Source organism: Notamacropus eugenii, chromosome 1 (genome assembly GCF_028372415.1).
Source record: "Notamacropus eugenii isolate mMacEug1 chromosome 1, mMacEug1.pri_v2, whole genome shotgun sequence".
Classification (NCBI taxonomy): domain Eukaryota; kingdom Metazoa; phylum Chordata; class Mammalia; order Diprotodontia; family Macropodidae; genus Notamacropus; species Notamacropus eugenii.
Window position 1 is genome coordinate 14,925,237 of NC_092872.1, and position 144,179 is coordinate 15,069,415.

General features: G+C 39.3%; 2 long non-coding RNA genes across 3 annotated transcripts; one reads left to right on the top strand and one right to left on the bottom strand.

Moving 5' to 3' along the window:
* The first annotated feature begins 11,528 nt into the window (after nucleotides 1-11,528).
* LOC140534129 (uncharacterized) lies at nucleotides 11,529-110,937 on the top strand. Of its 2 annotated transcripts, XR_011977174.1 has the most exons (7): nucleotides 11,529-11,753; nucleotides 51,093-51,169; nucleotides 52,299-52,457; nucleotides 59,716-59,809; nucleotides 80,671-80,879; nucleotides 81,576-81,628; nucleotides 110,200-110,937. It is a non-coding gene; the product is annotated as an uncharacterized lncRNA (long non-coding RNA). The 2 variants fall into 2 exon arrangements; XR_011977170.1 differs by lacking the exons at nucleotides 11,529-11,753; nucleotides 51,093-51,169; nucleotides 52,299-52,457; ... (1 more) ...; nucleotides 80,671-80,879; nucleotides 81,576-81,628 and adding an exon at nucleotides 108,487-108,610.
* LOC140534134 (uncharacterized) lies at nucleotides 105,709-108,291 on the bottom strand. The gene is made up of 3 exons (XR_011977175.1): nucleotides 108,064-108,291; nucleotides 106,144-106,220; nucleotides 105,709-105,934 (listed from the first exon to the last, which is right to left on the bottom strand). It is a non-coding gene; the product is annotated as an uncharacterized lncRNA (long non-coding RNA).
* Nucleotides 110,938-144,179: the final 33,242 nt, after the last annotated feature.

A 144,179-nucleotide genomic window follows, 5' to 3' on the forward strand; every position in this document is an offset into this window, starting at 1 on the left:
CTCATTATCCTCATCAGATGCAGCTAGATGGTGCAGTAGATAGAGCAACAGTGCAGGAGTCAGGAGAACCTGAGTTCAAATCTCACCTCAGACACTTGACACTCACTAGCTGTGTGACCTTGGGCAAGTCACTTAAACCCAGTTGCCTCATCCTGGGCCATCTCCAGTCATCCTGATGAATATCAGGCCACTGGATTCAGATGGCTCTGGAGGAGAAGTGAGGCTGGTGATCTGCACAGCCCTCCCTCACTCAAAACAAAGTCAAGTGCAAGTCACGTCATCATTTCTCTGATGGCATGGTCTTCTTCGGCAACGAAGGGTGAACACACACACATCCTCATCTTACAGAGAGGAAAATGGAGACTTTGCATTTAGTACTGTGCTTCTCAATCTTTTTAAATTTTTGCTTACACCGCAATATTTTTTTCTGTGAGAAACCAGGACATTTAAGTTGGTAACAAATAAGGGTTCCTGGGTAGTCTGTCCTCCAGACCCATTCTTTGAGCCTGGAAATTACTTTGCTGCTCCTTCTTCTCCACCACCCTCTCCATTTCTTCTTTCTTTATTCCCTAGGAGCAGAGGAGACAGATGGCTTTGTAGCCCCATAGTTTAGGGTACTATTGTGACTTTCCTGATGCCAGACTCAGAAGAGAAGGCAGCAAATGGCAGTTAGGGACCAGGATTAGGAATGTGGAAGTCCTAAGTAAGGGAAGGAGTTTTGAGGCACACCTAGCATGATCTTTGAGAACCATTGGTTTAGTGCTTGTTGCACAGCTAGTGAGCACCAGAGCCATGACTGAAACCCAGGTTTCCTGATTCTGGGAGTGGAGGTTTTTCTGCTAAAACAAGCTGCCGTTGAAATGGAAATAATATCACATAATTTCTGCCCAGCACTCCTTAACATACAACATATAGCACTACTTAGGAAACACATTTTTCATAGCGCAATGCTAAATTTCAGTGCAGCCTCATTGCAAATTTCAAATTAGTTTGGGCTTAATGAATGAGGTTTTACTGTATTTTTATAACGTTGCTTGTTGTTTCACATAGAGAAGTATAATTAGTCCTTCTGTTGCAAGTGCAGTTTAATAGCATTACCAGTGGGATGTATCTTTCTGTGCTCAGGTGAATGATGAAAGATTTCCATTCTCCCTTGTGTCATCTGGGAGGAACGCTCATCTACTATATCCGCCCCTAGTCAGGCATATGTATACAAGACTTTGGCAGCTGTGTGAGGGAGGGATAAAGGAGGTGAATTGAATGTCTATATTCACCTTTCTCCAGTATAATGGAAGATAGTCTAAGTATGAAGTTCTCATCTCTTTAGGACCAGTTTCAGTGGCTTTTTACATAGGATAACGATGATACTTAGCTTTTATTGGTTCATATTCTTTTACTAGAGAACCTGGAATGAAGCAATTAGATGTAGTCACTAGGAATACAGAAGACTTTCTTTTATCTGCCAATAGCATGAGCGGCTGCTGTGTGTAGTTCTATTTAGATCTTAAGCCTCCTGCTGGGTTTTCATCTGTGTTCTGCCAGATTTTCTGTGTGATCCTGAAAAACTGATAATATCTTTCTGCTTTAGTTTCAAATCCTAGAGCCAGGATGGATATCAGAGACCATCTCTGTGCACCGCCTCACCCTTAAACCTTGTTGTGGTATTTTTCTTTATTTTAAACTTGAATCAGTTTCTGTGTAACTTTCACTCATTTGTTCTAGTTTTTCTCTGGGAAGCAAAGCAAAACAAGCCTAATCCATCTCCCATATGATAGCCTTTAAAATACAGGAGACTACTTTCATGTTCCTCTTAAGCCTTTATTCTCCAAGCAAAACTCTGTCAGTTTCTTCTACAAATCATGATGGTGTAGATTTGAATCCCCTAATCTCTCCTCCATCTTGTTAACATCCCTTCTAAAACATGGTTTTTATAATACTCTAGATATGGAATGGACTAGGGTAAAATACAGTAGGATTATCTCCCCTCTTGTCCTGGACATTATACTTTAACTTACCCTGAAGTCATCTGGGTACTTGGTTTTGTTTTGATTGTGTGAATGAAGGAGCTATCATAGCCCAATGTTGACTCATGTCGATCTCATAGGTCATTAAAATTCCCAAGTCTTTTTTCTATTTGACCTAATGTTTAGCTGTGTCTTTTCCACTTTGTGCTGTTGTAGTAGCTGTTTTAAAATTCAAGCCCAGGACTTTAAAATTTCCTATTAAATTAGATTTTATTCAATTTGGTTCATTGTTCTAGCCTGGTGAGATCTTTTTGGATCTAATCCAAATATAATTTTCTTAAAAATGTTCACTATGTGTATGCTTGGCACTTGGGAAACTAACAGGGATAAAATGAAAAGGAGTCTCTGTTCTCAGAAAGTTTATAATCTACTGGGGTATTTAAACTGTTAGCTAATAATTACTATCAGATAATTTGAGGTGGGAAAGAGATCTAACAGCTGGGGGTGGGTGGGTTGGTAGTGAGAAGGCTCTCCCTAGCACGTACCATATTAGCTGAGTTTTGAAGGAAATAAGTGATGCTAAGAGAAAGAAGGAAGGAGGAGGGAGTGCATTCTAGGTATGTGCTGCAGTCTGTATGAAAGCATAAAGAAAGTGGAATGTTTGGGAAAATAGTAAATAGGTCAATTTGTCTGGTCTGTAGCTTGTGAAAGGAAATAATAAGAAATAAATTTGGAAAAGTTGACTTGAGACAGATTAGGAAGGTCAAGCTGTGTAATTTGTATTTTATTCCAGATACTAGGGAAGCACTAAGATTCTTGGGTAGGAGAGTGACACGGTCATTTGTACATTAGGAGGATTATATCTACAGTTGTGTGGAAGATGACTGGAGAGTAGAGGACCTATAAGCTAGGAGGTTATAGTAATAATAAAAAAAGTGATGTAAATGTCATGTGAATGAAGAAATAGCTATGGAAAAAGAGATTTTATGGGGGTAGAACCACTAAGACCTGGCAACTGATTGAATATTGACTCCTGTTATAATTATCATTTAATATATGTTTCATGTTAGCCATACATTTGATAAGCATACCCTGACATGGTCTTTATCCAGATCAATGGGTTGTTGTCTTTTGTGCTTCAAGAGGACCCAAATGACATCGCTATGTTGGGGTCAAGATACTGTGTGTTTGACTGTGGTTAATCAGATCAAAAGGAGCTTAGCTCAGAAGGGTCTACCACAGGTCAAGAACAAATAATCCATATGGATATTTGGAGTGGAGATGTCTTTATTTTGTACATCTCACATTTCTTTTGAGCTACTTCAGTTCTGCTTTACCCATAGAGCACAGTGCCTCCTTTAATGCAGACACGTCATGCTAGGGAAGCCTGTGCAATATCTTCCATGTCTCACAATTGATCCCAAAGTTCTTCAGACAAACCTGGAGAATGTCCTTGTAGTGCTTCTGCTTCTTCTGATCTCCATATAAGCACTTACCTTGTGGGATTTCTCTACAAAACAGTCTTTTAGGTAAACATATGTTTGGTATTCAAACAACATGACCAGCCCATTGAAGTTGCATTCTCTAGTGTGTTTTGAATGCTTTGCGGTTCAGCTCAAGAAAGGACCTCAGTGTCCATTACCTTCAGGCGATCTTCAGAATCTTCCTAAGATAATTTAAATGGTAGAGATTTGTTTCCTGCCATGGCTCTGGTATATTGTCTTTGTTTCACAGGCATACAACAATGAGTTCAGCACAATGGCTCCATAGACTTTCAGTTTGGTAGGCAGGCTTATACCTCTTGTTTCGTTCTTTCAGAGACTCCCAAACACTGAGCTGGCTCTGGTGATGCATGCATCAATCTCATCGTCTATGCTGGCATTCCTAGAAAGTATACTGCCAAGGTAAATGAACTTATCTACAGCATTCAAAATGTCTACATTTGCTATAACTTATGGTTTCACATATGCATGATGAGGTGCTGGCTAATGGAGAACCTTTGTTTTCTTTGTATTAATTGTCAGGTCAAGTTTAGCAAAAGCAACAGAGAATCAGTCCATACTCTGCTGTATCTTAGTCTAAGAAACTGCATGAGTACACAATCATTTGCAAATAAAAAGTCACGTAGCAACTCTCCCTCCACTTTATTCTTGGCTTGTAACTTTTTCAGGTTAAATAATTTGCCATCAGTGAGGTAGCTGAACTTGATGCTGTTTAGTCCTTGTTGAAGGTGTCTGACAACATCACTGAAAACCTCATACTAAAAAGCATGAGAATGAGCACGCATCCCTGCTTCAATTAAATGGTGGCTGGGAAAACACGAGAACTTCATCCATTATCCAGAACCTGTGCAAACATGCTATCATGAAACTGATGTACAATATGGATGAACTTAGTCAACCAGATTTTGCCATGGTTTTCCACACATCTTCATATGTGGAGTTAGTCAGATTGATGAATATTGTGTAGAGACCTCTGTTTTGCTCCTGGCATTTCTTCTGGAATTGTCAGGCAGCAAGAATTGATATCAACTGTTCCTTGGTTCTTTCTGAAGCCACATGGGTTCTTGGGTAGATGATCATCTTCCTGGTGAAGGATCAGTCTATTAAGTAGGACTCTGGAAAAAGATCATTGCTGGCAACTATTGAGAGACAGAGAGAGAGGACTTTATATACCAGCCTCCCCCTGGTTATTGTCACAGGAAATCTATTTCCTTTTCCTTTATAGAGCTGGACAATGGATGCATCCTTGAACTCCTGGGAGAGAACCTCCTCTTGCCATATAATCCATATTTCAGTCAGCTTCTGTATGAACAGTGGAACCCCTGCCTTGTAAATTTTAACTGGAATAGCGTCAACTCCAGGCACTTGCTACATGAAAGGACCCCTAATGGCATTTAGAACCTCTTCTTCAATTGGAAATTTAGCTAGAGAGGGATTAACTTTAATAAGGTCAGTGACTTCAGCATTGGCTGATGACAGTCTGTTGAGAACAGTATTGGAGTGTTTATCCCATCTGTCCAGAATCATGTCCTTATCACTGTTCAGTGTGGTTTCATCCCTGCTGAGTAGTTGAGATGCCCCACAGGTCTTTGTCTCATAAATAGCCTTCAGAGCATCATAAAAGTGCTTTGGGTTGTTACTATCAGCATAAAACTGAATTTCATTTGCCTTCTTACTGAGCCAAGAATCCTGCATCTCTCTAGGCTTAGCTTATGCTTTATTTTTGATGGAGTTAAATGCTACCTTCTTAGAGATGAATGAACTTTTTTTTAAATTAGTAAACCCTGTGGAGTTCTCATTTTTTGTTTAGCAGCTTCTGAATTTCTCCATCATTTTCATCAAACCAGTCTTGATGTTTGTGATTGTTCTGGCCCAAATGAGTAAACATGGTGCTGTATATCAAATCTCTGAAAGTTGTCCATTCCTTTTATGCTCTACTGTTGCTAAGCATATATTGACTCAGATTTCCCTCCAAGTTAGCAACAAACTGTTAATGTTCAGAGAAACAGTCTAATTTGTAGACATTAAGTCTTCTGGTAGTTATCTTTCCTTGTGGCTGCTGCTTCTATTGAATGGGATTGTTTAACTTGGCGAGGATAAGTCTGTGATCAGTCCAGCACACTCACCGCATGTTACCTTTGTCATTCTCATATCCTGTCTGTCCCTTCTCCTTACAATGACACAATTTATTAAATGCTAATGTTTGTTATGAGGGTGCATCCACAAAATTTTATTGCATTTAGGTAAATGAGAGATAGTGTAGGAGATGAGGTCATAAGATGCATTAGTCTTCAGTAGTAAGTGACCATTGCAATTTCTGTTTCCCTTACTTCTGACTCCCTGCCATGTCTGATAGTCTGTGCCTACTGTGGCATTAAAGTCACCCAGAGTTACAGGCTTGTCCTCTTTTGGCATATTGATGATGAGGTTCTCCAGGTCTTCAAAAAAAATTTCTTTGACTTCATCAAGGTTTGTCAATGGTGGTAACATACACCCTGATGATGGTGGCATGGTACTTTCCTGCAAGTGGCAGTCACATTATAGTGAGTTTGTCTTTCACTCCTTTTGGGAGGCATTCATGCTTGTTGTCTAGATTACTTTTGATTGTGAAACCTATGTCAGCTTCATGGCGCTCTCTGTCACTGTAGCCACTCCAAAAATGTGTAGCCAGCTTCAGTTTTGGTAAGCTAACCTTCATTTGCCAGACTTTTTTCACCTAGGGCTATTTGGATGTGATACCTGTTAAGTTCTCTCACAACAAAAGCTATTTGTCCTTTAAGTCTACTGGAATTCATGTTGTCCATGAGCATGTGCACATTCCATGTACCAATGGTTAGTGAAATCATCTTTGCAAAAATTTTTGTACATTTATTTGTGTTTATACCACAGGGTTGGATCTATGCTCATTGTGGGATACAGACCAGGGTTAGGCTGGGTGAAACAGACAATTTTTAGGGAACCTTTTCTAACCCCTTCCTTACACCAGGCAGTGAGGAGTGTGGTTCTTTAAAAAAGTTGCTCAGATACTCAAGGGGCTGCTGAATCTCCCTGATGCTTCAATCTGGTGAGAAGACAACCCTATGACCGGGGTTGCCTGTGCGTAGGGTTGTGGCTACAGTGCTCAGTGTATCCCTACCTGTTGCTTCATCACTTCCTGTTGCATAGGACTTTGAGGTTGGTAAAAATGGTAAAATAATATGGATGATGTCTTTTGGCTTGAGCATGAGTTGAATTTAAATGAGGCAGAGTTGTGTGAAGTCATTGGCCTTCCTCTCTCTTCCAGAGTCATCAAAATCCAGTGGCAAGATAAAAGTCAAGGTGACTGGTGATGGCTCAGGATACCGTGGATGACCTTGGCATCTTTGATGTCTAACCAAGTTCTAAGCATTCTACCATGCTTGATTCTGCCACCTACATTGGAACAAATTGTTTGCATCCACCCATTTTGCTGGAGAAAGTCTTCACATGCTTGGGGTAGATACCCCACAAATCACCAATGGGTTTGAGGTCCACAGGTTACCCTTAACCTGGTTTAGCCCATCTGCCTGTTTTACTGGAGTGTGGCCTCTGTGCATGCTATAGATTCTTAGAGCCACTGGTGAGAATTGGGTGTCAGATGGACATGAAAACTACAAATCTGCCCTGGAAAGAGCTCAGTAATTCTCACATCAAAGGTATTAGTTTGTCCTGAACATCTGTACATGCCCAAATCTATTGAAGAGAAGGGTGGTAAGGACAGGTCCCTTGGCATTCCACCAGTAACCTTATATCGAGATGCCTTTCAGCCATATTCTCTCCTCGGTTCTTAACAGTAGAGTGTCCAGTAAGGATTTAGGTTGTTTCAGTACATGGCAATTTTCATGGCATGAAAGGTCTTTCAGCAAAGGTTGGAAGACCACTTGTTGAGGATGTTAAAAAGGGGGTTCATGGTTTAGGTATGGGTTGGAATAGATAATTTCTAAGGCTATTCACTATTCTTCAGTTCAGATCATTAGATCTATCTTTATCATCCTGTTCCCATTTCTCTATCTTGTTCACAAAGATAATACAAGAAATTGTGTCAGATGCTGTATTGTTAATATATTTTTACTTAATTTGAAGATCTTTCCCACCCATTAGGCACATGTGACCTGCTTAAATCACATGGAAGCCTAAGTCACATGTGGTGGGAGGAACTTGCTGAATGGATGAAACAGGAAGGGTAGAGCAGAGCTGGAAGAAAGTTGGTGAGAGAAGTTAGAGGGGAAAGAGAGAGAGGACACAGGCTGGCAGACAGCTAGGATTGTTTTGCTTGTGGGACAGCCCTGGCGCAAGGTGGGAGGGGTGGAAGGTTTGGAAATGGTGGTATCACCTGCAGTGATAATATGTATTGACTTCTTGGTTACTATGATGGATTTGGCTTTCTGGTGTTGGGATTCAGCTTTCTGGTGTTGGAATAAATATTTTTCTTCTGCCTTCTCTGTGGAGAGTCATAGTAACTGTTGGTACTGGAATATTGCCTTGGTGACACAGATGCTTTGCTGAAATCTTGGTATATACTATGTTTTTCGTATGTCTAGGAATCTTGTCAGAAAAGGAAATGAGGTTAGTCTGATGGAAGTTATTCTTAATGAACCTGTACTGACCCTGTAACTAGCTAGGTGGTCTGGTGACCCTGGAGTCAGGAAAGCCTAAGTTCAAATGCAGCCTCCCACACTTATTAATTGTATCATCTTGTGCTCTCCCATTGGCACTCTCTCTCTCCCTGCTCCCTTGTTGCCATATAGTTCAAGTAATCTTTGCTCTGGATTCAACATTGACATGGTTTTCCAAATGTAAAAGGGGAGGTACCCCTGTGAGGGAGAAAACAACTTCTAAGCAGCTTCAGAACTGTATTCCTCCTGGGGACCTATCTTCCTGGACAAGTCAGGCACTCTCTGTTTGCCTCAGTTCCCTTAACTGTAAAATTGGAATAATAATAACATCAATTTTCTGGGGTTGGGGTGAAGATTAAAGGAGATAATATTTGTAAAGTGCTTAGCACACAGATTTCATCCACATGAATTAGAACTCTTCCATAGGCACTTTCTAGCTCAGTGTCTCTGGGAAAGCCATTTAACTGCTCCAAACCTCAGTTTTGTCATTTGTAAAATAAAGATAAGAATATTTATTTCACAGAGTTGTTGTGAGGCTCAAAAGGCAGAATGTACAGGAAATGCTTTGTAATGCTATACAAATGTGAGCTATTATTATTTTTAAAGTGACTTGCCCGGGACCAGACAGTTAGGGACAAGTATAGGGGAATGGAGAGAGGGGCAAGGGATAACTCCACTTCCATTTCTTTCTGTTTCAGTCTGCTTGTACAAGATACGAGAATGCTCTGGCTAGAAATCTCTGACCATAGTAGTGCAAGGTTGGTTCCCAAAGTACAATGTTTTATTTCAAGTCAAATGGGCACCAGAGGTTTGTGATTGTTAGAATGTAACTTGTCACCCTGTCCAGAAATGTCCAGCCTTGGTTTTCCGGCTTCTCTCTAATATCCTGTACAAGACATTTGTCTTTTCTGGTGGTTGATTCCTGGCAGGCAGAGACAGCTAGTTTGTGATGGTTCATAGTTCCCTATAAACAGGCAGCTTTATGCTCTAGCAGCACTTTCTCATGTTGCGTGTTGGGCTGGCATTTGAAAGCGCCCGCACAAACTCAATTAAAATTGTGTTGACACCAGAGTGCAAAAGTGATGAATAGCAAAGCTACCAGATGTACCCGGACTGATTATACTGGAGCCACCTTCTCAGTTTCTCATGTAATTTTTTTTTAACGGGAAAATTGACTTTTCTGCTTTCACAGTTTCTTCAGCATATGGTGACAATAATATGTTCTTCCAGTGTTTCTTGCCCTGGGGTGGCTAGTGTGCTGTGGCTGAATGCTTGAGTCACCTCTACTGCACGTGAGAGGAAACCTGCTCCCAGGTGGATGATAGGCAGGTGATGTCAGTAAGGAAAAAAATGTGTCCGTATTTTAACCTTGAAAGTGAAGGTCTTGCATATACACACATACATGATGTGTGCATATACACATATGATGTGCACATACATGATATGCACATGACATACATGACATGTGTGTATATACATACATGATAGACATGATAGATATCATTTGTATATATACATATATGATGTGTGCATATATAAATATATGATATATAGGATACATGATGTATGTATATATACATATGATATCTAGGATATAAATGATGTATATATACACATATGTGATGTGTATATAGGAATATATGGTATATGATACATGATGTGTATATACACATATGATATACATGCTGTGTGTAGACATACACATATGTGTATATATACATACACATATATACATATATACATATAAATGAATATGTATGTTATATATGTATATGCATGTGTACTTGTATGTATATGTATGTCATCCCTGAGATGTCCGAATTTATTGCTGAAATCAGTTAAACTGAAAAGTCTAACCTACCTTTAATTTTCCAGTTGTGTTGAGCTGTAGTATATTATGTGACCCTGGGAAAGTCACAATCTCTCAGGGTCCCAGGTTGCTCTCTAAGACTATAGATTCAAAAATTGAGCTAACTCTGGCAATGTATGCATCAACCTCTTTATCAATGTGTACACCCTTGGAAAGTACACTATTAAGGTAAGTGAACTTATCCACAGCATTTAAAACTTCTCGATTTGCTGTAATCGATGGTTCCACTTATGGATGGTGTGGTGGTGGCTGATGGAGCACCTGTGTTTTTTTGGTGTTAATTTTTAGGCCAATATTAGCACAGGCAGCAGAGAATCGATCCATACTTTGTTGCATCTCAGCTTCAGAGGCTGCATTGAGTATACAATCATCTGCAAACAGAAAATCATGCACTAATACTCCCTCCACTTTGGTCTTGGCTTGTAGCCTTTTCAAATTGAAGAACTTACCATCAGTACAGTAATTGACCTTGATGCTGTGTTCATCCTCATTGAAAACTCAGTGTTTGGGAGGCTCTGAAGAAAGGTTTGGGAGAGAAGAGATATTAGACTGACTACCAAATTGAAGGTCTACAGAGCTGTTGTGCTGACCTCGTTGTTACATGCTTGGGAAACATGGACAGTCTACCAGTGCCATGCCAGGAAACTGAATTGCTTCCATTTGAACTGTCTTAGGAAGATTCTGAGGATCATCTGGCAGGATAAGGTACCAGACACTGAAGTCCTTGCTTGAGCTGAACTGCCAAGTATTCAAACTATGCTTCAGAGAGTGAAACTCTGATGGGCTGGCCACATTCTTCAAATGCAAAATGTTTGCTTGTCAAAAAGACTAATTTATGGAGAGCTCGCATGGGGCAGGCGATCACACGGTGGCTAGAAGAAGCGATACAAGGACACTCTCAAGGTCTCTCTCAAGAACTTTAGATTTGACGGTGCAACATGGGAGACACTGGCACAGGACCGCTTAGCACGGCATGCCCACATCAGAAAAGGTGCTGTGCTCTTTGAGCAAAGCAGAATTGAGACAGCACAAAGTAAACGCAGGATGTGCAAATTCGGGATATTCACCCCAAATATTCACCCAGACTATCTGTGCCCAACCTGTGGTAGAGCATTCTGGGCTTGTATTGGTCTGATTAGCCACAGGCAGACACACTGAAATTTCACTTTACAATGGTGATGTCATTTTGATCCTCTTCGAAGAAGTAGGACCACAACCAATGAGATTCAAGAATTAGAGATCTGCTTTGCCAGAAGGTATTTCCACACCCACACTGCAAGTTCCGCACCAGTGAAATTAATAATAATGATAATGACAGCTAGCATTTATATATCACTTCAGGGTTTGTGAACCTTTTTACATACATTAGTTCATTTGCTCCTCTCAAAACTCCTGGGAGGCAGGTACTATGATTATTCTCATTTTGAAGATGATTCACTGAGGCTGAAAGGGTTTAAGCGGCTGGCCAAAGGTCATATGCTTTGTTGTTCATTCTTTGTTTTCGAAGAAGATTTATGACATCACAATGAGTGATTTCTTGACTTGTGGTTGAGTTGGATTTAAGTGAAACAGCTGGACAGTCATCACCCTCACTCTCTCTTCCAGAGTCATTGAAGATCAGTGGTGAGACAATGACTTGGGATGCAGTGAATGATTTTGGCATCTTTGCTGCCTTGTCAAGCTTTAAGCCATCCACAGCGCTTGCTTCAGCTGCCTTCATGGGTATTGGAACAAATTGTCCTCATCCTCCCATTCTGCCAGGAGAAATCTTCACATGCTAGGGGTAGGCATCTCTAACTCACCAATGGGTTTTAAGCCTATTGGCTACTCTCAGTGGTTTAGCCTGTCTACTGAGATGGTTTAGTGGGACATGGCTGCTGTGCATGATACAGTTACTTGGAGCCACATGTGAGAGTTGGTGACAGGTGGACAATGAAAGTGGGCATAAAGCCCTAAAAAGGGCTTGGCAAGTTCTCACCAGAGGTGCTGGTCCTCTCTGAACACCTCATACACCCAGTACACCCATACCTAATATGTATCTGAAGTATATTTTAAACTGAGCTTTTCTTGATTCTGGCTTCAGCACTCTATCCTTGCTCCCTCCAATTGGTATTCAACCCCCTGCTCTAGTCCTCTTCCCCTTGTCCCCTTATCCCCACAAATTTCAAGTAATCTTTTCCCGGAATCCAACATTAATGTGTTTTTCCAAAAGTAAAAAGGTGGGGTGCCCTTATGAAGGAGAAAAACAATTTCTAAGGAGCCTCAGAATTGTATTTCTTTCAGGGAGCTGTATTTCTACATAGGTCTGGAGACTTTTGCTAAATTACAAAGCTTTAGGTGACACTGGCAAATGTGGAGAAAAGGGGGATTCCCAGGTGCCAGAATTTCTATTTCAAGGTGCTCTCTGTGCTCAAGGCCTTTCCCAAGTCATTGGTGTTCCATAGAGTATAGAAAATTGATCTGGGCCCACCTTTTTGTCTGCTGGAGGCAGGTGGACAGAGCAAATGAGTTCTCCAGAGGCTCTGCCTGGGTTAGAACCTCATGCTTCTGGGTACAGGAGTATGCTTAAAAATGTGTGAATGATGGATTCAGTAGATAAGGACAGTTATGAACCTGGGTTCCAAGATGCACTTGTATTAGGAACGTAACTGAGCCAGGACAGAAACAGGCAAGTAGGAGTTGCCAGAATCTACAACCCTTCAGAGGCAATGGAAAGTCATGCCTATGGCCAGGCAATTTAACCTGAAAGCAATTTCAGTAGAGAGAGTTGGGAATACCCACAGGCTGCTAGCAGGAACTCTGCTAGAAAATGCATAGACCATTTCAAGAGGTGAGAGTGGGAGGTTAGGTCTGGTTTGAGAAACAAATTTACTAAAATTTTTATGTTAAGTCAAATCTGAAAATTGAATCTGAAGTCCTCTTTAGAGGAGAGCTCGGAGAATTCATTTTCTTGGAAGAATGACAGTATAACTTAATTAACTCTACCAAAGGGAGAGTCTACCATGCCCTGCCTTTTGTATTTACTTCTCATTATGCTTCCCAATGGCTCTGTACTGGTTCTGATCCACTTTGCAAGGCAACTGCAGAGTCAAATAAATAGCTCTGGGGAGGTGGTTCAAATTACTTAAACACTGTTAAAGCTCAGGATGCAAACACAATTACATCTAGCTTCCCAAACTCTTCTGTCTCCTTTACAGGTACTTAAAAACTGACTTACACCTTTGCCAACAGTCAGCCACTTTCATGAGATCATAAATTTAGAGCTATAAGGGACATTCAAAGTCATTCAGTTCTAGTTCCTTATTTTACAGATGGGGAAACTGAGGTCCAAAGAGGGGAGGTAGTGACCAAAGTCACAAAGGTAGTGACTTCCTCACCCTTCAAAAAAATATATTCTTACATTTCAATCAGCTGATCAACAAGAATTTAAGTGTCTACTATGTGATAGGCATTCTACGAGGCACACATATGAATATAGTTCCACCTTTGGTGGCCAGAGTATAGCCCTTAGACCTATGACCTACATACATATAAGAAGGCTTGGTTCCTGATTGAGAGAATGGCCAGTCATGCCACTGTGTGATGGAAGAACGGAATAACTTCAGGTTGCTGTCGCTACTTTAGAGATGGTGTTCAAAGACGTAATTATTGAGAGAAACTTTTTAATGGCAAACTAGAGCCTTGATAGTTGTGGTGATAATGTATGGGAGCCAGCTTCATTACATTCTTGGTTCCTGGGGCTTGCAATTCTAGAGACTGCTGACAGGGGACCTGCCTGGGGTGAGATCTTTTTCTCTCTCCTGGTTTAAGCTGAGATCTTACCTTGCTACTATCTGAAGAGTTCATTTACTCTCATGTATTCCTTGGTGATTCCAAGTCATGCATTCTTTCCACAACTCCATCTGCCTTCCCCTGAGCATGGAAACCTCCATTTCCTTCCTAGCCATCCTATTCCTTAATTCCCTGATGATCCCAATTTGTGAATTGTTCCCTTTCACTGGGACTTCCTCCATTAAAGTCCTGCTCTAATGCTGTACCATGATGTTGAGGGGACCCTGAGATGACAAAAGCTATTCCCATGGAATATATCTCTGGTATCAGCTGGAGAGATTTCCATTACAAACCTGACTTTGAACCAATGTGCCTATTGTCTAGAATTGTAGAGGATTCATTATCAGAGCTGGCTGTGTTGGGACAATAAAAAAAATTCCTCTAATCAACAAGCCTTCATTCCCCCCACCCCTTGCCTCCATTCTCCAATTAAATGATAAAAAGAAAAATAAAAATCTCACAAGAAATATGTACAGTTAAAACAAATTTCTATTTTGGCTATGTCAAGTAATATATGTCTTGCTTTGAATTTTAGGTCCACTACCTCTCCATAAAGAGGTAGATAGTATGCTTCATCTTCGGCCCTCTGGAGTTATGGCTCCTCATTGCATTGATTAGAACCCTAAAGGCTTTCAAAGTTGTTTTTCTTTATAAGGATGTCATTGTACAAATTATTCTTCTACTTCTCATTTCATGGCATCTATTCCTAGTTTAGCAATTCAGCAAGAAGTGTGTAGCTAGGTGGCACAGTGCATGGAGAGCTAGCCTGGAGTCAGGAAGACTCACCTTCCTAAGTTCAAATCTGACCATGGACACATACCAGCTGTGTGGCCCTGGGCAAGTCACTTCTTCCTATTTGCCTCAGTTTCCTCATCTGTAAAATGAGATGGAGGAGAAAATGACAAGCCACTCCAGTATCTTTTCCAAGAAAACCTCAAATAGGGTCATGAAGAGTTGGGCACAACTGAAACGATTGAAAGACAACAGATGGGTATTTTTTTAGTTTCCAATTTGGGGCTGCTATGAAAAGAGCTGCATATATCTTTTTATATATATGAGTCCTTTCCCTTTTTCTTTTATTTTCTTGGGGTATAGGATTAGTTGTGATATCTATAGGACAAAGTGTATGCACAGTTTAGTTACTTTGGGGGCAGTTAAAAATTTTTTACTCCAGGATGTTTGGACCAAAATAGAATTTAGCCAATGGTACATCAGTATGCCTGTTTGTCAAGATGATTTTATTTGGATACAGTCATGGACAGACTGTGAACCACTTGGGTAGAAGTAGTATCCACACTGACAAAATCTTAGATCTTTTGAGGTATTGACACACTTTTTGATTAGCTAATGGAATGGCTACCACTTTCTTTTTTTAAGCATTTATGCAAATCAAGCTTTTAATTTATGTTTTTTCAGTTGGGAATCCTTGATCCAGAACAAATCTATTTATGAGTGATTTGCCATTTTAGAGGCTATTGATTTTATTTGTGAGATGTGCTCTCCACTGAGGGTTTTGCTACCCCACTGGTATAGCAGACGGCTCTTTTTATGATACTAGGAATGCCAGAGGCACTTTTAAATTAATTTTATCGAGATCTTTTCCTGTGTTCAATTTAAGAGTTCATCAATGAATTTGATTCCTTTTAATGAAGACAAGTGCCATCAATATGGAAGCAGAGAAAACAGAGTATAGGTGTGTATAGCCTAGAAGGGTAACAAGAGAAAATGAAGACAATGCTGACATTATTAAATTTCTGTGTTAGTTTAGACTGGGTCAATATCCATTATGGAAATTTTAGGGTAATGGAGTCTCTATTCTGGATAATGAGTAATTGTTTTTGGTGTTGATACATCTGTGTCCGTATAATGATAATAATGATGACAGCTACCTACGTTTATGTGGTACAGTGGCTACATGGTGCATAGAGTGGATAGAGTGCTGGGCCTGGAGTCAGAAAGACTCCTCTTCTTGAGTTCAAATTCAGCCTCAGACACTTACTAGCTGTGTGACTCAGGGTACGTCACTTAGCCCAGCTTGTCTGAGTTTCCTCATCTGTAAAATGATATGGAAAATGAAATGGCAAGCCGCCCTAGTATCTTGGCCATGAAAATTCCAAATGGGGTCATGAAGAGTTGGGCATGGCTGAAAAACGACTGAACAACAAACTGATATTTATATGATATTCGATGGTTGACATCACCACTACTGTGATGTAGTGGGTAGTGTACAATATTTGACACAGAAAGACCTGCCCTCTAAGACTTACTAGGTGTGTGACCAGGACAAGACACTTAACCTCTCTCCTAGGCAAGTTTCTAAGGCTGCAATTTATGTTATGGGTGGGTTGTGATGTGCTTTAGTGAGAGGAAGTCCCCACACCCATAAAACTATATGCCTTTGACATATCACATTTGAAAAGAGTATTTTTTTCACCATGACCCCATGAGGTAGGGTCATATTGGAGATTAGTACAATATAGCTCCTAGAGGTTAAGCAATTTTTACCCTTCATCACTTGGATAGAATATGACAGACCTGGAATTCACTGAATTTCAGAGTTAGAAGAGACCTCAATGATCATCTAGTCCCAGCTACACAAGAAAAGGTTCTCCTCAATCATATCTTCATCATTAGCCAGCCTTTCCTTGAAGGATTCTATTGAGGGATGACTCATGTGATTGCATCCAATCTCTAAGCATCCCATTCTACTTGTGGACAGGTCTAATCAAGTCTAAATTTTCTCCTTCACATTTATACCCATTTCTCCTGGTTCTGCCTTCTGGGTCTAAACAGATTAAAGCTTAAACTCTTCCCTTATACTTTAAATACTTAAACTCTACTATCCTGTACTTGTTTCCATGTTCCAGGCACTCTCTGAAAACTTTGCTATTGGTTCTTAGGATCTTAAAGGTCACTTTCAGTCTAGGGATGGATGGATGTTGGAATCAGCTCCTGCTGGTTCAGAGAGCTAGTTGTTAAATTTGCAATGCAAGCCTCTACACCTCAGAAAATGTTACAAATGAGAACTCGAGTTTATTGTTTTCTTCTTTTTTGATTGTCTAGACATGAAAAGTGATGGAGAAAAATTTAATAATGCAAATTCAATTTACATGTGCATCCTGCATACATCCTCCCCTCCAAGAGCCTGTCGTTAAACATTTACCATTTCACTCCTGCTTCCTGCTATCACATTCTACACTTTCCCATGATTCAAATTGTAAAATTTAACCTAGGATGCCAATCATCACCTGACTTTACGACAATTTCTTAGTATTCTAACACGTTCTTCCTAGTCCTTCTTTATCTTGTGCTCTCTCTTACAGGACCAGATGTAAAAAATATATGGTAGCATTTCTCCACTTTCGGATATTCCCAGGATGCCTGGAATATAGGCCATTAAATGACAGAATGGATAGAGGGCAGGTCTTACAATCAAGAAGACTGGATCAAATCCTGCTTGCTCACTGATGACCTATGTGACCCTGGATAAGTCATATAACCTGTCTTAGCTTTAGTTTTCTCATTTATAAAATGTGGATAATAACAGGACCTCAGAGGTTCATTATGAGGCTCAAATGAGATGTCAAATATGTCCAAGCACTTTGCTTTCCTTAAGATGCTATCTAAATGTAAGGTAATGATGAAGGACATTTGGGATGGTTCAGCAGCGTCCATTCATAATTTCACATGCATATGCCCTGAGGTACACATATGTTCAAACCATTTTATTTCTTTGCAGACATTTTTTTTTTTTTTACAAAATATGCAGATGAATTTAAGAACTGTAGAGTAGGGAAAGGTAGGTTTTGTTTCTGGAAAGAGGAAAGATTCTGGAAACTAGGAGAATATTCTCAGCCTGAAAATATTGCCTCTATAGAAGAACAGTACTGAGGCAAATGAGGTTAAGTGATTTCCCAGGGTCATACAGCTAGTAAGTATCTGAGGCTGGATTTGAATTCAGAAAAAGGAGTCTTCCTGACTTCAGATCTAGCATTCTATCCACTGGGCCACCTGGCTGCCCTTCTGGGGAATGGTGAACTCTAAAAACTCCAAATGGACTAGATCATATCTAAGGTCCCTTTGAGCTTTAAATCTTGTAAAGGAGAGAGGAGATGAAATATTTAATTAGACAGTCAGTCCGGTGTGTTTATTGGATCACAGATTTGGAGCAATAGGGAAACTAGTTCTTCTGAGACAGGAGGGATGATAAAAGTAACAAAGAAAAGACTTTGAGAAGGAGAAGAGATGAGGGCACTCTCATTTCTTTCAGTTTTCTCATAGTTTTTCTCTGCTATCAGTGGGGATCATGGTGAAGGATATGGTTAGGGAAAAAAGAAATTAGGAGAAGGCTAGATAGTCACGAAGACAAGAAAGGAAGAATTACCGAGAAGTAGCAAGGATCCAGCTTGCATCAGAAATGTGAGAAATCAGGTTGTTTTGGTGGCTTTCTACAGCCATGCTCAGAATGCTGGATGCAGGAAGGGAGAAATTCACTAAAAGGAGGGGCCTTTATTCAGGGGGGGAGGAGAAGCATATAGATGTTGAGAAAGGTTGGTTACGTTGGAGGTGAAAATCAGAATTTCTAGAATAGTACTTAGGGAATCGTGAAATGACTAGAAAAGGAAAAATGGGCCTTATGGGAGATGCCTTGAAGCAGGATGCGCTCTTTTCAGAATGACAGAAGACTGAAAAGTAATGCAGAAAGTCGAGGCAGGTGGGATTCCACAGGATGCTCATGGAAGCTAGCTTCGGTCATTTGGCACAGTCTTGCTTGAGAAAGATGAACTTAAAACGGGAAGAAAATCCTTCAATTAAGCCTCTGAAGACATTCACACTGTCCCTTTAACAGAGTCAAATGAAATGAATCCTGGAGTCAAAAGTAAGATATAGTGTCACATACACGAGTTCCTCAGTACAAACCTGAATGTGCCAGCACAAAAGCAGTATGTTAGAAAAAGCACTGAAATTAGAGAGAGGAAATATGGGTTCAAATCTAGTCTCTAGCACTTATGAGCCTGTGACTTCAGGCGAGTTGCCTTACCTTTCTATTAAATTTCTTTTTCTGCACCTGTAAAAGGGAAATATTTCAATTAGACATACTTTAAGCATCAACTGTTTTCTAGGTTAGGGCACACTGGATAATGTGCTAGGCCTGGGGTCAGGAAGACTCATCTTCCTTAGTTCAAATCTGGCCTCAGACACTTACCAGCTGTGTGACTCTGTGCAAGTCACTAGATCCCATTTGCCTCAGTTTCCTCATCTGTAAAATGAACTGGAAAAGGAAATGCCAAACCACTCCAGTATCTTTGCCAAGAAAACCCCAGGTGGAGTCACAAAGAGTTGGACATGACTGAACAACAACATTTTCTAGACTAGTAACTGAGAACATAAAAAAGGACTATGTTGTTTTAATCTTTGCACTAGAGAAAGCAAACACTTTTTGAACCACTAAGGAGAGAATTGTAACCTGTGTAAGGTACGAAGGAGTTTTCCTACAGTCCTTTATGGCATGAAGAGGTTTTTAAATCACATATAGGGGATTATAGATCCTTGGCCATTGGATGAAGACAACTGACATTACATGGGAAACATCTAAGGATTGTCTGTGTCAGAGACACACCTGGGACCTATCTAAAACAAACCAACCAACCAACCATCTAACAGGCTGAGCAGTCAGCAGCTGAAGATGATGGGGGCTAGAAGTTACTGATTCATATTCTTGGATACACAAGAGAGAGCTAAACCTGGTAATTTTGAGCTGGGAAGCAGTGTGGACTCCAATGATAACCAGTATAGCACTTTAGTGTTTCCAAAACATGTTAGATACATTATTTCACTTGTTTTTCACAAAAACCCTTAGAGGTAGATGTTATCATCATGTTCGTTTTACAGATAGGAACATTTGGGCTAATTAAATGACTTGCTTAGGGTCATAATCCAAAGTTTGAGGTGGGATTCAAATTCAGGTTGCCCTGACTCTGAGTCTGAGTCTACTTGGCCAGCTAGCTACTTATGAAAAGAGAAGGAAATGGGGGCCCTGGAGTACTGCATTTGTGACTTGCCTTGGTCATGTGTTCCCTGCATGTGTGTCTCACTACCAAGGGACCCCAAGTTTGTACCCATTCTTCCCATATATGATATATGTAGTAGTGGGAGAATATGCTCTAGGATTGGGGGGATAATGGGAATATTTTATGACTGTTTCTTATTAGACCATTGCCAGGCCTAGAGGCCTGTGTGGGCTACCCGAGTCTTCTTACCTCACCTCCGAGGTCTTCGGTTGGCCAAAACCGGATGCTCATATGAGAGAAAGGACGTTCCAGAGTCGAACAAGGGTTGAGCTTTATTTCAGGGGTCTAGTTACAAGTGCAGGAGGGGTTCTTCCTTAGGAGGAAGAGGAGGAGATTTCCTAAGGAGGCTAAGATCTTAAGGGATTGGAAGTAGAAGTACAAGCGGGGAGAGAGGGGGAGGAGAGAGAGAAGAGAAGAGAGTGGAGCCTACTGTCCTCTTGGCTCCTTACGTGCTAAGAGAGCTTTCAGGCTTCCTCAATCCTACTTAACCTTCAGCCACACAGTTTGCATCTCAATACCGTGCTGTTAGATAACAATAGTGTGCCCAGATCCGGGACGACCTCGAGGGCAGGGAGACTCCACCCATCACGTATCTCCCGGGGAGAGGCGGAAATACCCGAGCTAGCCGAGCTAGCTCAGTCTGACCTTCTCGAATCCCCGCTGTTCATGGAGGGCCTCGTAAGACTCTAAGATTTAGAAGTCCCACTTTTACCCGCCCGAGACCGTCCACACGGATTTGAACTTCCAATCCCAACAGACCATCTGCTTAAATGACTTTTGCTAAGCCCTAATTGTGACAGGTTAGCTATCAATTGGAAGTACATCAGTGCTCATAATGTAATAACTCATGAGTGATTTTAGGAATGGACACTCAGAGTTCTTTCTTTGAACCTTGGTAATAGACATCTTCTGAGGAACACACTTTGGGGTGAGAATGTAAGCTGGGGAAATTGCCCACAGTAGGTGTGTGTGTGTGTGTGTGTGTGTGTGTGTGTGTGTGTGTGTGTGTGTGTGTGTGTTCATCCTTCCTTCCCGAAGAAAACCATGCCATCAGAGAAATAATGACATGACTTGCACTTGACTTTATTTTGAGTGAGGGAGGGATGTGCAGGTCACCAGCCTCACTTCTCCTCCAGGGCCATCTGAATCCAGTGACCAGATATTCATCAGGATGACTGGAGATGACCCAGGATGAGGCAATTGGGGTTAAGTGATTCACCCAAGGTCACACAGCTAGTGAGTGAGAGGTGTCTGAGGTGAGATTTGAACTCAGGTCCTCCTGACTCCTGCACTGGTGCTCTATCCACTGCACCACTTAGCTGCCCCCCACAGTAGGCACCATACATATAAATGAGCTAAAGAAAAGGAAGTACATTGATTAAGAAAGATACATAAGACTTTATCAGAAATCTTATGAAGAAGAATTTGCTACTCATAAAAACTGCTTTTAATATTCTCCTGGTACAATGCAGATTAGTGTACTAGCATCTTATATAAAATCTTAGGAAAGAAGAAACTTTCATAGTTAATATGTTCCAGGAATGTTCATTTTCTTTAAAATGACTGATTAGATTAATTTTGAATGCAACAAATCTTTAACTTCCCCAAACCTCTTTACTCCATGAATAAAGGTGGTTCAAATACAAAGTACACCCAGGTCAAATCCAGCACCAAGAATGAGTCTTCAACTTGTCCGTTATGGAGTCAGAGGGTTAGTGATGCCCTGGAGATCAGAGCCATAGGAATTTATACACCTGGGGCAAGCAGCCCCAATGGTTCCCAGGGCAAGTAGCATAAAAGGCACCCTTAGGTGACTGAGGGGAGTACCCTGCCCTGTGGAAAGAGACAGAGTCTTGGATCCTGAGCAGACTGGCTTTATCCCTGTCCCTAAAGCACTTGTTCTTGTTATTTTTCAGTTGTTGATGTCTCATGACCCCATTTGTGGTTTTCTCAGCCCAGATACCAGACTGGTTTTCCATTCCCTTCTCCAGTTCATTTTACAGATGAGCAAATTGAGGTACATGGGGTTAAGTGACTTGCCCAAGAACTCATAGTTAGTGTCCAAGGCCAGATTTGAACATACAAAGATGAGTATTCCTTATTTCGAACCCAAGGCTCTATCTATTGTGTTCTCTCGTTGCCCCAAGCATTTCTTAGCTTCCTATTTTAGCTATTCTTGATAACTATGTGCTAAAGTCAGTTTTCATTGTACTCTTGACATCCAAGAAGTCTGATTATTTGGAGTTAGTGGGTGATATGGTAAACACTTACAACAAATAGATCAGCATTTTGGAGGAGGTGGCTAAAAGAGACCCTACCATCCAATAGATATCTGAGCATGAATCCCTTCTATAATATGGCCACCAAGTAAAGGACTTGAAGAAACTCCACAAACCACCACCACTACCACCACCACCAACAAAATATCCTCTAAATAATATATTAGATTAGGAAGGAATCATAGCTATCATTCAATCAATTTCCTTGATTTTCCAAAGTAGACAACTGAGAACTCACTGTCTTTCTTCCCCCTCCTTTTCCCCTTCCCTATCTTAGTCCTTTGGATAAATTTGAGTAGTTTAACTTTGATTGAAAAGCTTTGAGGGAAAGAAAAATTGCCTTGATCAATTAGGGGTGGTGCTGGAGTGGGGAGGAGCATACCCAGGATGACATGGTACTCCAATAAGGGCTGTCTCCCTTCCTAGACTTGAGTGAGGTCCTCCTATCTCACTCTCCATGACAACCCTCTATTAGAGTTGGCATAGAGTAGATGCTTAATAAATATTTTAGAGTGACTGTAGGCAGCTGCTGGGCAACTGGGTGGCATAGTAGATAGCATGTCAGGCTTGCAGTCAAGAAAACTCCTCTTCCTGAGTTAGAATCTGACCTCAGATCCTTACTAGCTCTGTGACCCTGAGTGAGTCATTGAGCCCATTTGTCTCAGTTTCCTCATCTGTAAAATGAGCTGGAAAAAGGAAATGGAAGACCACCACAGTATCTTTGCTGAGAAAACCCCAAATGAGGTCATGAAGAGTTGGACATGACTGAAAATGACTGATCAACACAGTCTGCTGCTACTGACTCTTAGATCTATGGAAATATTTCTTTCTTCCTAGGGCAGCCCAAGCCCTGACCCCTGAAGGGCCCTGAAGTGCCTGCCTCTCATTTCACAAGTTTCACATTTTCAAGCTTGGCCTTCTGTCCATTCTTCTTGGGAACATTTGAGAAGCAGGGAGGGAAAAACATTTCAGGGGAAAGAACCTCTCCCCGTTCCTAGCAGAAATAGATCTCCAGAAGAGGCTGAGACACTTTTTCTGTCTTTTCCTACTTCAGGCTTTACTTCTCCATCAGCCAGTTATGGGCAGGGTACATACTTAGTCTCCTGCTGGTCTCTAGTCTACCCCTAAAGCTGCTTCTTTTTGAATGCTTTGAGGCCAAAGTAACCTTCACCAGCCAAGAGCACTAGTCTCTGTCTTCTTCTCTCTTCCTGCCCAAGAAACCTCTTGAGTCAACTAAGCTGTGTTTCCAGCTGGACCTTGCTCTTTCCTCCAACGCTACCCTCTTGTCATCCAAACTGTCTGACCACAGGTTCATCCTTGCCCCCACCAGGCTGCACTCTACCCTTCTTTTTGACAACATAAGCACTGCCAGCAGTATTGTAATTTTAAAAGTTTGTCTTTTTTATTATGAATTTAATAATTAATGAATGAAAATAAACATTTCAGTATCCAAAGAACAAAAAAGAGGATGGATTGTACTTGAAGCTGTGAGCTTCTGCTTCATAGAGTTTATTAAAAAGTGTATATTACATTTAACAAGGTAATAACAAGATTGCTCTGTTAGCTTGTGTCCCCTTACAAGCTTCATTTTGTTTTCTTCTGTGTACTTAAAAATGTTTTACTGATGCTTTAAAAAAAATATTCACCCTTTCTCCTCAATAGTCTCATTTGTAACAAATAAATAGTCAGGTAAAATTCATCAACAAATTCAGCCTTTGATATTTCTTCCCTTGAAACTAATTCTATGCCTTTGGGAACATCTCTAACCTGAGGGAAAGCCCCAGTCACCCCACTGTAGTTACAGATCTTAATTTCTATAGTTCATTCTACTGTGTTTGGATAGGATGAAAAGATGAGCTACAAGTGGCCTTATCATTAAAACTGGTAGATCATTGTATGTTGGCCATATTATAGAAGGAATTTCTTCACAGATATAGATTAGATTGTATGGTCCCTGAGATTGCTTCCTACTCAGATCCTATAAAACTGGAGAGGAGGAATTTCTCCAGATTACAATCCAAAATGTTGGCATTTTCCTTCCATCTACACAGAAGCATAATCTTTAAAATGTCTGTGCAGATGAAAATAATTGCATATAGGCTAGAAAAGAACAGGTATTCCCTTCTAAGAATTACCTTTCATCTCAGTAAAGGGTAAGCTTAGAATATCCACCTGAGATCCTTGAGGTGAGTGTTTTGGGTGGTACAGCTGCTTTGACTCCTGTCTCCCTCAGTCTTCTATCACATTGTCTTTCTTGAAAGTCTGTGCTTTGCATGTGTGGTCCAGATGTTGTTAATGGGCTCAGTCTGGGATACACCACAAGCACAAGGAGTAAAAGAGGGGAAGAAAGTGGGAAATAAATATTTATTCTGATTTCAGTGTTTACAAACACTCCTAACTAGACTGAAATGTGAGAGCATTTGAGACAATTTGAGATAGACTAATATTTGTCATTTTCTTTTCCCCCACTTAATGCCTTACTAAGAGCTCACAATTTCATCTCTGCCTCACTTTTCTTCAGCCCCTCAGGAAGGTATAAAGGAAATCTATAGACTTTATGACAATTTGAGCTGTCTAAATGCTGTATAGGGAGGTGGGGGATAGTGAGTATGCTGGATTTGGGGTCAAGAAGATCTGGATTCAAATCCTTCCTCTGACACTTATTAGCCACATGACCCTTGGGAAATAAATTAATCTGTCATCCGTTTTCTTATCTGCAAAATACAGACAGTAATGGCTGCAGTTTCTACCTCATGTTGTTGTCCTGAAGTTCAAATGAGATCATGTAATTAAACTACTTTGAAAACTTTAAATTTTCTTACTAAATGTTGGTTCTCGTCCTTGGTAGGGCTCTTGAAGCAAAGATCACTTTGTTGACCCCTTGTTGGGTATGTTATTCAAGAATGGTTGGGACTAGATGACCTCTGAGCCTCTGACCTCCTTTCAATTCCAAGATTTTATTATTCTGGGAGAGGTGGTCATCTTGGGTGATTGCTTACTAAGGACTAGCTATATGGATGGGGAGGTGACAGGGAAAGGACAACTTATGTGAACATATGTGACAGAGCTGGCTCTTTCCTCAGCCCTGAACTGTTCTCCCTCCTCGTCTCTACCTCCTGGCTTCCCTCAAGTCCCAGCTAAAATCCCACCTTCTCTAAGAAAGCTGTCCTAATCCTTTTTAATCCTGATGCCTTTCCTCTGTTGAGCATTTTGTATTTATCCTGTATATAGCTTGTTTGCACCTAGTTGTTATATTGTGAGCTCCTTGGGGACAAGGACTGCTTTTTGTTTTCCTTATTTTGCCAAGTAGGAGCTTAATAAATGTTTATTGATGGATTGGCTGGGGAATCATTAAAGAACTAGAAAATGTTTGTATGCCTATTTGTCCTTGAAGGTGCATATACTTTGCCCTTTACTTAACACATCAGTTTGTCTGTCCACAGACTAAGTCCTTCAATGTCCCTGTCTCTGCCATCAATGCCCAGGAGAAACTCAACAGTAATACTTTGTGTTCCTTTGTCAGCAGGCAAGCAAAGAGTGAAGTGGGGAGAGAGGTCCCCTACCAAGTTGCTTACCTACACAAATCTAAGATTGGTAGTTTGCTATCTATGTGAAATACATGGTTGAGCTACAGGCATAATTTTTCGGTCTCTGGTAGTAACCTGGAAATAATACATTCTGAGCTCTGATGGAAGTTTGGTTGGCAAAATACAGAATTTTCCTAAAGCTACAAAACTTCCCTACTATTCCCCCCATCTCTTTAAAAGTTTTCTTAAAAAGAATGTGTGCCTAGTTAGGTGTTCATCCCTCCTGCAGAAAGGTACTTTTTGTTGACTCTGGGGGGAAATATCACTGTTTGTCAAGGAGAAAGTGGTAACTGAATCTGCCCCATAGAGTCATAAAGTGTTCTGCTTCAGGATGTTGAATTTGCTGACACATCACAAAATCCCTAATTTCTGCTGACAGCACTATCTTCTCCATTTGTGGGGGTGAAAGCAGCAAAAACAGTGACAGTTATCTTATAAGGGAACTTTAGAGAGAGTACGATGGCCAAATGTTATTTCTTACTGGTAAATGAAGTTATCCCTACAGGAGACGAAACCAAGAAATGAATTTTCTTGAAGAGGCAGGATGATGATAGATTTTATTTTCTTCTTTCTCCAGGTGAATTATTTTATAATTAGGCAAGATGAGAATCTCAAATACATACATGCATTTATATGTGTATATATGTATATAATATATACATATAGATAGACAGAGACAGAGACCCAGAGAAAGATAGAGAAACAGAGGCATATATATGCACACACACACAGACAGAGCAATAATCTGGATTTAGTCTTCCGTCACACACATGCACTAACAGTTTCAAATTCCTAGAACTAAATTGGCCACAACTCACCCTCCCAATCCCCACACTCCAAGATTTTAGGGGTACCCTTGAGGGGTTAGGGTGATTCTTCTCTCATGCCATTTGAGTCTCCATTTTGGCCATTCTCAATGATAATTGCCAGTGATTAGTGCCCCACTTTCATTTAATCAAGTAACTTTTTACAAAGGACTATTCATTGTAAAGACATAGCAAGAACAAGAGTTACTAAGCATTTTGTCCCACCATACACTCTTCACTTGAACATTGCAAGGCAGGAGATAACAAGAAATTTGTTTTGGCTAGTTATGTCTTTTGAATAATCATAACAACAGCAAATAAGCAATCTCTTTTTTCAAAGATGATATGATGACATATTTAGAAAATCCCAAATACTCAGCCAAAAAGTTAGTTGAAACAATAATTTTAGTGAAGTAGCAGCATAAAAGTAAATCCACACAAATTACCAGAATTTCCATATACCACAAACAAAACTCTGCAAGAAGAGACAGTATTTAAAATAATTTTAGATTAGTATAAAATACCTAGGAGTACAACTATCCAAAAACCCCCTCAGGAATTATATGAATAAAATTATAAAAAAACTTTTTATACAAATACACTCAGATTTAAATAATTGGAGATATATCAATTGTTTATGGTTAGGCATGGTTAACATAATAAAAATGACAATTTTACCTAAACTAATTTATATATTCAATGCTATCTCAACTGAATAAATGAAAAATTATTTTACTGACTTAGAAAAAAACAATAATAAGATTCATTTGGAAGAGCATAAAGCCAAAAATATCAAAGTAACTAGGGGAAAAAATGTAAAGAAAGGAGGTTTAGCAGAACCAGATCTTCCACTATATTATAAGGCTGTGATTATCAAAACTACTTGGTAATAGCTAAGAAACAGTAAAATAGAGCACTGGAACAGTGACGCAATTTACAGCAGAAAATAAATATAGTAACATTGTATTTGACAAGTGTAAAGACAAGTTTTGGGGATAAGAATTCATTATTTGGTAAAAATCATTGAGAAAACTGGAAAGCAGTCTAGCAGAGATTGGGCACAGACCAATATCTTACGACAATTACCATGATAAGATCAAAATGGATACATGATCTAGATGTAAACAGAGCTATTACAAGAAAACCTGAAGAACATGGAATATATTATGTATCAGACTTATGGATAGATGAACAATTTGTAAGTTAACAAGAGATAAGGAGCAGTGTGAGGTGTAAAATGGATAATTTCTATTACATTGAATTAAAAAAGGTTTTGTACAAATAGAACAAATGTAGCCAAGATCACAGGGAAAGCAGGAAATTGGGAGAAAATTTTGTAGATAGATTCTCAGATAAAGGTCTTGTATCTCAAACATATAAAGAACTTTGTCAAATTTATAATATTACAAGTCATTCTCCACTTGATAAATGGTCAAAGGATATGAATGGGCAGTTGTCCAATGAAAAAACCAAACAATTTATAATCATGTGAAAAAATGCTCTAGATCATTATTGATTGGAGAAATTCAAATTAAAACAACATTGAAATATAATTTTATACCTATCAGATTGGCTAAAATGATTGAAGGGGAAAGTGACAAATATTGGAGGGTACGTGGAAAAATTGAGACATCAATTCATTGTTGGTGGAACTATGAACTATCTAACTATTTTGGAGAGCAATCTGGAATTATGCCCAAAGAGTTATTAAACTGCCCATACCCTTTGACCCATCAATACCACCACTAAGTCTGCTTCCCCAAGATGATTAGGGAAAAAGGAAAAGAACCTTCATCTTCTAAAATATTTACAGCAGTTCTCTTTGTGATGGCAAAGAACTGGTAATTGCAGGGATGCCAAATTGGGGAATGGGTGAATAATTTATGGTATATCATTATGGTTGAATTCTACTATGTTATAAGAAATGATGAGTTATAAAATAACGAGAAATGATGAACTTAGAAAAAACATGGATAGACTTGCATGAAATAATGAAGAGCAAAGTGAACGAACCAAGAGAACACTGTATACAGTAACAACAACGTTGTTTTAAGAAGAGTTTTAGGTAGCTAAGTCATTTTGACTTTTATAAACACCCAAATTAACTGCAAAGGACCTATGAAGGAAGATGCTAATCTGCATCCAGAGAAAGAACTGATAAATAGAAGCATGTATAGAATGGTTACTTATACACATGTATACATATATACATATTTGTGCCTAATGGTAGCCATCTCTAGGATGGGGTGGAGGGAAGGAAGAAAAAAAAGAAAAAAGTTATATGATCCTTATATATTTCAAAGGAATATCAAGCTGTATATAATAGATGTGCAATTTCATGTACAATCATCTTTTTTTCCTACTCTACTATGTTATGGAAATGCTTATTTTTTAGTCCAAAATAAAATAAATAAAATAAAAAGAAACATAAAAACTGCAGAAGTGATTAGTTTTAAAAATTAAGCATATTTTGTATGTAAATAGTTTGTGAACCTTAAAAATCCATACAAATAATTGCTTGTCATTGTTATGGGAAAAAACCCAACAACTGGTATAAATCAGGGCTTTTAAAATTGTTTTATTGATTGTCTAGACTTAAGAAAGTGTTAAAATGAAGATTAAACTTAAAATTGTGTATGCATCTTAAAAAACCCACAACAACACCAGCAATAACTAGTATTAATATTGGACCTTAATGTTTGCAAAGCAGTTTACATATGTTAACTCATCTGAATGCACCCTAATTCTGGTTCAGCAGTCAATCAACAGTCCATCTCCTCACCATGTGGTTAGCCAACCAGAACTAGTGACAGATTATCATGCCTTTCTGGAAGAAGGCTCCCCAGACTCTTCCACATGAGCTGGCAGCAGTCAGAGCATGTTGTGAATGCGCTGAGGATAGTGCTCTATGTATATGCAGGGTGTTCCAAAAGAGTTAGTGTAATTTTAAGTTTTAAAAGCATTTCTATGTATGCCTACATATATGTTTGTATAGACATATATTTTACATACATAATATGTCTACAAACATATATGTACACAGTTGATAAAATCCAATTGGGTAGCCAGTACCATATGTTGTAACTCTGTTGTCAGAGAATATCTTGTAACATAATAGAACTGAAAAGCTTTGGGGGATTTTTTCTTTCACTTGGCTCATAGCTCCCATCCAGGAAGCCTGGGCAAATGTATTCATGATACTCTATCGATACACAAATTGGTACTGACTCCCCATTTTACTGAGAGGTTGCATGGCATAGTCAATAGAGTGCTGGCCTTGGAGCCAAGAAAACCTAGGATCAAATCCTGCTCCAATAAATATTGACTATGTGAACCTGGTCAAGTAATTATTCCCTCAATGCTGTAGACAACTCTAAAAATTGAAGTTGCTCAGGAGTCTCTGACTTGCATTGATAGAGAATGTTTCTTCATGAAAAGACTCTTTATATCAATGAAATATCAGGTCCAGTAACTTTCCTATATTCATTTTGAAATATACAGTTTACAAAATTATAAAACAATGTTTCAATAAAAGATGGAGGAAAGAAAAGAGAGAAATCCTTCAATAAACATCTATTAACCCCAAAGACATATGTAAAATCACAAGTCATTTACAATTGCAAATAGGAGTGCTCCTCTGGTTGAAGCTTGTACCCATAAGTTTTCCACCAATGAGTGCCATATCAATAGGTTTTGGGACTGGACTTACATTCAGAATATATAGTATATACTACACATAAAAATATAAGCAAAATGAATGCAGAAGTACAAGCAAAATGCATACGTAAAAATAATTTTGTAAATTATAAATCCCTGTACAAATGTACAGGTATCATTATTGCTTTTAAAAAAGGCATACCAGAATCCTGAGCTATCTTAAATGTAAAAAATAAAAAAAAATAATACCGATGAAATATTGGAGAAAAATCAATTATATATTTTAAAAGAAGTATATCTGAATAAGCATTTGCTTAGTTGAAAATATTATTTCTGCATTCTCTACTACTACCATAGCTATGTGATATCTACAGACTGGGCATAGGAGGCTTCTGATTTCCCAAACATGCAAATTCAGCCATCAGTTGTGACATCTCCTCACTTTATTACTGTGCAGTTTGACTATTATCTGTCCAAATCCTTGGCTCTGTTTTTGTTGTAAGTCTTCCTTGTCAATATCTGCGTTTAGGACCAAAGGATCCTAGATTTAGAATTGTAAAGGGTCTGAGAAGGCTAGCTGTATTCTGGACCAGACCAAGTAGCATCTAACACATTTTGCCTATATGTTTTCTTCTCCTGCAAGCAATCTAAAGCATAGAAGGAATGATGTGATTAAGCTGAACTTAAAAAAAACATACACACCACCATATCAAGTGCCGGAAATGCCATTCGGCTGGAGTTTCAGGAGTCGCAATTCATGAGTAGAATTGACATCTGGATCCACTATGTCCCAGCCACCGACTCAATGTGAACAGATGTCTCAAAGTGTGCTTTTCTAGCTATTTACCTGAAGCTCTAGGTGACAAGATGATAGGTAGTGTAGATCCTTGCCAGGTCAGCTGCCAATACCGAATTAGAACACTTAGGGCAGGTAGGCAGAAGGCTGCACCTGGAGACAGGAAGACCTGAGTTAAAATCTGGCCTCGGATATGCCCACGCTATGTGATGCTAGGTAAGTCCCTTATCCTCTGTTGCCTCAGTTTCCTCATTTGCACAAGGGGGAAAATAATAGCATATATCTTCCAGGGTAGTTGTGAGGATCAAATTCTAAAACACACCTGTCTTTGCCCCTTTCTCTTTCCCTTTCCCTCTCCTTCCCCCTCTCCCAGTCCCCCCTCTTCCCTCTCCCCTTTTTCCTCTTATCCACTCCCCTCCCCTTTCCTAAATGTAGAGCTGAAAGGGATGTCAGGGGCCACATAGTCCGATCCTCTCATTTTGCAAATGTTAATCCTGAAGCCTGGTGAAGTTAAGAGACTTATTCAACTTCACACAGATAGTAAGCTTCAGAGGTGAGATTTTGAATCCAGTTTCTTTGCTATAAATATAATAAAACAAACAATGCATTATCAGCATCCTAGTTCTCTCCATCACACAAGCTTGGTATCTATTTGCTCTTTCCCTTGTACCATACTGCCTTGCCTGCCTCTCCCCTACCCCCATGGGTACTGATTCCTTATTTTGTGTGCTTGGCCTTGAGGGCTCTTAGTTGGAGGAGTTCATTCCTTCCCTCACAAAGCCTAGAGTCAGGTTCAAGAGTTTGTTACCACTCTGTCCTGGTCAGAGAGAGTAGATTCCTCCTGGTAGCCAGAGCAGTTAGGGTATTTTTTTTCCAGACCTATCAGACATCCCCTCTGGACTTCCTTTTCAGAGGGATAATCCAGTCTCTAACAGGTGCCAACATGGATGCTTTTGATTATACTGCTTCTCTGGTGGGTAGGGTGTAAGCGTTATGTTTTGACATGATGTGCCAGTAACTGGTAATAAGGGTATATAGAAAATTCTTCATCTGGTCACTCACAACTTTTTGCAGGCCCCAGGGGTGGCATATCATACTTCACTATATCGCATAGAATCTGTATCCAGACCTAGTCCTCCCCTGGGAATCCTGAAAGGGTTGCTACAGCCCCAGTTCCTCTGTAATCCTGTCTTTGATCCCTGTGGGCCCCTTTCCCAGGGTCAGGATGCCACTATCATGGTGGTCGTAGATATCCAGCCTGTCTGGAAAATCTCTTGTCAAGCAGTCAGGGCAGCTATTTTTTTTCTAGCATTAACTCCAGCTTCCATAGCCTGTGCACTCACCTTATCTCTTACTGAGACGCATAATTCATCTCCCACCATTAATTTCCCACTGTGAGGCTGCCTTCTCTGCATTGCACATCAAAGTTTATGTTCACATTATGTTCTACTGCAGACTAATGGCCAGACAGAGTGAATAACCATATGCTGGAACAATGCATCCGAGGCTTCACTGATTACACTGGGACGAGGGGTCCACCTTCCCAGTTACTATGGAGGTCTACTCCAACTGGGCCTGTCAGTCCTCTTGCAACATATTTTTTTAAACTGCATATTCTATCTTTGCTACTGCTCTGAATTTTTATTTCATTCTTGTGTCACATGGCCAACCTGGAAACTACTTGAAAGGATCATGGATTCTCATAGCCAGAAGGAAGCCTGGAGGTCATTGAGTCTAACTTGGATATAAAATCCAGTCTACTATATTCCCAACAAGTGGCCATCCAGTGTTTGCTTGATGACCTTTAAGTTCTAAGTCAATCCAATACACCCTGGTTGAGCAATCATTGTTAGGAAATTGATCTTTATATTAAAAACCTTACAAGAGTTAGAAGGCACCTAGAGATGGTTGAAGTCATGTTAAAATTCATTGTTGATGACTATCAGAAGGCAAATAAATCCTTGCACTTTGTTACCAGATTTGATTGTTGGCCTCAGTCCTTTGTACCAGGTGACTCTCCTATAACCTGTAGGATAAGAGTAATAGGTTATTCTGCCCTTACGAATTGGGTGAAACTCTTGATAAATTCTTTGAAAATATACATTTCAAAACTGATTTAGGTCAGGGCTGGTATTAGCTGGTGATGAGTCAAATACCTGGGTGCAGAAAGCATAATCGTTTCCTGGAGGGAGGTACAAATCAGTAGTCCATTAAATATAATCTAAAAAACTAGGCCAGCCCAGTCAGTACCTGGTTTCTCTGTAATGCCAAGATTTAAGAGGCTTAACTAAGTGGGAAAATCACTTCCAGGGGCAGAGATTCAAGATGATATTAGCTTCAAATTCTAATCTTGCCACATATCACTGGAACAACCATGGCAAATCATTTAAACTATGGTTTCTTTATCAGTAAAATGAAGAGGTTGGACCAGAGGTTTTCAAAATGAAACAAAACATGCACTTATTAAGCATCTTCTGTATACCAGACACTGGGATGGGTACAAGTGATACAAAAATAAAACTGAAATTGCTTTTGCCCTCAGAGAACTTACAGTTCATCAAGGGAATATATAATCAGATAGTGTAATGGGTAGAGCACTGGACCTATTATCAGGAAGAACTGAATTCAAGCTGTATGACCCTAAGCAAGTCACTTAACCTCTGTTATTTCCTCAACTGTAAAATGCGGATAATCACAGTACTCGCTTCCCAGGTTTGTCATGTGAGGATAAAATGACATATTTGTAAAGCTCTTTGCAAATCTTAGAGTGTGATATAAATGCTATTTATTACACCTATTACTAGCATTATATTATATATACATGTCCATATCTACTCACAATATTTGAAGTATTATGCTCAGCACAGTGCTTAACACAGTAAGTGCTATACAAATATCATTTATTACTATTATTATATATGGATATGGATGGATTTAGAGATAGAGATATAAACTGGAGTCGGGAAGACCCGAATTAAAATCCTGCCTCGGTCATTTGTAAGTCATATGACTCCTGAGGCAAATCTTGTTAACCCCTATGAGCTACAGGTACCACGTGAGCTTGTCTACTATCGTGGATATAAAATTACTGCTTATATATTACATGCATATCCCGTACAAATATAAGTGTACAAACATATATAAAGCCTTGCTTGCACCCAAGCCCAGGGGAAGTTTTACTGAGGGGACCCTGAAGGTGTTGAGATGCTATGTGTGAGCATCCATGATTTCTGGTTTGTAGGTAAGGAGATGAGAGTCCAGATAAGTGTACAATTCCTAGAGGGCATCCTTAACTCCTCTCCCTCTCTCTCCTTGGACTCCAAGGGATATACATATATATGTGTATGTGTATATGTGTATGTGTATGTATATGTATATATACACGTGTATACACATGTATATTAAGTCAATATGGGTATGCTGCATATATTATGCGTGTATGAATATATAATTGTAGTTATAGTGCTATATATTATGTATATGTGTGTATATACGTAGCTGTATTTTCAATAGACACTTATATCTATCATTTAGATACATATGTTTGCAGACAGGCAAACAGACCAGAGTAGACACAAGGTAACTGATGAGTGGGCAGGGACAGGAGAGGCACTATTAGCTGCATAAAGATACTTGAGCTGAGCTTTGAAGGGAGCTGGCCATTCCAAGAAGCAGAAAGGAGGAGGAGGAGGAGAATATACATTCCAGACGTGTGCAGGTCTCTTCCACCTCTGGATCCACGACCCCATGATCCTATGACCTTTTGGAAATCTAAATGGGATCTGTGCTTGCATATGCCAATTAAAAATTGCTGGTGGTGATGTGCATAGGTATACCCTGCAATCTTGTTTGCTTTGTGGAGATCTCTATTTCCATAACTGGCAACACTGCAGGACCAGCTGGATTTCTCTTTCTTACCCTACAGGACAGAGATAGTTTCTATCAACAGTCCCACTCTGCAGTGCTCACTTCCCCTTTACTGCTTTTTCTTCTGACATAGCATTAACTGTCCTGTACAGTGCATTAGTGACCTTAAAAAGAATGTATTGAGACGCAGCACATGAAAAGCTAGAGGTTGGAAGGAAAACATCAGCCCTAAACAGGAGGAGGGTTAGAGGTCTAATCTTAGAATGCAGAGGCATATGAGTCATTCTAGGCCAGGCATCAAGGATGTCTAAGAGACATTCCTGTTAGTCCTGCTTTTGGCATCTTCTGTTTCAGCCTGGAATTACTTACTTGTGTATTGGAAAACCTTTGACCTGGATTTCTGAAGTGCTCTGTGGAAGTCCATTATCATCTTTTCAATCCTCCCTGTGCTCACTGAAATTAGTTTGAAGGTTGCTTGCAAAGTTGTAGGAATGGTTTCCCTCTTGCCAACAATTAAAGCAAAAAAAAAAAAAAACAAAAGTGAGACAAAACGGCAGACAATGGACATGATTAAAGATATATTAAAGATATTTTTTGTAAATTCACATAACTGATTATGTCACAATCATCTCTCTCTCTCTCTCTCTCTCTCTCTCTCTCTCTCTCTCTCTGTCTCTCTGCTTCTATATGTTTCCCCTCTCCCTCCTTTCTCTCTCTATGCATATGTACGTTTTATTTTATTTTTATTCTTTTACTGCGTGTCTAACCTTTAATTTGACAGTAACAAAAGGTTTTGCCTCTAAGCATAATCTTCATTTTATAGATGGAAGAAGTGAGGTATAAGAAGTTAGTAGGATTTCACTGAAATTATGTTCAGTTGGTGGTGGATACTGTCAAGTTGCTTTTTATTTTCATTCTCCTTTCCCCCACTCCTCCTTATCAAGGCTTTTTACAGGAAATATTGTAATCGTTCAGTGATCCTCACTTTCACACACTTCCTTGTCAGCGTCCCTTCCTACTTCAAAGTACAAGTTTTAATACACTTCTTAACTCGATGGTACCATTTTGTTTTGTACTGTGCAAGGTTTGAAGCACCTCTGAACTCTGTAGCTTGTACAAAAGGAGACATCAGGAGATAGAGGGTAAAGGTGAGGATGTCCATAATAAAACTACATTTAACAAGAATGATTGCTCTCAGACCCCTGAACTTCTAGGAATACCTGGATGTTGGAGGGTTGCCTAGCAGACAGCATTTTTACAGAAAAAGCAATGGAAGGGAGCTTAGAGGTCAAGTAGTCATGTAATCACACTATCATAGGACTATTGATTTAGAGCTAGAAAGGATCTCCAAAGCCATCAAATTTCTCCCTGTTATTTTACAGATGATCAACTTCAGAGAAACATCCCATTTTGCTGTGCTCAGCAGCCTTAGCTGTCCTGAAAATAACATGCCCTAAGTCTGGTTGGTAGTGTCAGGACTAGAATTCAGATCTTCTAACTTTTATTCCACTCTTGAATGCTTTGCCTGAGCCCAGTGGATATAGAGAGGAAAAATATTGATCCAAGAACAAAAGTGTAGAGGTATCCTGGTTAGTGGATAGAATGGATAGTGGTTTGGAGTCAGGAAGACTGATTAAAACCCTCTCTCTGTCATTTATAAACAGTTGGGCAAGTCTTTTTAATCTCTGTGTGTCTCTGGTGATCCCTAGGGTTTGCCTACTAAATCATGAACAGTCTGTATCTGGTTGGACAGAAGGGGTGCTCTATGGGGATAAAACCATGGAATTACATAGAAATTTGCATAGGAAAAAAGATACTTTTTAAACCTGTAATTCACAGTAGGAATAGAACTCTTCTTCCCCTTAAAAGGACAGACTATATGAGCCTCTGAAAACAAGGGAAGAAGCGGGTGAGGGTGGAGGGCAGCGTAACTTGTCGCTGAAGAAGGAAACACAATTCAATGGGATTTCAGGAGACTATCTTGTAAATTAATCTGAGGCTCATATTTTGGGGGCTCTGATTTATATTTTATGATGAGATTGCTTTCTCTGATTCACCCCAGTGCTTCTAGAACATTGTGACTGAGATTGGGTGAAGAGGTCAGCTCAGAGATACTTTTCTTATTTCAGTTCCATGGTATTAATTTTATGATTTATCTCACCGCTATTGATTGACCGTATTCTTTGGTTCTACAGCTGGGGTTTCCCAATTTCTCTGGCAAAGATGTTTCCATGGCAACATGTCACAAGTGAAAGCAAAAACTGTAGAGAAGTTGTCAGTGGATCACCAACGTGGGGATCAGTCTTTCCTCTAAATTGTTTTGTGGTTCTGATTATTCATTAAATGCACTCATAGAAATCCATTATTTTTCATCTTTCCACACATGTATATGTATGCACATTATATATATATGTATATGTGTATTTTTATGTTTCATGCTATTTTTCAGAAGTCAGTTATTGTGATCCATCACTTTTCACTGAAGGTCTTGAGTGTATCTTCAATGATTTTACAGATACTATACTTGCTCATTAGATCCCATTAGCTTATTATGGTTTAGGGGTATTAGGTGATGATGAGTTACAAGGTTAGTAAGCAAAACATGATTTTAATGTTAATATTGGTAGATAAGGATAACATCTTCCTCATGGGTGTTAGAATGGATTCCATAAAATGGCCAAATTTGGGGCTATGAATCATGAGATTTCCAATATGTCAGTATGTAATGTTAATGAGAGTTAAAGACCTTTCCTGCCTATTAATAGGACTCAGGTGGAGCATATTAAGGGAGACTTGATTAGGGGAGGGTTGTTTTGTAGGAAGGCCCACACCTTTTGTTAATTTCTAATGAGACACCAGGTCACAAGGGGCATGATGCCCTCAGGCTCTGAAAAGTGTATATATACTCTAAGGTAAGGTTTTGCTTTGGGGACTTACTCTTTGGAAGAAAATTCATGGGCCAGATGAGACTCTGGGTAGCCATTAAGTAATGCCCCCCCCCCCCAACTTTGAAAACCCAGATATTGGCGCTTCTTTCTCTGGTAACTATGTATGTATGTAATGGTCAGACAGTTGGATCTGCCTGTTGATCTGTGATGTATATATTGCTGTGGCAGCAACCAGGGTGGGATTTATTTGTTTGGAGTTATTTCAGGCTAGATTGTGAGTACCTCAGGGTTCAGTGACCTTTGAGCCCTGATGGTTTACAGCTGTGCTGAATCATGTGGGTTTTGTGCCTGCTGAATCTGAGCCAATCAGAAGCCAAATCTTCATTATATATATACTGGAAGGTTAGTATTTCACTTTAGGGGTTTGCTTATGAGAAGGATCTGGTGATTACCTGGTTGAGACTCTGAGTGGCCATATGTTCAGACCGCCCCCCCCCCCCCACCTGCTCAGATGTCAAACCTCTCTTGAACCAGAGATGTATGTAAATTGTATAGAAATGTTGCTCTGATTCAGGCAGTAGAGCCCTGTCTGTTGATTTTGATGCAAATAAAAAGGTTGTTTGTTGAATGGATGGGAGGCTTGGTAACTTTGGGAACATAAAAGATAAAAGGTATGTCTGGAAGCATTTGTTCGAACTGATTAAAGTGATTGTTGACCCCTCGGAAGTTGCCTTTCCTTTTATAAATGCAGATTTAAGAATCTGTGATAGTATGTTGGGGTGCTTACTGAAACAATTGCTTATGGTCAGACAGTTAGAAGCCCTGTCTGTTGGTCTTAATTTCTCTGCTTGTATTTTCTCTGTTGGTATTTGTGATTAAAGATTATTGACCCTTCAAAAGTAAAAGCAAATCTAAGGACCTGTGCTAGCAGGCCATCCTGAATGGGGCAGAGTGCTTGCTGCCACACAGTATTGAAAGATTAACTCAGTACTCTGCATTTTCTGCCTTAGCCAAGATATTATTCTATATTACTTGCCACTGCAAGCAGGGAGACATTCAAACATAGATACAGCATCTTCATGTTTTGATGAAGCTTTTCTGACTGTCTGAGCCAGGGAGATGATTTTCATAATTTTAGGAAACCAAAAGTCAAATGCAAGCCACTCCAAGTCAGCTGGGAGATGGAGCTCCAGCGTTTTGAGATTAATGAGGGTGGATAACACTGGCTTGGCAGGCAGGTAGACTTTCTGAAATATACTAAGAAAGGTCAAACACTGATGTATCCATCAGGATGAGCAGGTGCTTCTCCGTTGTTCTACTTAGGATGAACAAAGATTTTCACAAGAGAGATTTCTCCTATTCTTAGACACGTCTAGCAATTTCAAGCAGTGCAGAAGCACATCAGCCTAAGACAGACATGGTTCCACATCAGAATGAGATGAAATTACAGATGTTCTCAATGTTCTGATGGTGCTAATATTTTATGATAGCTCTTCATGACTTCCTTGTATGAATTCCTTGCCTATCAGTTCCCTGTACTGGAATAGGGAGAGTCATGAGTAATGTGAGGGATTGTAGGACTGGAGTCAGAAGATACTCTAGAATCAGACACAATTACCTTTGACATTCATGCCTTGGTGGTATGGAGGAGTTATTGTGTTTAATAAAGGTTGATGCACAAGTACTGAGTCCCGCTGAGCTTCTATTGCAGAATCCTAGAGATACAGAATCTCAGAGTTGGAAGGGATTTCAAGGGCCATGTGAAGTTTAACATATATCTCAATTTTGAGCCTCCTCACAGGTGATCATCTTGGCCCTGCTGGAAGACCTCCAGCTAAGGGGAATCTTTGACAATTGATGCTGTTTTGGGATAATTAGCTATTAGATTTTCCTTACATTGAGGCAATTAGCCTCTCTACAACACCTGCCAATTACTCATAGGTTTTTCTTCTGAAGTCAAAAAGAGGAAGTCCTTAAGACAACAATCTTGTACCTCCTAAGTCTTATCTTCCCCAACCTAATCATCCCCTGTTCTTTTATCTACCCTCCCTCTGACATGATCTCTGGCCTCTCCACCACTCTAGTTGACTTTCTTTGAATGAACCCAAGCTTGTCAGTGTCCTGCAGTGGAAAAAGTGCTGGATGTGGAGTCAGAAAGATCTAAGTTTGAACACTGCCTCAGTATTTACTATCTGTGTAATCCTGGGCAAGTCCCTTACTTGATGCCTGCCTCAGTTTCATCTGTAAAATGGGGATAACAATAACGCTTTTTTCCCATGGTTGCTGTGAAGATCAAATGAAATATTTGTAAGGTGCTTTGCAAATCTCAAATTATTGCATAAACGCTAGCTATTAGCTATTATCACTCTAAATAGTATCTGATTGGGTGAGAGTAGAGTGAGACCATTCCTTTTCTCCTTCAGGATACAATGTCTGTCTTAATGGAACCTAGGATTTGTTGGCTTTTTTCCTGCTGTGTCATACAGTTAACTCACATTAATTCATAGACCATTAACAATATCAGAGCGTTCTCATGTGAACTGTCTTGCCACATTCTACCTCTTCCTATGTTTATGTGGTTGATTTTTTTTGAACCCAGGTGTAGGACTTCACATCTATCTGTATTAAATGGGATCTCTTAGATTCAGCCCATCATTCTAACTAGTTATGATACTTTGAGATTTAACATGTCATCCATGTTAGCCCAGCTCGTATGAGCTAAAAGGTCGTCTACATGATCTTTTGGGATTTAATATGGCATTAATTTGCTAGCTGTCATGTTATTTGCAAATTTGTTATGAATTCCAAATATTTATTTTGGATTTATGATTTGTAATGGTTCTGCATATATTTATACAGGGAGTACCAAAAGTCTTAGTGCGGTATTTAGCTATTAAAGCTGCACTAACATTTTTGGGATACTTTACCTATGTACATGTTGTCTTACTAGAGAGAATGTAAGCTTCTGGAAGTCGGGGCCTGTTTCATTTTTGTTTTTCTATCAACAGCTGTTAGTACAGGAGATTCTCTGTTCCATCCTTCATATGGGAACACAGCCGATCTTTCTTTAGTTCATGACAAGTTAACAAATGGTAATGTCTATTTAGCACATTTGCAGCCACAGCCACAACTATTTATAGTTTTCTCCCATTAGTGTATGGTCTCTATCCAGAGGAGAGAATTGTAGATTTACATTTTTCTTGGATTACAAGGAACTGCTTCCTTCTCAGCATAAACTAGATGCTTAGCAAAAGCTTTTTGAATTGCTAATTAATCTCTACCTTCATTTGAGGATAAAACCATTGAAATAACTTAGGACCAAAGAGTGATTCCTGGGGGTACTTTCTGCCAAGTTGACATTGATCCATTTCATTACATTTTTTGGTTTCTTCTGACAATATTATTTGACTCTCATAAAAAACCAGGAAAGGGTTATAATTACCAGATTTGACAAGTTTCAGGAGATTCTCTGTCACATCCCTTATATGGGAACATAGCAGATCTCTCTAGTTCATGTCAAATTAACAAATGGTAACACCCATTTAGAAGAGATTTAGCAACCACCACTATTTATACTTTCCCCCCCCATCACCATTCCTGGATGGCCTCCATCTTTAGGAGGGAATTGTAGATCTACATATTCCTTGGAATGCAATGAGCTATTTCCCTCTTGGAATCTAGATGACATCTCTATGGGAACAACCCCATCCCTGTTACTTAACTTCAAGTGCCCAAAAGCCCCTTTCCTCTTTTCTCCGTGTCTCGTTCTTTTACCTCCAACCTCCTTGCACAGGTTAGGTTTTCCCCTTGCTTGTCCAAATTCTTTCCCTTCTTTTTTTTTCTCCTTAGCTTTTTGAAGTACTTCTTTGATTCGTAGCACCTCCTTTTGGGCTACTTTCCTAGGTTGTGTTGGAGTCCTAGGTGCTAATAGTTGTAAAGCACTTAGCATATTTGGCACATAATAGATGCTATAGAGATACTTATTATTATTACTCATAACAAATCACATGGCAAATTTCCTTCTTTGTTGTGCCTGTGCACTGGGATGGTGGCTGTATGGTTGTAAGTTCTGGGACTGACCATGCCAAAGGTTCGGCTTCTACCTCTTTTAGAAAATCTATATTCCTTTATTTGCTTAGCATGGTACCAGAGTTTCCAGTTGCCTACCAGACTGAATCTTGGTTGGGAAGGTGACTGACTATCTAATGTCTTGGTTTTCCATAATAAAGGTAGAGTGGTTGATCACATTGTGGATGCATGGATAAGGCGACCTCAGGAGAGAAGCATTCCTTTACGTAGTTTCAGGAGGAGAGACAATTCTTGTGGCAAAATAGTTGTGAGGCTCTCACTGTTTCTCAGAGACTCTCCATTGAGTATTGGTTAGTATGGATGCAAAAACTTCTGAAGTCATGTTGGGTCAGCAGACAGATTATGCAGGTGAGTTCAGGCAACAAAAATATTAGAACTTCATTGGCTAGATAAGAAAGCCAGGATTCAAAAAAATAATGAACCACATCTATAAGTTATATTGAAAAGAGCTTAATGTAAGTCCTACATGTATTTTAAAGAAAATCACAAGCATAGGATAGAGAGGATATAATTAAGAAACACTTCATGAACTTTGGGTGGACTTAAAGCTCAACATGAACCAGCAATATTATGTGGTGGCAGTGAGATCTTATGTCGACCCAATAGGTTCCTATTATCCAAAATAAAGGAGTTGGATTCTTTCTCTCTGCTGCCCTGATCAGACTATATTTGGGGTGTGGTTGGAGGGCAGGTCATCTTCTCACAGATCTAGCCCTGTTCAGTTTGCCACACTCACTCAATACACAAAGCCTAGGATACTTGCAGTGTTCTTGGGAGGCAAGTGTCTTGTAACCCTTAAAAAGGAAGATAAATGGGAATCATTATTTTTAAACATTTGGGTTATCACCTCGCATTCTTCAAATACAACATTGTACTGGAATCTCCCTGCTATACAAATATGAATTGGTCCAGTTGTGGTTAAGATGGAAAGGAACAGAAAAGTCCCTATGGGAACCAAGCAAAGGTATCCTAGGCAAATTGTCCCTATACTGTCAGTATGAGCTTTTTTTGTACACAAAAGAGCATTGGAGAAATTCTGCAGAATGGTAAAGGTGTCCACATGTTGCCATTTTAGAAAGATAGAAGGAAAAGTACCAGGATCCAAGTTTCTCTGATCCAGAAATTACTCCACAGGAAGGGAACAGCTAATTGGGGGAAGGAAGCAGTTGCTATTGGAAGGTGGCAGCTTTACATTTTTGAAATTTTCTCTGTTTGATATTTCTTACAGTCTTAGATTGTTAGGAAAACAGAACTTTGAGATTCCCTCCTTCTGGGGGAATGTGGACACAGGATACCTCCCCACCCCCGGATATCCTGGGTGGCCCCAGGATGCAATAGGAACTTACAAAATACAAGGCCATGTATTGGAGGGGAAAGACGATGGAAGAAGAGATCTGGATTTGAATTCTGGTTCTATCACTGAGATCAGTCTTGGGCAAATAACTTCCTCAGTTTTCTCATCAGTCAAATGAAGAGGTTGGAATAGATGATGAGACTCCTTCCAACTCTGAATCTGTAATAATAATGGCGTTTATGTGGGCTTTAAAGTTTGCAAAGGACTTTACATAATTTCATTTGAGCCTTACAGCAAATCTTAAGACAAGAGATATTATCATCCCCATTTTATAGATGAAACTGAGGCATCTAGGTTAAGTGATTTGTTCACAGTGAGGTAGCTAACACCAAGGCAGATGAAACTAAGGTTTCCTGACTCTAAGAATGGTAGTCTACCCACTATGTGACATAGCTTCTCCTTGAGCCTATAAACTATATAATCCTACGGTTACTATTTACGGCTCTCCAAGAATCACTGGGGACTGAATTTCTCACTGTCTTGGTCTCATGGTCACTGCCTCAGAGGCATTCAGGGAACACTGCAGTCGGGTGCATTCACCCAAGCAGCAGATAGATGAATTTGTGGACCCTCTTTCCATCACCAATGTGTTCTTCAGGGCTAAGATGCCCCCCACCCCCTCCTTTCCTGCTCTGAATGCTTCTGCAATCCTTGTAAAGAAGACCAGGGTAGCTTCTGAGTGGTCACTCCATAAGGAATGCAGACTCAAATATACCTTTGGGTATTTGACTAAGCTATCTAAATCCAAATGAGGCACAGAAGATGCTTGCAGAAAGATGGAGGGAGTGGGGCATGTGGCATTTGGGCTCCCTGTAATAGCATGGCTGCTTTTAAATATCATAAGCAAACTCAATTCTCTTGTTTTTCTAATTCTCAACTCATTTTAATCCATACTTGGCTACTGTAAAATGATGGGAGGCTGGGATCTGTTGTTAGTAGTCTTTTATTGCTAAGTTTTTCAGGCTGTACAATGTAAGCAAACTCTTGCTTACCAACAACTCCCCCACCTCTTTAGGATGAAATTGCCTACAGGTGCATCTATGCTTATACAGATCTACGTGCCAGTGAGTTACCTTTTACACTGTGCTGCCTGGCTACCCCAGCTGGGAGACTGATGGGACCCACACTCTCACTTACATGCCAAATGATGCCAAACTTCAGCTCTCTGCCTCAGTAAAACACAACTCGTCACCTGCAGCTTCCCACAGCTTGCCCTCCTGTTGCATACCTTGATGACATGTATTTCTTCTCCAGGTGTGATTCCTCTCCCCACATTTATGGTCTCCAGGAGTCAGAGCTGATTACACCTGTATCCTGCTACTCCTTATTCTCTTTAATCCCTTTCCCTCCTCCACTTCAAGCTTGTACCAGGATCCGATGGCTTCATGCCCCAGCTTTTTAGAGTACAGTTGGAAAGCCACTATCTTGCCAGCCACCATTTTCCAATGCTTGTTAGCTCTTGGCTAAATCCTTTAAAAATGGCTACAGAATATGTTGCCTATTAAATTATTCTACCCAGGTGGCTGAATGTATTCAGTCCATGGAGGGATAAAGCTGCCAAATTATCTATATTACCTCAAAGGGAAACAGAGGAACAGCATAACATTTCCATTAAGATTCTATTGAGTAGATGAAATACTTGCAGTCTGTCACATCTCAGTTAGTGTACATTGAATCGCTAGAGAAGACTTTGATTCTCAGCAGTTGGAAGCGGTCTCATGAACCACATAGGCGGTGCAGTGGATAGAGATCTGAGTCTGCAATCAGGAAGACCTGAGTTCAAATTCAGCCTCAAACTAATTAGGTGTGTGACTTTGGGCAAGTCACTTAGCCTTTTCAAGCCTCAGTTTCCTTTTCTGTAAGATGGGAATAATACTAATAATAGCATCTACCTTGTAGGGTTGTTGTAATATATATATGTGATATGTAATATATATATGTTAATAATAATTATTATTACCCAGTACCTTGGGAACTTACCTGCAAGCCACCATAGTTTTCTGTTACTACTGGACTTCCTCTGCAAATATATTGCCAGACAAAGAACTAGGAAAAACAGAATCAACTCAGCGTCACTTTGCACATAGCTACTGTCTGGGACCTGTGAGGAATCCAGTTTCAACTAAAGCTAGATGTTTGTTAAATAATGTGGACTGAGTGTGAGCATCAGCTGAACTTCCTTGCGAGTGGCATATGACAGCTTCTAAGAAAGTTTAACCTGGGGCAACAGCAGACCATGTCTAACCTAAAGAAGATAAAAGGGGAAAGGCAGTCAGGTAGCTTTCTGTAGTGAAGAGAATTTGTGACGCCTGAGGCTGGACTTGGTGCTCGTTCGCCCAGGTGCTCTAGCATACTCTTGGGACAAAAGTAAAACCTATCAGGAGAGAGATTGGCTGTGTGGCAAATTGGAGGAGAAACATCTTCCGATGAAGCATCGTACACAGAAATAAAGCCATAGGGACGGAAGGAGGCACAGTTTGTAGTAGTCAATCCTGTGGTGGTAGCTGGGAGACTGCTATGGCCGAACATTTTGTGGTCCATCAATCAGAAGCCTGCTGGGTGCGCGCACGCGTGGGGTTGTGTGTTTGTGTGTGCTCATGTTCATTTACATTGGTTTCTCTATCAAAAATAATGTGTACCTGGTGTACAAAGAGAATAACTGGTCATGTACCCTTACATTTTTTTTCAACTAAATCACAGGAGTATAGGAAAACAATATTTTTAGAATTAGAAGATAGAAATAGATTCATGATATATCGCAGCCTAGAAAGGACCTTAGAGATCATCCAATCCAACCCCTTTATTTTGAAGATGAGTGAAATGAGGCCCAGAAAGGAGTCACGTACTCTGCCTTGCAAACTTAGACAAAGTCAGAATCAAGAGCGTTCTGAAGCAGATGGTTAAATGTTCAGTGTTTGTACTTCAGAAGTTGACAAATGCTGTGAACCACAACTGAATTTGTTGTTTTGATGATTGTCTAGACTAAAGAAAGCAATAGAAAATATGTTAATAATGTGTATTGCATTTAAAAGCGTGTTTTATGTACATTCCCCCCTCCCAGACATTTGGTTGTTAAATATTTGCTAACACACCCCTGGACACAACCACAGTAACAGAGACTAAACTAGAATCAATGTCTTCTGACACCTTTTTTCATTATAGAGCGCTGTAGTTCCCAGGGAGATTATGGGTAAGTGATACTTTGCCAAATATTTTGCTTAAATTGTGATACATTGTTTATATCACAGTTCTTTGACCTTCCAACCTATTAAGCCTATCAATATGATATGATTAGTTTAGTATGATTTGCTCTTAGAGAACCCATGATGGCTCCTTTATTTTGATCTAAATGCTCAAAACCATTTATCCAATAATCTGTTGTAGAATTTTGGCAGGCTTGATGTCAAATTGACTATTTTTCAGTTCTTGGCATTCACCTGTTCAATGGTCTTGAAAACTGGGACATTTGCCCATCTGTCATGTTCTTTAAGAATTCTCAAACATACTGGCAGTTGTTCTGATATTGCATCCATGAATTCCATCAGTTCTCTGGATGATTCATTTACACCTGAAAAATTAAATTTGCTTAAAAGAGGTGGGTACGTCATTATTATCTTATTTATTTTTGGCTAAAGATTTTTGTTGGAAAAACAAGATAGGAATTGAATAGATTTTCTTTTTCTATGTCATCTATTAATATTACACAATCTATGGCTCAGTACCCCAAGCTCTGGGCTTATAATCGATTTGGGGAGGGGTCCTCCAAAATCACTCATGTTGACTCATTTTGTTCTCACCCAGGTTTCCCAGGAAACCTTAGCATTTAGCTCATATCAAGCAAGCTCTTCAAAAATGCAGGTACAAAGTCTGTGGCTTCTGTGAAAACATATAAGGTAATAATGAATAACACATATAGGACAGTCTTTATTTCACCATAAAGAAAGAATACAGAAAAACATAAAGGACTCACAGGATCCCAAATCAATGAAGATACCTTCCTTACTTTCAGTGAATATTGCTTTCCACCTTAGGGGACTCCTCCTTCGATGTGAAATAGGGACCAAGGTGGTTCTTGTTTGCCCTTCATTCTTGAAGAGGGAAACGGTATCAAGGAGCTGATGTCATGACATGCAAGTGAATTAGATTTAAGTGAGGGAGGGCTGCACAAAGTCACCAGCCTCACTTTCTCCTTTGGAGACATCTGAGTTCAGTGACCAGATATATATCAGAACAACTGGAGATGGCCCTGGATGTAATGGAAGATCTTGGTCTTTTTAAACTAAGGTTTTAACAGGTCTCAGTTTGACTGAGGCAATACCCATTCAGTGATTAAGGCTAGGTAAGAAATGAGGTACAGAGTGGCTTCTTAATAAAAAAAAAATTTGGGAGGGTAAGACCATCAGGTTTTTTTCCAAAACAGAAACAATTGCTATTTATATTCACTCAGAGTCAATCAGGGTCCAAACAATAACCCAATGGGGCTTGAACCCTAGGATTACTGAGATTTCTAGAATTTTGGAGCTGGATGAGGTCTTGGAGATCATCTACTCTGATCATCCACTCTGACCATCTTATTTTACAGGAGGAGAAACTGAGGCCCAGAATGGCTATATAAGTTATCCAAGGTCAGAAAGAAAGTTTATGGAAAAAGGAGGACTAGAATCCATGTTTCATAATTTGAAGAGCCTCCTACAGTGCCTCCTAAGATTTTTCATATTCACATGTTTCTTTATCCTTGACCATTGCTTCTTGGAGAAAATGAAAATGTGTTTATACGCCTTTCTAATGTCATTAGGTAATATGGATTCTGAAATATCTCAGGGTTCTAGCTTTTATCCTAGATTCTCTATCTTCTCTATTTCTACCTCTGATTGGTCCCAGAGTTTCTGACAATGGCCCTGACTTTTAACATATACTCTTTAATTTGTCATCCCTGCCCTATGTGTGAATGTATTCATAGATTCATGGAATTTTAGAGTTAGAAGGGGCCTTTGAGCTTCTCTAAGGGAATCATTTTTTTTTTTAAAGAAAATGCCCTGTTCCAGTCAAAAAAGTTACTGGCCAAAGAATAACGAAAGCAAAGGTTGATGTGAGATAAAAGTAGTTGATCTTTTGCCATTGAGATAGTTTTCTGGATAAGATGATGCTCTTAAGGGCTTAGTTAGAATTGAGAAAAAAGTAAATCGAGGGAGATTTTTAAGGAGGAAAGATCTCAGGCCATTTTAATTATTGGTGGGAGAAGAATGGAAAAGAACTGAATCTTGAGAATTAAGGTTGGCACATGCAGGAAGGAGAATCACACAATTTAGTCAAATGCTACAGAAATCCTTGATGAATACAATTAGAGAACTACTGAAATATGGTAAAGCTTTCTTATAGTTTTCTAAGTATTTGATTTTTTTTCTGTCCCTTCTTGGAGCCATTACAAAACAAGAGAAAGCAATTTATTACTTTGTGTCACTCATCAACATCTATCCATAAAATGTTTCATGCTAATTACACTTGAAATGCAAATTCTGATGTGATTGTAGGAACCACTATAGTTTTCTTCTGTATCATATTTCTTTCAAGCAGTAATCATAAAATCTTGACAGATTTGCTATAAATGATCCCATTTCAAAAACCACCAGCTCCCAAAGCAGCTGGTCTCTACAAGAGAAAATCTATTTCATGAGATGGCGTGGCTTCTGGGCAATTCACATATTGAATTGAACTGAATGAAAATTTATTCCCTTTAAACACAGAATCTTGTTTTAAAGAAAACATGGGAACTTAGAATTATGACAGGATTTTTAGAGATTGTTTAGTTCAATGTTCTCATTTTATAGATGAGGAAAGTGAGGTGGAAGAGGAGACAGAAAAGAGAAAGATAAGAGAGGAGAGGAGAGAGAAGAAAAGAGGAGAGAGAGAAAGAGAGAGAGAGAGAGAGAGAGAGAGAGAGAGAGAGAGAGAGAGAGAGAGAGAGAGAGAGAGAGAGAGAGAGAGAGAGAAAGAGAGAGAGAGAGAAGATGGGAAGTAGGAGGGAAAGTGACTTGAAGTGACTTGTCTCAGGTCACATAATTGCTATTGACAGAGCCAGGATTCAAGATGTTATCTGACTCCAGATCCAGTGTACTTTCCTCCACATTATACTGTCTTTTCCTCTAGAGGCACGAGAGACATTTTGGAATAGTGGCTAGAATGCTGAACTTGAAGTCAGAAAACCTAGGTTTCAATCCTACCTTAGAGACTTACAGCTATGTGAGTTTGGACAAGTTACTTAACCTGTGTCAGTCTCAGCTTCCTTCTCTATCAAATGGAGATTATAAAGCATCCACCTCACAGGGTTGTTGTGAAGAATGAATGAGGTGATGTCTGTGAAGTTTGTTGTTAACCTTAAATTGCCCCATGAATGGGAACTGGTATTAGCCAGACCTATAACTCTAGCTTCCTGATTCCTGGTCCAACAGCCTTTTTATCAAACCAGTCATTCATTTAGTCAACAAGCATTTAGGAAGTGTTTACTCTGTGCCAGGTTCTTTGTTAAACGTTGGAAATACAAAGACAAACAAAAAGAAAGACAGTTTTTTGCCTTTAAAGAGCTTCCATTTTAATAAGGGATAACAACATATTACATAAAGGAAGCTGAAAAAAGGGGTGGGGAAGGGATGAAGATACTAAGTATGAAGGTCAAAGCAGGAGTGTAGCCTGATGAAAAATGAAATAATGGCTCACCTGGATGCCGTCTTTAAATGGGGATTCTGAGAGGAGCCATCCAATCAAAGGTAGGAAGGTACTTCCAAGATGTAATCCCAGAGTTGGAGTGATCTTTCAAGGGGAAGAGGTTTCTAGGGGCATGGTAGAGAAGTCCTAGTTGCAACCTGGTAATAAATGAACACAAGGTTTCATTTCAAATAAAGCTAACCTTAGAATTCCATGTCCTGCGTCCCATTCTTTGCTGAGACACATTTTTGTCCTTTCTTCAGGCTGGCATCAATCATATTTAATGTTTTTCTTTTCAAAACAATCCCAAAATGAGTTCTATCCTCAGATGGGACTCTCAGTGTGTGCCCTGTGGTGAGTGGGAAAAGATGGGCCAGGGGCATTTCATAGAAAGTAGCCCAATTCTAGGACAATACTCTTAATCATTGTTATACCTGGATTTTTTCTCATGTCTTTTAGAGACTTATTACTCTCCAAGATAGGAAAATCTTGTACATTTGCACATATTTTTCCACTTTGTGGCAAGGTTAACCCAAATGAAAGAGAGAGATTCTTCTTAGAATCCTCTCTGTCAGTCTCAGGAGATGAGAAGAGTCATTGGCTTGGCAAAGTTAGACTCCAGACAGAGGATGAGGGACCAGAGCAGGAGGCTGCGGAACAAAGTGGAAAGAGTCCTGCATTTAGAGTCAGAGGATTTGAATTTGATTTGAATCCTGACTTTGGTCCTTATTACCAGCATAAATTTGGGGGAGTCTCTGAGTCTGTGTACTTAGTCTAAAAAATGCAGGAGTTTGGACGAGATGTCCTTAAGGTTCCTTCTGGGTCTAAACCTATGATCCTTTGATTCTAAGTAGTGGAAAAGAGACCTTCCCTGCCACATGACCATGGAGGGTAAGGTGAGAAGGAGAAACATACTCACTTTTGCTGCCTGAGCTCCAGCCCTTTGGTTTGAAGTGGAAAGGGACAGAATTATAGGGATCTCAGAGGTGTGTTGGTAAATGTTTAACACCTGGCTCTTCAAAAGAAAAAAATTACACCACACACTTCTAAATTTAATCGGCTTTATTAATACTTTCTCCATCATTTTCTTAGGTTTAGGCCAGACTAGTAAACTGCCAACTCCTGATCGAGATAATCAATAAAACAATAAATCAAGCCTTGATTTGTGGCACTCACAGCATCTTTTGATTTCTAGGATGGAAATGCTGGCACTGATGTAAGGACACAAGATTTGTGAGGAAGGGGCAGACTATCCTGCCAACCATACCAATGGTAAGGATGCGAGATCTGTTCCACCCTGATGACGCCACTTGCAGGGTGGCAAACTGTCCTTGAGAATACTGAGATGCCAGAGAAAGAAAGGCTGTCCACAACAGCTGGGAAGTAAACACATGTGGATTTATTGGGGTTTGTTAGGTTGTTTTAAGGGGGCTTACTCAAGACACCAGTTGTCTTGGGATGGCAGCAACGCTGAATAAGTGTTGAATCTCTGCACCAAGCCCGGGCGAGGCCAGTATTATGCAGAAGCAGAACATAGAAGGAATAGTTCCAGGAATGAGCAGAGCTGTGTGCAAGTTCTCCCATGGGATGGGCTTTTTTTTCTGTTTACATTTGTGCAAGGTAGTTTGCTCTCTCTGTGGAATCATAGGTCTTGCTCCTGCACTCTGGTTGCCACTCTTCACTCCTACTCTCATGACCTACTCATGCAATCTTGCTGATAGTATCTTCCATAACATTTCCTGAGTCTTGTACACATGGTTTCATTCATGTGGAGGAAACAGAAGAGCCCAGCAATGGACTACATTAGAGGTACAATCCACAATTGAAATGCAAGCACAAGTAGGAAAATAGCCTAACCAACAAGAAAATTACTGCAAGTATTATAGTTTTTCTTTTACCCTAGCTCGAGAGGTGAAGGAAAAATCAATGGCATGGAGTGATTAGTGGGAAAACTGAATTTCTGAACTTAACTCACAACAGATCTGCTGAATTACTGAACTAAGTTCAGAGACAAAAGAACATGCGTGTGGCTTTAGCAATTTTACAACATATTGGGGGTGATGATAAGTAGGACCAATTACAAAATGAAATAAGAATAATTTGATTTTTTCAGTTTTCCCCTTTTTGTCAATGGACTTGTCATAGTTTTCTCTGACTGATTAAGACAAGAAGATTGACCAATCACGGTGTGAGTCATAGTAACACTATTTAAAGCCGTGGATTAATTGTAGAAGGGAAATTCACATGGTACCAAGACGACTGAGAGAATTCAGGATGCAGATCCAATGAAACAAAGGGCCAAAATGGTACAATAATGGCCAACAACATTGGGTAGCATCAGGTCTTCTTGCATTTCAGCAGCCCACTCCCAACATCCAACAAATTTCATTTTGGATTTCAGATGTCCTGTGTAATTACCTGGTGTCCGGAAACATCTTTTCTTGGAGCAGCTTTGAAGTGTACTTCTCTTTGGTGATTTTGCTTCTCTGGCTTCAAGTAACTTACAGAGACTGCTTAGAAGTTCCTGCTAACATCTTTTACAAAACAGATCTCAACACAAGTTAGTATGGTCTCTCAAATTTTACTTCTCCAATAACTAGTTAATATGGTGAAAACGAACTCAAGCCTTGTGGTTCCAATCTTATTACAATAAAACTATAAGAGGAACATCACCTGAAACTTCGGAGAATTTAGGTTTTACACCCCCCCAAATCATCTACCTTTGACACACAGGATTGTTTGATCTTGTTGCTTTCCAAAAATTTTTCTACTCTGATTTCTATAGGTTAACAACACTGTTTCCAGGTAGGTGCTTTCTTACCCCTAGGTTTGATGGTCACAGAAATGAATTTTCTTATAAATGGCTTACTGTACCTTAATTGTAACAAAAAGACTCAGGAAGGAATGTGTAGATACACTAAATAATTACCAATTGTATGCAGAGAACACTGTGTATCAAATGGGTCTTCTGTAGTAAAACATGTTCAGTTGTTAAACACATTTAAACAGAATAGATATTATACAAACATGACTCTCTGCTAAGATGACTGATTAACAATGAAACTATTCCTTGAAACAGAAGAGGTTTCTGACTTCAACCTCACAAGTTAATAGATTCATATCTTTGTTTCACAGGCTTTCTAACTTTTGTCCAATTATTCCTGTAGCGTTCTGAAGAATGAGATACTTCAGAGATTTATTTTTATACATGATAATCTAAGTATTAGCAGTCAGATGACAAGCCCAAGCACTGTTTTGCTTTAGTTGTTTAGGATATGATCTGCCTATGCATTCAGATTGAGAACAGTAAGATATTACATACTTGCATCGTGCTAATATTTTCTACTGACCATTTGCTCTAATCATAGAAATTTGATATAAAAAGAATAAGTCCAGACGTGATTATAACAGCAGGTTTAGGTCTAAGCCATAGAATGACGCAATACATACAGCAGGATAAAGCACTTCTAGCTGTTTGATTTCAGGCAAGAGTCATAGTTGACAACCAATTATGCAGCAACAATTCCACTACACAGTCCGACTCAGGTTTAATCAGATGGCAAACCTTACTGCTCAAAAGGAAAATATTACTGTTCAAATGGGGAGACTTAGTCAAGAGGATTCATGTCAAGGTCATCCTCTCGGATTTTTCTCAGATACAGAACCATTTCTCTCAATGGCGGATTACTGACTTAATGATCCATCCGACAGCTATATCTGAATTCACAATTCAGAATGATATCAGATTAAAGTCCCAAGAGCTTTGAACTCAAATACCAAGTTTCACCAATCACAGCTTATGGCTAGATATAGTTATTATCACTCGAATGGTATTGCAATAAACAAGAGAAGTTTGCTGGGACTTGCACTCATAAAAAAATTTCACTTAACATCCTTGAACTTATTTTTCTTTTCTTCTCTTCTTCTTCTTGAGTTTAAATCCCTCCTGGTATAAAGATCAGTCATTAGAAATCATTTCTACATTATGGAGAAAATTGTAAATTCTCAGTAACCCAATTCACCCAAACAAACTTTTTTTTGAAAGGTTGATGACCTTGCCCAAATGGTTTCAAGGAACCCTGGCAAGTTTATAGATAAAAGAGTTTCTACAAGATCCTTTCTTTGTACCTTTTTCTACCCAGAATTGCCAAAAAATTTTCCATTATTCTCCATAATTTTCTGGTCTTTAGCAAGTCTAATCACTCAGCAATGGATATGTCTGGTAGGATTTTCCCTGAACTGCTGGAGCTCGTCTATCTGGGACTTCTCAGAAAGGCCCAGGCTTGCTTCTCCTGCTTCTTCAGATATGTTTCTCTTATTATAGGGAGGAAGAAAGACAGTTCTTAAAATTCAGATTGAACATAATCTATTACAAAAATGGGTAGAAGTTTAGTATTGTTAACAGAAAAATTCCCTATTTCAAGACACACACCAATTTTAAAAGCTATTTTAAAACTCGTCAGTGCTTAACTATAGTTTGTAAGATTCTGTTAGTGTCTAATTAGAGGTTTCAATCAAACTCGGTGACTTTCATCAAGTGGCACAAGGCAATCACCTTTTGTCCAGGAATTGCTTCTGGCTTTTAGCCACCCCTCCACACATGGGTGATCAGCTTGGGGATTCCTGCCCCCCACCAAGTCCCCCATTGTCTCCTGGGCCCAAGGCAAGCATCTAGCATGCAAGTCACTCTTCTCTCTAAGAACGGGAGATGGCCCCTAGATAAGATCTTTTCCCCTAAGCCCATTTCTTTGGAATCCTGCTAACTACCCCAATTATAAGGACACAAGATTGGAAGGGGGCAGACAATCCTGAGGACTATGCCAATTATAAGGACACGATCTATTCCATCCTGATTATGTCAATTGTAGGTATTCTGACAGAACACTGAAATATCAAAGAAAGGGCTGTCCATGTGAGCATGGAGGTAAATCCTTCCTTCCTTCCTTCCTTCCGGTTTATTAGGTTAATTAAGTTGTTTAAGGGAGTCATGAGACTTACTTTCCTGGGCAGCATCAGACTGAATGGAATAATGAATTTATTTATCAACCCAGGCCACATCAGATATTATACAGAAGCAGAGCAAGGAAGGCATAATGCCAGGGACGGTCCAGGGTCATGTTCAAGTTCTCCCATGGGATAGTTGGAGCTTTTTTTGCTGTTTACATTTACTCAAGTTAGTCTCTGTGGAGCCATAGACCACACTCCCACCTTCTGACTCCTGCCGTACAGCACATCCCAGGATAGGTTGGTTACCTTCCCCACCTGAACTTCCCACTCGCTCTTACCATCAATCTCCTCCTCCCTGACTCTGATGTTCCAGTCTTCATTGGAGGCTGACGGGAGAGACATTTCTGGTTATGGGGCTTTTTAGCACTCCTCAGATCACACGCCATGCTGCCAGCTGCCCACTCCCCATATGTAGAAGGCCAGCCCTGCTTTTGTGGTTGTACTGACATTACCCGGATCTAACTTTAACTGTGCTATTTTCAGTAGTCATTAACTCGAGTGAAAACCATGTTCACTGTAAAAGAAAATTAACTAAATCAGTAAAACTATGTTTCACCTCTGGGAAAACAACTGGAAAGGATAGCTCAAGTTAAGGCTTCTAAAAGATACAAATTACTATTCCATTGTACTCAGGATATTAGAGTCATGAAGTGATTTGCCCAGGTTACCTAGAAAGTAAGCATCTGAGCTAGGATTAAATCTTAGCTTTAAACCCGGGGGTTCTTGATCACTTTTGTGTCATGGGCCCTTTTGGCGAAGCCTATAGACCCTTTCTCAGATGAGTGTTTTTAAATGCATAAAATAAATAATCATGGTACTAACTATTCATATAGCACTTAAAGGTTTGCAAAGTGCTTTGCAGATATCTCACTTAATCCTCAGAGCAACTCTGGAAGGTAGGTGCTATTATTATCTCCATTTTATAGGTAAAGAAACTGAGGTAGATGGAGGTTAAATGATTTATCTGCCAAGGGTTGTGCGTTAGTATCAGAATCTGGGTTTGAGCTCAGGTCTTCTTGATTCCAGATCTGGCTCTGTGCCACTTACTTGCCTCTTAATATAAATAAAACCTAGCAATACAAAGGAAGCCAATTACATCAAAATACAGTTATGAAAACAATTTCACAGACCCCTGATTTAAATCTCAATATTCTGATTCTGTTGCATCACGTTAACTTGTACTTGATAATTCTTTGTCAAGTAACTCTTCTTTTTTTGTTTTTTTGTCACTTTCAGTTTTATCCGTTTGTTTTATTTTTATATGATATTGACAGAGTACTCCCATTTCTTGTAACAAAAGAAAACAGTTAAGTGAAACTAATAATGTAGTGACTTCATTGGAAAGTCTTTCATATCTCAAGGACAACCCCCACTTCTTAATTTTTTTAAATGATCAGAAATCTATTTTGTGATAAATAGATCTTCCCATTATCTACCCTATTGAAAAGAATCACCCTCTCAAAATTTCTGGTGATAAATGTGCATAGTGAAGAAAATAAAATTCTTTCAACAGCACTACACACACACACACACACACACACACACACACACACACACACACACAACATGTCTCATTCTATACCCTAAATCCATCATCTGGGGAGGTGCAGTGGACAAATGGTAGGCCTGGAGTCAGGAAGGCCTGAGTTCAAATTCAGCTTTTGAAGCTTGCTAGCTGTGTGATCCTGGGCAAGTCACTTAGCCCTTTTTGTCTCAGTTTCCTAATCTGTAAAAGGGAGGCAATAATAACGTCTGCTTCACAAGGCCATTGTGAGAATCCAATGAGATATTTGCAAAGTACTTAGCTCAAAGCCTGGGCCATAGTAGGTATCATATACATATTAGCTATTATTATTGTTGTTATGGTGTGCTGGACCTGTAGTTAGAAAGACCAGAGCTCTAATCTGACCTCAGACACTTACTAGTAGTGTGATCTTGGGTCAGTCACTTAACCTCTGTCTACCTTAGTTTCCTCAGTGGTAAAATTCAGATAATTATAGCACCTGTTTTTGCAAGTTGTGGTAAAGATTAAGTGAGATAATATTTGTAAAGTGCTTAGAATAGTGCCTGGCATATAGTAGATACCTAATAAATTATGAATGCTTATTGCTTTAAGCCTCTTCCTGCCTCACCCCTCCCCCTCCCGCCCATAATGGAAACCGTGATTCATGTTGTCATTCGTTTCATGAAGGGTCATGGTACTAATTGAAGTTCTTATATTCCAAAATTGTTCATTTGTATAATATTAATATTATTGTATAAGTTGCTCTTCTGATATTACTTATTTTATTTTGTATCAGTTCATATTAGTCTTTCTGTGTCTTTTTGAAATCATTTTTCTCATTTCTCACAAAGTACTCTATCACATTTATATGCCACAACTTATTCAGCTATTTTCCAATTGAGAAATAGTTTCAGGATATGGACAGTTCTCAAGGGAGGAGACCCAAGTTATTTATAGCTATGTGGAAAAATGTTCAAAATCACTACTGATTAGAGAAACACAAATTAAAAGTAATTCTGAGATTCCATCTCCTATGCATAAGTGATAAAGATGACCAAAAGGAAAATGGTAACTATTTGAGGGGCCTTATCTTTGGAAGGACACTGAGCAACTAGTAAGTGTCTAAAGCACGTTGACTTGGATGGTATAGAACAGGAGACTCCAGCATACAATGGATTGAAGGAATGAGGGATGCTCCACCTGGAGAAAAGAAAATTTGGGTGGATATGACAGCTTTCTTCACGTTTCAAGTGCAATGAAAGAGGGAGTAGACTCCTTTTGTTTCATTTGTTGTTCAGTTATTTCAGTCATGTCCAACTTTTTGTGATCGCTTTTGGGGTTTTCTTGGCAAAGATGCTGGAGTGGTTTGCCATCTCCTTTTGTAGGTCATTTTACAGATGAGGAAATGTAGGCAAACAAGTTTAAGGGACTTGCCCAGGGTCACACAGCTAGTCAGTGTCCAGGGGCCAGATTTGAACTCAGGTTTTCCTAACTCCAGGTGAGCACTCTATCCTAGCTGCCCCATTTTGTTTGGTTACAATGAACAAAACTAGGGGTATTGGGTGGTAGTTGTAGGGAGGCTGAATTAAGCTCCATCTAAGGAAAAATTTCATAGCAATTAGAGCTAACTGAACATAGAACATATGGCTACTTTGGGAGGTGATAATAGCTAATAATAATAACTAATGTTTATATAATGCCTATTATGTGCTAGGCACTGTGCTAAGCAATTTACAACTATTATTGCATTTTATCCTCATGACGACCCTGGGAGATAGGTACTTATCATCACCTCCATTTTACAGATGAGGAAACCAAGGCAACAGAGGTTAAGTGATTCACCTAGGGTCACACAGGTAGTAAGGATCTGAGTCCATATTTGAACTCTAGTCTTCCTGACTCCAGACTCCAGACTCACTGTACCACCAGTGAGTGAATTTCCTATCCATGGAAGTCTTAAAGCTGTTCCTGGATGAGAGTTTGTCAGGGATGATGTGAAGGAGATGTCTCTTTATGTGTGGGCTGGACATGACCCCTTCCAAGTCTAAGACACAGTGATTCTGTGAATTGCTGGGGATGTGCAAATAAGAGAGCAGCAAGAGTGGAGATCGTCCTTTCTTCTCACTTGAACTAATCTATGTGGAAACAGAAGAATGCCGTGCAGAAAGCTATTTCTCCCAATGCAAAGATGTGGGAAGATAGAATCGGGAGTGAACCTGATGGCTCATTGAGAATACTAAAATGGCAGCTTGATACCTACTCTTTACGTGCTTTGTCATGGACCATCTCCATACCTTGCTGCAGGGTAGTTCATCCCTACCACCTTGCCAACTCCCCTTTCTTGCATTGTCTTTGCCCACTTATAGTGTAAGTTCTTGAGAGGCAGAGACTATCTGTCTTGCTTATCTTTTCATTCTCATAGTGACTGGCACTTAGAATGTACAGGTAAATAATTTATCTATCTATCTATCTATCTATCTATCTATCTATCTATCTATCTATCTCTGTCTATCTATCTGTCTATCCATCTATCAAATCATCTGTCTCTCACATATTTTTTATCTTTCTGTCTGTCCATCTATCCATCTATCTGTCTATTCATCTATCATCTGTCCATCTGTCTGTCTGTCTCTTTCTCTATTTGTCTGTCTATCTGTCTGTGTATCTCTAAGGTAAGTTGCAAGCAGGTCATCAAGGGCCTTTTAATTTTAAATGTATATTACAAGTTGAAGAGCCAGCATAGGTTGTAAATCAGGCTGAAATGGCTGTCCTGAGAATCTTGTATGGTATAAAATACCATAGGGGAAAAGAATTAAAAGTTACCTCTTTCAAGTAGAATTAAGCAGAGTTTGATTAAGCAGTGTTTCATGATCTTTAGAATATGTAGAGTACAGTGGAAAGGTCCCTGATCTGGAATTGGAGGACCTGAGTTCAAGTGAAACCCTAGTTATTTACACCCCTTGTATTCTTAGGTGAATAAATCAATTACCTTCTAGATGACCTCTAGAAGTGCCTTCCAGCTCGAAATCTATTATCTTGTGACCTCTCACCTGATGATAGTGACCTAAATGTACTCCTAATCCCTAGGAATTAATATATACCCTCTGACGGATTTTTTGGTTTTTACCAACTTAGGCATATAAAAGGATAAACACTCCACAATGAAAAAAAATCTCTCTCTAACACCAACTCATATTTGCAAAGTAATTTATAGTTTTCTAAACACTTTTATATGCTTTTCTTATTTGAGGTCTCTAACACCCTTATGATGTAGGTGGAAGAGTTATAATTATCCCTTTTATTACAGATGAAGAATCTGAAGGATAAAGAGGCTAAATGAGTCACCAAAAGTCACACAAAGGATTAAGGGCAGAGCCAGGACAAGAAAATCTAAGAAGGAGGTAATTAAAGTATGATTAAATCCATATTGGCAGAGATAGTCTTAAGAATCATAGGGGAAAAGATTCAATTTTTTCTTAGACTGTGGAACCTGGAGAAATGTACAAGTTTAAGATGACAGGTCACTATCAGAGTCTTTTCCCCGCCATTACTGCTAACAATTGCAACTTGAAATGGAAATTCTCTATAAGAGCTGTCGGGAATTACAGAGAATGGGCAACTAGAGATCTCACTTCCAATACGTATGGAGGACAATGAGATTTTGTTGTTGAGAATGTCTCTATACATATCTTGCCTCAGGTGGAAATTCAGCTACTATCCAGGAGCCAGAAATCATTAATGATTGGCATATGGGAGCTTTGACCTGCTCTATTTCTGACCAGATTGGTCCACTCTTTCTTAGACAACTTGGTGGCCCCCTGCACCTATATTGGTGTTGGTTTTAGGGTGGACACCTAATTGGCCCACTGTGGCTCAGTACTCGAGTTCAAGCAATCCATCAGCCTTTATGCCAATAGGGATTACAGGTGCATACTACCATCCTCAGCATGGTGTAATTGCTGTGGTGACATCCTCAGAGGTTGTGATGTTTATTTTTTTGCCATCACCAAGTGATTGCTCTCCATGATCCAAGCACAGGCTTGTTTCCCTCCTTGAAGAGAACTTAAAAGAGCTCAAGGAGTACCTCTTAATTCTGCAGATTATCAGGGAGAATGAAGTGGTCCTTGAAAAATAAGGACAATTTCAATGTAAAATCCAAGAAGAGGATTTGAGAAAGGAGGAAGGAATCTTGACCTGTGTCAGTTGGTTGGTGGGTGGAAGAGTATGACACAGACAAACAAAGGAAGAAAGGGAAGAAAGTCCACAAAGCTGGAGCAACATGAAAAATCTGAGACACTCAGTGAAGAAGGGGGAACCAGACCCTTGGAGGAGGAAAAAGGGGCTGGTGATCTAAAGAATGATCATGTAGAAACAAAGGTACCCACAGATTCTCTAGTAATAATTTGGAAAAGAAGAGGCCAGTAATGGTGAGGGGTGACTCTTTGCTGGGGAGGCTATTTTTTTGACCTGATATTAACAATAGAAATAGCTGTTGTCTTTCTGTGGCATAAAAACAGTATATGACAGAACATTCCTCATAAAATCATAGATATAGAGCCAGAAGGGATCTTAGACATCATGTCACCCAACCCCTATTTTTGAGGTGAGGTTAAATACCTTGTCCAAGATCACACAGATAGTAAGGGTCAGAGTCAGGATTTTAACTCAGGACCTTGACCTCCAAGTTCAGTATTCTTCTCACTGTACTGTACATCAAAGCTAATGATTCAATTTAATAAACATTTATTAAGTACCTACTATGTGTCAGGCTTTTGATACTGTCAGTCATGAAGACTTGTGGATAATTATGTCAAAATTTGATTGGAGAGAAGTTCATCAATATCACATCAGTTTCTTGATGGCATGCTTGCCTGGGTTCTGGATAATGAACAATACTCTGGGGCTTTCCCAGTCACCAGTGGAGTGAAACAGGGCTGTGTGCTTGCTCCCATGCTTTTTAGCATGATGTTTTCAGCCATGTTGTCAAATGCTTTCAATAAGGATGAACACAGCATCAAGATCAGCTATTGCACTGATGATAAATTCTTCAACTTGCAAAGGTTACAAGTTAAGACCAAAGTGGAGGGAGTATTGGTGCATGATTTTCTGTTTGCAGATGGTTGTGCACTCAAGGCAGCCTCTGAAGTTGAGATGCAACAAAGTATGGGTCAGTTCTCTATAACCTGTGCTAATTTTGGCCTAACAATTAACACTAAGAAAATATAGGTCCTTCCTATATATTGAATTGCTTGTTTTCTCAATGAGAGTGGTGGAGAGGGAGGGAGAGAATATAGAACTCAAAACTTTAATAATGAATGTTAAAAATTGTTTTTAGCAATGCAACTGGAAATTAAGCTATACAAGCAGTGGAGTGTAGAAATCTATTTTGCCCTACAGGAAAATAGAGGGGATGGAAGATGAGTGGGTAATAGAGAGGACAGACTGGAGGAAGGGGTGGATGGGGTGCATGCTGTCCTGTTATGGAGGTGGGGAGAGATGGGGAAAAATTTTTTATTCAAATTCTTATGGAAGTGAATGTTAAGAACTAAAAATACATAAATTATATATTTAAAAAAAGAAGAAAAAGAAAATACTGGTCCTTTATCAGCCACCACAACACCATCCGTATATTAAACCATTGGTTAAACAAACGGAGAAGTTTTGAATGCTGTGGATAAGTTCACTTACCTTGGTAGTATACTTTCCAGGGATGTACACATTAATAATGAGGTTGAAGCAAGCATTGCCAGAGTTAGCTCAGTGTTTGGGAGGCTCCAAAGGAAAGTATGGGAGAGAAGAAGTATTAGACTGACTACCAAGTTGAAGGTCTAAAGGGCCTTTGTGCTGACTTCATTTTTGTATGCCTGTCTACCTGGGCAGTGTACCAGCACTATAACAAGAAACTGAATTGTTTCCAGTTGAATTATCCTAGGAAAATTCTGAAGATCACCTGGCAGGATAAGGTACTAGACACTGAAGTCTTACTCCAACTAAACTGGCAGACATTCAAACTCTGCTTGAGAGAGCACAACTCTGATGGACTGGCCACATTGTATGCTTGCCAAAAAGACTGTTTTATGGAAAACTCACATAGGGCAAGCATTCACATGGTGGTAAGAAGAAGCAATTCAAGGACACACTCAAGGTTCCTCTTAAGATCTTTGGAATTAATTGTGTGACATGGAAGACACTGGTACAGGACTGCTCAGAATGGCATGCCCACATCAGAGAAGGGGTTGTGCTCTGTGAGTAAAGTAGAATTGAAACAGCTCAAAGGAAATGCAGGATGTGCAAATTTAGAGACTCCATCCCAAATGTTCAAATGGACTATTTGTGCCTGACCTGTGGTAGAGCACTCAATTCGATCTGGTCAGCCACACTTGGACACACTGAAGCTTGACTCTCCATAGTGATGTCATTTCGGTCCTCTTCAAGAACAAAAGACAACAAGTAGCTAACTATGTGTCAGGCACTTGCTACTTCTGTGTAGTTTTAGAAGGAACCTAAAAAGCATCCTAAGGATGATAGGTAAGAAATTGAGGACCTTAGGAACACAGATGGAATTTTTATCATAGTTAAAATCAAGAAGAACTTAGGGAAGAATAAGACTGATTTGGTATATAAACAGCAAGTTAAGAAGATGATGCTTGAGAATAAGCTTAATATTTCTGGACTATGGTTTAAAGTAGAAAAATTATGGGAAGTTGGCTAAGGATAGTGTATGTGCCTAATGAGGGCTGGTAATGATATATTTGCCTGGAGTCTTACAAATCTAACAAATGGCTTCAAAATGAAAAGGAAACTGAAAGGAAGAAATTGTGTCTGTCTGTCTGTCTGTCTATCTGTCTACCTATCTACATATCTATCGATATGTATATCAGCCAGGTACACTGAGAAAAGCTACAGCATAGGAAGAAAAGTAGTGTTAGAATTAGGTGCAAGGTAATTCTTTAGGGACGAAAATCACAGAAAGGAGACAGAAATCAATTCCATGGGCCTTAGAAGCTTGTGCATTTATCAAGGTGAATAAGAAGTCCTAATGTGAGGAAGCAAATTTGATCCCATAGGTATCACTGGGTTTTAGTGGAATGATACACATTTGGAAGGTGGTTCTGGAAAAATATGCAGTATGGTATTTAAAAAGAATAGAAGAGCTCAAAGCAGGGAAGACTAGACTAATATATTAAAAAAAGACATATTCATATGAAGAGATCCTGGAAACAAAATGGGCAAATGGTAGAGAATATTTGGGTGAAGAATAATCGAGGGTAATAAAAGTGTTATTATTGTGGGAGTGTACTACAGCCAGCTAAGTCAAAAGGTGGAAATATATGAGATGTAAAGTAAACAAGTTAAAAATCTTCAATGAAATAGTAGTGAAGTGAAAATGCAAATGATAGGAAACTCAAGGGAAATGATGATTCTATCTGAGACTTTGTGATCAAGAAGGGGAAGAAAATCAGGCATATTTTAACATGCAACCTAGAGTTGGAAAGTATAAATTCCAAAAAATTCTGCTAAGCAATAGGTGGGATCTTACGATCTAAAATTCTACAAGGAAGGTGAGCCAAATAGATAGCAATCACTTAAGAATGGAATTTGGAAAATACAAAGAGAAACAATTGTGATGAGGAGAAGTTTATGTCATCTACAGAGAGTGATGTGAATGCACAGGGGACTCATCAACTAACTAAGATTTGTAAAAGACAAAGACAGACCATGGAAGCAAAGGCAGACAAATCAGGATGAATATAAACACATGACGTGACACTTTAAGAATAATATACAGAATGGGATACATGTTTTTGGACATAGTCAACATGGGAGTTCACTTTGCTTGACAATGCATATGTATATATACATATACACATATATATGCAATATATATTGTATGCTTGTGTACATACATATACATATATATTTACAAAGTTTTCTTTTTCTTTTCTTTTTTCAGTAGGAAACCAAATGAGAAATATATGCTTATTAAAATTTCATTAAAAAGAAAAATACTTAAAATGTCAGAATTGATAAATATATAATAAGTTGAAGCTAGCAATGCCAAAGACAACTAAAATGTTTTGCTTATTTTGCTTTGTCACTGTTGTGTTTTTTCATTAAATTGGGAGAAAGAAGAGGGCCAAAGAAAGTATGGATGGGTTGAGGGTAATGGGTAAACAAGAGAAGGCTGAACTACTTCTCTGACATTATTTCAGTTTTCTTTATAAGGGGAAATTCTTTGAAGCTGAAAAGAAAGTCCAAAAGTGACTAGAATGGAGGGGAAAGGCAGTAATAGAAGAACTAGCTGCCCTTGATGAGTTCAAGTTACCAGGAAATAACCTGGCAAATATGACGACTGAACTGTGGTCCATGATCCTTGAAAGATGATGCTGAACAAGAGAGATGATGGAGGACTGGAGAAGACCAAATATCTCATTTTTCAAGAAAAAGAAGAGATCAGAGTCTGTAAACTCTGTGACTTTGATTTGATTCTTGTGATATATTTTTGTAGAATAGTTTTTCAAAAGGATAATTATTGGAAAGGAAGTGATGACCAAAGATACAATGTGTCATCATTGAAAATAGGTTATGCTTGTGTAACTTCGTTTCCCTTTTTGGCAGGGTTATTAGACTGGAATATCAGGGGAATGCTGTTAATACAGTTTATCTATATCTTAGCAAAAATAGTAAAAAAGTCTTCACATGTTATCCTTGTGGGAAAGACAGAAAAATGTGGGCTAAACAATAATGTAGTTATATAGATTTCTAATTGTAAGACCTAGTTGAAAACCTGTAGAGTCATCATTAATGAATTTACGTCAACTTGGAGGAAGTCTCCAGTAGAGTACACCAGGAATCTGTCCTTGTCCCTCCACCATTAGATAAAGGTATAGATGGCATGACTGTGAAATTTTCAGATGATAGTAGTTAATGTATTGGATGGCAGTCTCATTACAAAAAGATCTCTTCAATATAGAACACCAGGATAGATCTAATAAGAAAAAATCAATTTTACGAGTACAAGATAAGTTTAATAAGGTTCAATAGCAGCTTGACTGAAAAATATCTGGATTTTAGGAGACAAGGGAGACTGCACAATCAATATGAGTCAGCAGTGAGATAGGTCAGACCCAACTGATAGTATAACTATAGAGGAATAGCAGTTGGAACAAGAGAGGTGGAAGTCCTACTTTATTCTGACCCGGTCACACCACATCTTGAATATTCTGTTTACTTTTTGTGCCTAATTGGAACATTAATTAGTTGAAAAATATCTAACGAAAGATGAACAAATGGAGGATGGTCTCAACATCATTACATATGAGAATTAGTTGAAAGAATTATTCTAGAGAGGGGAAATATTTGGGGAACGTGGTGGCTGTCTTTATATATCTGAAGGGCCATCATGAGGAAGAGGGGAAAGACATATTCCATTTGGCCCCAGAGGGCAGGATGAGAAAGAAAAGGTGAAAATTGTCTTCCATTGTTTTTCATTCTTTTGGTTTTGTTTTGTGATTCCTTGGTTTCTCATAAAGTCATTAGCCTCCATCTGTTCCATTCTAATTCTGAAAGAACTATTTTCTTCAGAGAGCTTTTGAACCTTCTTTTGCATTTGGCTAATTCTGCTTTTGAAAGCATTCTTCTCCTCATTGACTTTTTGAACCTCTTTTGCCAATTGAGTTAGCCTATTTTTCAAGGTGTTATTTTCTTTCTTTTTTTTTCTTTTCTTTTTTTTCTTTTTCTTTTTTCTTTTTATTTAGCTTTTAACATTCATTTTCACAAAATTTTGGGTTACAAATTTTTCCCCTTTTCTCCCCTCCCCCCCCAAACGCCAAGCATTCTAATTGCCCCTATGACCAATCTGCTCTCTCTTCTATCATCCCTCTCTGCCCTTGTCTCTGTCTTCTCTTTTGTCCTGTAGGGCCAGATAGCTTTCTATACCCCTTTACCTGTATTTCTTATTTCCTAGTGGTAAGAACATTACAGTTGATCCTAACACTTTGAGTTCCAACTTCTTTAGCTCCCTCCCTCTCCACCCCTTCCCTTTGGAAGGCAATCAATTCAATATAGGCCAAATCTGTGTAGTTTTGCAAATGACTTCCATAATAGTTGTGTTGTATAGGACTAACTATATTTCCCTCCATCCTATCCTGTCCCCCATTACTTCTATTCTCTTTTGATCCTATCCCTCCCCATGAGTGTTGACCTCAAATTGCACTCTCCTCCCCATGCCCTCCCTTCTATCATCCCCCCCCACTCTGCTTATCCCCTTATCCTCCACTTTCCTGTATTGTAAGATAGGTTTTCATACCAAGATGAGTAGGCATTTTATTCTTTCCTTTAGTGGAATGTGATGAGAGTAGACTTCATGTTTTTCTCTCACCTCCCCTCTTTATCCCTCCACTAATGAGTCTTTTGCTTGCCTCTTTTATGAGAGATAATTTGCCCCATTCAATTCTCCCTTTCTCCTCCCAATATCTTTCTCTCTCACTGCTTGATTTCATTTTTTTTTAAGATATGATCCCATCCTCTTCAATTCACTCTGTGCACTCTGTCTCTATGTGTGTGTGCGTGTGTGCATGTGTGTGTGTGTAATCCCACCCAGTACCCAGATACTGAAATGTTTCAAGAGTTACAAATATTGTCTTTCCATGTAGGAATGTAAACAGTTCAACTTTAGTAAGTCCCTTATGACTTCTCTTTGCTGTTCACCTTTTCATGGTTCTCTTCATTCTTGTGTTTGGAAGTCAAATTTTCTTTTCAGCTCTGGTCTTTTCATCAAGAATGCTAGAAAATCCTCTATTTCATTGAAAGACCAATTTTTCCCCTGAAGTATTATACTCAGTTTTGCTGGGTAGGTGATTCTTGGTTTTAGTCCTAGTTCCTTTGACTTCTGGAATATCCTATTCCATGCCCTTCGATCCCTTAATGTAGAAGCTGCTAGATCTTGTGTTATCCTGATTGTATTTCCACAATACTTGAATTGTTTCTTTCTAGCTGCTTGCAATATTTTCTCTTTCACCTGGGAGTTCTGGAATTTGGCCACAATGTTCCTAGGAGTTTCTCTTTTTGGATCTCTTTCAGGCGGTGTTCTGTGGATTCCTTGAATATTTATTTTGCCCTCTGGTTCTAGAATCTCAGGGCAGTTTTCCTTGATAATTTCATGAAAGATGATGTCTAGGCTCTTTTTCTGATCATGGCTTTCAGGTAGGCCCATAATTTTTAAATTGTCTCTCCTGGCTCTATTTTCCAGGTCAGTTGTTTTTCCAATGAGATATTTCACATTATCTTCCATTTTTTCATTCTTTTGGTTTTGTTTTGTGATTTCTTGGTTTCTCATAAAGTCATTAGCCTCCATCTGTTCCATTCTAATTTTGAAAGAACTATTTTCTTCAGTGAGCTTTTGAATCTCCTTTTCCATTTGGCTAATTCTGCTTTTGAAAGCATTCTTCTCCTCATTGGCTTTTTGAACCTCTTTTGCCAATTGAGTTAGGCTAGTTTTCAAGGTGTTAATTTCTTCAACATTTTTTTGGGTCTCCTTTAGCAGGGAGCTGATTTGCTGTTCATGCTTTGACTTCATGTCTCTCATTTCTCTTCCCAGCTTTTCCTCCACCTCTCTAACTTGATTTTCAAAATTCTTTTTGAGCTCTTCCATGGACTGAGCCCATTGAGTGGGCTGAGACACAGAAGCCTTGATTTCTGTGTCTTTGCCTGATGGTAAGCATTGTTCTTCCTCATCAGAAAGGAAGGGAGGAAATGCCTGTTCACCAAGAAAGTAACCTTCTATAGTCTTATTTCTTTTCCCTTTTCTGGGCATTTTCCCAGCCAGTGACTTGACCTCTGAATATTCTCCTCACACCCACCTCACCTCCTGATCCTCCCAGCCAGTGTTTGGGGTCTGAGATTCAAATGCTGCTTCCAGCCTCAGGGCTTTGGATGGGGGCAGGGCTGCTATTCAGTGTGAGATTAAATTCAGATGCTCAGGTGAGGGCAGGGCTGCCTCTCAGGCTCAGTTCCCTCAGGGAGTTTATGCACAGACCTTCAACAATGGATCCAGGCTCCTGCCTGCTTGGGGAGCCCTGGTCTGCCGCTGCCCCTCAGCTTCTGTCTCCCGAGGGGGCCCGAGCCATGGGGGCACCCCACTCCCCCCTCGACCCGCCAAAGGGACTCTCTCACAGACTCCCGTCACCTGTGGGTGGAGGTACTTGTGCGGCCGCTAGAGATCCCGTCCCTGAAGCCCGCTCGGATCTTTTCCTCTCTGTGCTGCGGCCGGGCTGTACTCAGCTCCCAGTCCCGGCGCCCAGTCCGCAGCACGAAGGACCTTTTACGAGAGGTTTGCAGGTCTCTCCGGAACAGAAATCTCCCTCGCTCCAATGTTCTGTGGCCTCTGGGTGCAGAATTCGCCGTGAGTTACTTCTTTGTAGTTGTTCTATGGGTTGTGGGTTCGGAGCTATGTGTATGTGCGTCTTTCTACTACGCCATCTTGGCTCCGCCCCCAAGGTGTTATTTTCTTCAGCATTTTTTTGGGTCTCCTTTTGCAAGCTGTTGACCTGCTTTTCATGCTTTTCTTTCATCTCTCTCATTTCTCTTCCCAGTTTTTCCTCCACATCTCTAACTTGATTTTCAAAATCCTTTTTGAGCTCTTCCATGGCCTGAGCCCATTGAATATTTATTTTGTCTGTTTGGGATATAAAAGCCTTGACGTTTATGTCTTTCCCAGATGGTAAGCATTGTTCTTCCTCATCTGAAAGGAAGGGAGGAGATATCTGTTCACCAAGAAAGTAACCTTCTGTGGTCTTATTTTTTTCCCTTTTCTGGGCATTTTCCCAGCCAGTGACTTGACTTCTGAGCTTCCTCTTCATCCCCACCTCACCTCCAGATCCTCCCAGCCAGCCCTTGGGGTCTGAGATTCAAATGCTGCTTCCCAGCCTCAAGGCTTTGGGCGGGGGCAGGGCTGCTATTCAGTGTGAGATTACGTTCAGGTGCTCAGGGGGGGCAGGGCCATCTCACAGGCTCAGTTCCCTGAGGGGGTTTATGTGGAGACCTTCAACAATGGATCCGAGCTCCTGCCTGCTTTGGGAGCCCCTGTCTACTGCTGCCTCCACTGCTGCCTCCTGAGAGGGCCTGAGTTATGGGGACACCCCACTCCCCTCTCGGCCACCAAAAAAAACTCTCTCACTGACCTTTGGTGCCTGTAGGTGGAGGGACCTGCCTGGCTGCTGGAGATTCTGTCCCTGAAGCCTGCTTGGATCTGCTCCCCTCGGTGATGCACAGCCAACGCAGGGCTGGGCTCCTCTCTGGTCCGGTGCACAACGGACCTTTCGGGTCAGTTTTTCAGGTCTCTCTGGAACAGTAATCTCCTCCACTCTGTTGTTCTGTGGCTTCTGCTGCTCCAGAATTTGTTGGGAGTTCTTCTTTACAGGTAATTTATGGGCTGTGGGTTTGGAGCTAGCATATGCGTATCTTTCTACTCCGCTGTCTTGGCTCCTCCCCCGAAAAGGTGAAAATTGTAGAGAGACAGGGCTCGGCTCAAGTTAAGAAAAATTTCCTAACACTTATACCTATCCAAAATATTCCTTCTGACTAGAGGTTTTCAAATGAAGGTTTAATAATCACTTGTTGCGTACATCGTAGAGAGCATTTTTGGTCAGGCACAAGTTGGACAAGATGGCCTCTGAGGTGCCTCTCAACACTGAGATTCAGTGATTTTGTCATATTCAATCAATCTGTAAACGTTTAATAAGCTCCTACTATGCACCAGCCACTGTAATAAGCACAAAAGAAGCAAAACCTATTTCTTGCCATCAAAAAGCTTATATTGTTGAAAAATTGTCATTTTGCCCTCATGCTTGACCCCCATGGAATCCAAGATGGGATGACCCCGAAAGTTTTCTCCAGCTCTAGCATTCTAGGAATCCATGAACACCCCAATAATTAATAACAGTCAGGATAATAGCATTCATTCCTTTGATGCCTTCATGATACAACCAATGTAATTGTTTTATATACATTGCATTGTGGTTCTCTATTGCTAAAATAAAGGTCAGTGAACATGCTACAAGTTTTAGTGGCATTGTAAGAATGTGTAATGCCTTCGGGAAGACTGTACCATCACTTGTTTTTAGGTCTTCTTTCCTTCCTTCCTTCTTTCTTTCCTTCCCTCCTTCCTTCCTTCCTTTTTTCCTTCCTTCCTTCCTTCCTTCCTTCCTTCCTTCCTTCCTTCCTTCCTTCCTTCCTTCCTTCCTTCCTTCCTTCCTTCCTTCCTTCCTTCTTTCCTTCCTTCTTTCCTTCCTTCCTCCTCCTCTTCTATTTTTCTTCTCCTTCTCTTTTTTTCTCCTCTTCTTCCTCCTCCTTTCCTCCATCTTTCCTTCCCTCTTTCTTTTCCTTTTCCTCCTCCTTTTCTTTCTTCTCCCCTTCCTCCACCTTCCTCTTAAATTATATTATGTGATTTCCAATGAATTGGGCTTTAAGAGATCCAACTGCATGAATCCAACTATCTAGATCCCAGGAACTACCTCAGTACAGTCTCTAGTGATATTAATTGCAGAAGTCTCTATGTGATTATGTCCCTTCTCGTTGCTGAGAATTGTGAAAGACCATGACAAATTGTTTTTCATTCACCACTTTGACACAACCTGCTATTGTTCATAAATTCCAGTGTTTTTAAGTACCTTTCAGTGGTACGCTCAGTAGTATATAGTGTATAAATGAAGAATGAGTTTTTCGCACAAGAGAAATATTTGTGCTCTCTTACCTATTAATGCTTGTTGAATCTGTAATATTTTCTGTGGATCATTTTAAATTATTTAATATTGAATATTATATACATGTAAATGTCAAGTTATACAGTGTTACGCCTTGCAACTGTGTTCTAAGTTGCCATGTGGATTTAAATAATTTTAATATTTATTGTGTTCAAGAATATAGCTCAACCTAAGTATATTAAAACATAGCTGGTAGTGCCCACCTTTGAAGTGCATATTATTATGCTTGTGGTCCCCCAACAAGAACATATCTCTTATGGGGAGGGGATGGGTCTCAACTTCCATCATCCGATAGGCTGGACTCAAGACACAAGTCATCCTGTGTGACTATTTTTCCCCCCACTCAGACACAAGGCAAGTTTCATGGTTCAAGGGAAGTCACTGCATCCATTCACATTAGGGTGGGAAAACTTCTTAATTTGGAGCCAGAGGATGTGGTCTGCAACTTACTACCAGTGTAATCTTGGGAAAGTTATGTAATCACTATAGGCTATACTTCTCTAACCTGTAAAATTAGGACACTTGACTGTATTCTCCCCAAGGTACCTTGGTTGGGAACTACAGATCTATGTTCCCATTCTTTGGAACAAAGCAACTGTTTATTCCTCAGAAGGCCCTACTTTAAATCCTATGAACTGAGATGATGAATGAATAGGTACATCTGTCAATGATCTTTGAAAGGTCTTGAAGAACATGGGTAGTGCTACAGGTCTGAAAGGTGACTGTGGTCCTGATTTTCAAAAAAGAGAAGAGGGTAGAGTCGGTAAACTATAGTCAAGTGAGCTTGGCTTTGCCCCTAGGCAAAGTCTTAAAGCATGTTAATTAAGTGTTGATTTATGAGCATTTAGAAAAGGAAATGACCAAGCATGAGTTAAATACCTACCACCTACTAGGCACTGTGTGAAATGTTAGGGAGACAAATACAAATCTAGAACTTTCCCCATTCTACTGTGAGTTGATATAGTACCTTCCCTTTGACTGTGGAACTTGTCTTCTGTCTGAGTAGGGGGAAAATTTGGTTTCCCTTAGCTTTAAACCATCAAATCCTTTTGACAGTATGGAAAGAATGCTAGAATGAGAACCAGGAGAACTTTATTCTAGTATAGCCTCACCTGTGACCTTGCAGCATTACTTTGGGAATTCTCAAGTCCTATGATTCTATAGATGAAGAAACTGTGGTTTCCTTTTCTTCTTGCCACACAAAGGCTCAAGAGGCTTTTGTAATGTGAATAGTCATTCCACTAATTTATACTCTTTTTGGTGGAGTATATGGGGTATGTAGGGAGGACTAGTACTTCTGATGAGGGCTTGCTAATTTTCAGGGCTGCTCATCCACCTTTGGTCTCTACTTCTAATCCAACTTTCATCTGCAGCCCCAAGAAGCTGTAGCATGTGAGGCAGCTACAAACTGGTAATCTGTCTCATCAGATGGGCTAAACCAGGTTGAGGGTAGCCAATGGGGTTCAAACCCACTGGTGAATTAGGATAATGTCTACACCAAGCAAATGAAGATTTCCTGGTGGAATGGGTGACGGAGAGCAATGAACTATGAAGGAGGCAGAAATAGGTACTATAGAGCACTTAGAACTGCCAGACACTGAAGATGGCAAGGTCATCCACTACATCCTGGGTCATAACCAATCCTCTTGACTTTTGTCTTGCCACAGAACTCTAATGACTCTTAGAGAGATAGTGAATCTGAAGACCTTGAGCAATTTTGCCTCATTTAAATCCAATTCATGTGCAAGTCAAGATATCACCCATGTGATTTCACTATTTCATTATTTTACTATGTTATAATTTTTCTATTTTACTTACCTTGGAGTCCTTTGGTGATGGGTGAGTGATGAATCAACAGGTACAAATTTAGTGGGAGCTGTAGTCACAAACTTGCACAGAAGTGGCCCAGAGAAGAGGGTTGTCTTCTCACTGGACTGAAGCAGCAGTGGGATTTAGCAACCCCCTATGCATCTGAGGAGCTTTTAAAAAAAGGACCATATTACTCACCTCTTGGTATGAGGAGGGTACTAGAAAAGGTGTCCTAAAAATTGTTTGCTTTATCTAACCCTGGTCTGTTTACTGAAGCACGCAAGGATCCCACCTTAAGGATGAAACACAAAAATTGTATAAAAACTTTTGCAAAGATGATTTTGCTAACTGTTGGTTCATAGAATGTGAAGAGGTTCATGGAAAAGACCAGTAGACATGAAGGATCAACAGCTCTTGTTGTGAGACAACTCAGCAAGTATCACATCCAAATAACACCCCTGAGTGAAACAAGACTGGCAAATGAAGGCTAGCTTACTGAAATCACAGCTAAATACATGTTTTTCTTGAGTGTCCACTGTGATGAGAAGTGCCATGAAACTAGTGTAGATTTTGCAATTAAAACTAATCTAATCAGAAAGCTTATATTCCTTCCAAAAGGAATGAAAGACCATCTCATGACAATGTGATTGCCACTTGCAGGAAAAGACCATGCCATCATCATCATGGTATATGCTCCCACCAAGTCAAACCCTGATGAAGTCAAAGAAAAACTTTATGAAGACTTGGAGACTCTCATCATCAATGTGCCAAAAGAGGACAATCTTGTAATTCTGAATGCTTTAATGCCGCAGTGGGTACAGACTACCAGGCATAGCCTGAAGTCCTTGGGAGGAATGGAGTTGGAAACAACAATAGCAATAGTTACTTACTACTAAAGATTTGTGTGTCTCATTACCTTCTCATCACCAACACTGTCTTCTATTTACCTAAATGCAACAAAACATGATGGATGCATCCCCACAGCAAGTACTGGCATTTAATAGACTATACCTTTGTAAGAAGAACAAAAAGATAGGATGTAACAGTAATGGAGGCAATGTGTGGCACAGAGTGCTGAACTGATCACAGACTTATGCAAACTAAGCTAAACATTCTCATTCAACAAAAGTATTGCCCCCAAGGAAAGATGACTACCAGGAGACTCAACACAACAGATTAGATTGCTTCTCCATATGTGAAAAATTTATTGATCACCTGGAGGGAAAGCTGAACCACAGTTAGCGACAGTGGAGCAAAAAAGGAGTAGGTAGCTTTCAGAGATTTCGTATACAGCACCACACTTGCTCTTCTGGGCCAGGACACTTGAAAATATCATGACTGGTATGATGAAAGTGATGGGGAAATTCAGACGCTCTTAAATGAAAAACAAGCTCTCCACGGAGTTTACCAATAGGACAATTCATTCATCTCTAAGAAGGAAGTGTTTAATTCCATCAAAAGTGAAGGCAAGCTAAGCTTAAGAGAGATGAGGGACTCTTGGTTCAGTAAGAAGGCAGATGAAATTCAGTTTTCTACCACAATAACAACTTAAAGCGCTTTTATGATATCCTGGAGGCTATTTATAGGTCAAAGACTTCTGGTGCATCTCAACTACCCAGCACTGATAAAACCACACTGATTAGTGAGAAGGACATGATCCTGGACAGATAGACCAAACACTTTGATACTGTTCCCAGTAGACTATCATCAACCAAAGCTGAAGCCATTGACCATATACCTCAGGTTGAAGTTAAACCCTCTCTAGTTGAACTTCCAACTGCATTGAATGTGTTGAATTGCCATTAGGCTCCTCTCATGTAGCAAAGCACCTGTTGCTGATTCTATCTGAACATAGATCTACAAGGCAGGGGTTCTTCTGCTTGCGTAGAAGTTTACTGAAATCTTCTGGTTATATGGCAAGAAGAGGTTATCCCCCAGGAACTCAAGGTTGCCTCCATTGTCTATCTCTATAAAGGAAAAGGAAACATTGTCTTGTGACAATCATGAGTGTTTGTGGTGGGGTCTCTCTCATTCATTGCCATCAAGATTCTTGTCAGAGTCCATAGTAATTGGCTGATCCTTCACTTGGAAGATGGTCATCTGTCGAGAGCCAGTGTGACTTCAGAAAGGGCCAAGGAACAATTGATATGGCATTTGCTGTCCAACACCTCTAGAAGAAATAAATGCCAGGAGCAGAACAGAGGTCTGTACAGAATGTCTGTCAATCTGACCAAGGCCTTTGATACTGTCAGTCATGAGGGCTTGTGGAAGATCATGGCAAAATTTAGTTGTCTGAAGAAGTTCATCAGAACTGTACATTAATTTCAAGATGACAATGCTCTCACGCTTTCCCAGTCACCAATGGAGAGAAGCAGGGCTATGCTCCCATGCTTTTACATGATTTCTGTGATGCTGTTAGAAACCTTCAAAAAGAGTGATAACAGCACCAAGATGAGCTACACTGACAGTAAATTATTTAATTTAAAAAGGCTACAAGCCAAGACTAAAGTGGAGGGAGAGTTGGTGCATGATTTTTTTGTATTCAGAAGATTGTGCACTCAGGGTAGCCTCTTAGACTGAGATGCAACAGAGTATGGATGATTCTTTGTTTCTTGTGCTAATTTTGGCCTGACAATTAACATCAAGAAAACAGAAATGCTCTCCCAGCCAGTATTGCACCATCCATATGTGGAACCAATGTTACAACAAATTTTGAATGCTGTGAATATGAATGCTGGTGGTATACTTTCCAGGGATGTTCACATAGATGATAAGGTTGATGCATTCATTGCCAGAGCTAGTTCAGTGTTTGGAAGGCTCTGAAAGAGAGAGTGGAAGATAAGAGGTATTAGGCTGCCTACCAAACTGAGGATCTATGGAGCAATTGTGCTGAGCTCATTATTGTATGCCTGTGAAAACTGAACAGTATACCAGTTAATGCCAGGAAATTAAATCACTCACGTTTGAATTGTCTTACGAAGAATCTGAAGATTACATGGTAAGACAAGGTACTGAACTGACAAGCATTCAGACTATTTCAGAAAACACAATTCTGATAGGCTGGCCACATTGTCCAAGTGTCAAATGTATGTCTACCTAAACAACTCACACCAGGCAAATGCTCACACAGATGTCAGAAGAAGTGATACAGGACCACTCTCAAGGTCTCTCTGAAGAAATTTAGACATGGGAGATGCTGGCACAAGATCAACCAGCATGGCATGCCTGCATTAAAGATGGTGCTTTGCTCTCTGGGTAAAGCAGAATCACAGTAGCTCAAAAGAAACAGGAGATGTGCATATTTAAAGACATCTCCATCTCAAATGTTCATATGGACTATTTGTGACCAACCTTCTGAGCTCATATTGATCTCCTCAGTCACAGTCGGACACACTGTACTTTGATCCCAACATTGTGATGTCATTTTGGCCTCTTTGAGCATGAAGGATGAACGACAGCAGTGCTTTCTGGGTAAGTTCTCATTTTTGTGTATCGCATTTTCTTGAAATGCATTCTCGCTAGAAGTATAAATTTTCTGTGCATCCAAACATTCATTTTTGTTTTTCTTTTGCCCAGAGTTGATATAAATATGGCTCTTTGGTGTTCCAGTGACATCATTTCCTTAGTGACCTCAGGAGCCCAAACACTTTTGCCCCAGTACCATTTCTATGCGCCAAACTTGTAAAAATCATAGTTGGCACCTGTTGGGCCCCAATCAGCAGGGGGAGTTTTGAAATATTGTCTTTTGGCAGGTGCTACCCCTTTAAAATCTTTTTGTTTTATTCAGAAAGGAAAAGATAACAATATTCACAAAACAGTTGTCAAAAAACTGCTCTCCACAGTGTTTGGTGGTTCTACGGTGTCTATTTAATTGGATTTTTCTTTTTCCGAATGCTTTCAACGTACTTGGATTCCTCCACAGTTGGATTTTTTTCTGCCTGTTGAGGAATTCACTGAAGATAGTACAGGGCTATAAATAAGCCTCCCCATGCAAAAGTAACCATGGAAACCACCAGGCTTCAAACACCGTGTGTGAGCCTCATAAGTCTGCTCTCAACTTTGCAACAGCTTGGAATGGCCCCTTTCAAATTACACCGCTCAGAATTTGTATTTCTCACCTGACACGGACTTTCTTTGTTCTGTACAAAGTGCCCCTCATCAAGCTAGGTCAGGTTCCTTTTATTTATTTATTCTTTTGGTCAGTAATTGAAAAGGATCCATTCTTTACCTTGGATTTTTTTTCTTCCATTATATTTACAAGATTCTCAGACTACTAAAAGTCATCATTTTTGTGTAAGGTGTCTACATGGGACCAACTGAATGCAATATTTTAAGGTTTGTCTTTGACACCCTTCAACTCACCACTTTCTATTATTTCCCCCATTTTGTGGTCCCTTCTCCCATTTTCAAGATCTCAGTGCCCGTCTTTGATGATCAAAACTAGGAGTCTGTATACCCAAAAGGACCATAAAATTGTGCATATCCTTTGACACACAATAGCATCACTAGGTCTATATACCAAAGAGATAAAGAAAGGACTTATATGTACAAAAATATTTATAGTGGCTCTTTTTGTGGTGGCAAAGAATTGAAAATTGAGGGGATGCCCATCACTTGGGGAATGGTTGAACAACTTGTGGAATATAATTGTGATGGAATACTATTGTGCTGTAAGAAATGATGAGTCGGATGCTTTCAGGAAAAATCCTGCAAAGACTTACATGAACTGATGCAAAGTGAAGTGAACAGAACTAGGAGAACACCGAACACAGTAATAACAACATTGTGTGATCGATCAACCACGAATAACTTAGCTATTCTTAACAATACTAAGATCTAAGTTCCAGAAGACTTACGATAAATGCTATCCATCTGCAGAGAAAGAGATGATGGAGCCCACATGAGGATTGAAGCACACTACTATTTTTTACTTTATTTTATGTGCTTTTTGGGGACCGTGTTTTCCTTCACAACATGACTAACATGGAAATATGTTTTGCATTACTAAATATGCTTAGGGAAGGGTGGAGGTAGGAGGAGGTAGGAGTAGAGGTAGAACTCAAAATTTAAAAAATGAATGTTCAAAATTGCTGTTATATGTAATTGGGAAAAAAATGAAGAAACTAGGAGTTAGGACAGTCATTTACAGTACAGTTTAAACTTTATTCAAAATGTTACCTCTCCCCAAAGCATTTGCATTTTAATCCTCTAACTGTGAAATGGAAAATTTTGCTCTTTGTTTATGGATTTCAAGTAAGAGTGAGAAGGAAAAGAGGGAAAGAAAGTATTTTGAGGACAAAGCACAATGGCAGGGACTCAGGAATGATAATGTTAGGGCTTTAGCCACCCAGGAGGGTGACCTTCAAAACACAAGGCATTTGCTAACACTCTGAGACCCCAACCTAAGAGGGTGAGTTGGGTCACCCTAGGTGACCCTAGAGAGGACGCTGCCACTTCCTGCTCCATCTATATAGAAGGCTGTTTGACCTGCCTAACTTCACACTCAAACGATTTCTCTGACATCTTCAATCCTGGCTCACTCTTGGTTCTAACTATTCTCCTGGTTCTGTTCATTTTTGAATAGTCAAGAATTCATTCTAGTTTGTCTTTTCTAGTCTGACTCTCACTGATATCCTTTTCTCCCACTCCTGGTTTGGGCCAAGGCTTGATGCTTCCTGACTTTTGTTCCATCTGACTCTTTGGCTTGACATCCTTGCCTCTGACTCGTATTAAATGTAATTTAGTGCTTGCCAACTTTGACTTCATTTCTGCTTGATTCTGGGATCTAACTCCGTCTGCGATGAGATAGACTGGTTCACAACCAAAGGTCCACCTGGCCATAACTGCTGGTCAAAGGGTATAACCTTTGACTTGCCACTACCTAGTGGTGGTATGTCATCAAAGCCACCTCATTTCTATGTCATGTAAGCTCACTAGATTGTTTGCTATAAAGCAATGTTTTTTCTTCACTTGGGAATCGAGGTTTAGGCAGTCCTTAATCACTTCACCAGCTAAGTTTGCTGAGAACTGGGAAGTGTCTAAACTTGACTCCTGGCTAAAGTGACTTTGTTTTCCCATTAAATAAATTGCTTACAGATTTCATTAAATGGAGTCTGAGGAAATCTCAGTTATAAATTGGGCTTATCTTTAGTCCCAGACATTGTTAAGAAAGATGCACAATGAATAGCTCTGATCCCCAAGTAAAAAGAAGGTTTAATTGAATATGATTAACATGCAGAAGCTTAGAAAAAATTTAGGAATATACTGACAGTTGGCAAATATGCAAACACATTTCTAGAGTGTAAACAGGAACCTACGCTGCTTACCAAATATCCGTAACTACAGTTGATATTTCACTGAGATGCCTCATTGGTGAGGGTATTTTGTAGAATGTCCAAAGGCTATTCAATGATTTTTGAGAAATATAGATTTTACTGAAGAAGAGCAACTACTTATTAAGTGCCCAATAAACTAGCATTACAGAGCTTTAGAATTGGGAGGGACCTTAGAGGTCACCTTATTTTCCAGATGAGACCTGCCTTTAGTTCCCTTTGAGACTAATTGATTTAATCAAGGTTTTATAAGAAGTAAGGGAGCAGGGATTTTAACTCTGAACCTATCACTCCAAATCCATTGCTATTTCCAATATAGCAGTCTCTATGCTGAAAAAGGATAGTGTTAAAGTAAAACGTAGTCCTTACTCTCCTGGAGTTCAGATGGGGGACAACACCAACAGAGATAATCTAATGGAAATATTAGTACATTGGAACAAATAGAGGTCCCCTTTCCAAACAGGTCACACCCCTTAAAATGGATTCCCCCTTGAAAGGAAAATAAAGTTGGCATGAGATAAAAAATGATTACATAAATTGATCATATGTAAAGCATTAATATATTTGGGAGAAGCCCATTATACTTTATAAATGATAGTAAATAACCTTCTGCTATACAAATAATGCAAGGTATGCAGGGGGAAAAAGGAAATCACTAAAGTAGAACAATTTCTATTGTCCAACAAGCATGGCTGGGGGGAGGGGCTATGATTTTCCTAGTTGGGAAATAGACTAGCACTCTTATTGCATTGTCCTCTCACTCTTCTTATAGGATGGCCCAATTGCTTCTTTGCAAAGTTTAGCTTTTTGGCCCTAAGATGAAACACCCCTCCAAGATGCCACCTTGTTTGAGCATGGACATGGCGTATCTATGTACAAGTGGAAAGCAGGACCCACAGGTGCAAGTCTCCTGCCACCCATGCTGGTGGGCTTTTCAGTATGGCCCTGTTTCTAAGGGAATGTTAGCATGGGACTGAGGAAGTTGGATCCTATCATTGGAGAGCACTAAGCTCCTTTACCTCAACGTATCAACATCATGGAGTCTAGGACAGGATGCTACAGGGTATGGCTAAGAGGAAGGTGTTCCTATCAGTTCTACTTCTGATAAGTGACCTAGAAGGACTGAGCAGCAGCAATAGTGTTGAGAGCAGGATTATAGATCGTACTCTAACACTGTTAGTATTCTGCCCTGAGGAAATTACTGCTCTTAGCCTTCTCTCGTAGTTCTCCCTGGGCCTGTACTACGTTCAGCATCCTGTTGCATGGTTCCCCCCTCCCAGAGTTACTGCTCCTATGGTTGGATTTTCCTTTATTCCCCACCAACCTTCCCTCCTCCATCTCCATCTGTTTTTTCTCCAGACAGAGGAATTCCTGGTTATAGTTCTGCACAAAGAACCATGCATCATGAAGTTCATTTTTACCTACTGTGAAGTTGAGATCACAGAATTTGGACTCCAGTGACCTGGATTTGATGTGTGTACACTGTCTCCTACCATCTGTCTCCCTGGGGACACAAGTCTACTAACACAATTCACAAAACAAAGGAAGAAGATAAATTTGTCAATATGGTAATCCATCTAATTTTAAATTCTATGATCCTGTGGGATCATTTGCAAGTCATTTCACTTCTCTTGGCCTCACTTTCTATCCTTGAAAAATGGAGGCAGGAGTGGCTATATTATTTCTAAATCTACAGGGGCAGGAAGTATTTTTTTCCTTCCGTCTTGGTATTCTCAGTGCCTAGCACAGTGTCTTGTTCAGAACAGCGTTTAAAGAATGCTTGGTGGAATGCTAAGTTTCCTTCCAGCTCTTAAAATACTGAGATTCTCTATTGCATTCTAGAGAAACACGCACTGAAACCCACAGAAGAAATGACAACACTGAGGAAGGTATTCTTTAGTACAGTATGTGGGTGTTTTAAAATTCCATTTTCTGAAAACTATTAGAAAAGATTCTTTTGAAAAATACTTCTGTGCTTTAAATATTTTTAGGAAGGTAATTTGGTTAACTTTAGACCTGCTCTAAAAATGGAATGGACTGCCTCATAAGGTAGTAAGGTCCTTGTCATTGAAGGTATCAAAATAGAGGCTGGGTAACCTTAGGAAAGGCATTTCACCTCTCCAAATCTCAGGTTTCTATTTGCACAATGAAGGAGTCACACCAGAAGCTTTCTAAGGTCTCTTCCCTTCCAACTCCTAACTCATTCCCTGCCCCTACTCTCAGACTTTTTCTCTCATGCCCTCTCTAATGCTGGTTTGTCTTAGATGTCCCCTCGGTACCTGGGGCCTCCTCACCCTGTGGAAGACTATCATCCTTGGTAAGTTCACCTGTTATATCCCTCTGTGAGGCCTGTCCCCTCCTTTTCCCATTGGTGAAGTTCCTTTTGAAACCTCCATTTTGTACAAGGGCCCAGGACCACCTGCATTTATTTGCCTCTATTCCTAATTTTTCTCTGGAATTTACAATCATATTCCTGCCTTCCCACCCCCCATCAGTAACTCCCTTTGGTGTGCTATCTTTTCCCATTACAATGAAAGTTCCTTGAGGGCAAGAATTCTTTTTGTTGGACTACGACCACCACCACCACCGCTACCTGACATTGAAGTAGAACTTGAAGATACAAGAAGTGTTTAAAAATACGTTATCTTACATTATTTAAGAAAAGCATGAAAGACATGAAATAATGAAGAGCAAAATGAACAGAACCGAGAGGATACTGTATATAATGATAGCAACATTGTTTTAAGAACAACGTTGAGTGAGAAAGTCATTTTGACTATTATAAAGAACCCAATCACTTACAAAGCATCTACATAGGAAGATGCTGTCTTCATCTAGAGAAAGAACGGATATATAGAAGTATGGTTTTACATTACATATATTATACATACATGTGTATAATATATACATATATACATATTTTTGTCTAATGATATCTACCTCTAGAGCAGGGGCAAGAGAGGGAAAGGAGAAGAAAGAAAATTACACGATAACTTTACTATATATTTAAAAGAAAAAGCAAGTTGTACACAATATTTGCAGTTTCATGTGTAATCTCCTTTTTTTTCTATTCTACTTTTTTATGGAAATGTTTGTTTTATTTCAAGTTCAGAATAAAAAAGTATACATTATCTCATTGGAGACTATGTATGTGATACAATCAGTAAGATCTTCATTTGACAGATGAGGAAACCAAGACAAGGCAAGCTGAGAATTTGAGTGATTTACCCAGGGTCAAATAGCTAGCAAGTGTAGGGGGCATACTTCCAACCCTAGTCTTCCTGATTCCAAGACCATGGCCCTGTCCACTATACTGCCTAGTTGACTAAATGACCCTGTGATGTCCCTTCTGACTGTAAAACTTGATGATAAAATTTAGTGTCAAATAATAAAGGTGTTTCAAATAGATGTCCTCATAGTTGCTAAAACAAAGACAGGATATCAGCTATTAAAAGCTAAAATGTAGATTAAATCCTTAGTTTCCAGATACTATTTTTTAAAAAAAACTTCACTCTTTATCAAGTGAAGTCTTTGTCATGGATTATAAGCATATGGGATATTAACATAAATTGAAGGTTTTCTTGGTTTATATCACCTTTCATGAAATATATAAAATAAGAGGAGGAAAATGATTCTAACAAGTTCATTTTCCCAGATTCCAACTTCAGTGATGATTTGAGGCTTTTTTTTGGGAGGGTGCGGTGAGGGGGCTGCTCTCTCTTTTTTTTTGACTGCTTTTACTGTCTTACCTCTCCATGGTACTCACCACACTCTGATTTAGCAGTCTCACCTTAAACATATTCATTCTGTATGTCAGCCTCCAGTCGTCTCCAGCTGACACAAGTCTCACCAGCAGGATTCAGAAAGCAAAGCGAGAGGCCAGGCTTGTCAGTGTGGTGACCCAGAACAGAAGCCAGGGCTTTTCAATGTGTGTGCACTGGGGTGTTAAAATGCCTACTGTGCCCTTAGTCAGAAGGCCAGGGGAAGTGAAAGTGCCATCAGCAGATCAACAAGAGGTGTAATGTGCTTCTGGGTGGCGGATGGTTTTGGAAATGTCATTCATTTTTAGGTCTAGGGGGAATGTAAATCTCCCAGCTCAAAGGAAGCAATCAAGCCCAGTAAAAATGAAAACAGTTCACTGCATCATTGTTTCATTTGCCCTTGCCCTTTGTGGCATACAGTCTTGCTCCATTCAACATATATTTATTATTCTCCACATAGACTAAGGCCATCTGAATGTGATCAAGTCATCCCAACTCTATCACAACCCATAAAATTTGTTGGAATATTTTCAATCTCACACGATCCCATTATACATTAAAGGCTTGAGTTGGAATAGCAATCATGGCATAAAATTACCATTTAGTAATTTGCTTTGAATCCCTCTATAAAGCAATACAAACATGACAACTCATCCTGCACACAGCTGCCAGATTTGTATTCCTAATGCATAGGTTCGACAAGGTCAATCCTCTGTTCAGGAAGCTTCAGCAACCCCCGATTCCTTCTAGGATGGAATACAAACTTATTTTGTCTATCATTTAAAGACCTTTGTCATCTGGTTGCAACTTCTTTTGTCATACTTTTTGCGCAGCCCTCATGTGCTCTATATTCTAGCCAAAGTGGCCTATTTACTGTACCCTGTATAAAACATCTGCCTCTTACCTCCATGCCTTTGTACAGGTTGTTCTTCATGCCTTGTATATTCTTGCTCCTCATCTCTGCCTTATAATATTCCTGACTTCCTTCAAAACCCAGCTCAAGTGCCATCTCTTCTTGGAGGCCTTTTCTGATTCCCTCAGTTGTTGGTGCCATATTACTTTACATTTATTCTCTGTATATTTTGGATGTAATTTTACTTTTGTATATACTTATATGATGCTTCCTCCAGGGAAATAGGAGTTCCCGGGGTCACATACGGTTTTGCTTTTGGTTATGAATCCCCAGCATCTGGCACAGTACCTGATACCTGGTATTAAGTGCTCATTGAATTGCTTTGAAATCACCCACTTTATAAAGGCATGCACTAAACCTACAACAGCAGTAAAAACAAATTGGCCTTTGTAAATTCTTCATTTCCACCCTAGATACTTATTATATCCCTTACTGATTTGTTTTTCTTCACCTGTATATGGTACCCATACTATTCATTCATTCCAAAGAAAATAGTTAAACAAGTAGGCAACAAGTATTTGTTAAGTTCTTGGTATATGTCTTTATAAGCAAAAAAAGTCCCTGCCTTCATGCAGTTTACATTTTAATGTGAGAAGATAACACACAAAGTTAGATGGGAAATGGTACCCATAGTAGGGAAATGGTGTTGAATTCCAGAAAGTCAGAAGCATAGCCAACTTTTGAAAGGTGGCCATCCTGGACCCCACCCTAAAATGGAGACATGTGAGAAACTGAGCAAAGGGAGAAGGGGACCAGTGTGCTAGAGGAATATTCCATGGTGAGACTACAGATGAGGGTGGCATGGTGTTGAAGTCCAGAAAGTCAGAAGCGGAAAAACACAGAACTGGTTTTCTTTAAAGGATTAAATGTTTCTGTTATACCTGTATTGAATTGTAGCAGAGCAAGGGTCTGAGTTGATGTGTGTTAAGAATTATGTATACATATAGCAATGTGTTTTCTGTGGGGACAAGGTTGGCTGTGCCATGAGCACCATAATTAGTGGGTATTCCTTGGCCACTCTTTATCAGATCCAAAGGCTTTTCTTCACTGTGCAGGAAATTTCTTCCGCTTCATGTAATACAGTGCCCTCTCAAATTTCCATAAGATTCACCTCATTTGACTAGCTCATCCTCAAAGCACACTGGAATAAATCTCTCTAGCTTACTTTTCTCTGCTATCCTTTCTCATGTTAGCATAGGGCATAAGTAAAGTTATTCACTTGCCTAGTGTCTACCAAAAATCAGTAATCATTGTTGAAGTGTGAGATGCAGATAGGTAGTATAAAATAGTGTGTATAGTTATCCCTTTCTCATCATGAATTTCTCCATTGTGCTTTTGATATATCGGTTGGTATGAAAAACTAAATAGGAATTTTGAGGGAGTTTTATGGAAACTGTGGATGACATGTGAAGACTAGTAGATTACACAGAGCCTATGACCAAATACTTAACCCAAATAAAATAGTGTAAAGACCCCATAAAAGAAAAGAAAAAAAAATCAAGACTTATTCTCTTAGTATAGGGAGGCACAAAAAATTTTACAGAGATTTTCCAGATCACAAAAGTGCCATGCTCCTGAACCCCATGATATGGAAGGGACAACTATATATACACAAGATATCCTAACTTACTTAGGGGGTGTGTCTAGCTAAGATTGCATTGTCACTGGCCTTCAATGGACTGTGTGGAAATGATAAATAAGACAACAGGCTGATGACAAAGCAGTGATCCTACTCTTCTAGGCCTTCAAAGTAGAAAATAAGATTTTAAACCATTATGGTATGAATTGACATATAAGGTATACATTTACAAGGCTTAATTGTGCAAGGTCTACCTTTGCACACTGGGTAAGAATGCCTTCCTTATCTTTAGCACTGACTTGTTGCCTATTTTATAGGAGTTCTGAAGGTATGGTGAGGAGGGGTAGGGAGAGTAGAGGAGCATTTCAGAGCCTAACAATCAATCAGAAAGCACTTATTAAATGCTTAGTATATTCCAGGCACTATGCTAAATGCTTGGGATAAAAAGAAAAGAAAAGACAATTTTTGTCCTCAGGGAGATTGCATAAAAACAAAATGTGGCTGAAAATGACCTCAGTCAGAAGGCTTTCCAAGAAGTAGCTTCTTCATGGTAGGACTAGAAGTGGAGATGGTGAGGAGACTAGATAGTGAGGGACATGTCATACAATGGTCAAGTGAAGGAACTAGGGATGTTTCTTTTTGAAGAAAAGAAGACTTATGAAGGAATGGGTATCATAGTTGACTTTAAATATCTGAAAAATTGCCAGGTGGAAGAGTAATTAAACTTGTTCTATTTGACCCTAGAAGGCAGGGTAAGGAACATTAAGTGGCAAAGAGAATGGATTCAGGTTCAATGCAAGGAAGAAATTTCCTACCAGTTTGAGCTATGGAAAAATAGGATTGACTAATCAGGGAGGTCATTTCATGAAGGCTAATATCTTGATATTGTACAGGAGGCAAAGGTGGGACTAAATGACCTTGGAGGGTCTATGATCCAGCAAAATCAAAGTCAGGAAACTCTGAAAATGTGAATTAGTATTAATTCATCAGATTTGACCAAAGAACACATACAATGAAGATGATAATCATCATTATAAAGTGCTTTTAGGTTTTCAGAGCACTTCATACATGTTATCTCACTTGATCCTCACAACAGTTCCATGAGGTGGGTGCTATTATCATCACCCCCATTTTATACTAAGGGTTCTGAGGCAGAAGTGGAACTCAGGTCTTCCTGAGTCTATCACTGACTCCTGTGCCACCTGGCTACCTATATTTTAGCCATTTCTCAAACTGCTACTCTGTTTTTTACCTTCTATTTTCTCCCCACTAACTGATAACTATCCAGAGTCGATTGTGTTTCATGATTAGAACATCATACTTTGGTCAAGTTCTAAGCTCTTACAATAACTGCCATATCTGTAGGAGTTTGGAATAGAGAAAGCGGATAAACAAAAAGGGGAAATTAGTAAATTAAAATGCCATTTTTGGCAAAGGAACAGGATAGTGACTAAAAACCAACTAGCAGAACTAGCTTTCATAAGGGTGTAGACAGCATCCTTCTTAAATCAAAAAGCAACCCATACCTGGAGATGACGGCTAGCACATTGGATGAGAGTCAGTATGCAAAACGATCTTGACAGGCTAAAATATTGGGATGAATCAAAGAAGCTGAAATTTAATAGAGAGAAAACCAAAGTGTTCTATTTGAATTCCAAGTATCAGTTTCCCAAGTTCAAGATGAAGAAGCAAGTGGGAAAGCAGTATGTCTGAAAAAGATGTGGGAATAGTGGACTGCAAGCTTGATATGAGTCAGCAATGTGAAATAGTAGGCAGAAAAATTAATGTGACCTTGGGTTACATTAAGAAAAACATAACTTCTAGGAGTGAGGAGGTAAGAATCTATTTGTATTCTGCCCTGGTCAGAAAGCATCTAGGGAACTGTGTTCAGATTGGGACACCACAATTTAGAAACAACATTGTCAAACTAAGTAATGTCTAGAGGAGGGCAGGCAGGATGGTTAAGGGCCTTGAATTCATGCCATGTGAGGATGTATCATTAGGGATGGCTAGCCTGAAGCGAAGACTAGGAGTGGAGGAATGGACAGAATAATTGTCTTCAAGAGCTGTCACATGGAGGAGAGATTAGATTTGCTCTGTTTAATTCCAGAGGGTAGAACCAGGACCAATCTATGGAACTGGTTTCAGGAAAAAACTTCCTAAAAAAGGTATGGAATGGACTGCATCTGGAGATAGCAGCTTTCTCCTCACTGGAAATCTTCAAGTAAATATTGGATGACCAATTGTCAAGTATGTGGTGCTAGAGAGTCTTTCTTTCAGGTGTGGAATGGACTAGAACTGGTCAGTGAGCTAAGAATGATTCCTACATCTTAATATTTGATTACATTTAAAATTATAAAAAATTCTTAGTTCAAGGGTCATATACCAATGATGGAGATGGTAGGAAGGGATTGGCCCATAGGCCACAATTTATTGACCCCTGGAAAGTATGGTGGTTGAAATTCAACAATATACATCTATTAATTATTCGCTATGTGCCAGGCACATTGGGTGTGTGTGCGCACACATGTGTGTATATATGTGTGTGTGTGTGTGTGTGTGTGTGTGTGTGTGTATAATATATATACCTAAGTGTGTATGTATTCAATAGGAGGTAAGAGACATTCTCAGGGGTAAGGCACTCTCAGAGCTGGTGAAAGTGGGAAAGGTCTCTCATAGAAGGTAGGATTTGAGCTACATCTTGAAAAGAGCAAGGGCATCTGAGAGGCAGAAGTCAGAAGGAAGAGCACGCCAGGTACGTGGACAGCTTGTGAAAAGGTAAATGTCAGCAGTGGAGTATTATGCGGAAGAAACAGCATAAAGATCAGTGTTGCTGGATTTTGAAGTACATGCAGGAAAGCAGAAGAAGATGGAAAAGCAGGAAGAGGCCAAGTTGTGAAGGACTTTCAAAGCCAAACAGAAGATTGTTTATTTGATCCTGGGGCTCTGTTTGAATCACTGGACTCCTTCCAACTTTGGAATTCAGTTATTGTGCAAAGGAGAAGAAAGGATAGAGACATAGAATTCAGCAGAACATGGCATACTTCTCTGGACATAGTTTTGGGGTGTCAGTGTTCCTCCTATGTTTATATTTAAGTACAAAACAAGCCCCAGTGTAGTAGTCATACCACTTGGATGGTAAAGGTACTTGCAATATATTTCCTATTCTGGTCTTAAACAATGGAGCTAGAACATGGTCCAGGGGAAGGACCTTGAGAAGGGTTCACTGAAATCAGTGAGTCTAAGTTCATATCCTATCTTTAATATTGACTCTCTGTGGGACATTGGGCAAATCACTTCTCTACTTTGTTCTTCACGTTCTTCATCTGCATGATGAGAGGACTGGACAAAAGCACAGTTTCTTGACTGTTTTTTGTGTCATAAGCCATTTTGGCAATCTGCTCAAGTCTATGGATCCCTTCTCAGGGTAGCTATTAAACTAGGAAGAGGGAAGAGTTGGGGGAGGGGTTGAGGAAGCCAATGAGTTCATTTGGGGACATATTAAGTGTAAGATATTCATAGAACATCAATTTTGAGATGTTCCTTGGAGAGGTTAGGGTTGGATAAGTGGATCTAGAAATCATTATCACAAGATGATAATTGAATTCATAGGACCTGATGAGATCCCCAAATGAAATAATATATATGAAGGAGAAGAGATCCCAGGACAAAACTTTTGATGATACCTATTATTAGTGAGCATAACCTGGGTGAAGATCCATCAAAGGATTGATCAGACATGTAGTATGAGAACCAGGACACAACAGTGTCTGTAATATTAATGACAATTAATGATCTTCTAATAGACTTTAGGTGAAGCCTGTTAAGGGAAACTTGATTAGGCAAGGCTTGTTTTGTAGGAAGGCCCAAATCTTTTGTTAATTTCTAATGAGGCACTGGGCCATGAGAGTCATGATGCCCTCTGACTCTGAAAATATATATATTTTGTCTCTCTGGTAGCCATGTATGTATGTAATGGTCACACAGTTGGATCTGTCTGTTGATCTTGTGTTGCTTATGGTCAGACAGTTAGAAGCCCTGTCTGTTGGTCTTTATTTCTTTGCTTGTATTTTCTCTGTTGGTGTATGTGATTAAAGAGATGATTGACCTCTCAAAAGCTGCTTTCCTTCTAGAACAGCAGATCTAAGAACCTGTGCTAGCAGGCCATCCTGGAGGTGTCAGAGTGCTTGCTGCTACAGCAACACGAAAATACCTAACAAACCAGACAGAAGAGTATATCAAGGAGAAGAGAGTGACTGACAGTGTTGAAGGCCACAGAGAGCCCAAAAAGAATGAAGACTGAGAAAAGACCATTAGGTCTAGGTAATTAATAAATCACTGGTGACTTTGGAGAGAGCAGTTTCAATTGAATGATGAGGTTGGAAGCCAGACTGCTGAGAGTTAAGAGGAAAGTAAGTGGAAGCACTGATAATTGACAGCCTTCTCCAAGAGTTTACCCACAAAAGGGAGAGCTTTGGAATGATTGCTAGCAGGAATGGATGGATCAAGTGATCTCCTCTGTTCTCCTCTCCTTTTTTCTCAATGGTACCTTGTACATAGCAGATACTATATAAATGCTCATTCCTTTCCTTTCCTTCCCAGTGCTTGGCACAATGACTGGTACATGGTAAGCACTTAATAAGCAACCATTATGTCAATCATTTGCCTATTTTATCTACCTGTCTATGTATCTATCTATCTAACTTATGATAAAAAAAATACTGAAATTCTGGTCTGGTTCTGAAAAGTATCTCTTTGACTACAGGGAGATGTGAATCCCCAGATAAAGTTGTAGGAATACCATACTTTTGGTAGAAAGGCAGCTCCTTTGCTTTCTTTACTAAAAATTTTGGACAAATTATTTAGGCCCTGGGAAGGGGTGGGAGAATGAACGTATGTAAAGATACAGTCATGTCAATGGGATAAATGTGGCATATTGATACCGTCACTATAGGACCATAGAGGTACTCTATACAGACTCCTGTATTATTGCAAATTAGGGAACTGGCCAAAGGTGTCACATTATCTTTTCCTAGTGGTTTTGATGTGTGTGTGCAAGCATTTAAATGGTATCAGATTTCCAAACAGTGACTCACTATGCATCCCAAGCTACTGACAGGTTTCCAAACTCTGGGGCTGATCCCATATTAGGAACCCAGAAAAGAAGATTTGGCATCAATATGGGCATCACAGCCAGCCAAAGTTTATTATGAGAAACCTCATGTTGCTATTTAGAGTCATCTTTCCAAAGGGAGACATTCACAGTCTCTGGTCTTTTCATTTTTATTTATTTTATTTTTATTTTATAGAATAAAACAAGCATTTTCATAACATAGTATAATAAAAACATGATTGCAATGAAACTGCACATCTATTATGTACAACTTGCTATTCCTTGTAAATTAATGAAATTAGCATGTCAATTTTTCCCCCTTTTTTCCCTCTCACCTCACTGCCCTGAAGATGGTTACCATTAGACACAAATATATGTATATATGTATATATATGTATATATATATATACATATATATATATACATATATATATACACTTCTAATGATCGGTTCTTTCTCTGGATATAGACAGCATCTTCCTTCAGAGGTTCTTTGTTGTTCATTTGGGTATTCATAATAGTGGAAATGACTTAGGTGCTCTAAGTGGTTCTGAAAACAACATTCCTGTTACTGGTTCTGCTCATTTGATTTTCATTATTTGTGCAAGTTTATCTGTATTTTTCTAACATCAACAAACCCATTATTTCTCATAGCACAATAGTATTCCATCACAACCATATATTACAACTTGATCAGCTGTTCTCCAATTGACGGGCATCCCTGCAATTTCTAGCTTTTTTGCCACCACAAGGAGAGCTGCTGTAAATATTTTACAACATATAGGCTCTTTAATTTTTCCCTAGTCATCTTTGGAAATAGACCTAGTCGTGGTGCTTCTAGGTTAAAGGGTATAGGTAGTTTAATAACTCTTTGGGCATAATTTTATAATTTAATTTTTAAAAATCCACATTACCTGATTCCAGTGGCAATTACCTTTTAAATACCCCCACTACTTTGGTTTTTGCTCATCAAGAAAACATTTTTTCTTGGCAGTTAGTTTCCAGGGGTTGAGAACCCTCTTATTAAGGGCAAAGGACATCCCTATTTGAAGGGCAAGGACTCTGGTCATTTTTGGAACATTTAAAGGTCAGCTATTCATCCAGAATAACATACCCTGACTGAAAGCATGACATCCCAGCAGAACTTTCTGTTGCAACCCTTCATGCCATTTGTGAGCAAGTTTTCCATCCATGAAATTAGTGTCCACCTGTTAGTAAAATGAGGAGACAAGGCAGCTAAACGAGAGGGCCAGGAAGACACCAAATAGCCCTAAAAAGGACTCTGCCTGTGATAATGGCAGGAAGCCCCAAAATTTCTGGGTTGGTGTTTCTAAGCTGGACCTTACCCTGTCTCTGCAGAGTTCACTAGATGTCATGGAATGAGGGATTATAACTTTGGATAGGTGTGTGTGTGTGTGTGTGTCTGTATGTGTGCGTGTGTGTGTGTGTGTGTGCATGCCACTTCTATGTAGCATTCACTATTCCCCCGTGATGAATATGCAGCTGTGGAATATTTGTGCTGAAAGTCACCTGAGGGCTCTGGCTTGGAGAACCCAAAGGACTGCTCAGGGATGAACCTTATCACTAGGTCAGTGACAGCAATAACATCGATACAGCTTGATAACAGTTTTCTGAGCTTCCTTTTCTCATGATGTGCCTATGCCAGAAGTTGGGGGGCCCTGGAAGTCAGGATCATAGGGTTCTGACACTGGCCCAGTGGATTCTGTTCCTCAACTGGAACAGCAAGCACATGTGGTTTAGGGAAGATTTTTACTAAGCTTTTGATCTGGTTTCAAAGTCAGGAAATCTTGGGTTCAAGTCCCACCCCTGACATGTGGGCAGCATAACCCCTATCAAATTAGTGTCCTAAGCAGCTCCCCAAGATTATGTTATAGAGAAAGTGACTTGATGCATTGATAGGAGGAAGTCAGTCACTCAGAGGCCTTTACACTAATGAAGGCATAGAGCTAGACATTTTTTTCAAAGTCTATTGATCAGTTAATAAACATTTATTAAGTGCTTGCTGTGTGCCAAGCCCTGGGCTAAGGGCTGGGATATAAAGAAAAAAAAAAGTACTGTTTCTGCCTGCAAGGAACTCACAGTTTATATGCTGGTGGCAGGGAGGCACATGCAAAAATTGTCCATACATTAGATATACATACATACATACATGCATACGTACATTCATACATACATATAGGTAGAGAAAGAGAGAGACAGGGAGAGAGAGAGACAGAAAGAGAGATAGGAAGAGAGGGAGGGAGAAAGAGTGAGTTAATAGAAGGTAATCTCAGAGGGAAGGCACCAGCAAAACTAGTGATGGTCATGTGTGGATGAGAGAACCAGGAAAGGCCTAGTAGGTTTTGTTTCTCAGGTGCCCATCCTGGGCAAACTTCTAGGAAGAACTGCCCACTTCATGGTCTGGCTTCCTGCAGTGAAAGTATAGCTGTTTCTTTCTTTCTTTTCCTCTGATGACGTGATGGTTTATTTTATTTTTTTCTTTTAAAAATATTTTATTTTTTCCAAGTACACATAAAAATAATTTTTTACCATTTGTTTTTTTTTAAATTGTTCCAAATTCTCTCTTTCTCTCTCTCCCCTTCCTCATTGAGAAAGCTAGCAATTTGATATAGGTTCTGCATGTGCAGTCATACAAAACACATTTCTGTATTGGTCATATTGTGAAAGAAAACAGACCAGATCCAAAAAAGAAAGTAAAAAAAAGGTGAAGTATAGCTATTTCAGTTAATATTCTCCTTGCTCCTGAGAAAAACTAAGAATGTCTATGTATATAAGAACTCTAACTTCAAATCAGCCATGTCTGGGTGCTGGTAGGAGGAGAGGTAGAGAGTAAGAGGAGTAGGTCCCTATGGCTTTTAGATTCAATTATCAAATGCTTGGTTTCATTGAAATTGCAATTATCTATCCTTTATCCCCTTGACATCCTTCACCTTTTGCTCTTTCAAATGAATTTTATGATTTTTTTCTAGTTCTATGAAACTGTTTTTGGTAGTTTGATTGGTCTGACATGGAATAAGTAAATTAATTTCAGTAGAATTGTCATTTTATTATATATTAAATATTAATGTATTATTATATTGACTGGGCCTGCTTATGAGCAGTTTCTCCAATTGTTTAGATCTGTCTTCATTTGTGTCAAAAGTGCTTTGTGATTGTATTCATATAGTCATTGTGTTTGTCTTGTCTGGTATATGCTCAAGTATTTTGTAATATCTGCAGTTATTTCAGATGAATTTTTTCTATTTTATCCTGTTGGATTTTGTTGGTAATATATAGAAATGTGAATGATTTATGTATGTTTATTTTATATCTTGCAATTTTGCTAAAATTGTTAATTGTTTCAGTTAGTTTTTTAGTTCATTATCTAGGATTCTCTAAATATATCATCATATTATTTGCAAAAAGTGATAGCTTTGTTTCTCATTGCCTTTTTCAAATGTTGTCAATTTTTTTGTCTTATTGCTGTAGCCAATATTTTGAATACAACATTGAATAATTGTGGTGATAATGGATATCCTTGCTTTACTCCTGATCTTATTGGGACATTTCTAGCTTATCTCCATTACAGATAGACCTTCACTTTATGAAAATAAGTTTTTCAGCTATTTGGTGGATGGACTAGAGTGGGGAGAAATGAGGCAAGCAAAATAATTAACAGTAACAGTCTAGGCAAGAAATGGTAAGGGCATGAATTAGCGTAGTGACTGTTTGAATAGAGAGAAGATGAGATACGTTGTGGGTATAGAAAAAGCATGAACCAACAATTGATTTGGCATATGGGGTCAGTGAGATAAAGAGCTGAAGATGACATGAAAGTTGAGAACCTGGAAGACTGAAAAGTGAGTTTGAGAGAGAAGATAATGAGTTTTATTTTTGACATGTTGAGTTTGAGATGCTAATGGAACACCCAGTTTGAAATGTCCAATGGGCAATTAGTGATCCAGGTTTGGAGATCAGGAGAAACTCTAGGACAGATTATGTAGATATGGAATCCATCAACAGAGATGATAAATAAGCCCATGCAAACTCATTGAAGTCATCAAGAAAGGATATGTAGGGAGACAGAAAAGAGGACTCAGGATAAGAGGCTTGGGGTACACACACTGTTAGAAGGTGTTAAATGGATGATGTTCTATCAAAGGGCACTGAAGTGTTCTGAGATGTAGGATGAGAACCAAGAGAGTGGGCAGTATCACAAAAATCCAGAGATGACAGAGTAAGTGGGATGAGTATGTGGTCAGCAATGTCAAATACAGCAGAGGTCAAGAAGGATCAAAGTTGAGAAAAGTTCATCATATTTGTCAAGTAAGAGGTCATTCGTACCTTTGAAGAGAGCACCTTAAATTGAAAACAGCTACCATAGTCTGCCTAACTCTTTTCCAGGAAAAAAAAATTGTAGTTCTTTCAACTTTTATGTGTGGATTCTACTCTCCTCATCATTTAGATGAACTCCAGCTTGTCAATATCCTAAAATTTCTCTCCCTTCAAACCCAAGGGCATTAGAAAGCAACCAAGCACCCTCTAGGCATTTTCCTTCTCACAAGCTGTTGTCACAACAAGCAAGATTCAAATCTTTTCCAATCATCTCTTGGCTGACCAAAGCTTTTGAGCCTTCTCCAGGCAACCTACAAAACAGTGTCTTTCTTCCAATCAGCTGGCTCCCAGTAAAGCCACTGCAGGTTCAGCTGGAAGCTTTTTACATGCTTCTCTTAAGTTTCTCCTCTCCTCTCCTGTCCTCCCCTCCCCTCCCTTCCCTTCTTCTCCCCTCTCCTCCCCTCCCTCCCCTCCCCTCCCTCTCCTCCCCTCCCCTCCTCTCCCCTTCCATCCCTTCCCCTCTCCTGTTTCTAATGCCTTAAATCAATACCTTCTAATACGCAGTGATCTGTCTTGAAAATGTGATATAAAATCCAGGAGCTCTAACTGTGACTAATGACCCCAGCAATATGTATATAATTTTTCCATAGTCTTCAGTTATTTGATTTATAATTCTGTTAGTTATAACCTTGAAAACTCTAAAGACAGTTGTGAGAAAATGGATTCATGAACCACAAAACCTCCAACCATCATTGTCTTAGTCATTGCCCTGTCTTCAAACAGGTCCTCTCCATACATTCATCTGAGAGGTAGCTTTTTATGAGGCCCTCAGAACAGTTTTTTACTTCTCAGACTTTTATTTGAGAAGTTATTTCTTCTCAAGTTAATTTTTAAAATCAGTTTCCATATGCAGATGTAAATTTTTGGCCCCCTTTTAACAACCAAACATTCATGTAAGAAAAGTATATCTCAGCCTAGTAATTGATGCCTGTAGCTTGAATGGGGGCAGAATTTCCTGCTGCCCGGTTAGCTTCTGGGAATCTCATATACCTCACAGCTTCTGGGACATTGAAACAAATGGCCACAGAAATGCCTACCTTTTGAGAGGGCATTCAGGAAGCAAACAACTGACACAACCCTAGGTCCCCCAGCCCTGCTAACTCTGATGTATTTAGATGGTCATGGACTGAGCGTGCCTGCCATGCTAAGGAGACCATGAGTTTGCATAATGCTTGTATTCTGTCTTACTAGTTTTGGAAACTCAGCTAACAAAGCACCATAATCTCCAAATATTGCATGAAAATCTCTAAGAATATATTTCCAGCTGGGAGCAGTTTAAACCCCATGGATAGGGCACAGCAGTGGGGACATTCCTTCCTTTGTGCAATTATAACCCTGAAGGAAACATTGAGAATATATCTGATGGTCACAGGGACCAAATCCTTGAGACAGAATTTTTATTTTATTTTATTTTTTTATTTAACTTTTAACATACATTTTCACAAAATTTTGGGTTCCAAATTTCTCCCCTTTTGTCCCCTTTCCCCTCCCCCCACCCCAAAACACTGAGTATTCTAATTGCCCCTATCACCAATCTGCCCTCTCTTCTATCATCCCTCTCTGCCCTTGTCTCCATCTTCTCTTTTGTCCTGTAGGGCCAAATAACTTTCTATACCCCTTTACCTGTATTTCTTGTTTCCTAGTAGCAAGAACAGTACTCAACAGTTGTTCCTAAAACTTTGAGTTCCGACTTCTCTTCCTCCCTCTCTCCTCACCCCTTCCCTTTGGAAGGCAAGCAATTCATTATAGGCCATATCTGTGTAGTTTTGCAAATGACTTCCATAATAGTCGTGTTGTGTAAGACTAACTATATTTCCCTCCATCCTATCCTGCCCCCCATTGCATCTATTCTCTCTTTTGATCCTGTCCCTCCCCAAGAGTGTTGACTTCAAATAGTTCCCTCCTCCCATTGCCCTCCCTTCCATCCTCCCCCCGACCCTGCTTATCGCCTTCTCCCCCACTTTCCTATATTGTAAGATAGGTTTTCATACCAAAATGAGTGTGCATTTTATTCCTTCCTTTAGTGGAATGTGATGAGAGTAAACTTCATGTTTTTCTCTCACCTTCCTTCTTTTTCCCTCCACCAAAAAAGTCTTTTGCTTGCCTCTTTTATGAGAGATAGCTTGCCCCATTCCATTTCTCCCTTTCTTCTCCCGATATGTTTCTCTCTCACTGCTTAATTTCATTTTTTTAAGATATGATCCCATCCTATTCAATTCACTCTGTGCTCTCTGTCTCTGTGTATATGTGCATGTGTGTGTGTGTGTAATCCCACCCACTATCCAGATACTGAAAAGTTTCAAGAGTTACAAATATTGTCTTTCCATGTAGGAATGTAAACAGTTCAACTTTAGTAAATCCCTTATGACTTCTCTTTGCTGTTTACCTTTTCATGCTTCTCTTCTTCTTGTGTTTGAAAGTCAAATTTTCTTTTCAGCTCTGGTCTTTTCATCAAGAATGTTTGAAAGTCCTCTATTTCATTGAAAGACCAATTTTTCCCCTGAAGTATTGTACTCAGTTTTGCTGGGTAGGTGATTCTTGGTTTTAGTCCTAGTTCCTTTGACTTCTGGAACATCCTATTCCATGCCCTTTGATCCCTTAATGTAGAAGCTGCTAGATCTTGTGTTATCCTGATTGTATTTCCACAATACTTGAATTGTTTCTTTCTAGCTGCTTGCAATATTTTCTCCTTGATCTGGGAACTCTGGAATTTGGCCACAATGTTCCTAGGAGTTTCTCTTTTTGGATCTCTTTCAGGTGGTGATCTGTGGATTCCTTGAATACTTATTTTGCCCTCTGGTTCTAAAATCTCGGGGCAGTTTTCCTTGATAATTTCATGAAAGATGATGTCTAGGCTCTTTTTTTGATCATGGCTCTCACGTAGGCCCATAATCTTTAAATTGTCTCTCCTGGATCTATTCTCCAGGTCAGTTGTTTTTCCAATGAGATATTTCACATTCTCTTCCATTTTTTCATTCTTTTGGCTTTGTTTTGTGATTTCTTGGTTTCTCATTAAGTCATTGGCCTCCATCTGTTCCATTCTAATTTTGAAAGAACTATTTTCTTCAGTGAGCTTTTGAACCTCCTTTTCCATTTGGCTAATTCTGCTTTTGAAAGCATTCTTCTCCTCATTGGCTTTTTGAACCTCTTTTGCCAGTTGAGTTAGCCTATTTTTCTTCAGCATTTTTTTGGGTCTCCTTTAGCAGGGTGTTGACTCGCTTTTCATGGTTTACTTGCATCTCTCTCATTTCTCTTCCCAATTTTTCCTCCACCTCTCTAACTTGGTTTTCAAAATCCTTTTTGAGCTCTTCCGTGGCCTGAGCCCATGGTATATTTATTTTGGATGTGTGGGATACAGAAGCCTTGACTTCTGTGTCTTTCCCTGATGGTAAGCATTGTTCTTCCTCATCAGAAAGGAAGGGAGGAAATATCTGTTCACCGAGAAAGTAACCTTCTATAGCCTTATTTTTTTCCTTTTTCTGGGCATTTTCCCAGCCAGTGACTTGACTTCTGAGTTTTCTTTCCACCCCCACCTCGCCTCCAGATCCTCCCAGCCAGTGCTTGGGGTCTGAGATTCAAATGCTGCTTCCCAGCCTCAGGGCTTTGGGTGGGGGCAGGGTTGCTATTCAGTGTGAGATTAAGTTCAGATGCTCAGGTCAGGACAGGGATGCCACACGGGACTCAGTTCCCTCAGGGGGTTTATGCAGAGACCATCAACAGTGGATCCAGGCTCCTGCCTGCTTGGGGAGCTCCAGTCTGCTCCCACCTCCGTTGCTGCCTCCTGAGCGGGCCTGAGTTATGGGGACACCCCACCCTCTCGGAAAGCTGAGAAGAGCCTCTCACCAACCTTTGGTGCCTGTGGGTAGAGGGACCCGCGTGGCCACTGGAGATTCCATCCCTGAAGCCTGCTCCTCTTGGTGCTGCTTGGCCAAGGCAGGCCTGGGCTCGGCTCCAGGGCCAGGGCCCAACGGACCTTTTGCAAGAGGTTTTCAGGGCTCTCTGGAACAGAAATCTCATCCACTCCATTATTCTGTGGCTTCCGCTGCTCCAAAATTTGTTGGGAGTTCTTCTTTACAGATATTTTATGGGCTGTGGGTTTAGAGCTAGCATATGTGTGTCTTTCTACACCACCATCTTGGTTCCACCCCCCAAAATCGACAGAATTTTTTAAGAAGTCATTTGAACTATGTGTCTAGCAACTAATTTTTCAGGGCATGAAATATCCCAGAGTGAGGAAAAATGGGTAAAAACTGCAACCACTTTAGAATTAGATGGGTAAAAGGGGTTCAGAGAATGAAAATTAAAGATAAAAAATTGATTTCTGGCTTCAAAGAAATTGAAATGCTTAGACAATGTTCTGAATTCTACTGTCCTAGACCCCTGTGGAGGTAATAGTGCATCATTTTGGAGGTGTCCAGAAAGTTTATTTTGTGCACTTTTCAAATTCGAGAACTCACAAACAGCTCTTACAATTTTGACATTTCAACAGGATGCTGGGATAAAAGCTTTTGGAAAGCTTTTTGTTTTCTCTTTTAGTTATTGGTTATTTTTTAGAAGCTACTTTAAAAGAATCAGCACCTTCATTCCCCTCTTAAAATTAAGAAAAAAAACCAAGTGACAAGAATGCACCAAAACAATAACATAGGCCAAATAATTACTGACAAAAAAGTACAACAGAATTCTTTAAAGGCTCTTCATAATAAAATAGCACAAAAGTTCTCACCGTTTTGGGGAAAAAGACCTTACTCTTTACTTCCTCTTTCTTATGATGACAAATATTAAAGATTAGCAGAGTTGGGGCAAAATGCAGATTTATCATGTATCCAAAAAATAAAATTTGGAACTTTCAAGAAAAGATTACCATTTTTGACAACAATTTTAGAGATTTTGTCTGTGAAATTCTATTTGTCTTCCACACAGTTGTTAAACTGACATACCTAAAGTGAAGGTCTGATGTCACTCTTATGTTCAAGAAACTTCAGTGACTCCCCAGTGTCTTCAGGCTAAAATACAAATTTCTCTGTATTTAAAGTCCTTCACAATCTGGTTCCAGCCCCTTATTCTGGACTGAATTGTATACATTATTCCCCTTTAGGAATATCGTGTTCCAGTCAAACTGATTTTTTTTTTGATATTTTCGATACTCAACATACCATCTCCTGCCCCTGTGTCTTTGTATGGAAGGTTCCATCTCCTCAATTCTGCTTCTTGAAATCTCTAGTTGCTTGTCAGGTTTTGTTCAGGTGTCAACTCTTTCAAGAGGCCTTTCTGGATCCCCAGTTACTAGTGCTTCCCCTGCCCCAAGCACTATATACATATATGTGTGCGGGTATATGCATACACACATACATACATATATATATGTATGTAGATAAAATACCTTGTATCCTGTTTTATTGCACTTGGAAGCTCAGTTAACAAAGCATCACATGGATAGGGCATAGCAGTGGGGACACTTCTGCCTCCATGCAACATGTATATATATATGTATATGTATGTGTGTATGTATATGTGCATACACATATACACACATATAAATATACACATACACACATGTATATATGTATATGTTTATAAACCTATGCTTAATAGAATGTCAATTCTTTCAGTGCACAGATTTTTTAACTTTGAAATTTAGATCCCTAGCACAATTTGTGATTGTTATTCAGATGGCTGTGGTCATTTTTCATTTTTCATATTCCAATGGTCCATTGTACATTTCTACTTGTAGGTCTAATGTCAACTCAAAACATATTTTTCGTACCCCAGACCAGCTTCATCTCTCCTGCTTTCCCTTTTTTTCTGGGGGAGAAATAAGGTCCTACCATTTTTCCAATAACTCACTCAAAACTTCAGGGTCATCTTGAAGGATTGTTACATAAAAGGGGTACAGACTTGTTTTGCTTGGCCCCTGGATAGGTGGAGGTAGCAGAGGAAAACTTGGGTTCCATGTAAGGAAACATTTTCTAATCACTAAAACTCTGACCAAGTGAAATTAGCTTCCTAGGAAGCAGTGGGACTTCTCTTTCCATAGTTCTTCAAACAGGGGCAGCTAGGTGGTGCAGTGGATAGAGTACTAGTGCAGGAGTCAGGAGGACCTGAGTTCAAATCTCACCTCAGACACTTGACACTAACTGTGTGACCTTGGGCAAGTCACTTAACCCCAATTGCCTCATCCTGGGTCATCTCCAGTCATCCTGATGAATATCTGGATGGATTCAGGTGGCTCTGGAGGATAAGTGAGACTGGTGATCTACACAGCCCTCCCTCCCTCCAAACAGTCAAGTGCAAGCCATGTCATCATTTCTCTGATGGCATGGTCTTCTTTGACAATGAAGGATGAACACACACACACACACACACACACACACACACACACACACACAGACACTAGTCCTTCAAACAAGGCTAAATGAGAGGAGATTGTGGGTTCTTATCATGTTGGTCTAGAAGGGCTCTGAGGTCATATTTGACTTTGAGATTCTGTGATTCTTCTCCCATCCTCAATATCCTCATATCAATCAGTGACCAACTCTTCCTGATTCCTCTTTTGTGGTATTTTTACCCTCCATCTACCACCTACATTATCTCTACCATTAACCTTATGAGAAGATTAAAATGGATCCTTTATTATTTTCTTATCGGTCATATTTATAGTTAATTGATTTTGTCCTGTAATTGCCCAATTTGTGGTCCTCTGCTTCTGAGTTAAGTTCAGAATTAAGCTGGTCTATGATGGGTTAAATAGAGAAATTCAGTTTCCTTGTTAATCACTGTTCTATTCTTGCTACAAGGAATTCTGCTAATGTTGGAGGATGTGGCTTACCATAAGGAGTCAGGCCTAACATCTCTATACCACCAAGCTCTCCTGGTTTGCTATCCAAAGAAGTCTGGGCCATTGTCTTGCAAGTGGATTCCAACAATGACCACTTCTTAGTCACAGGAGGGAAAGAGGGGGATTATTGTTATTTCCTATTCCCAACTTCCAACCAATCATATTGTTCCCTACACCTCAGCTATGTAATCAATCATGTTTCCCTCAACCCTATGGTATCCCCTACCCTGTTCTGTCCTTTATTCTGCACTCCCCAAACACATATAAAAGGAGCACTCTTCTTTTGCTTGAGGTCTTTGGATGGAAACTGAGGCAGCCATTAATTATTTTATTGGTGGCTAGTATGTCTTTGTTAATAAAATGATATCTTGCTTGGAGAAGCATGCCTCAGTTTACCTTTTCGTAACACAGTCTCTATCTCCTCTATCTCTATCGTCATCAACATCATTGTTATAGTAGCTAGTTTTTACAGAACTCTATAAAGTTCACAAAGCTCTTTGTGTGTGTCATCTTACTTCATCTTCTCAAGAACCATTGACATAGGGACTATTATCATCCCTCCATTTTATAAATAGAGAACCTGAGATGAGGAGAGGTTAAATGATTTTTACACAGTTGTTCATTTATTCATCAGTCTCTCCCTGTTTTGTTGCACTATAAAATTAGTTTGCTGGAAACAACTGGATTCCCATCCATTCAATTAAATTCAGTAGCTATTATATTAAGGATCTATTACATGCTAGGAAGTGTTCTACGTTCCGAGGAAACAAAGGCAAATGCAAAATAGTCTTGCACTCAAGGAAGTTATGTTTTATTGGCTCAGGACACAACTTTGAATCTTTGTCACCAACCTCTAGATAAAGTCCAGAAGGTCAGTTCCCTAGTCTGATATGTAAGGGTCTCCAGGACCTATAATGGGGTTTTTTTTGGTGCTGCTTCTGTCAGGTTGATCTATTATGTTCACTCATATACACCCTCAAACACACCCACTGCATTTCTCTCTCTCTGTCCCTTTCTCTCAGCCTTATCAGAAGGCTGTTCATATATTCCAAGAGTCATCTCATATCTTCAGGAATATTGTGGTTATGTTCCCCTGTGAAGCATGGCTGGAACAAGGGCCATGAGGAAAACAATTTTCCCAAGTGGTAATTCTGATAAACCTTTTTAGCAATTTTTGACTGGTTGGGGTTCTCTGAGGTAGTGAGGCATTATTCCTGAGTGAAACAATTTGACATAGGTCAAAAATTTCTCTGTCGCGGAAAACATTTTTAGCCTAAGTAAACAAAGCAAAACTCCCAAACCCAGGGGCTGCCATCTGTGGTCTAGGATCAATCAATCAGTTAACAAGCATTTATTAAAAGTTAACTTTGTGCCACGTACTGTGTCCCCAGCTGCTGAAGAGATGTGGTCTCTGAGCCCCAAACAGACTCTTACAATGATGTTTGAAGAAACCATTGTTCTTACATAATCAGTTTTTTGTGAGTCAGAGAATCCCATAATTTCCTTGAGGATGCAACCCTTAGCTTTTGGGCTGACCAAATGAGGGTGGTAGGAAAAGCCAAGTGGCTTTGGCAGAAAAGGCTAATCTGTGGGTTGGGAAAGGTGTCAAAGGCCAAAGGTATTCTCTGTTGTTAGTAATGTTAATGTAGTTAAATTAGCCAAACACATTCAATCTTAGACCCATTCAGCCCCTACCTTTTGCTTGTAAGAGTTCAACTTTTATGGGCATACTGTACTGGAAATGAGCTGTTTGGTCTTTAGCCAAATGCTTTTTATTCAGATCAATGCAGTTTTTCAACATTGCCTCCTTTAATATCAATTATCTTGTCTATTCTAGATGTAGTTGGGCATAATTATTCCAGAATTCAGCATTGATCAGGATCTTTCTATATTATCTTTATAGGTAGATATTGATTTTTTTCTCTTAGATGTAAAACTAGTTTGAAATGTTTTTTTTTAAATTCTGATTCAAAGTAATTTTCCTCTACAGATTTCCGGCATAAACTACTATGATTCCTAGAATTATTGGATGAACTTATATTTCATCTATATGTTCATAATACTTGTTCCAAGAAAGTTACAGAGGGTAGAAAAACCTTCCATTGTGATTATCAGAACCAATACTGGCCATTTCATTAAAAATGACCTCTACTTTAGGAAGGAATCTTTCATTCTAGGTACTCTGGCCACAGAATTATTTGGGGCTCCCAAGTGTATGTAACCATCTTAGAGGGCACGCTTCAGCAGATTTAGTACTCTATGTAGCAAATCTGAGATATCCATATAGCTTAGTGAGGAGAGTATCTGACCTATATAATTTCAGTGCAGGGAAGAAATATGCTACATTACAAACTTCATCTAGTCTGGCATTACCAGGGGACGGTGGTGGGAGGGAAGAAGGGGCCACATTTTATGCTAGAACATTTTATGCTTCTGGGGTGTCATTTCTGAACATAGGTGTCAAACCTTTGGATGTCTTATTTACCACCCCACCCAATCCCTACTTTAGATGAGGATTTTTCATTCTTTGAACTTGAAGTATCCATCCTGTAGGACTGTTTTTACTCCTCTAACTCCTCCCATCCTGTTTCTTAAATTGATTCCCTTTTTCTAAAGCCTCTTTTTCTTTCAAGGTTTCCAACTCAAGGGTCAAAGTTCCCTAGTATGATTATAATCCTAGTTTATATTATTGTCTAGTCTATATTATTTTCCATACTCTTTTTCAATTATTCAAATCTTCCTACTATTTTCATTAGTAAAATCCTAGAGGGCAGGAACAGTTAACCATTTTTGTCTTCACATCCTCTAGCAGAAGACACTTTTCATAAGAGCCACTCAGTAAACCTTGTATAGAATCACAGATTTTCAGGGTTGAAAGGGAACTCAAGAGACCAACTTATGCCTCAAAGAGTCCCTTTTACAACATAAGGAACAAGATGTCTTTATTTGAAGACCTATGAAAAGGTCTTCCCACTCACTTTCAAGGAAGGGGCCTTTGGTTGCTCCCATTGTCAGGAATTCTTTTCTTTCCAAGGGACAAAGATCTACCTCTTGGCAATTCCCATCCATTGCTTCTGGTTCTACCATCTGGGACCAAGCAGAACAAACTTGATCCCCTCTTCTATATAGTAGTCTAAGACTTGAAGTCACTATCTTCTTTCTCCTTTTACCCTACCCCCAAGTATTTTTGTCTCCAGATTAAACCTCCTCAGTCATTTCAACTGATCTTCAAAGGTCACATTGACCCAAGACCCTTTGGCACGTTGGTTGCCCTTCTCTGGAAACTCATCTGCTTATCAATGTCTTTCTTAAATTATGATGTTCAGAACTTGCCGCAATGGCTATAGTTGAACTAGCACAAGGTACAGCAAAATTATTATTTTCCTTATCCTGGACTCTATACCTCCCTTATTAAATCCATTAGTCTGTCAACAAGTATTTATTAAGTGCCTTACTATGAGGTAGCTAGGTGGCACAGTGGATAAAGTGCCAGGCCTAAAGTTAAGAAGACTTTTTAATGAGTTCAAACCTGGTTTCAGAGTTTGAACACTATTTGCCTCAGCTTCCTCATCTGTAAAATAAACTGGAGAAGGAAATAGCAAACCACTCCAGTTTCTCTGATGAGAAAATTTTCAATGAGGTCAAAAAGAATCAGACACACCTGAAAAATGATTGAAAATAACAACCATTAGGTGCCAGGCACTGGACTAAGTGCTGCTTATTGTGGTGGTCTGTAACATTAGCCATCTTGGTTGCCACATAACACACATTGTTGACTCATAATGAGTTTTGTGGTTTGCTTTTTAATAACTCCCCATTTGTTCAATTGAATTTAATAAAACTTATAAAGAGAACTCAAAGGATGAGAATTCTCAGGAAGTAAGTCACACACTTTAGTAAGTCTGTATTTCTCCCTTTCTCAGGTTCAAATCTGCAGATGCAAAGACTGTAGGGTTTGACAGTCCCCTGACTATCGAGTCAGTCATGGATTCATGATTCTGCCGTGTGACGTGGCTGTTGTAGCATTCTGGGAAGATGAAGAGAATTCTGTTGCTCATGAGTTTTCTGTTTGTATATATGCAGATATATAAAAACACATATGTATTCACACGCAATATATAATATATACATATATGTACATATGTATATACATATATGTACACACACATACACACACAGTTTTACAGAACCCATACTGATTTACTTGCTGTTCATCACACATCCCCCTCCATCTACCTCTTTTCTTTATGCCTTTGTGCTGGCTGTTTCCTCTGCCTAGGATGCTCTCTCTCTGGGCTGCCACCTCCTAGAATCTGGGTTTTCCAAAAAGAAAGAAAAAACAGAGTCATATCACTGTAACTGATACGCTGCAAAGGCTTTTTTACCTTTAGTCTGAAACATCAAAGCAGAAAGATTTTTTGAATTCTAATCCCTAAAGAGACATTTATTAAGTACTCATATGTCAGATCCTGGGGATACAAAGACAAAATTGAAATAGCTCCTGTCCTCAGGGAACTTATTGTCTTAATAAGCTGATCTTATGTCTTCCTAGCTTCCAGATTTGACTTTCTGGGTCCACCTTGGTGCCAGTTATTCAAAGGTACTCAGAATTAGAAAATTAGAGAATTCCAGCACTTTAGATTTCAATAGGACCTCAGAGGTCATATTTGTTATTCATTGTGTCTATTTTTATATTATGTAAATTTGTTCTTCACTCATTGTAACCTCATTTGGGGTTTTCTTGGCAAAGATACTGGAATGGTTTGCTGTTTCCTTCCCCAGCTCATTTTACAGATGAGGAGACTGAGGCAAACAGGATTAAGCGACTTGCCGAGGGTCACACAGCTAGTAAGAATCTGAGGACAGATTTGAACTCAGGTCTTGCTGAACTATACAGGCTTGCCACTCTATCCACTGTGCCACCTAGCTGCCCCCTGAGGTCATATAATGTGCCACAAACCCGAGCCAAGTAATCTCTTCTGCAACACCCTTCCACGAAAAACACCTCCATTAGGAACCCATCATCTCCCAAGAAGTTCATAGTACTTTGGAGTAATATTCGTTTATATCAAAACCAAAATCGGACTCTGCCTTTTCCCCTAGTTTTTCTGTCTGGGACTATGCCAGAACAAGTGTACGCAACCTGAAAGCACTTCCAAAAGTGCTAATAGTATTCTTGATATGGAAGTGGGATGGGATTTTAGAACTATTCAGGCTCATCTCCTCATTTTATATGTGAGAAAACTCAGGCCTGGGGAGTTGAAGTGACTTGCCACGATGTCACATAGGTGGAAAATGGCAGAACCAGGATTCGAACTCAGGTTCTATAAGCCCCACCCGTTTTAGGCCTCTTTTGACTTGACCTGTAACTATCATGCTATTGCCTCCACACCGAGTTGTCTTCACCATTCTTGTTGAACTAGGTGTCACTGACTTAGTATAATACATTATTATACTGGCGTAATATACTTAGTATAATTATATTTACACATGATATATAATCATGTTACATATAATGTATACATGTATATAATATAATATACTTAGCATAATACATTATATACCAAAGCTGAGTATCAGTAAAAGCCACTTTCCCCCATTGTAGACTGTATAAATCTTTTGAAGCAATCACATTTTTTAAGTTGACCAGTCTCCACTTAAAAAAAAACCCTGCAGCTTTTACACAAAACCGTTTACAGCTTCTGACATCTTGGACTTGTACAGTTCATTTATCAGTATTAAATCCTAATTTCTGTCTTAATTGATTTAGCTCATCATTTTAGCCTCTTGAGTTCTTTTAAAATTCTAGCACTAAACATATCAGAGGCATTTAATCTGAAAAACATCTGCCATATTATACCTTCTTCATGCAAATTGTTGATTACAATGTTGAACAAGCACATAGGTGGCCCATGACGTGATCTATGGGGCATTTTGCTAAGATACCTCATCCCCTCCATATTGACATAGACCCACAAATAATTATTCTTGTTATTCTATCTATTCCAAATCCACCTGTCAATCTACTCCATTTTTTCTACCGTATCCACAAAGATGAGTCATATAAGTCACTTTATCAAACATTATTAAATACTTTTATCAAATCCCAGAGTGCTATCTATATCTATTTCTTTGATCAATGGTCTATTTACTTACGTTCTTAAAAATAGAAAGAAGGTTCATCTAGGCATGACTATTCTTCCTGATGAAGTCATGCTGTCTTTGAATGAACATCAAAATGGTTTGATTTGTCTTTCTCTAAGTCCGTCTCTCTCTGTGTCTCAGTCTCAGTCTTCCTATTCCCTCCACCCAATACATACACAATCACAGTCACAAATCCCTTGAATAAATTTTCTTGAATTTTATTCAGGATGAGTGAATTTGCCAGGGGGATAGGTGAAGTCTAGTTGACTGGTTTAATATGAAGTCTTCACTTTCTGCCTAATATGGTATGGGGAAATTATATTGGAACCTAATAAGGTCAAATTTAATTTTGTCCTCTATGATGCAGGAGTCAGGACTACTAGGTGCAAGTGTCACAATAGAGACCCCAAAATGAAATGTCACAGAGACCTGCCTCTTCAGGCCTGGGTGGGGCTTTGGGGAAAGGGTATAAATAGCCAAGAGCCACAACTGAGCTGGAGTTAAACAGCGGCTGCAGCGGCAGCAGCAACAGCAGAACCTCAGAAAGAGGAAGACATTGGTCAGAAAATGTGGCTTATAGAGGGAGGGCAATTAGAGAAAAATTCTTCTTCTTCTTCTTCTTCTTCTTCTTCTTCTTCTTCTTCTTCTTCTTCTTCTTCTTCTTCTCTCTCTCTCTCTCTGTCTCCCTCTCCCTCCAGCTCCTGTGTGCTTGGTTTACTGAAAAAAAAGCACTGAGAGAAAGTGAATGTATAATACAGAGCATGCTTTGGGATGTGTGATGTAAAGTCACTCTAATCAGAATTTCATTTGATTAGTAGTAAGTAGATGTCTATTGAGTAGTGACTTCAAATAACTTTTCTTTTGTATCCAGTGATAGACAACTTTTAATATCCATAAAACTGAGAAGTGATCTTCAAGGTCATTTAAAAACAAGTTCTCTTGATACTTGGGGATGTATGAAATGAAGTCACTCTAAATCAAAATCTTAATTTGATTAGTAGATAAGTATTCATTGAGCAGTTACTTCAAATGATTTTTCAGTGACAGGCAACTTTTAATTGTCCACATAAGTGATCTTCAAGGTCATTTAAAAACAGATAAGTGGTAGGTACTTTGCCAATATAATGATGGCTTCTAGTAGACTTATTTATTACCTTTCTTTAAAAAGGAAGCTTAATGTGGAATTAGTTTTATTGGGAAATGACTGGGGTATATAAAACATTAATATAAAGTGGATATATGAGACATATTTTGCTGGGTGCAAGTATCCTGCAGACTCTCGAAAGGGCTATTTATACTTAGTTCCTTTGCTCCCTCTCCCCATTATCCTGGATTTAAAATAGGAGATATGAAAGAGTCTCCTTTCTGATTGGTTGGTTGTGGGAGACAACTAATGCCTGATTTTGTTAGAAATGAATGGTTTTGAAAGGTCTTTGTGCCTGACTTGGTTAAAGGATGTGTGCCTACCTCATGTAGTTAGTTTCCCTGTGTGGGGTGGAGTTAAGGGGCGGGGAGGGATATAATTAACATTTGTCTTTTATTTTTTCCAGGATAGTTTCTTAGTGTGCTTCCATAACCAGGCAAGAGAAGTGGATTTTGTAAATAGCTTGATCCCAAATGGGTTTGACTCCAATTTCCCTCACTTTTCCCTATCCTTGCCCTCATTCTCATTCCTTTCATATCCCTTCTTTTGTCTCCTTTCCTAGCTAGCAGATTGTCCAGGCTCTCATAGCAGTAATTTCTTTTGGTTCTTCAAAACCCACCTCTCAGCTGCTCCCAGTTTTATCATCTTTTCCCACCATCCCTGGGCCCACATTCCACCTGACTTCATACATCCACCTACTTTCTCCTCAATCTATACCCCACTCTATACAACTTAAAATAGAAAAAGATCTAGTAAAAGAATTACCCTTAAAACACACATAAAAGAACACACACGTCTTTCCTAATTTATTGGTTAAGTTTTCAGCTGGAGTTCTCTCAAGTCGTATCAGTTGGGATAGATTCCAAGATTTCTGCAATGAGGATACTCCACACCAAGAAGGTTTCATAACGGACACTCCCAAATGGGTTTGACCCCAATTTCCCTAACTGCCCTATCACTGCCCCTCATTCTCATCCCTTCTTTTCTCCTTTTCTAACTAGCAGAATATTCTGTCCAAGGATAAAGAAGATACTCTCTACCAGAAGTTTCATAGGACACTGCACATCATAAGGAAGAAGATACTCCACACACTCCAACTCCATCCACATAAGGAAGAAAAGATACTCCACACCAGAAGGTTTCATAGAACACTCCAACTCCATCCAATGAGGAAGAAAAGAAGATACTCCTCACCAGAAAGAAGGTTTCATAGGACACTCCACATCATGAGGAAGAAAAGATACTGCACACCAGAAGATTTCATAGAACACTCCAACTCCATCCATTGAGGAAGAAAAGAAGATACTCCTCACCAGAAGGAAGGTTTATAGGACACTCCACATCATGAGGAAGAAAAGGTACTCCACACCAGAAGGTTTCATAGGACACTCCCACTCCATCCACATCATGAGGAAGAAAAGAAGATACTCCTCACCAGAAAGGTTTCATAGGACATTCCACATCATGAAGAAAAGATACTCCACACCAGAAGTCCACATCATGAGGAAGAAAAGAGATGATATATCCACACCAGAAGGTTTCATAATTGAAGGACACTCCACATCATTTTTTGACCTCATTCCCCATTTTCAACCTCAGGACCAAGACCAGAAAATTTGTTTTCCCCAAGCAATTTGCTGACCATCTTAGCATATGAAGACTTATCAAGATTAAACTCTTTTTCTATATGTTGGATGTTCCTGACATTTTTCTATGTAATAAACTTGTTTACAAATTCAAAAGTTTTCTTTTTAAAAGATATGTTAGGATAACAGTATCATTCAGAGCACTAAATTTTTACCCATTGCTTTCCTGGCCTCAAGACTGAGACCAGAGTCAGTGTCAAATCCTGATCCCAACAAGACTGGGTTTCTGATTCCATGGGCACCTCTTGGCAACTTTCAATGTGACTTTGCATTGGTCAAAAATTGGTCTTGCCCCTTTATCAATGAAATCCCTGTAATTTTCTCTATCAACATATGATCTGCCATTAACATAAATCAAAAGTTTAAAATGACCAAGAGAAATAGAAATATAAGATCTTGGCAGGGGGAAATATGAGAATACATTAGAACAATTTCAAAATTCAATTGATCCATCAATACAAAACAAAATATACCTCATAGGAGGGACAACCATGAGCCTAGGAAATTGAGTTCAGTGGAAAAATCAAAATTTCTCACTACAATAAAGTGCAATAATCATTTTTGAATTAGCCGTAAAATCATCATAAATTTCTTACTACAATTATGAAGTCCAATTATATCATTTTTGAATTAGCCCTCTCTGAACTTACAGGGGTTGTAAAAAATATTCATGTCAAAGGTAGGGAGCAAGGTTAATTTGATTGATGGTGGTCTAGGAGTTTGGAGTCTTACTTCACGTGGGGCTTTTGCATTCTGAAGAGGCTCATCATATGCATATTTGTGTATGTGTGTTTATATAAACTAGATATACATATATGTACATGTATGTATGCCATATCATATACATATAAAAAATTTATGAAATATACTTTTTATATATGCTCACAAACATAGTATCGCTATATATTCTGTATGTTTTTGTATACAAACCATATATATATTTACATGTATTTACACATGTATCCACACTCACCACTCCAATTTAACCTGGGGTTCCATACCTTTCAAAGCTCTTGTACTTGAAATATCTAATCTCTAGCCCATTCTATCTCAGATACTAATTTTCCTCTAAAATCAGGAAAAGAATAAACACAGAATAGAGGTCATGCAAAATTTACATTGGAATAGGGAGCCAAGATGGAGGAGTAGAAAGACGCACATACACATAGCTCCGAACCCACAACCCACAGAACATCTGTAAAAAGGAACTTACGGAGAATTCTGGAGCAGTAGAGGCCACAGAACAGTGGAGCAAAGGAGATTTCTGTTCCAGAGGGACCTGCAAACTTTTCGCAAAAGGTCCTTCATGCCGTGGACTGGGCATCGGGACTGGGAGTCGAGTACAGCCCTGCCGCCTGTGGCACTGAGAGGAGCAGATCCGAGAGGGCTTCAGGGATGGGATCTCCAGCGGCTGCGCGGGTCCCTTCACCCACAGGTGACGGGGGTCGGTGAGAAGGTCTCTTTGGCAGGTCGAGAGGGTAGTGGGGTGCCCCCATAACTCAGGCCCCTTCGGGAGGCAGCAGCTGAGGCAGCAGCAGACCAGGGCTCCCCAAGCAGGCAAGAGCCTGGATCCATTGTTGAGGGTCTCTGCATAAAGCCCTTGAGGGAACTGAGCCCAAGAGGTGACCCTGCCCCCACATGAGCACCTAAACTTAATCTCACACTGAATAGCAGCCTTGCCCCCGCCCAAAGCCCTGAGGCTGGGAAGCAGCATTTGAATCTCAGACCCCAAGGGCTGGCTGGGAGGATCAGGAGGCGAGGTGGGTGTGAGGAGAATATTCAGAGGTCAAGTCATTGGCTGGGAAAATGCCCAGAAAAGGGAAAAGAAATAAGACTATAGAAGGTTACTTTCTTGGTGAACAGGCATTTCCTCCCTTCCTTTCTGATGAGGAAGAACAATGCTTACCATCAGGCAAAGACACAGAAATCAAGGCTTCTGTATCCCAGCCCACTCAATGGGCTCAGGCCATGGAAGAGCTCAAAAAGAATTTTGAAAATCAAATTAGAGAGGTGGAGGAAAGGCTGGGAAGAGAAATGAGAGACATGCAGTCAAAGTACGAACAGCAGGTCAGCACCCTGCTAAAGGAGACCCAAAAAAATGCTGAAGAAAATTTACATTGGAATAAAACTTCAGCAGCTGGCCAGTTTAGAATACACAGATTATGTAACCGGTATACAAGATCCTCCACAGGATTTTTCCTGTTCACCATGGTACCAGTGTTGGAGCATAATCATAATATATCCAAAGCCTCAACAGAATGAAAAAAGCTCTATGTGATCACCCTGTGATCATCAGCCAAACCCCACCATCTCTTGACATGAATATAATAACTCATGTAACTCTTCATTAGACAGTTGTATGTGTATATACATTTATGTGTACACCAACACACATTTTATGTACATACCCCCATGTGTACACATATACATGCATAAATGTCTCACATACATATATGCTTTGACTACATTTGTATTTGTATATGTGTACATATATACATGTACAGCCTCTGAAGCTGAGATGTAACAAAGTATGGATCAATTCTCTGCTGCCTGTGCTCATTTTGGCCTAATAATTAACACCAAGAAAACACAGGTGCTCCATCAGCCACCACCATACCATCCATACATGGAACCGTCGGTTACAACAAATGGAGAAGTTCTGAATGCTGTGGATAAGTTCACTTACCTTGGTAGTATACCTTCCAGGGATGTACACGCTGACAATGAGGTTGATATATGCATTGCCAGAGCTAGCTCAGAGTTTGGGAGGATCTGAAGAAAGGTTTGGGAGAGGAGTGGTATTAGACTGACTACCAAATTGAAAGTCTATGGAAACATTGTGCTGACCTCATTGTTATATGCTTGTGAAACATGGACACTCTACCAGCGCCGGGCCAGGAAACTGAATCACTTCCATTTCAACTGTCTTAGGAAGATTCTGAGGATCACCTGGCAGGATAAGGTACCAGACACTGAAGTCCTTGCTCGAGCTAAACTGCCAAGTATTCAAACTATGCTTCAGAGAGTGCAACCGATGGGCTGGCCATGTTGTTCGAATGCAAAACGTTCGCTTGCCAAAAAGACTATTTTATGGAGAATTTGCATGGGGCAGGCGATCACATGGTGGCCAGAAGAAATGATACAAAGACACTCTCAAGGTCTCTCTCAAGAACTTTGGATTTGACTGTGCAACATGGGAGACACTGGCACAGGACTGCTCACAATGGTGTGCCCATATCAGAAAGGGTGCTGTGCTCTTTGAGCAAAGCAGAATTGAGACAGCACAAAGTAAATGCAAGACGTACAAATTTGGGACATCCATCCCAAATATTCACCCAGACTATCTGTGCCCAACCTGTGGTACAGCATTCTGAGCTCATATTGGTCTGATCAGCCACAGTCAGACACACTGAAATTTCACTTTACATTGGTGATGTCATTTTGGCCCTCTTTGAAGATGAAGGACAACAACCAACCAACCAACCATATGTGTACATATAAACATGCAACATATATGTGACTATACATGTAGCAATTTCATATATGGTATAATTCCCTGCTAGATTAACACAAGGCACCAAAGGTATGACTTTTCCTGTACTAATAACTCTAATGGGGAGCTGGGGGGAGGGCCAGGGGGTAGTAGGAAGAGTGGTGGAAAGATACCGAATAATCTCATTCTTTAAACTTCCTAGATCTAGCCTGGCTTTCAATTTATATATTTTGCTTTTTATAAACTTAGGGGTAGGGCGGTCAATGAGCTGTAACATACTCTTCTTTTCTTGCTCTCTTCTTGGAGTTGGATATGCTTGCTTCCAAGATTGAGAGTGCTGGAGAGGCTTGGTTTGGGAGGAGAAAAGAATGGACTGTCTTTCCCACTCCGGATTCAGAACATGTACATACCCTGACTGCTGCTGGTGATTTGAGTCAGAAATTAAGTATGCATATAAAGGGCTGGAACTGAAGAAGTCTCTTTCTGCTTTCTTCTCTGTTGATCATGGTAACATTTCTACTATAAAACTAGCAAGTAAGTACCTACAGCTTTCTGCCCTTTGGTGCTACTGTGCATCCCTGAATGCATGACGTTTGGTCTCTTTTCTTTTCCTGATTTTAGACAAAGGAATGTCTGAGATGGAATAGGCCAGTCATTTTACAACCATTGAAAGGTAAGAAAGGGGAGACTATACGCATCTGTAGTTACTGGAATCAGTTCTGGTTCAGTTCCAAAATGAATCAACCTGGTATTCAAGATATTAGTCCTCTACTACATATGAACTTTATCCATAGGCATATATATACATATATATACACAAATACATAGATACTTATGCATATCCATACACACACACACACACACACACACACACACACATATATATACACACACACACACACACACACACACACACACACAGAAATGAACTTGATGAGGAAGAATGTTTGTAGCAGCCACTTTTCCCAGAGACCAAGGTGGTAGAAAGAAATGGGCACTTAGTTTCAGAGATATTTTTGTACCTCAGATTCTTTCTAATATAACTTTCTCATGTTCTCTATTATATGTATTACACATATAATACATATTTTGTCACATTTATGTACACATATATTTCTTAGTAATTATCCCTTTGTAAAACACCTAATGATTGTAATTGATATGGGGGGAGATATAGTTACTGACAATTGATATTGAAGGGGAACTAACCAGATGAGGGCTTGTTAGAGATATTCAAAGGAGGTAATTAAATCTACAGACAAGTAAACCATTTTTAAGATTATTTCTATTTTCCTTTTCATGTTTAGCTTAAGCCAATAATTACAATTGGAGATGAGACTGTAGCTTAATCTTTGCATTCATGATTGGGTCTTGAACTTATGATAACAAATCTATTGCTAAAAGGAATTGACCACAGCCCATGTTTTTCCATATTTTCTTTACTAAATGACACCTAGGATAGAGATCAGTATACTTCCAAGGGTAAAAAAGTCTTGAAAACCAATGGGAAAACTTTGCTGGATTTCACAACAATCTGCTGAAGATTATACTCCCACAAAAGAAGTACTCAACTTAGGAAGGATCTCTCTGTCTCTGTCTTTCTCCCCCACCTCTCTTCCTCCCTCTCTCCTTTGTTCAACAGTTTTTTAATCTTGTCCAATTCTTTATGACCCATTTTGGGGTTTTCTTGGCAAAGATACTGGTTTGCCATTTCCCTTCTCTGTCTTTCAGTGATTACATATGTATATTATATGTCTGTATATGTGTATATATAGTATCCACACACAAAATAAAATAAATATTGTCTTAAATACAGTAAATTTTATTGAGTATGAACAATACTAGAAGATACCTACAACCTTCTTGGGGGTTATGAGAAACAGGGAGGAGAACAGAGTAGTCCTGTACACAGCCTCTGGGGATTTAACCTTGCCCGGTGAATGTGTTGGAGGAAATGAACTGGGGCATTTGTGCTACCTGCCATCCCCCTCTCACACACGGACACACACACACACTCACAGACACACATATATGCACACACACACACACACCAATAAGCATGTACCAGGGAAATGAAAGAGATTTATTCGTTTGGAAGAACACAATGGAATTATGAGCTAAGGAGACTTGGTGGGCAAAGGATGGCGACCACAGGGTCTAGGAAATTGGATTAATTCAAAATAAAGCTGAAAAAAGGTGCTTAACTGTGGACACCTGAATGGATGTCTATACATGGTAAAGGAAACATAGGTTACTTGGTAGGCAATAGGGAGACACTGAAGACAAAACTGCTTACTCGTATGACTTGTTGTCATGTTACCATCCTATATGCAACCCATTCATTTTACAGATTAGGAAAGTTAGGCTCAGAGAAAGTTAAATTATTCCAGAGTAGTAACAGGAAAAACAAACACTAGAGCCCGGGTATTGCAAACCCAGTAGAAGGATAATTTTTTTGCTTGGTTTTTTTTTTTAAATTTATTTCTTTATTTAACTTTTAACATTAATTTTCACAGAATTTTGGGCTCCAAATTTTCTCCCCCCTTGTCCCCTACCCCTACCCCAAAACACCGAGCATTCCAATTGCCCCCATTACCAATATGCTCTCTCCTCCATCATTCCTCTCTGCCCTTGTCTCCATCCTCTCCTCTGTCCTGTAGGGCTAAATAACTTTCTATACCCCTTTACCTGTATTTCTTATTTCCTAGAGGCAAGAACAGTACTTGACAGTTGTTCCTAAAACTTTGAGTTCCAACTTCTTTTCCTCCCTCCCCCCCACCCCCTCCCTTTGGAAGACAAGCAATTCAATATAGGCCAAATCTGTGTAGTTTTGCAAATGACTTCCATAATAGTCGTGTTGTATAAGACTAACTATATTTCCCTCCATCCTGTCCTGCCCCCAATTACTTCTATTCTCTCTTTTGATCCTGTCCTTCCCCATGAGTGTCGACCTCAAATTGTACCCTCCTCCCCATGCCCTCCCTTCCATCGTCCCCCCCACCCTGTTTATCCCCTTATCCTCCACTTTCCTGTATTGTAAGATAGGTTTTCATACCAAAATGAGTGGGCATTTTATTCCTTCCTTTAGTGGAATGTGATGAGAGTAAACTTCATGTTTTTCTCTCACCTCCCCTCTTTTTCCCCAAACTAAAAAAGTCTTTTGCTTGCCTCTTTTATGAGAGATAATTTGCCCCATTCCATTTCTCCCTTTCTCCTCCCATATATTTCTCTCTCACTGCTTGATTTCATTTTTTTTAAGATATGATCCCATCCTATTCAATTCACTCTGTGCACTCTGTCTCTATGTGTGTGTGCATGTGTGCATGTGTGTGTGTAATCCCACCCAGTACCCAGATACTGAAAAGTTTCAAGAGTTACTAATATTGTCTTTCCATGTAGGAATGTAAACAGTTCAACTTTTATAAGTCCCTTATGACTTCTCTTTGCTGTTTACCTTTTCATGCTTCTCTTCATTCTTGTGTTTGAAAGTCAAATTTTCTTTTTAGCTCTGACCTTTTCATCAAGAATGCTTGAAAGTCCTCTATTTCATTGAAAGACCAATTTTTCCCCTGAAATATTATACTCAGTTTTGCTGGGTAGGTGATTCTTGGTTTTAGTCCTAGTTCCTTTGACTTCTGGCATATCCTATTCCATGCCTTTCGATCCCTTAATGTAGAAGCTGCTAGATCTTGTTTTATCCTGATTGTATTTCCACAATACTTGAATTGTTTCTTTCTAGCTGCTTGCAATATTTTCTCCTTGACCTGGGAATTCTGGAATTTGGCCACAATATTCCTAGGAGTTTCTCTTTTTGGATCTTTTTCAGGTGGTGATTGGTGGATTCTTTCAATATTTATTTTGCCCCCTGGTTCTAGAATATTAGGGCAGTTTTCCTTGATAATTTCATGAAAGATGATGTCTAGGCTCTTTTTTTGATCATGGCTTTCAGGTAGGCCCATAATTTTTAAATTTTCTCTCCTGGATCTATTCTCCAGGTCAGTTGATTTTCCAATGAGATATTTCACATTATTTTCCATTTTTTCATTCTTTTGGTTTTGTTTTGTGATTTCTTGGTTTCTCCTAAAGTCATTAGCCTCCATCTGTTCCATTCTAATTTTGAAAGAACTATTTTCTTCAGTGAGCTTTTGAACCTCCTTTTCCATTTGGCTAATTCTGCTTTTGAAAGCATTCTTCCCCTAATTGGCTTCTTGAACCTCCTTTGCCAATTGAGTTAGCCTATTTTTCAGGTTGTTATTTTCTTCAGCATTGTTTTGGGTCTCCTTTAGCAGGGTGCTGATCTGCTGTTCATACTTTGCTTGCATGTCTTTGGTTACTCTTTCCAGTTTTTCCTCCAGTCCTCTAACATAATTTTCAAAATTTTCTGAGCTCTTTTTGAGCTTTTCCATGGCCTGAGCCCATTGAGTGGGCTGGGATACAGAAGTCCTGACTTCTGTGTCTTTCCCTGATGATGAGCCCCGCTCTTCCTCATCAGAAAGGAGGGGAGGAGAAACCTGTTCACCAAGAAAGTAACCCTCTATAGTCTTGGTTTTTTTCCCTTTTCTTGGCATTTTTCCAGCCAGTGACTTGACCTCTGAATATTCTCCTCACACCACCTAGCCTCCAGATCCTCCCATCCAGCGCTTGGGGTCTGTTTCTGCTTGTTTTTTAAAGTAAGTTTCAGTCATTCAGAAATTTTGTTTACAGACAGCTTCTAGATTTGGGCAATCATAATTGTTTTGTTTTGTTTTTCCTTTACCCTAAGATATTTAGTTATTTCTACTGCTTAGAAGGAAATGAATGACACTGACAAATGACACAACCAGGAAAAAATACTAAATCTTCTAAAGGTGGTACAGTGGCATTAATACTTTCCTCTTAAAATACTATAAACTTGAAGGGGGGAGGTAAGGTTAAATAGGACTAAGACAGTGGGAGGAGGATGCAGTGACTTCTGATTTTCAATTACTATAAAAAACTTTGACTTGTCAGGGGCTTTTTTTATAAAGTTATTGATTGGCTTAATAAAAAAGTCTGCTTTATTCCTTATTAGATCTTGAATACAACTCAACATCTCTTTTTCCTTGATTGATCTATTTTTGTAACATCATCTAGGGACAAGCAAGTTGTGAATGTGCATGCAAGTGGTGTCATTGAGCTTATGTGTACAAAAATGATGTTCTAGGGCACATCTGTGTGACACTTAATAAGGAAGAAAGAAATTCTTTTTTTATAAAATAAGGAAAATTGTGTTGTATTCAGAATTTTGTATACTTGGATATTTTGTGCTAATTCAGATTGCAGACTCATGCTTTCCCATCCTATAGGTAGGATTTTTGTCTATTCATGTCTACCTGTATTTGGCACAAAGGCTAGTTCACCCAAAATGCCAAGAGTACAGAGAAATACTTCCAGTTCTCTTGAAAAAGAGATGGCGACATATTACATTCATTTTGTGCTCAAGAACCTAAGGAAATGAGTTCATAGGATACATGGAAAAAGAAATCTTTTGGACTCCAGGACAAATGACTAGACCTAGACTTCCTGCTAAATATTCTGATTTATTCAGTAATGTAACACTCTTTTAAATTAAAAAAAATGATCAACATACCCTAAAGAGTACTTTACAGTCAGAGTCAACAAGAATTTATCCAGTGCTTTATTTATAATGTGGACTTTGCTAAATACTGGTCATATACAGAAAAGGCAAAAAAACCCACTATCCTTCTCTGTTTTGCCAGTCCCCAAGGATATAGGCCCCTTAGAATCGTCACATTCTAAAGAGGGAGAAAACATGCCAATAGAGCTATGTACATATCACAAGAAGATACGGTAAAAGAAGAGAAGCAGCTGGTGGTGGAGTGGGCCCAAGTTGTGTGGTTGGTGTAGAAGAATGGGTAAATCCTAACGACCTACAGAAGGTAGAATTCAAACTGAATCTTGAAGGAAGCTAGGGGGTAGAGTGGGAAGGAGAACATCCTAAGCATAAGGGATTATTTCTGGTACAAAGTCTGAATGGAGCCAAGAGACAAGCGTCTTATGTGGAAGGGAGTAAGCCAAGCCCAGTATGGCTGGACAATATTTGAAGGATGTGTTTAAAGTCTGGAAAGGCAGGAAATGACCAGGTTATTAATTTTAGATTAGCAATGGTTTCTTAGAGCCCATAAAGTTAACCATCTTAATTTACAGATGAGTAAACTGAGGTCCTAAAAATTAGGTGATACATAGTTTAGACTGAAAATAGTCTCGACCTCCCAGTTCATTACTGCCAGGTCTGTGATTTTTCCCAGCACTCATCTTTGTCTGAGACTTTTAATTGCAAATTGTATCTGAATTGGCTGTTGTTACCAAAGTATGGATTAAATAAATACCATAGCTAACAAAATCAAATTAGGAGCACTTTTCAGATTGGACTTAGGCGATATTGATCTCCACTGGAACATACGCACAGCTATATATCCTCCACAGCATGCCAGGCATACACATCCTTTCTATGAAATTAACTAGAGTAATAAATTTTGTATGTTATGTTCTCTGGTCTTGCTTTTAGTATCCATTAAACCAATTACAGATAAAAATGGAAAGGATGCTTATGCTGCAGATTCTTAAATTTATAACGGAATACTACAAGTCATGGGAAGAATAAGAATCTACTTTTTTATATTTCACATATAGGACTATTTAAAAAAAAAGCACTTATTCTACACTGTCAACCAAGACAAATTTGAGTCTGGTTTTCATAGCATACTCTCCCCAAATTGGTTGTCACTCCAAAAGATCTTTACTAGAAGAAAAGGAGCTTTTTAAATACTTCTGTCTCAATACTTTTGGCAGACTTTCCTCTGAATTCTATTTAGCTGTGAGATCTCATCCAATCACAGGACAGCTGCTGATATGGCAGCTTGGTATCCTTCCCTTCAATTACCCAGAACAAGTGTCGTCCTTATAGACAAGTTGTGGTTGCTAGGGTAACTTGATTGACTCCTGAAATACATAGCCTTAGAGATGTTGTATGAGGGCCTCCAAGGCTTTGGAATTCCTATGCTGCATGTCATAAGGAATTTCTGCTGCTGCTTTCTTTGCTTGCCAACCATAGAGATTTGGGGGAAGGGGAGAAAGTAACTTGGAGGATTAAAATCCTTGTTTAGATAATTCACCAGAAAAATCGCTCACTGAAATATCCAGACGAAGCTGATATTGAGCTGCGTGATTAATGTGACTCCCATGATCTGACATCCCTTCCCCCCAAATAGTCTTAGGTTACCTCCTGCCCTATTTTGAGAAGAATCCTAGGGTCACAGGCAATAAACATGAAGTGTTTCCAAATCTAAATGATGGTCAATCATTTGAAGAAATTAAGAAGCACCATATCACATCATTCTCTTCAACTACAGATCAGTTTGTAATCAGAAATGAAGGGCATCTTTGTTCATAGCACAAACATGCTACACTCTTAGATGTCATTGCATCTAGCATCATTGAGTCTAGCACTTCCTAGATGCAGTGGAGAAAGACAAAGATAAATATTATGCACATACACACATACACACACACATACACACACACATATATACATACACATATACACAGAGACATATACACCCTCCTTACTCAAGAAGATAAATGGGAAATAAGACTTGAATGAAAAGTAAGGAAACTTAGCTGTTCTATACTAAAACAATCAGGTTCATAATGCAAAGGTAGTACCTAAAATACAGATTTTGAACTCTGTGAAAATTATAATTATGGCTAATGACAGTCTGGGAATCCACAACTTCCTTAATGGGTCCTCAAGGCAACATATTGCCCTAATTTAGGCTCTCCATTGTCTCTTGCTTGGATGGTTCCAGTGGTTTCATAATTGGACTCAGATTCTAATTTCTCCTCTCTCCAATCCATTCCCAACTCAGTTGCCAGAATTGTCATCCTAACGTATTTGAATCTTTGGCTTAACTTTCAGTGGCCCTCTACTGACCCTAGGATAACATATGAACCCCACACCTTGGCATTTAGAGACCCTCCAAATATGACTGCAGCCTATCTTTGCACGCTTGAAGCTGCTTCATTATTCCTTTCACACAATTCCATGTATGTGTCAGTCAAACTATATTACTTGCCCTGAATTCAGCATCTTCTCCCACCTCTGTGCCTTTGCTTAGGCAGCTTTTCTTCCTTCACACCCTCCTCCACCAAGGTCTGGAATATTCTCCCCCTTACCTCTTGAGGCCTCCTAGAATCTCTGTCTTCCTCTAGACTCAGCTCAAGTGCATCTTCTACAGAAAACTTTTCTCAATCCTCTTAGTGTTTTCCCTTATCAAATTATCATGTATTTAATTGCTTGTTTATGTCTTGTGTAATAACCCCTGTCCCTGTAGAATGAGAACAAGGACTAGTTTTTTTTTGACCTGTTTGTATCCCTAATGCTTTTGCATGCAATAGGAATACAATAAATGTTTCTTGGATTGGGTGGTTAGATTGGATTGGGATGTATTCCAGAATGTGGTAATTAAATGGTGTAATTGAGTGAAGGCTAATTAATTATTAGAGTGTGATTTATAGTTAAAAAGGGAAAAAATAAGGTAGAAGAAGAAATAAGGAACTTATTCATCAACAGACTAACCCCAGTCTTTTCCTACTGAATATCTTTAAAGGAAACAAGTTAAAAAATCAAAGATAGAGCAATTAGATTCATTCTCTGCTTAGGACTCATTTAACACCTGAAAATCAAATTACAGACCTGGAGAATTTGCATGCTAAAACAATGTCAGCAATACCAAAAATAAATGTAAATTAGTGAATCATTTTTTTCACTTGGAAGGGAGGGAGAGGGGGGAAGAAAGAAAGGAAGGAAGGAAGGAAGAAAAAGAGAAAGGAAGGGAGGGAGAAAAGGAGGGAGGAAGAAAAGGAGAAAGAAGGAAAGGAAGAAGGAAAGAAGGAAGGAATGGAGGGAAGAAGAAAAAAAGGAGGAAGGAGAGAAGGAAGGAAAAGGGGAAGGAAAGAAGCATTTCCTAAGAGTCTGTTTGGTGCTAGATACTGTGCTAAGTGCTTTAAAAATATTATGTCATTTAATCCTCACAATAACTCTTGTTATTCCCATTTTACATTTGAGGAAACTGAGGCAGACGAATGTTAAGTGACTTAACCTTAACTATTAAGCTGAAGTTTGATTTGAGCTCAGGTCTTCCTGACTCCACGCCCACCATTGCACCACCTAGCTTCAATCCCTCTGGGAATATTATAGTCCATAGCAACTGGGGGTGGGGAAGGGTGAATCTACATTGGAGAAGTTGTAGAGCTTTGGAAATATTGCACTAAGGTGTAAATGTGATTGGCTTGTCCCACTTGCATTTAATTTCTCAGAGTTCTAGAACTCTTAGATATTAAGTTAATCCCCCTCCCCTCAACCTCTCAATTAATAGACAACAAATCTGAGGCCTTCTCCCCTCCCCCTTCCCCCCCCCCCCCCCTGCCAGATACGAAGTGACTTCTTCAAGGAGAGATCCTTTGGTCTTTCAGTGGGACAACATTCTAGATGGAGCAGAAATCCCATTAGGATGGACATCGAGGTCTCATAGATGTCTTGGGACAGTAGGGTGAGCAATACATGAAGTCAGTGGAAAGGACAGGATTAGAACCCAGGTTTTTGACTCCTGCTCTGATGTGTGTGTGTGTGTGTGTGTGTGTGTGTGTGTGTGTGTGTGTGCGCGCGTGTGTATTGGACTTAATTATTTCCTTGGTATAGGGTATGTGAAGAAATTCTTTCCACCAATGCAGATCATCAATTACTCTGCAACTTATCTTTTTAGAATTTCCCCAAACAATAGATTAAGTGACTTGCCCAGGGTTACGTAGCTAGTAAGTGTCAGGGACTGGAATTGAACCCAGGACTTCCAACTCTGAAACTGGTTGGTTGCCTCTCCTTTTTACCCTATCCCACACTACACAAATCTTGACAACACCTTAATATTGCAACCCCCCCCAATGTAGATTTTAGCTATAATAATAACAGATGACAACTATATAACATTTTGTGTGGTAAGGTGTTCTAGATGATATTAGTACAATTTAAAAATGTTAAAGCTTAAAGCTGAGTTAAAATTTTAAGCCCACTAAAGCTTAAAACTTCCCTAAGACTTTTGGAATACCCTGTAGAGTACCCTTTTGAGACTAATAGCATCCTTATGGGGTAGATACTCTAGGCTTTATTATTCCCATTTTACATATGAGGAAACAGGTATAGAGAAAATTTTATCTGTCCACGTTTACAAAACTAATAATTGCCAGAGGGAGGATTCAAACTCAGAACTTCCTCACCCCAGGTCTAGCACTTTTAGGCAGCACTGCTATTAGAGCAGTCTAAGGAAACAAACAGTTTGTGGCATTGCTAGACCTGGGCAATAGATTTGTCTTAATTGGCTCCTATAACTTTATTGAAAAAAAAAGCTTACCTACCATACGTCCAGAAAAAGAAAAAATGAGTTTAAATGGAATCAAGACACTGCCATTTTTATACATCATGAATAATCATGCCCAGGAACTCCCTCCTCAGCAGGGAATGATAAGAAATTAAAGGGAGGATTTATGCTCAGTTTCCTGTGGCTGCAGGAATTTATCGGCAATGGGAAAATTGCCCAAGACGTGTTTCAGAGGGGAAAAATGGACCGATAGCATTCCATTAGTTCCGGTAAAGACCTTGCACAAGTAATCTGGCAGTTTCCATTTACACTATTTCAACCTTAAGAAATATGACTGAACTTCGCAAAGTGAAAAAATTGCTCAGACATTTCTTATTGCTTGGAGTCACAGGATGCAACATCATGGGATGTTGGAGCTGGAAAGAATCTTGGAAATCTAGTCCAACCCTCTAATTTTACAGAAAAGGAAACTGAGATCTGGAGAAGGGGATACAATATGACTTTTTGGTCTTCTATTTCATTTTTCATTCACTGAATTATATATCTATATCAATCTCCATCCATCCATCCATCCATCCATCCATCCATCATCCATCCATCCATCCATCCATCCATCCATCCATCCCTCCATCCATCTATTCTATCTATCTATCTATTCTATCTATCTATCTATCTATCTATCTATCTATCTATCTATCTATCTATCTATCTATCCATCCATCCATCCATCCATCCATCCATTCCTCCATCCATCTATTCTATCTATCTATCTATCTATCTATCTATCTATCTATCTATCTATCTATCTATCTATCTATCCATCCATCCATCCATCCATCCATCCATCCATCCATCCATCCATCCATCCATCCATTCCTCCATCCATCTATTCTATCTATCTATCTATCTATCTATCTATCTATCTATCTATCTATCTATCTATCTATCTATCTATCTACCTATCCTATCTTTGATATGGGTGTCTATCAATCTCATAGAAAAGAAAAAGTAGTCTAGCTCTATAGCTACCGATGTTCTCTAGATCACTTATTTTTTAAAAAGCAGCTCAGCGGTGAATGAATAAAGTGCTATGCTTGGAATAAAGGAAGACCTGAGTTACAGTCCCTCTTCTAACTCTTATTAGGTGTAAAAAACTGAGCAATTTATAATTTGCACAATTTCCTTACTAACTGTAAGAATTTGAATGATTTCACTTTAACCCTTTTCAGCCTCAGTTTCCTTACATGTAAAATGAGAATAATAACACCTTCCTCCTAAAACTGCTGCGAGGATCAAATGAAAACATAAATGTAAAACCCCTGGCAAACTTCAAAGTGCTATATGCATACGAACTATTATTTTTCTTTTAATAATACCTTGTATGCCAATGGGTCTACATTCTCATCAATGCAGGTACTCCTAATGATATAGATTGTAATCCATCCATGCCTGCCCATCCCCTATAGCTTTTGAATATTTTCTCTCATAAATTTGCCACAGGGGGGTCTAGAGTGTTTATGAGTCTCCCTTGAGTTCTCTACTACTAGCAGAAATCACAAGGCTAACCATTGATTATCTCTTGACTCTGTTTTCAAGTATCCTGAAAATCAACGCTGAGATGTTCTCAAAATGTTGCCTTCAGCCCAATGCTTTCTTTGTACATTCGATCTAGTCCAACTGTTGTCCCCAATTTCATTTTCCTAGGGCCATTTCCAAATACTCACATGACGTGTTGGGGGTTATAATGTCAGAGATCAAGTTAGGTGGCCCCACTCTCCTGATGGAGAGAAGAATTATTAGAGTAAGCTTGGGAGGTATTTCCCCCATATTTTTGTCTTTTTTTTCTATCTTCATTCTTCTGCATCTTGGGATGATCTGATTTAAGTGATTTGCTTTTTGTAAAATTGTTTTTCCCTCTACCACTTTGTTATAGTATGAGATGCTGCAGCTCATAGTATTAAATCATACTACTTCATAAAATTTTGACAAATGGTTTAAATCCCAAATTGGTGCTGCTCCCTATTTCCACATCTATCCAGTTAATGAGAAGACCAAATGTTTCCTGGTTACTGTAGTTTCTAGATTATTTTGTTCTCACTGTTCTGTGTAATTTCCATTCATTAAACTTCATTAGTAAATAACAAGTGTGTCAATATCTGTTCTTTTATTCATTTCCACTTTTTGACTTTAATGCCTGGATTGAATAGGTCATATTGTATGGCATATCTTTTAATACTTTGATTTCTCCTGATTTGCTTTTGCTTTTATCTTCGCTCTTCAGTTAGTAGCTAACATTTATATAGCACTATGTGCCACATATTATGCATGTGCTTTACAAATTTTATCTCATTTAACCCGAAGAGGTAGGTGATACTATTACAGATGAAGAAACTGAGGCAAACAGAGATTAAGGGAATTATCCAGGGTCACACAGCTAGTAAGTGTCTGAGGCCTTCCTGACTCCAGAACTGAAATTATTAAGATGAGTGATTCACAAATGATTCCTATATAAATAACTAGATTCCTATATACATAACTACTTGCTATCTGTTAAATTACATCTGATTTAATCTTCTGTGATGATTGTTAGTTCTCATTGTATTTAGCACTTCTCAATCTTTATTGAGAAAATTCTTTATACTGTAGAAGCATGATACTTTTGCGTATCTGTATATGTCTTTGACTTTTTTCATACTTCATTTCTGAACCATATTTCAAGCATTTTGGGGCCATCTTCCCTTCTCCCCACCATTGTATTGAAGTCACCAAATACTAAAATATGTGTTTAAATAAGAAGTCTCTATTAAGTTCTTCAGGATTATTCTACTTCATTTCAACAGATGTTGGAATAGAAGTGACAATATCCATGGTGGTTTTTTTTAATGAGGATTACCATAATTTACTACTTTTGTTTTTGACTTGACGTCAGTGGGTTCCTTTGAATCATTAATGTTTCTATAGTAACTGTTAACCTCTAATTCTAGTGAGAGAATGAGAATATTTTTTTCTTATTTCTCAACTAATATTTTTGAGGTTTGGAAAAACATATAAATTTCCCAAGAAATGTTGGGAAGAAATTTCTGCATGAAAATACTATGCACTGCCATACAATATGACCAAGTTTCTTATGGAATAATATTTCATGTTGCCTTTAAACACATGATGAAACTAAATTCACCAGTGCCTTAATTTTCCTCTCCAAGTGAAACCTGGGAGCCATCATTCCATTTCACTGCATCTCTCTCTCTCTCTCTCTCTCTCTCTCTCTCTCTCTCTCTCTCTCTCTCTCTCTCTCTCCTTTTCTCTCTTTTTGGTCTTCTGATTTACAGAGAGAATTCAAGCTTTATAGAAATTAGTTCATCTAGTAGTAAATCCTTCAGATCCTGGACAAGCATCTCACATTTAGAATAGCAGCCATTACATTACTGTTTGTCAACAGTCTAAAAACAAAATAGTTTGATCTTGTCAATTCCCATTTTTAACAATCAACAGCAATTACTACAGAAGGGTAAAGGTATCCCACAGAGGGGAAGGTCAGATACTATTTTCCTTTTTCATAGTTTCTGTGGCCAAAGAATTAGTTATCTAGTGATTAACCTGCTGGGGATGAGCGTCTTCATACATAGCTGGCATGGTAATGGGAAAGCACTGTCACTGGGATGATGCACTAAGTTCTTCTAGGGAGAATCTGTCAGAACTTGTACTCCTCTGGAATATCCTGTAAGAACTCAGAGTGGGCCACCTGCATACAGTTATGAGGTTATGGATTAGATCCCTATAGGACTTTATAAAATATCCGCCTCTATGATGTTTTCAAAATGAGTTTATATTCTAAATCAGCATTGCCCTTTTCCCCCTTGAATCTATGCTTGGAACAAAGATCAAGTATTTGCTGCCTGTGGCAACGGGGGAAACTTATGGTATTCTCCCTACGGACGTTACTTTTTATTTGTTAGAATTCGGTAGGAAATGACCAAAGTCATTGTTGATGACTTTGAAGTTCATTTTCCAGTTTTCTGTTTCAAAAACTTGTTTTAACAGTTCAAGTTAGAACTATTGTGATTATCTATTAGGGCTTCTCATCTTTATCCTACTATTTTAGCTGGTAGTAGAGCTTCCGACCTTTCTTCTAACTAATAAGTGGTCTCACAAATGATAAAACTGATTGTCACATTACTGAATAGACATTTCTTTTTTAACATGTGCAGTCATGCAAAACTTATTTCTATATTAGGTATGTTGTAACTGAAGTGGAGAGAGGGTTAAATGGCTTACTCAAAGGTAGATAGTAGTAAGCAGCAGAGCTGAGATCCATACTAAAATTTTTGGATTCTAAATGAAGTTTTCTTAATGTCTTAATTGTTTGGGGCTCCTCTTAGCTGAGAAACTGCAAAGAAGGGGCCACTGAAAAATCACTGACACCTTGTAATTATCTAAAACTCTGTCAGCAGTAGGATTTTTCTACAGCAAATTCCAAAGCCTGCAGTAGCTTTGGAGGATGAATGGGCATTCTGGAGACTGATCAATGGTGGTGGGAGGGCAGGAAGGGGAGAATATGGTGCTCTACAGGTATTTCTCTCCTTTAGATCCAACCTGACTTTGGCCAAGACACTCTTTTTTTCTTTTTTAACAGGATGTTTTTATTTTACTTTTCTTAATGATATGTAAAATCAATTTAACATTTGTTTTTTATATTTTTATATTTATTTTAAACTTTTATTTTTAATTTATGGAATAAAACAAGCATTTCCACAGCATGGTATAATAAAAAAAAGATAATTGCACATGAAACTGCAATCTACTATGTACAACTTGCCATTTCTTTCAAATATACAGCAAAATAAAATACGCAATGAATTTATTTTTTCCTTCTCTCCATCCCCACCACCGTAGAGATGGCTACCATTACACACACACACACACACACACACACACACACACACACACACACATGCACACACACAGACACACACACGCACACACAGAGACACAATTCTATACGTACTTCTATTAGTTCTTTCTCTGGATGCCGATAGCATCTTTCTTCACACATCCTTTATAATTAATTTGACAATTTATAATAGTCAAAATAACTTAATCACTCAAAGTTGCTCTAAAACAATATTACTGTTACAGCGTACAATGTTTTCTTGCTTCTGCTAATTTCACTCTTCATTGACCAAGACATTTTAAGGAAACTATGAATTCCCAGACGTGGTTTCAGTGAGTAATAGCTCTTTTCCAGCATAATCTCCCATTTATCTCCTTGGGAAAGGGAACTGTTTGTTTTTTTTTTTTAGTTTCCCTGTAGCACCCAAAATGGTTCTGATTGCATTATAGATATTCAGTACTTATTTGTACTTCAAATATTTGAATGGCTTTTGGATGGAAGTTGATCTGGAACTTATGACATGTATTAGTTTCTTAATATGCTGCTGATGGCTTCATTCCATCGGTCAAGTCTCTGTAGGCTATAAAGTTATGAAGTTCAGCCTAAGTGTAGCAGTAAGTGATTTATCAGTATTTAGGAGAGTTAGGGAACAGAGAGCCTCATCTGAAAAGCAATATTCCCTCTAGTGTTAAAATGGAACTATGATTAAGTTTCAGAAATACCTGATACCTTCCACATTCAAAAAGATTCAGAATTGTTAAAAGCAATATATATGTTTTAAAAGTTAAATTCCCTCTCTACCCAGAACTGTACATGGTTTGACCATCTTAGTTACTGGAAGTTAAGTAAATGGAGGATGGGTACCTAGGGGTGGGGGTGGTGGAAACCATATTCCTATTCCTCCAGATAATATCTGAGTCGTTAAGAATATAGCTCTCCAGAGGAAACCAATGCCTTTTTTTCACAATGGGTTTCTAACCAACACCAGGTGTTTGTTCTAGGGTGATAGAATAGAATATTTTTTCCTAGGACTTCCTTTGTAAGTGAATTGTGTTTGAAGAAAAGACCAGATCAAAGCAGCACTTAGTATTACACTTCCTGAAACTGATAGCAGACTCAGATTGCTGTTCTATTCAAGGAGAATAAACCAAAGTGAAAGCAAGAACCAGTAACTTAATTCTCTGACTGTAACTCCTGAGTTTGCATCCCTCAGGTGACATTACCAAGAGCCATGATCTCTAAACTTTTTCCATGAACCCATATTAAGGAAAAAAAATATTTGAGGATGTATTCCAACATATAATTATTTACTTTTTAGATATGATATACACGAATAATTATGAACATAATAAAGCAAAAATGAATTTAAAAGACTAAAATAAATATGAAATAATATGTGATCTCATAGTCAAAGGGGAATTTGTTAGCATGGGAGTGACATGGCCATAACTGTTACTTAGAAAAATCACTTGTCAGCTTTTCGGAGGATGAATTGATGTTGGAGAGACTAGGCTTAGGCAAGGAGACCAAGCAGAAGTCCATCCAAGTAGTGGTGATAGAGGCTAAACCTAAGATGGAGGCTATGAGTTGAGAGGAGACAGATGTGAGAGATATTATGGAAATAGAAATGACAAGATTTGACAACTGAATAGATATGTGGGATGAAGGAGAGTAAATAGTCAAAGATGACACCAAGGTTGTGAACATGGACAACTAGAAGGATAGTGATACCCTTGATAATAATAGAGAAATCTGGAAGAGGGATGGGTTTTGGAGGAAAGATAATATGATGAGATCTGCCATGAAGTTACAACCCATCCATGCCTGTTGCTCCCATGCAACTCATGCTATACTACCCAAAGCAGAAAGTGGGGCATGGAACTCTTTATTACTCATTGGTCACTGCCCTGGAGCACAGAACTCACTTTCTAAAGGCACCTTTCACAATCATGAAGTGATGCTGCTTGTCTTTCCTTTTTCAAAGAGGACCAGTGACATCATGGGTGATGTCTTTACTTGTGTGTGAATTGGATTGAATTTAATGCAAACTCATTAGCCTCACCCTCTCTTCTTGAGTCATCAAAAGTCCAGTGGCAAGACAAAAGTCAAGATAACTGGTGATGGCTTGGGATGCAGTGGATGACCTTGGCATCGTTGATGCCTGACCAAGCTTTAAGCATTCCACCACACCTGTGCCATTTTCATGGTTGTTGGAACAAATTGTTCTCATCCACTCATTCAGCCAGGAGAAGTCTGCATGCTTGGTGTAGTACCCTGCTAACTCAACCAATGGATTTGAGTCCTTTCAGTTACCTTCAACTGATTTAGCCTGTCTGCCAAGATGGTTTTGCCCGGTTGTGGTCACTACACGTGATCAGCTTCTTGGAGCCACAGGTGAGAACTGGATGAAGATGAACACCAAAGATGGTTGAACCATTCTGTAAAGGGCTCAGAAAGCTCTCACATCGGAGGTGCTAGCTCTTGCTTGAACACCTTATACACCCAATAGAGAGGCAGATGTAGAAGCAGCAGGGTGAGCTGCAGGAGAGACGGGAGTGCAGGCTCTGGTTCTTAGAGCTGGACACGAGAGAGGTGAACAAATGTTCGTTGTCCTCTTTAAAACAGGAGGCATCCATAGCTGAAGGTGTATCTTGACAGGGTTGTCTCTGGGTGAGCTGAGGAAGGGCTCCTATTATCGAGAATAGAGTGAAAAATAGGGTTTAATATAAACAAGGGCAATTAGAAGGAGGGCTTAATGAAGTCACACATTACTCTTTTCGAGCACATGGATTGTAAAAGGTTAAGGAAGAAATCAGTTCCTTATCTTGTGCCTTCACAAGTGAAGAAATAAAAATTGTACTTTCTCTTGAGAAAGAGCTGTATTTCCTGCTGAAGAGCTGCCAGATGTTTTCTACTCTCAGGGAGCCATACTAGCTTAATAATACTGTTTATGGCAGCAATCTCAGCAATGTCGTCTGGTGGACTTTGTAATTTTACAGTTATTGGTGGAAGTCTTACAAAACTGACTTTTTCTCCTTCCTTTTGAGTTATGGCTTCCAAAGAAGCATCTACAGGAACCATATGGGGACCCCTATAGCAATGACCTTTAATAGCTTTGTCATCACAAACCATGCAGTGGTCCCCCTTTAGCAACTCCAGATCCTTATGCATGAGCTTGGAAAGAACAACAATTAGGTGAGGAAATCAAATCAAATGTGAGGAAGATAAAACCAGTGGGTCCAAGTCTTAGAGGATGGAGTCCTAAGGAGGTAACAACTTCTACCAGACTTTCATAGAATTCAGGCTGTTGTCACTACATGCTACAGCTACTTGGAGCCACAGGTGAAAATTGGATGGATTCATAAAATTACATGATCATGGCAGACAAGATCATAACAAAAGAGCAGATAGAATCATATCCCAGGGAATTTGGTCAAATGTTGGAGAAGGGATATAACTGAGGATACAGCAGAGATATGATCCATCTCCATGATAAATCCAAGGCTTGCCTCATAAAAAGGGAGATGACCAAAGAAATCCAAAGGAGTGCAACCAGGTGCACTGGGAGGGATGGGAGATTTGAGGGGTATGGAGGTTGGACATATTAGGAGGGAAGAATCTAACACATGCACAGCTGCTGCTGTGGCTACCCTATTAGGTTATAATTGCCCCCAAGGGGCTTCCACTCAGCTCAGAAAGGAAGAGATTGAGGGTTTGCCCAGTAGAGGAAAGAGGAGTATTGGGATATAATAGTATCACTTGTGTTAGAGATAAGTCTTACATTGACAGTTGTATGGAGGGTGGGACATGACACCTCTTCCCACCCTCTGATTGGTTAGTCATATACTATTTAGAGTAACAGTAATCCCCCCACTTTGGAGACCACTGGTCTAGAGAAATTATAATGTGCTTAGGAAGTGTAGCTCAGGGCAGGGTGTGCCATTATGGGAAGGGCTGTCAAAGCTTCCTTACCCATTCAAATGGTTTATATTTCAGGAAGAGTCAGTGGCCTCCTGCCAAAGACTTTACAGAAGTAACCTCACCTTTGGGGCTATAATGCTTGGATGCTAATTGCCATGCTTAATAAGGTAAATGAGGCTTCCTCTCTGCTTGCCAGATGGAGGCAGTTTGGTGGAAAGAATGTTGGACTTGGAACTAGGAAGATCTTGATTCAAATCCCACCTCTTATGCTTATAAAATACATGTCCATAAAAAATTCACTTAACCTCTGAGCCTCAGTTTCCTAATCTGTAAAAGGAGCTTTGGATAGATAATTTCATTTGATCTGGTTGTCATAGCTGCAGCATCTATAATACTTCACAAGGTTTATCTTGAGAATTAGATGAAATAATGAAAGTAAAGATCCTTTGCAAAGCTTAAAGCTTTCATAAATGTCAGTGACTCTAATAATGAAGGATCTGAGCCATAACTGGAAATGAACCTGCTTTTCTCTGTGCATAAACTGTGAGATTCCCTATGCAAAATGCTTAGCAGAAAAAATAGAATGCTCCAGATTCACCTAAAGATCTCTCGGGCAAGAATTTGGACAGGTATCGCTCCACCATACATAACATTCTGCCTAATGATCACTTCCTGAGTCTAAAAATTATTAAAGAGGAATTAGGGTATAATTACTGACTTTACTGAAGAACTCCAGAGAATTGAGTAGAAAAGCATGTTATCCCTAAGTTTAAATAGAAATACTCATAGCACTAGAGCTAGAAACAACCGTAGAGGTCAGCAAGACTAATATTTTCATTATACAGATGAGGAAATTGAGATCCAGGCATATGAAGTGATTGCCCGAAGTCAATCATTCAGTGACTCCAATACCTCCCTCTGCTTCTAGGATAAAGTAAATACTCCTCTAGTTTTTAAGACCCTCCCTTACCTGCCAGAACTTTCCAGTTTCATTAAATGAGTCCTGTTTCTTCACTCTGTGATATAGCCCAACTAGCCTTCTCTGTTGCTCTCACGTAACCCTCTGTCTCCCATCTGCATGCACTGGCAACGTCCCCCATGCCTGGAATGTACTTCTCCCTCTATTTCATAAAATCACTCTATTCCATCTAGATGCAATTCAAACATGTTTTGTATGAATGAAACATTTTCTGAATTCCCCCGCTCCACTCCCCACTTCTAGTGTCTTTCTTCCCAAACTACCTTGTGTTTAATTACTTTGAATTTGTTCTCTTTATGCTTAATTTGTATATTCCTTAATTACTTAATTAATATTACTTTATATTCAGTCTGTACAATCTGTATATGTACTGCCTCTCCTGTTAAGAATGTAGACTCACTGTGAGTAGAAATCATTCATTCATTTCATTTGTATTCCCAGCACCTGGCATAGTACCCAGCATTGGTGGGAGCTTACCAAGTACTTGTTGGTTGATTGATTGACTCTTTTGAATGCACACTCCTTGAAGATAGAGTCTGTTTCATTTTTGTCTTTGTATCTCCCATGACTAGCATGATTTCCTACACATAGTAGGTACTTAGTAAATATAGATTGATAAATTGATGAATTGGACAATTCAGCCAAATAGGAAAAGACTGTATTCAGTTTCCTGTACCTTTACTCACAGATGATTCAGGAAGTCTTACAGTCCAAATGCACTGAATGGACTAGGGAGGGAGGGGCTCTAAATGTGATAATTTAGATAACACACATTCTTAACAATTTGTGATGTCTAAAATTATGATTGTTTCTCTTACAATACTGGGTTGTCTATTACTGGAGGTATTCAGCCGATGACTACTTCTTTGGGATGTAATAGAGGTTTCTACTCAGATATATGTTGGTATAAATGGTCTTGTGCAATCATCTTTCAAATCTTCATGATGCCATTTGGGATTGTCTTGGCACAGACAGTCTAGGTATCTCCAGCAGAGACACTGCTACTTCTTCTTCAGCTCATTTTACAGATGAGGAACTGAGGCAAACAGGGTTAAGTGACTAATGTTGATTAGAGAGTTAAAGATCTTCCCCACCTATAGATGCACCTGCCCATTAAGGGAAGCTTGATTAGGGGAGGCCCACACCTTTTGTTAATTTCTAATGGGCACTGGTTCTCAAGGGTGGTGACACCCTCGGGCTCTGAAAATTGTATATATAATCTGAGGTGAGGTTTTACTTTGGGGCTTACTTATTGGAAGTGTGTGTTTGGCCAAACAAGACTCTGGGAAGCCACTAAGGAGCCCCTGGCTTTGAAAACCCAGATGTTGGTGCTTCTTTCTCTGGTAACTATGTATGTATGTAATGGTCAGACAGTTGGATCTGTCTGTTGATCTGTGATGTATGCATTGCTTATAGTCAGAGAGTTGGAAGCCTTTGTTTCTCTGTTTGTATTTTCTCTGAAGTTCAGGGTGCTGACTTTTTCCCCGAATTAGGTGAATGATATATTGATTAAAGTGATTGTTGACCCCTCAAAAGTTGCTTTCTTTTCAGAAAATCAGATCTAAGAAGCTGTACAGCAGGCCTTCTATGTATTTCTGGGTCCTTGCTATTACAATAACTTGCCCAGGGTCACAAAGCTAGTAAGTGTCTGAGGCCAGATTTGAACTCAGGAAGATGAATCTTCCTGATGCTGAAGTTGCCACTCTATCTACTGAGCTGCAGGCTCAGGCTCTGTAATTTTGACAATTGTCAGGAGTGGTCCTATTCTGGATCATTCTGGCAGCTGCCGTGCCAATTAAGCCCTATTAGGGCCCACCTAAGGGATAATTATTTACTTTAAATAGAAATTTAGAAATACATCTTTTAGAAAATACACTGGAAGAATGATCCAAGTACTCTGCTTTTAATTTAAAAGGGCTCATTGTATTCAATGTAAAACCACTAGTGTCATATCATCCTTCCACATCAATTTTGGGTACACCAGGAAAAGTGTCAGGATAGTTCTGAAGATGCATCAGCTGAATAGATATCACAGGAGCCTCTTGGGTGTTTTTTTGCTTCTTTCTCTCTGATGTCATAATTAGGACTCGATGGACTAGTATGCCTCAGTGAACATTGTTTTTGCTACGCCCATAACTACTGACTCCTTCCCTGCTCATCACTAATGGTACACCAGATGGCAGCTTCTGTGGCTCAGTTACAATCTAGCATCCATGCTGAGTGGTACTTTACATCCTCCTGGATAGTGCTGATGCTGATCATGGGATATTACCTGCCTTGAGTATGTAGTCAGTGATGGGTTAATTGAAATCCTAGGTTAGAGGAAGGAGGAGATCAAAACAGTGCATGAGTAAGTGAGTGACATAATCCAAGCTTCTAATTTAGATAGTCTTAGATTGAGTTTATTTTCCAATTTGTTATTCTGCACTGAACAAATACCAAACAAAACGAGCACTTCCACGTATAAAGTAGAACAGAAAAAGTGTTATTCATGAAATTGCAAATCTCTATTACATTCAAATTGCTTTAAAAAGAATGTGTGTATACATATATACATGTGTACATACATAACATACAACAAATTCAACACAACCTTCAAAGCTGTCCTGATTGTCTGTGTTTCCTTATGACTTGCTTTCTATTTTTTATGGGCACTTACAAGTGATTCAATGGCCTTTTTCTCTTTTCATTTTAGCAAGTCTGCTATTATCTTTCCTTCTCCTCACACCCCTAATTAGAAAAAAAAAATCCCTTATAACAAATACGCACAGTCAAGCAATACAAATCCCCACATTGCCTATAACTGGAAATGTGTGTACTTTGGCTCTCTGTTAGGTGATGGGTAGAATGTTTCATCACTGGTGCCCCTGGAGCCTTGATCAAAGTTCTTAGATCTTTCAAAGTTGTTTTTCTTTACATAATTATTGTTTTTGTATAAATCATTCTCTCTGGTTCTGCTCACTTCACTCCGAATTAGTTCTTACAAGTCTTCTCAGTATTCTCTAAAACCAATCTTCTCTTAATTTTTACGATTCAATAATATTCCATTATGTTCATATGCCACAATTTGTTGAGCCGTTGCCTTATTGATGGGCATCTCTCTAAGATTCTACTTGTTCTTTTATTTCTATCCCTTTTTGATTATTTCCTTAGGATCAGAAAGTTTGTTTGCTTGTGACTTTCTGGGTATTATCTTCCCTTTTTATCCATATTCACTTGTTTCTCTGTTGATTTTGATATATTTTTACATCAAATTTCATATGTTGCATGTGTATATTTAAACCTCTTTTGTCCATTTGAGATAAAGGTGAAGTTCATATGATACCTGTTCCCTCCTCCTTTGTCCATAATTGTAAATTCTTCTTTTCACACTATTATGAGAAACAGTAAGTTTTACCCCCTTATTCCTCCTTTCTACTCTAGTGTGTTCCTCCTTTTGCCTTGCCTTCTCTTTTTTCTTATCTTCCTTATCTTATCCTCATGGAACTAATCCATGCCCAAGATTTTTGTTTTTCTCATTCAACTCCCTCTGTGCATGAGATTCTAAAGGGAAACATTTCTTCTCTTCTTTATTAGAATGTTGGCACCACATCATAATAAAGTTCCTTCCACTTGTTCAAATAAATTAATTTTCTAGGTTTCTCTTAACTTGTATTTGTATTTCAAGGTCTCTGGTCTTCTCATCAGAAATGCTTAAAAAACCTCTCTTCTAGGAGAAGAGAGTTCATAAGGTGTTCATAGTGGGATCGGTGGGGGGTTTTGTTTGTTTTTGATGGGCAGAAAGGATGGAGAATTCAATTCAATAAACAGTTATTAAGGACCTATTATGTGCCAGGCATTCTGCTAAATGATGGGGATACAAATTTAAAAAAAAATAAAGACAGTCCCTACCTTCAAAGAGCTTACAATCTAATTGGGAAAGACAACATACAAAAGGAAGTTAAAAGGAATGATGGGGGAGAACCACCAGGAGAGATCCAGGGCATGGGCATGAAGTTCTATGGAGTTGAAACTAAGCAGAGCTGCTGATAGAAAATGGAGAGTTATTTTGAAAGTTCAGATCTCAGCCCTCCATAAAGGAGGGTTTTGGGAGGAATTTAGTATGCCACCTTTCAGCCCTCCAGTCAGAGGAGAGAAGCAATCAGGGAGTTTAGAAGGTGGTGAGGATCAAAAATTGAGTCAATCATAATGGCGATGAGGTTTCAGGTGATTAGCTTATCCTGGGTGAGATATTATATTCCCCAGAGTCAAAACCAAGCAGAGCTGCTGATGGAAAATGGAGAATTACTATGTTACCATGCTATTGGTGGTAATGAAGAGTTTGGGGGAAAATGTGGGACTGGATGGCATCAGTTAAGGTATAGACATGACTAATAATGTTTGAGGCATAAGAAGGACCAGCATCCTTTAATTATTGGCTCAAATGGTCAGTCCTGAGACCATTAACACTGGCATGCCCATGATAATAGAGAATGACAAAGAAGATGCCACTAAGGACTCAGACTCCTCCCAAAGATCTTACGATAGTGTCATCATTACATTGACTTTTGCTATATAAAGTCTATGTCCAAGGTGTCAAACCTCTTGTAACATAGCCCTAGGCTCGGGACTTTCCCCAGGGACCAACATAACAAACAGACTTGTAGGTAAAGGTATCCAGGTAACCAGACTCCCTAGAGCTATGTTGCCCTGCCACAAAAATGTCTCAGCCAACTCTCTTGTCCTCCTTTCTGTCAATATGTATGCTTCCACTAACGGCCCAGAGTTTGATCTCTCACAGTCCATCTTTTTGCCCTCATTGTGGTAACACACAATGATTAGACCAACCTAGAGGAAAAAGGAGTTCATCGTGGGAAGCATAAGAAATGTCTTATCTTTCTGTTATTTTTTCTTCCATGGTTGACACAGAGCCAGAAATGTAGTTGCTCAAATCTTGGTCTACTTCCTTGTGGTGGAGTAATGGTACATCGTTTCCTTTTTAATTAGCTCTGTGACCTGCATCAAGTGCTGTAACTTCTGTCATGCCTTTATATTCTTGGATATGAATATAGGATGGTTTTGGTCCCTTTCCATGAGTTGAGGGAGAGCAAGTAACTAATGTGAAATGCCTACTAAAGCTAAAGACAAATCTAAACAGACAAAGAAGGTATGTAGTTTGTGCTATTCTAAAATATGCTTGTTAATTTTTTTCTCATTATAGTATTCCAAAATCATTCTTGTTATAGGATGCAATGCTATTGTTTTGAACTGGGTAAGGAAAAGGTTTTTATTTACTTTTTGCTTGATATTATTACTATATGTGTTTGGGTTTTTTTTAATCACTCAGCTATAAGACTGGTCCTCAGCAAAATTGTGAAGAAGGTTGAGTTTGCTTTTGGGCTCCAAACTTCTGGTTGGGGGACCTTTCCTCCTTAGGAAGTCCTTGTCTCTCTTATCAAAGTTGCTGTCAGCAACTGAAAGGTTCAAAAATTATTTATATTACAATGTAAGTGACTAATAATAACTTAAAGTTGTTTGGGGATAATAGAAGCCAAAATTATTTATATATTGAGCGAATTGTTATAATTGTTATTGATGGTTGCCGTTGTAATGGGAATAGATTTGTTGGATCTGGGAAGGACCATATGGATAGATGGAAACCTAACCTTTAATTTTACCGATGGACCTGAGATGCAGATAAATTAAGTTTCTTCCCTGAGTTTACCCAGAACAAATGTGGTAGAATACTGAGTAAACTGAATTTTCCTTACACCAATCCATTTTCTTTCGACCACACTATGCTGTCTCCTTTCAGATAAGTTAAAATTATCATAAATATATTACATTCACATTGTTTCATGTGAACACAAAAGAAACAGAAAACACAATCCATCTTTCACTAAGCTGCTAAATTAATATTCTGAGAAAGTTTTTGACCATATCACTCCTTTGCTCAAAAATTTTCGGTGACTGCCTAATGTCTCTAGAATAAAGTACAAACTCTTTAGCCTGGCATTTAAAGCCCCCCTTTCCCCCCATATTCTGCTGCTCATGTCCATCTGCCTTCCCAGTCTCATTTCCTATCACTCTCCATCATTGTTCACTATATTCCAGTGAAATTGACAAACTAAGACTTTCCATTTCCTGTGGATGAATATTTGCTCAAGCTACTCCCCACTATACACTTGTTCCTTACCTTAATTTTAGCAATCGTCCCCTTTCTTTAGCCTAGGTGGCTACAAAATCTTTCCTCCCACCCCCTACTTCTTTATTGGGACTATCTGCTTTCTCTAATTTCTCCAATTATTATCATTCTCCCTTATTACTTTGTATTTCATTTGTATACATATTGTCTTTACTTATCTATATAAACCTTGTTTCTTTCTCCAGCAGAAGGTAAGTTCTATCTTCCTATAGGGAGGTAAGGACTATTTTAATTGACTATCTTTGTATCTCCGACAACTAGTCCCATGTCTGGCAATAGCAAGTGTTAAAACACATGCTGAATTTCATTTAAAGGTGTCTTGTACTTCCTTATCTGTCTTCTTCTGTCATACCCTATTAAAATATAAACTCCTTCAGAGCACGTAATCCTTTGTATCCCCAGTGTTCTGCCCTGCACGCAGGGAACACTTAATTAATGCTTGTGTAATTGAATTGCACTGACTTAGGGGATTTCTGCAAATGATTTTTTGAATGATGCTGCTTGGACCATGATAGGTATCAGCATTGACAGCACGAATTCAGGCTGACTCTCAAATGATCGACACAGTAGCGTACTGTAGAACTTTCTCCACAAGGGACTTGTGTAGAAGGAATGATAAAGTACATGGAGATGTGGGAGATAGCGGCCAGTGATGATAGCTTAGAGCACACCATTCTCCCAGGGAGAGTACTTTCATTTGTCCAAAAGAACAGTGACAGTTGTGGCACCTTCTTTGTGCAGTAGGGACTCCTACTTCAATAATACTTCACTATGTGCCAGGTTCTTTACAATTTTTCTCTCATTTGGTTGTAACTATTGCTATCATGTAGCTGCCTGTCTCATCACTATCCACTATTGTTATTTTACAGTAAACTAAGGCAAAGGTTAAGTGACTTGCCTAGGGCCGCACAGCTAGGAAGTATCTGAGACCAGATTTGAACTCAGGTCTTCCTGATTCCAGGCACAGTGCTCTACTCATTGCACTACTTAGTTGTTCCTTACTTAGAAGGCAACTGACTATTCTGTACCTACAAGGACCTACAGATCCAGATTCACTCTTTTGCAACAATACTTGGAGAACAGGCAGGAGAAAAGTAGCAGGAGACAGAACTTCTCTTCAGTGTCTGGTTCCACTTCCCTTGTGCTCCCTGTCCCCTATGTCCATCCCTACTTCTCTTTCTGTCTCCTCGATCTCTTCTTTCTCTTTTAGGTAGGCAGAGTCCTCATTCTTTGCCAGAAGCCCCCCTGCTATTCTTTTTTATTTTATGATCATATATCCTTCAATCCTACTCCTATTCCTGAAATAAACATCTCACTCTTTCATTCATTCATTAAGTACATACTTTATGCAAAACACTGGGCAAAGCTCTAAGTAAAATACGGCAATTTGAATAACACATAGTCTCTTTCCTTAAGAAACTAACAATCTATTGGAGGAGATGAGATAGGTACATGTCAATACTCTTAATTGTTCTGTGGTCTTGCTAATGTGAGTATTCCCTTCTAACCATGCAGAACACAACTAATTCATGCTTGCTCATCCTTTAAGACTTTCATTCATATCCTCCTATAGGTCATCTGTGGGGTTCCACCCAATCTACAGGGGGCCTTCTTTTGGGTCTTTTAATCAACCAAATTAATCAAGAAGTATTTATTAATTGTCTATAACATGTCAGATGTGTGTTTGTCCTTCGTTGCTGAAGACCATGCCATCAGAGAAATGATGACATGGCTTGCACTTGACATTGTTTTGAGTGAAGGAGGGCTGCGCAGGTCACCAGCCTCTCTTCTCCCCCAGAGCCATCTGAATCCAGTGACCAGATATTCATTGAATGACTGGAGATGACCCAGGATGAGGCAATTGGGGTTAAGTGACTTGCCCAAGGTCACACAGCTAGTGAGTGTCAAGTGTCTGAGGTGAGATTTGAACTCAGGTTCTCCTGACTCCTGCACTGGTGCTCTATCCACTGCTCCACCTAGCTGCCCCAACATGTCAGATACTGTGCTGGGCTCCACAGATTAAAAAAAAATTAAATAATCCATGCCCTCAAGGAAATTACATTCTTCTAGCAAGAGAGACAACATGAACACACACACACACACACACAGACACATGCATATACAAAATAAATCTAAAATAATGGGGGGGGGAACAATCAGGAAAGTTCTTGCATAGAAGGTGGGATTTGAGCTGAACTCTGAAAGAAACTAGGGGTTCTTCCTGATGGATGTAAGGTTAATGGACATAAGATCTTCCCCACCCATTAATAGGCCTCACATGGAGCCCTGATGCAGAACCAGTTAGACTCTGGGCCACAGGAATTCTCATACCTTTCCAATTAAATGGTGCTTTCAAAACTTCTCTCCACTAAGACAATCAAGTGCCTGGTCTTTGACTGGAAACAGTAGATATTGTATTGTATGGAGGGAAAGGTGTGAGGAGAGAGAGAAACTGGCAGACAAAAGTTGCCTAGGGGAACTTGCTCATGGGAAGGCTTGAAGAAAAGAAATGTCTGTGTTCTCTGGATTGGTGATGAGTACTTTACTAAATCTTGCCTCCTGGTATCCCAATAAGGATGTTTCAAATAAATATTTTGATGTTATCTTAGAGGAGGAGAGTTTATTATGTTTCACAAACAAACTCTGGGAATATGTATGCATATACATAGCAGTTGCTATGGGTATCACATTGGATGTGAGAAGGGAGTGAATTCAGGGGATGGGGGATGGCTTGCACAGAGGAAATTAGATGGGAGATTAAGAAGCATTAAGAAGCAGCCACAAAGCCAGCTTGGCTAGGCTAGAGAATACAAAGAGGGCAGCAATGTTTAATAAGACTGGAGAGGATGAATGCAGACAAATCAGGAAGGGCTTTAGGTGCCAAATAGAGGAGCTTGTATTTGAGCCAAACCTTGTTGTTTGTACTTTTGTACCGTGTCCTATATTCTCTTTTCTCAACTCACACAGCCACTACTCAAGTATGGGCCCTCATCACCTCCCACCTCCCGCCTGGACTGATGCCATTGCCTTCTGGCTGGACTTCTTGTTTCAAGTCTTTCCTTATCTCTCCTCAGCTGTTAAAGTGATTTTCCTAAAATACAAGGCTGATCATGTCACACCATACCCACCATACCCCCTCACACTCAATAAACTTCCCATTACTTCCAAAGCCTTTCACATCCTGGTCCCTTCCTGTCTTCCTAGTCTTCTCACATTCTACTTCTGTCTGCACACTCTGCAATTCAGAGACATCCAACTTCTTGCTGTTCCTTGCACCTCTCAGCTTCATGTCTTTTTACTCCCTATCCTCCATGCCTCCAATGTTCTCCCTACTCACCTTCCCCTTCTGGCTTCCTGGATCTCCTTCAAGATCCTATCTTCTACAGGAGGTGTTTTCCACTTCCTCTCTAAACCCTCTGCTACTTAACACTGTAAATACTCTGTGATTTATACTGTAT